The following is a 144,179-nucleotide window of genomic DNA, read 5'->3' on the forward strand; positions in this document are numbered from 1 at the left end:
ATCATCCAAAAATGTGTTAGTCTAATCTGGGAGAATGTTTGTTTTGGTGTGGGGAGAACCACAGGAAATTAATCAATCCTAGAGAAAGGTACAGAATCAGCAGCATAAGGATGGCAATGGAGTCAATCAAACCATTTTGATGTGATGTCAAGATTGTTTTATAGCTGCCCATCTCACGCTGTGACTCTGGGTAGAATACACAGTAAAAACAACAAAAACAAAGATTCAAAAAATTAACAAAGGCATTAAAAATTCAATTCAAATAATTAAAAAACTAAAAAGGATGGGAGAGGGAATTCTAAATTTCAGCATACTGGAAACCATTCAATGGATTTCACATTTTCATGAAATTCCTAGGCCAGGTATCAAAAGCAAGTTTTAAGAGCCTTCCAAAAGGCCAGCAGGGTTGGGGAACTCTAACTTTGTAGGGAATGATATTCCAAAGGACAGGTGCCCCAGTAGAAAAGGGGTCCTTCCAGATGAAGCTCATAGGACCACAATAGATGTAATTAGAATACTGCCATTATCTTTCAAGGAGACAGTAGCTCTCCCAACTCTAAAACTATTCTTACTAGTGTTAGAGAATTATATCAGCTATCACCCATTTGCAAATATCCCTTTTAGGGAGAGGTGTGGTGCTTGAAAGAGTGGTATTTCTGTAGTTTGCACATGTTCTTGAGAAGGCTGCTGATTCTTTTCATCTCATAATTTTTTTATCTAGTTTCACACTTGGCTTCCCAGCCCAGAATCTAAGAGACTGTGAGTTCTATTGATAGTCTTATGGACCATCTCCAAAAGATGGGTTGAGGAGCTGCATGATATTTCATTCCTAACTGCAGTGTCAGAGAGTTGGGGGACTGTGTTTCTATACAGATATCTTGTGAGATGATATAAGGCACTGTGGGTGACAGTTTGTCTTCAAGGCTTTTTAAACATCTATATGAGGTTGTTGGGAGAGTTACCAGAAGTTTGCAGATGTGGTGTTATCAATATCCAAATTAGCTGTAATCAAAATCCATTTGAAACTAGGTAGTTTTCAAACCTTTTTAAAAACTGCAATTGTAAAACCTTTTGGAGAAGGTTTTTTTAAAATACAGAAGGCAAAAGCTGCTGTCCTTGGTACTTAATAGTCTCATCTTAATGCATTAGGGTCTCCCATACTTAAGGAAAGCACAGATATATTATTTTGTTATGGATAGTTACGTAAATGATTTATTTTAATAATATGTTTCAACCATTTTGTGCAGTTAACTTTTATAATTTCAGAGTCTTTTGAGATTTTGAAATATGATATTTAGAAGGAAGTGTTGCAGCTCAATTGTTGAGCATGTAATTACATTCAGAAGATTATGTATTTCATTACCTGGTTCTTAGGAAATAATAAATAGCACAACAGGAAATGGCTGAGACCATTGAGAATACCTAGAAGATGATACCAGGTTAGAGAATCCTGTCTAAGGCATAACGTTCACACACACAAAACTACAGTATACAGACAGCTTTGTGAACCATGAAGTTATGCTGAACAATTTGTGAATCCTGAATTATTCTGGCAAAATCCTGTTATGTATTTCTGGCCAAGTGAAGGTTCTTCCTTAGTATCTGGAGGCCGTGGGGACCTGAAGAAGTAAGAAAAGGCTCAGGCTCAATACCAGAAAGACAAAGTTCTTGTGGGGTTTAACTAAAGGTAAAGGTTCCCCTCGCACATATGTGCTAGTTGTTCCTGACTCTAGGAGGCAGTGCTCATCTCCTTTTCAAAGCTGAAGAGCCAGCGCTGTCCGAAGATGTCTCCGTGGTCATGTGGCCGGCATGACTAAACACCAAAGGCACAGGGAACACTGTTATCTTCCCACCAAATGCGGTCCCTACTTTTCTACTTGCATTTTTTACGTGTTTTTGAACTGCTAGGTTGTCAGAAGCTGAGACAAGTAATGGGAGCTCACCCTGTTACGCGGCACTAGGGATTCGAACCATTGAACTGCTGACCTTTTGATCGACAAGATCAGCGTCTTAGCCACGGAGCACCGCATCCCTCTTGTGGGGTTTAGAGACCCTCAGATCTTGAAGAATTCCAACATTAGTTGTGGATTAATTCCTCCAGATGCAAAACAGATGCAGAATTTGGAGTACTTCTCACTCCTGCTCAAATGAGAACCTTTATACAAATCCATCTTATTGTATGCCAATTGCACACATTCCTGGATTGGAAACTTTCATTGTGATCATTTAGATGCCTCCCATTTTTCCTTTTGAAGAAAAAAAATCCTAGTCTGAATAATTTAAAGTGGACATTTAAACAAATTAACAGAGGCAAAACATTTCTCTAACAAAGGATATGTCTATGATTCTGAGGTATATAAGTATTGCTTTAATAGCAAGACTAGCTGACATTTAATGAAGTTCCTTTTGATTTGTTGGTAACATGTTGAAAGCCATTTGGAGGACATCTTTTTCTTTTCTGAGCACAATGGTAGAAAAAATTAAGACCATTACTAAAATGGGACAGATATTTAAGAGTAGTTTATTCTTTTTCATTCAGTCTGATGTTGACAAAAGTACATGGCAGGCCCAACATTTGAGAAGGAAATCAATAAAAAAAGTGGAACTGTACCATCAACATTCATTTTTATGGAGTAAAGCAAATTCCCTAAGTTAATTTTAATGTAGCACTTTCCTACTTGAAAGATAAAAAAAAAAGTCTATACATCTCTGAAAGCCACAAGGGCGGCCTCTTGACAAACTTCACAGATGAAAAAAGACTACTCCAATGTATAGGCCATTCTTTCAAAATGAAAGCATTTCAAAGCATAACCTTTGAAAGAAGCTCTTCATTTTGCTTGAATTCTCTTAATTCTGAATGAATTTAATAGCATAGCAATATTAGTTCTGCAATGTTGCTCTGTAATAATGACTTTAGAATGAAAAAAAATTCTAGAATATGTAAGCAAATGCAACAATAGCAGCTACAAATCATGAATAATATTTAAGACAATCCACATAATATTTAAAGGCATTGCAAAATTCATAAACCTTTTTCTTAAAAAGTCTAATCTAAACTAAAATCTCACAGAGTAAGGTTTTCGTGTTTCCTCGTGGCCATCATTGACTGTTTGGGGGACCAACTCAGCATAGTTTCTTTCTCCATTTCGCTTTATCTAAAATTGAAAGAAAACTTGACATAAATTTGTAGTGCTCAGACTTTGCAGCCTATTTTTATTTGTGATTTATTCTGAGCTCATAAGTGCAAGCAAGTCCTTGCTTAGCATTTACTACAACCTAACTGTGCTAGATTTTTAAAAAATGAATCTTAGAATCTACTATTACTATAATCCTTCTAATCAGTTTCTGGTTAGTTTCACAATATCTGATGAGGCAACTATTCTTGTTTCATCCTCCCTGCTTCTGGGCTCAAGCCATTTCTTTCTCATACTTAATTTGTTATTGTCAAAAGTGCTTAGCTGGAAAGCTTTCTGTTAGAAACTGGATGATTTTTTTCTTCACTGCTGCAAGGACTTTCCCATGACAATTGTTCTTTGAATTCCTTTTATGCAGACATCTGGGCAAATGAACATAGTATATTGAAGAAATGGGGAAAAAGCATCAGCAATTTCTTCTCTTTTTCTTCTGTGTGAACTGTGGGCAGAGATTTTGTTACTCAAGGAGCTATGGCAGTTCTGGGGATTAGACTGTTTGCTTTTTTTTTTGTTTTATTTAACTTTTCTTTCATCACCTGGACATAAAGGAGGATCTGAAATGCTTCTTAACTTTTCTTAGTATTGCAAAGCCAACCAAATTATTGGAAAATTATCTTAAAACTCATTTATTAGGACCTGAGAAATTATAAAAAAATAAATAAAATGAACATTTTTGCTTTTAAATGGAAAGAAAAAAACAAATAAAACCCTACAAAAATAGTAGTTAAAAATTATCCAGGACACAGGTCAAATGAAAAAGGGAAGTATAAAACTTCAGGAGTATACACACATATAAATGAATACATGTGCAATTTTATGGAGAAATACAATTTTTTAATCATTCGTATTCAATATTTATATGAAGAGTAACATTTGAATTTGCAAACGTAACTAGGAAAACATTGTTGTTATTAATAAACAGGGACTAGAGTATAATATATTTATTGTAGGTTTTTCAACCTTTTGGTATCTTATTTTTTTTCAGCAATTTCTCACAATTTGAAATAGCACTGATTCAGTGAAAATGTATTTAGCGTACCAGAATTTTGTCATAATTAATCTAATAGCTAATGATAGAAACTGAAACTGTTTATATTGCTTAGAAAACCTGGATAATAAATCAATGGCATGATTCATTGTGAAAGAGTATATAGGCAACTTTATTTATTTGTCAAATTTATATAGTCACCTTTCTCACTGAGGGCAAATCTGGGCAGAGTGATCTTGGAGTTCTAGTGGACAATCAATTAAACATGAGCCAGTAGTGTTTTGAAGCTGCTAAAAAAGAGATACAATCTTAGGTTGCATCAGTAGAGGGATAGAATCAAGATCGCATGAAGTGTTGGTACCTCTTTATAATGCCTTGGTAAGGCTGCACTTGAAGCACTGCATCCAGTTTTGGTCACTACAGTATAAAAAGATGTTGAGAGTCTGACTGGAGAGAGTTGCAGAGAAGAGCAACAAAGATGATTAGATGGCTGGAGGCTAAAACATATGAAGAACATTTGCAGGAATTGGGTATGTCTAGGCTAGTGAAAAGAAGGAGTAGGGGTGACATGATATCAGTGTTCCAATATTTAAAGGGTTGCCACAAAGAAGAACGGATCAACCTATTTTCCAAAGAACTAGAAGGCAAGGCAAGAAGCAATGGATGGAAACTAAACAAGGAGAGAAGCAATATGCAACTGAGGAGACATTTCCTGACAGAATAATTAACCAGTGGAATGGGTTGCCTTCAGAAGTTGTGGATGCTTCATCACTTGAGGATTTTAAGAAGAGATTGGACAACCATTTTCTGAAATGGTATAGGCATCCTGCTTGAGCAGGAGATTGAATTAGAAGACCTCCAAGGTCCTTTCCAACTCTGTTATTGTTCTGCTGATAACATTTGCTAATGTTTCATAAAATTTCTTTTGATTTATTTTTGGACCCTATGTATACTTTCTAAGCAGAGAAGAAATGGCTTGTATAATGTTGTTAAATCTACCTGCTTGTTGATGGGTTAGAAATTTCAGCAAGGGAGCCCTATTGAAGAATCATCAGTGGATAATTGACTGTCAAACTGATGGGCAAAGCTAAGGTCAATTATTGCTGAGAATAGCATGTTCCCAAAGGAACATTACTGCTAATAATAGAACAACAATATCTTAGACTTCTTGGAATTATTCAACATTGCCAGTAGGTAGAGGGAGGGAGATTCAGCTTCAGAAAGTGATATTTTGTTTTCCTCTAGCAGGGCATTCTGAGTCATTTTTCCCTTGAGATACCCGAAGTATAAAGTTGTGGAGAAATATTCTTAAGTGCAAGTTTGATAGTAATATGGCTTTATCCCATTAACAATTATTGTCAATTGTTCAATATCTGATATGATTTTGGATTAATATACTCAAACCTAATTTTGACATAAAGAGATGGGTTGAATAGACATCACTAACTTTGCGAAGTTGCTTCAGTGGTCATTTTTTAGGCACTGTGCTTTCAGAAAACCAATTTTATATTCTGTTCCAGTAAACCTTAGAAATACAGAGGATTCCAAGTGTTCATTGGGAGCTTTAGCTAAGCTAATGTCTAAAAATGCTTCAAATGAGAATTCTTTCTGAAACACACCCTGCATTTTCCATACTGCTATATCTTGACCAGAAAAATCAATAATGGTGGGCAAGATTTCTGACCTTATATCTAGAGGACAAATAATGACGGGTGCATCTGATTTACAATGGTTCACTGCCATTGATCATGGCATCTCTGTGCCTCATTGATCAAAGCAACTAGATGACTACTGTGCTGTTAAAAGTTGTAGATAAAAATTCAAGAATAGGTCTTTCATTTCTAAATAAAGTTACATAAAAAGTCAGTGCATTCGATATTGCCAAGTTAGTATCTAAGGCAGTAGAGTTAAGGATGAAGCTTTTATTCTATTATATTTTATTATATTTTATGGTATTATAGAATGGGGTTTAATATAAGGGTGAATGAAAGGATGCTCATATGCATTCTCCTATACCACAGAATTTACATTTCCAAAATTAAGTGGCAGAATAACATGGTTTTGACTCATGTTTCTTCAGCTTTAAAAAGGGATTTGTTACCAGGAGGTCCCATCCCAACCCTCATCATTAAAACACACATTCAAAAAGAAAAGAAAATTGGTTTGAAATTGAGATGATGACATAACAACATAACATAACATAACAACAGCTTGAAATGTTTAAAACAAACATGTGAAAATATACCTTTACACATTTTTCAGGTAAGAACTATACTGCAAAATTAAGAAAAGCGTATATTCTGAATATTCTGAAAAACAGTCTTCCAGTTCAAATATTAGAAATCTGGTAAAAAAAATCTCTTGGAAGAAGGCAATAACAAATAACTTCCATAATATAGTTAGGTAATGAATAGGCATGTGAAGAAATAATCTGTATTTATTTTCATAATTAATATTTATTTATTTATTTTATTTATTTATTTATTTATTTTGTCACAACAATATATGTAAGTATCATACAGAAAGGTTATATAGTATATAAAGAAAACATATATATATATATCTTTTGTTCATGCTGTGTGGGCGTTTTTCTATCTCGATGGCTTCTCTGTTTATTCTGTTGTTAAAGTGTTCAGTTTTGGCGATAGTTCTGGTCTTTTTAAAGTCAATATCGTGTCCTGTGGCTTTAAGGTGTTGGACCAGGGAAGAAGTTGGTTCCTCTTTTTTGACTGAGTTCTGAGTTCACAGCATGAACAAAAGAGATGATACCTCCCGCCTACCAGCCATTTGGAAACCTGCCCTTATTGACAAACGTGTCCCTAACACGAGGAATGACACCAGACCCACACTCATGAGGTCCACACAGGATGTCACAACCACACATCCACCCAGAAAGCAGACCCAAACCCACACTGATCATGAAGCACGATTAAGGACCAGAAGCCAGACCACAGCTGCAACATTGGCCATTTCAAACCCCTCCAATCCATACATGCAGCAGACTGACACCCACTGTGAAGATGTGGCACAACCGCGAACACGAAGCCGGACAACAGCTGTGCAGCTCACCAGCTCAAATCCCCCTGCAGCTCAGACTAATCTGAGCACAACCAAGCCCCCACCCAAAGAGGACACACCCCCATCCAATCAGAGCACCAAAAAACCCCCATCCAATCAGAGCACAGCCAAGCTCCCACACAATCAGTTCAAACCCCCACTAGCAGTTAAAAAGGAAGAAACAGCTGCAGTCACACATTGCTCCCAGAAGCACGAAGCTGAAGCCTGAAGATGACGAATGAGACTTCGTCGAAACGTCGCCAAGACACTTCCAATTTTACGCGGGAGAAAACCCGAATAACCAAAGACCTACAAGTTTTTGGTTAAAGCTTTTAGGATTATGAGAAGAGACCACAGAGTCAGGTAAAGTATTCCAAGCACTGATGATTCTGTTACAGAAGTCATATTTTCTGCAATCTAGATTAAAGCGGTTGACATTAAGTTTAAATCTATTGGTTGCTCTTGTATTATTGCAATTAAAGCTGAAGTAGTTTTTGACAGGAAGGACATTACAATAGATGATTCTATGAGTTAAACTTAGGTCTTGTTGAAGGCGACAGAGTTCCAAGTTTTACAAGCCCAGGATTTCAAGCCTAGTGGGATAAGATATTTTGTTGTTTACAGAGGAATGGAGAACTCTTCTTGTAAAATATTTCTGGACACGTTCAATTGTATTGATATCAGAGATATGGTGAGGGTTCCAAACAGGTGAGCTGTATTCTAGAATTAGTCTAGCAAATGTTTTATATGCTCTGGTTAGTAGTGTAGTGTTTTTGGAAAAGAAGCTACGCAAGATTAGGTTTACAACTCTTAGAGCCTTTTTTGCTATGTATTTGCAGTGGGCTTTGGCACTTAGATCATTTGACATGAAAACTCCAAGGTCTTTAACAGGATGGGGGTCATCTGTAAGGTAATGTCCATCAAGCGTATACTTAGTGTTTGGGTTCTTTTTTCCTATATGTAAGACTGAGCATTTGCTGGTTGAGATTTGGAGTTGCCAAGTTTTAGACCAAGCGGTTAGATGATCAAGGTCTGTATATGCGATGTTTGGAAACAATCAAATATTTAGCTATATCATTAAAGAATAAATGAGGACAATGCAACACAGAATATTGGTATGCCAGTTCATATCCATAATAGTTATGTTTCTACCTGGGATCTGTAGAGGCATAGTTACTTAACATCATTTCAATTGACTAGAAAATCAGGAGGTTGTCAATTTTACAGATCACCTCTATATTAGTTTTATATACACACATTTCACAAGCATGGTTTCCCTCAGAGGATCTTTGAGCTGCAGTTCCCTAAGGGTGCTTCAGATTCTCTACTTACTATGGATAGATATTAGATTATGGATGTTAAAGAAAGTTAAAAATAAGTTTAGTTTAACCAAAGTTTAAGGGTTAAAGTGGTTTAAAATCAGTTCGAAGTTGAAACGAACTCATCCCCTATGCACTTTCCCAATTTTTATTTGAAATTAAAATTTCCTTGGCAAATTTTTGAGAGGTTGAGAAGTCTTTGTTGTTTGTTTTGCTGGGTGTACCCTCAGGGATCACTGTAGGTTTTTATCATTTCTTAATTAATTTTTAATTCATTTTTTTTAACATGACATCTCCCCAGTCACACTCACAGGATGAATGGCCATGTAAAATAAATAGTATCTGAGTAGTAATCTGAAGTATTTGATAAATGAATTTGATCATTTTATTAACATTTGAAATACATTTTGAAATCAAGTAAAATGATTTAGACTTTCTGTAAAATATATAAGCCAGGTGGACATTCAATTTCTGTGTTGTCTGGAAAACCATATCTAGCTATAGTAAAATGTTTACATGTTCAGTTTCATGGCGACTCATATGTCAAATGTTAGATCATTTGGAGAATATAAGGATCTTGTTCTTATGGTAGTTCATCTCCAAGATCTTTTCTTTACAGTATAAACACAAGAACATAAAGCTCTTCTCCTACCCACTGGTATCAGGGTCAATAATGTTATGTCATGAGCATAGCGTAACACTGACAGATGTCTGTTTGCAAGCCTTGTTGAATGACTGATGGTGAGCAAGCCTGCTGAGGTATGGAATCAATTAATTTACGGTTGAAAAGTGGAGGGATCAATACAGTATATATTGCCCTTTGTACTGCCCTCTAGTTTCTTTTGTGAGGTGACCTAAAACACTTTTGGCTGCGAGTCTTCACAGTGTCTAAGGAGAAGTAATAACAGATTGTCAGTGGAGGACTGTTTAGGTTTATTCCACAGGTTTTTAGTTGAAATTGAGTCAAAAGCAGATCATTATAAGATGAATATAGTTAATGATGAATGGTAGGATTTGACAGTATCTTTCTCAGCTGAGTATTGTGGCATAATAGCCAAGGGAGGACATCCTGTCCTGAAGCCTGTTTGTTCTTCCTCTTGGTTAGTTTAATATCAATTGAGTAATTTCTCTTCTAGATGTTTGATGTATGTATTTTACTAATTATTCATTTGAGCTACTTTTTGCCGTGTGTGAAAGTGTAGCCAAAGCTTTACTGAAAGCATTTTTTAAATAAATAAACAAAATCTATTAAAAGGAAATACAAACTGTTTTGTGTTTAGAATATTAATAAGCTTTAGTTCATTTTTGTAATAATTTTATTTACAAAAAAAGGAAGACAAATATCAATGTGCAAAAACATATTGTACACACTAAATAAATCTGATTGATTCATGTGGAGTGACAAGGGACAATAAAACTTTCTTAGAGACAAAGAAATTCCCCATTTCTCCTGAATATGAAAGCATCTTGCAAATAAAACTTTCCAGAATTTCCAGCCGGAAAAATACCTATAATGCCCATTATATAACTACACCCACATCTCATTTTCTTAGCATTGTTTAGGCTATTTTTGAACTTCTTATGCTTTATTGGCTTTGAATTATGTAGCTAATCAATCTAGTTTCATTGTCTGATGGCTACTGTACTAGCTTGAGTGGAAATGCTTGGCTGCATAGAAGGTTAAAACCTGACTATTGATGGTAAGGGGAAAATTCATTCACTCTCTCCATTAATAATATATAAAAATAATATATAAAAAATTATCATCACCCTTACAACTATTACAGATTTCTGTTGACTATTTTTCCATTTAAAAAATAATCCTCAAAATAAGCCTTCTTTATTTCTAGCACAGTGGACCTGATTGCTTCCTTCCCTCTGTATAGAAAAATTTCCTACACCAGGCCCACTGAAAACTGAAGCTGCACAGAAATAGTCATATATTTTCCATTACAGTCACCCAGAAAAGCAACAAATTTAGGTCTATTCTAGCAAAGTAAATAGCTGTGTACAGTCTGGAATATAGCCTGAATATTTTATCAATTATGTAGATTTCAACTTGCATGTAATTCAGCTTGCTCACAATGTGTATCAGCATATACAGAAATGCTAATTTTAGACTTCCTGCAGAGGACTCCTATATCTGCAAGATATCTATAAACTCCATGTATTAATAAGCCACTTCTGCAAATTTCGATAGTGGGATTAGCATATTAGGGAAAATTACATATTCTTGTGTTTTGTAATTTTATTTGCTTTTGCTGTAAGTTTAAAAAATATATAAGAAAACTGTGAATTAAAATAAGTTGATTTCACAAGGTGAAAAATGTTCACAAGGACTATCTTTCCTGGTGAGGAATAATAAAAATAGAATAATGCATTTGATAGATGTCTCTAAAACTACTTTTAAAACTAGAGAATACATTGGAGAAACACTCATAAATAATGCATCTGTCAACCAAGGGAGGCAAAAACTATCCAGTTTTCATATTGTTATCTCAGCTGATATTATTAGTGCTGATTTGTTCAGAGGGAGATAGCAGGAGATCATCTAAGCATAAATGCAATGATTATTGCAATGGTACTGTGTTTACTGTTTGGTTGAATACATGCAGTATCTTGGTAACAGAGCAGTAATAAAAAGATAATTCCACATGTTGACTGCACAATCCATCAGACAGTGCACAAGAGAAAAAGGGAAAAGTGTAATAATGGAATGTCAGAACCAAATTAAAGAATATGGAACCATACACTGAGCTCCATACCATTTTTCTCTCACTAGCAGCATCTGTATGGAGATGGTGGAACACTCCATTGCACATACAAGGTCCTCACAAATACACAAACCCCTTGTTGTGAAGTTGTAATGGCTGGGAATCCCAGTATTCCAACACTGAAAATAGCTTGCATAAGGCTACTAGTGAGTTCATAGCAGAAACAAGAGCCTGCAATGGAAATTTCCCAATACAAAACTGAAGTTTCTTTTGTAAATAGACAAAAGCAACAGATGTGCCATCCATAATAGAAGATTAATGAAGGTAACACTGGCCTGTTAGTCACAAGGCAATAAAATATTATGTTCATTTGCAGAGTTGTTCAAATACTGTATGTAGAACTGTACATCATGTCTTTCAATGTTTTTTTATAGCGCTCCAAACTTTACTGCAGATTGAAACTTTAAAAACAAAGAGAGAAGAGATCTTGACTTAAAATAATTTTTCTAGCGGTATTTTATTAGTAATCCCAAAGAAAATCAAATGGGGTTTCTGTTAGGTAATCAAGATCACCGTGAGTCATGTATTAACAAATAGTAATCTAGGTATATATGAGGATTAGCAAAATTGACCTTTGCCCAATAAGTTAAATCAAATAATAGTTTAGTTCTACCAGTCACTAAAACATAAACAATTCCTACTTTGGAGAAAGGATCCTAATCATACTATTAACTTATTAACTCTCATTTGCCCCATTATAATTATTGATGTGAAGTATGTGAAGTCATATGTTAATTATGTGTGATAAAGAATGAAATTTTCAGTGAACAGTGACATATCTAAAATGCATGTTGGATTACTGCTTTCCAATTGTTCTTTTTTTAAAAAAACAAAACCTAAGGGTCTTAGTATGGAACGCCAATTGGACACTGCATGGCCTATGTCTTATTCAGAAAAACAAATCACACCTACAGATGAAAGTTTTTCTTAAAAAATCACATCAAATGATGGATGGAGGCTGTGACATATTCTTTAAAACCAATTTTCAAAGTAGATTTCCAGAATTACTTTGACCCATTAAGCCTGTCATTTTGAGGAGCAGATTTTAGTTGTTCTGTATGCTTCTGACATACTTATACTAGCAAACTGATGGCCCTTGAATATTTCTGCCTTTGTTTGTCTGTTTCATATTCTGATATGAAAGTGAATGAATTTAGCCACAGTAGCCTTAATTATTAAACCATTTTCCTTTTTACATTCCATGATTACGCTCTATAATAAGCCTGCACAACTGATGGAGGAGAAAGGGCCACATTGATAGAATCATTAAAAATAATTACAGGCCATAAGAGACTAGCTGCAGTATCAATCAGCTGTTTAGTGGCTAATGGGGCATTGTGACGGCAGCACTGGAAGTGGAGGTGAGGGCAGGAAGTGCTTGGCAGAATTTCTTTTCAGGCACAGTTGTGAAAAACAATGGATCCTTCTTACTGGTGATGTTTTTGGTACTGTATTTGTTAACTTTAGAAAAAAATGTTGGTGACCACACAAGGCCTGCTCTGTAACTTATACTATATGTCTTGGGGTTGTAACTTTGTTATATTAATGAATGGTCTTGGATTCAGGAGTTTTAAGTCTCCATGATCTGCAGCATATTTATTTCTTTGCTTGTCTGAGAATTTTATATGGCTGTCCCTCTTAAGCAATTCTGGGAAGCTCATAACAACAGTAAAACCAATGACTATCAAACAATCATAAAAATGGTAAAACTCTTGCACGCTAACTGTCCTCTTAGGATGCCCCCACATTCAATACTATCTGTCGAACTAGGCAACCCTAACCCAATTCCTTGATTTTAAAAAAAGAGCAGGTCTTAATGGCCTTCCAGAAAACTGAAAGGTAGTGGCCTGCCAAATGGCTGGGGAAGGGTGTCCACACAAAAGACATGCATCCTACTGGTGGGATGGAGAGATATTCTTATGGAGAGGTGATTCTGCAAATAACCAGGTCCCATGTCATGTAGCATTTTAAAAGTGATAACCAGCATTTTGAATTGTACCCAGAAGAAAACTAGGGGATCAGCTGAATGCCAGTTGTTGCTAGATTCTATCATTCCTGGAGCTAATAAGAAGCATGAGAAGATGATTTTTTTTGTCTCCTCATTAAGAATTGTTATACAATATTTGGGATGGTGTCAGTGAAAACTTCTGAGTTCTTGTATCTAGGCATCTCTCTGTGTCGCATTATAGGGCAGGGGGAAAATTTAAAGAGGAGAGAGGTAACAGTTCAATAAGTGATAGCTGAAGAATTGAAATTCAAGAGTGTGTAAGGAGTGCAGTTGACACATTGTAAATTATCTTAATTTTCTGGTTAGCAGTGAGAAAACCTGAAAAGAGACAAGCAGAATGAAACTAGATAATCAAGTACATCATTGATCTAAACTTAATCTGCTGTAGCAGCCTTTGTAAATGCTAAGAGGGGTCTTTTCTTTGCAATCAATAAGTCAAACAAAGGTCTCTGCCAATATCTGGTAGAGCTATAGGCCCCTGGCACTGTAGCCTTGTCTAGATCAAATGAAAGCTATTTACTCATTATTGTTTAAAATTAAGCTCTAGTTGGAGAAATAGTCTTAAGATTTGTTTTTCTCAATTTGGTCCAATAGAAAAGAAAATGAGCCCAACCAAATCTTTTATTAAGAAAGCTCTCTTAGTTGCTTGTCCTGAAAAATGAACACACTGTATTGTATTTCTCCAAGCTAATCTGGAAACTTTCAAGGCAATATAAAATCATGAAATGTTCATTTAGAAAGAATAGCTTGCTTTATTGATAGATGCAGAAATTATGTAGGATAGAATGTTAAGTGATATAGAAAGCCACTGGAAAGTTGGACAACTTTTAAGAAAAACAATATAAAGTTTTTGTAGTTATTGGTAGATAATTCTGAGCCTCATTTACGTACAAAGAAATATTACATGCGGCCAGATTGATCAAATGCCTGTGCTCACTTTTTGTAGTTTGCCTTTTCTTTCCCAACAATGAATGCGTCCGGAATGTTAACTTAACTTGCATCAAAACTGGCATTATTTTGGATCATGCTGAATATTTTAATTTAGTTGTTTTGCCTGTGCAGATTAAGGGGGTGAACTATAGACAACAGTATGAACTGCAGAATAGTCAAGGTGAGATGATAAAAAAGAAATAAAATAAAAGATAGATCTTGCTTTTCAAGCAAGGAATCCAGAAATCTCAGAAAGAGGATTTGACTTAGATAAGTGATCTTGGCAAAGTTGGAAGGGATGAGACTAGAGAGAAGGAACCAAGGCTAAAGAGGGATGTTTAACCATGTTTCAAGGGTAGGAAAAATTCAAAAGTTTGAAATTTGGGGAATTTATATAACTTTCTTTTCTTGGTTCTGCAGTGGGCAAGCTTTCTTCCTTGTCAGTGATAAAAAAAACCTCATCTAGCCAAGAGATAAGTATCTGGAAATTTGCAACTTGTCAGGTGTGCCTCCTTTCAGTACTCAAGAAAGAAAAACCCCAACTCCATTTTCATAGAGAAAGGCACTTTTACTGAGTATGAACTGAATGCAATCAAAGTAAAGCAAGATCTGAGGCAATAGGTGTGAAATTCACATATAGGAAATATCCCCAAAGCCCTCCCGCCTTAGTTCTGATCAGTATTGTCCAATCCACATTCCTACAGAGGAACACGTGGTATACATCTTCAAATGGCTCCATTCCTCTGATATGCAAGTTGGCCTTGACCGTTATCAACACGCCTCCCAACTGCTGAGACAGGCAGAGGGAAACTTCTTCCAATTCTCTTCTTGTCACAGCATCTCCACCAGATTGCTTCTCTCCCCCTGCTACCCATAGCCAAGACAACTCCTCCCCCCCTCATTTCCATGACAGCCGTAGCAAGCAGAGCAATAAATGCATAAATCTGTAGAGAGTAAACAGAGTAATAAAGTAGCGGAGCTGACAAACTTGCTACCAGGCTCAAGGGTGAAGCTGAGTTAGACATGTGGATCCAGGTGAACAATCTGACTTGATAAACCAAAGATCAGCCTAGGGAGGTAGACAAAGGACAGAACTGGAAAGTTACTTTCCAAGGTGGCTTAGTTATGTACCATATTACAGTGTGTGCACAATGCTATAAAATGTTAATTAATACTAGAGAAATCAAAGCCTGCTCTTCCTCCCACTGCTTTGCTACCTGTCAAATTAACAAGGACATATTTTCTTTTACTGAAGAGAACACGAAACAGTGTTCCTATTAGGTTGGCAATAACCAGCATAACTGATAACTGGATTTCCAATCAAACTTTAATAACCTTTCAATAAAACTTAATGCCATAAGTTTTAAGTTTTAAAGTCAACCAGACTCTCTGGCCTCTGACAGGTGAGAAAATACAGGTGTCAGGGTTCCAAGTAACACCCCCAACGAAATCAAACTCTAAGGCTTGAATTTCCTCAAAGCTAACTTTTATTAGAGATGTCATATTGGAATCTGAGAGCTTCCGGGTTTTCCACACTCAAAAGAAAGTTCAAGACCTTGCCCCTCTCTCACATGTCCACCACACATCCAATCTATTACTGTCCAGAACAGACTCCTTCTTCTCCACACAGCTGTAGGGCCCCATGGCCTTGACTTTTTATAAAGAATTTTATTGTGACTACGTATCTTCTTCTCTTTATGCAATCCCCCCTCCCAATTTCCCACCGTAGGATGTGGCAGGCCTGAAGGCACAAAGGTAGAAATATGGCTTCCAGGTCTGACAACAGGAGTTTCAGGAACAAAGCACTATCCTAGTGAGTTCAAAAGACTGGTAGTTCTTGTTTAGCAACCACATTTGGAACAGGCAATTCAGTCATTAAGTGATATGGTTGCTCAGTGAAACCTTGACTTATAAGATTTATGGTCTTATGTCAGTTTTCCACTTTACAGACCTGAGAAGGTTGCAAATGCAAGGACTGGATTAGTTATAAAGTTTCATTTCCTCACTGTTGTAACTGTGAAAAGTCACTAAACAAAACAGTTGCTAAATGAAGGCTTCCTGTAAAATAGAAGAGAAGAGAAGAGAAGAGTTGGAAGGGACCTTGGAAGTCTTCTAGTCCAACCCCCTGCTTAGGCAGGAACCCCTATGCCATTAAATATAGCAATTCTGCTTATATTCTTCTCACCAGATAAAGTGAAGAGATGAAAGTTCATTAGAAAGAACCCAATTCAGGTCTGATTCTACTGCCTATTATGACCACTCTTAGAATCTGGATTACTGCCAGAATCCTCAAAGAAACACAAGAGAGACTAATTTGAAGTGTGTGAATAACATTACACTGCAAATGTTTTTTATATTAGAATGTAGATTATACTGTATAATGTAAAACTAAATGTGGAATTTGTGCTATACTTAAGGTATTGCAAGAACTCCTATAATATTCCAAAGAGCTGTGAGAATGCAGAATCGCAGGCTAATTCTGCTGACTGCTGGTTGCCAGCAATTCGGCAGTTCAATTCTTATCGGTTCAAGGTTAACTCAGCCTGCCATCCTTCTGAGATCGGTAAAATGAGGATCCAGATTGTTGGAGGGGAGGCAGTATGCCGACTCTGTAGGTCACTTAGAGAGGGCTATAAAGCACTGTGAAGTGGTATATAAGTCTAAGTGCTATTGCTGTTTGTATTATTAACATACCTTCCCACTTCATTTCTTTAAAAATACCTAACGTTCTGAAGATGATTTGAAAATCACAGTTGTAAGATTACTTTGTGTTGAACCAGCATTATCCTCTTGTTGTTAAATGATGGCAGACTCAGTAGAGGAATGATAAGGCTATGAATTCTTAGACTATTGCTAGCAGAGCAATCATCTTTATTAGTAATACTCCCTAAGCTAATATGAGTGAACATAAGAAGCAAACGTGCAAGATGCCAGATTCCCAGTTGAGCCCTTAGAAAAGAGAACACTGACTATGACTAAAAATTAAATTGGGTATAATGTAGTTTCCTGGAGCTACTGGCATTTTATTTATACCTGTGCATTAAGCATATTTAATTTACAGCTGCCTAACTACTGTTTGGCTGCACTACTTATTGGATAATGCTAATGCAGAGACTTAATCAAAAGTAAGGGTAAGAGTGTCAAGAGAAACACCTAGCAATAGCTATGTTAGAAGCTGTCCACTAGTTGAACAATTTATTAATGCTGCAGCACCTGAGAGAATTTTAAGAAGGAAGTTGCTACTAGCAGTGCATGGCCTGGTTTACGTAGCATGGGAATGCTGTACAGCAAAAAAATGTCCAGTGATAAATAAAAAAACAAACCCTAATTTATCCTCAAATGAACTTCCTACATCTACTCTCATGAAAGACAACTGATCTTGTGTAGTGATCCTGTGTTGTGTGTGCATGTGCATGCATATTTGAATCAATCTTAACTCCTGGGAGCTTCCTGGACTAGATTCTGCAGTTTTCTTGACAAGATTTTTGATTTTTTTTTTTTTTGGCCATTGCCTCTATCCTTGGATGATTCTGACTTTGTGCCCAAGACAGGGCTAGAACTCTGCTGGACCATACTTTTCTCCAACCTTTCTCTTCCTTTGCCCATGATATATAAAAAAGAATGCAAGTCTCCCTTTACTGGTTATACTACAGCTTTTTGTTCTGCAACTGTGAGAAAAGCAGTCTGCTGAAATGACCTGATGAACGTAACACAACCCTTTGGCTATTGCAGTCCTATTTTAAACATAAAGTATGTGACATTTTTGAGACCGACAGTAATACCTGCTTTTCTTTGTGAGAAGGAAGTTAAGGAACAGTTCTGAGTTTTTTAGTAAGTGAAATTTTAAAGGATGGAGAGCTTTAAGGAATATAAAAATCTGATTTTTTTTCTTACTGTTGTTAATTTTGTTTAACTTTACTAGATCTAACCAGAACCTGGAGTTTGAAAGTCAATACAGAATATAGAAGCTATCCTTTTGTGAATCAGTTAGGAAATGGAAGCATTGGAATATAACTATGTAATATGATTTTTAATACATTTCATCAATATCACCTGGAACTCAGCCACTGATATTATATTGGCAGAAATATGATTTAAATTACTGAAAGTTTTATTTATTTATTTAGCAAAGCATCTTCCTGAAATTTTGCCAAACCATTAAGCCTTTTTATTCATTAGGATGATTTCTGGCTTGCTTCCTTTTAGTTGCTCTAGCAGTAATTTTGGGTATAATGATTGATTGGTTTAACACAATCAGGAAGGTGGACTCCTTACGCTGTAGCACTTCAAGGTACTTATTGCACATAATGATTTTGTTTCCCTGTTTGGTCTGCTCTGCTATTTATTTATGTAGGATTGTGATGGCGTAGCTATGGCACACATGCAAGAGATGGCACGCAGGGGCCTCTCTGTGGGCACATGCACCATCGCCAGCTGCTCTTTGCGGGCACTGGAGCACTGGAAAATGGGCTGAAAATGGCCAAAAAACAGGCCATTTTCAGGCTGTTTTTCAGGCTGTTTTCAGGCCATTTTGGGGGCCATTTTCAGACCTTTTGCGGCCATTTTTGGGCCTGCAAAATTGCCTGAAAATGGCCTGAAAACCAGCCAAAAAAAAAAAGCATGCTCGTGTTGTCCAGCAGGTTTCCATGTTCTGTGCTCTGGCGTGCGTGAAGACCAGCTGGCCAGTGTATGTACCGGAAACTGGAATAATAATAATAATAATAATAATAATAATAATAATAATAATAATAATAATAATAATAATAATAATAATAATAATAATAATTATTATTATTATTATTATTATTTAATTTTTATACCACCCTTCTCCCGAAGGACTCAGGGTGGTGAACAGGCAAAATAAAAACAACAATCAAATACATACAGTAGAATAAAATATTAATTAAAAAACTTATTTAAATTAGCCTAATCTAAAAATACTTTTAAAATCCCAAAACCTAATTTAAAAATTTAAAACCCTAAAAACAACTAAAATTCTATTCCAGTCCCGCGCGGATAAATAAATAGGTCTTAAGCTCGCGGCGAAAGGTCCGAAGGTCCGGAAGTTGGCCAAGTCCAGGGGAAAGCTCGTTCCATAGGGTAGGAGCCCCCACAGAGAAGGCCCTTCCCCTGGGGGCCGCTAGCCGACATTACTTGGTTGACAGCACCCTAAGGAGTCCCTCTCTGTGAGAGCGCACGGGTCGGTGAGAGGCAAACGGTGGCAGTAGGCGGTCCCCTAAGTAACCCGGTCCTAAGCCATGGAGCGCTTTAAAGATGGTAACCAACACCTTGAAGTGCACCTGGAAGACCACAGGCAGCCAGTGCAGTCTGCACAGGATTGGTGTCTATCACCCGCGCAGCTGCATTCTGGACTAGCTGAAGTCTCCGGGTGCTCCTCAAGGGGAGCTCCATGTAGAGAGCATTGCAGTAGTCCAGGCAAGAGGTAACAAGAGCATGAGTGACTGTGCATAAGGAATCTCGGTCAAGAAAGGGGCGCGACTGGCAAATCAGGCGAACCTGATAAAAAGCTTTCCTGGAGAGCATGCGCACTGGCCAGCAAGTCTTTGGGTTTCCAGCACTCCGGCGCATGCACATGCAGGTGGATGCATGCACATTCTGGTTTGGGAACTTGGTGCTAAAAAGATTCGCCATCACTGATGTAGAATGTATTTTGCTACTCTAGTCTTGATGCAAGAAGAATAGGCTACTTCTTTGCAATTGGAATTATGTCATAAGATAAATGTTTGGGGGGTTTTGATCAAACAAATGTGTCCCATCACTGTCAACCCAAAAGTCGACAATGAATTGGATTACAAGACAGTATCAGAAAAGCTTCACATATGCTAGGAATAGATGAAAACAACAACAAAAACCTTTGAGGGAACATTTATGGAACGGAGCCATGGTGATGCAGTGGTTAAAATGCAGTATTGCTGACTGACTGCCCACAGCCAGGAGTTTGATCTTGATTGGGTCAAGGTTGACTAAGCCTTCTATCCTTCTGAGGTTGGTAAAATGAGGACCCAGATTGTTGGGGGAAATATGCTGACATTTGTAAACTGCTCAGAGAATGTTGTAAAGCGGTATATAATTCTAAGTGCTATTGCTATGTAAGAGATCATGGTGTGCATTTTCTTATCTTCTCCTATCTGTTAAGCATCACTTCAATCTCTTAAAAGATTTCCTGAAAAATCCACAGCCAGTTTTGCTGGAAAGTTACTCAGAGCGGGAATGTTTTGTCTTCACTCAATTTTTTTCATACAAAAGTTTAGGGTCAAGTTTCCTTGGGGTGCATTTTAGAGAATATCAGAGAAAGAGGTTGTTTTTTTATGATGCTCTGCCAGGAAAATCAAGGAAGTAGCCTTATGATGGGAAACTAACTGATGCTACTTCAGGAATCTAGAACCCTGGACATGGGAAAGAGGTTTGTGATCTGCAAGGAGGAATTAGTAAGATACACTGATTTTCCCCTCCCCTGAGTGAGGTCTATTCTTGGCTACTCACCATACCACCCATGGCCCATAATCACATTACCCTCTCCTCCTCGAAGCTCACACCATCTCTACATCAGGAAAGACCCCACTATCATCATCACCCATCTCTACAGTTACCTATTCTCAGCTTTCCCATCTACACAACCAATCTAATCCTGATTCTGTTCTCACTAGAAATGCAGGGAATGATATACAAAATTCCATCCCAGAAGGCACCCCTCCCACACACCCAAGCATTCTCCTACAAGGATTGTTAATTTTGCATTCCATTCCATTATTGTCTTATTTGAAATCTCTTCATACATGCTGCACATTTTATTACAATCAATAGATCAGAGCTAAGAGCAAAGTAAATATATTGTATGGCCTCAAGAACTAATAATATAGACATAAATAAAATACAACCCATGCTGTGAAACCATTTTTCTGTCAAGAAGTTTGTTCTTCATTTTAATAAGCATTGACAGAAATTTAGCCACTAATAAAGCCACCCTTAGAATTTTATCTTCCAATTAATATTTAACTCAAAACTGACTAGTAATGCAGTCAATATATTTGCAATCAGTTGTTGGTGGATCCCCTTACAAAGACTGCAGAAGAGAAAGTGTTTCCCAGATTTACTCCCTATTCATTACATTAACACATTCTCAAAGATAGAGCAGTCTCAGCATCCCTTTCCTGCAGCATTTATGAGGGGACTATATTCAGTCTTGTCCAACTAGTTTGAAAATGAATTTTACAAAAATTAACAGTGTAACCAGCTGGCTAATAAGCATTACTTAAAAAAAAAACAAAAAAAAATCCTATTAGATGAATAGGATTACCAAGCCAAAATAGAAATCATAAAGGGAAATATCCCAGAGGCTTTTCTTTATTAGAGCAATTGCAGAATTACCCCAGAAGAAGGATAGAAGAGAGTCTGTTTAGGAAAGTATTTAAGGCACTGGGCTAGAATCCGAGAGAGTTTCTGTTCTTACCTTAGGCACAAAACTAGCCAAGTGACCTTGGGCCAGTCACTCTCTCTAACCTAGGCAGGAGGGGTTGGAAGGAAAATCTATCTGCTTCATTTCCAAGCCAGGAGAAAGATGCCGGAAACAACATGGAGGCTGATTGGAAAGAAAGTTCATTGATGAACAGCACCACCAGGATTTGTGGTTCTGGGTCAGCTGAACAATTTGTTTGATGAGAACATGATTTTTTTTATAAGTTTCAGAGATGCTGCTAGGGGGGTTGTGCAATGTCTGAAATGTCCTTAGGAGGTTGTGCAATGTAGTGAGTTCTGTGTCTTCTGCTAAATGGTAGTGGGTTAATCCTATTAGGTCCTGAAGGGTCATGTCCTGTTCTTCTTAATCCCATCACTGGAGCGGAAGATCTTTTGTTTTGTAGATAGGCTGGCCCAATCTTTCTTAATGGGCACAAAATATCTGCTGGGGGGGCTATTAAGAAAGACTGAGTCTGCTTTCTTCTTTAAGAGTATCTTTCTCCATTTCTCCCTTTGGGGAAATATAATATTCTGCCTTTTTAATATTTCCCAAAACATTTCATTCTTCTAGGGATGGGGTGGGATGGGATGTTACCCACAGAGGCAATGGCAAACCACTTCAGAAAGCTTGCTAAGAAATCTGCAGGAACTTGTCCAGGCTTAATGCTGACTCAAAAGTAGAAAGCAGGCAGGCAAGCGAATGCAGTGACATCATCAGTCAAATGCTATTATTATTTACTTGTATCATGACATCAGTTGTAAATTCATAAGCTGTAGTTTTTGTGTGATGACATCATATGCATGTTCTTATTACCGCCTTCTCCCCTATTACCTATGTTTATGATGTAATGTACACATAGGGAAGCAGTGGAGAGGAGTCTTGGCAACACAGAGTTTTCCCAGGTGGCTGAGGGAGGCCCACATTAAAAGCCTGTGCAATTCAGAGCTGGATGGGTGGGTTCAGGGTAGCCACACCCTAGAGTATCTCAGGATATACTGTATCTAGTAGATTAGAAGATTACAGATTTAGTGTGGTAAAATTCTGTCTACTAGATAGAAGGCTTGGACTGAATTGGATTTTGCTGTGTCGTCCTTGGCTTTGGATCTGACAGTGATGTATCCCACTGCTTGGCAGTTGTTCCTTGTAAATCAGCAGAAAACTGGACTTTCTAAAACATTTTCAGGAAGATTTTCTACTCTTGAGTGGAAAGATTAATGTAAACATTTATTGGTGACTCTGAGTGTGCAAAAGTCAGGGTACCCTACAGAGAGTAAAATAGTGCTTTGAATGTACAGACATGCTGAGATGCTATTACATCTGTTGTAGTCCCTTTAATTCTACTTCTGCTATAGCAGCAATGTAAAGACAGACACTCTGTCTCTGCCTCCTGTGGTCAGGTGGATTGAGCCTAGAGAACTAGTTCAGGAAATGTGCTGGTGAGAGCAATTTAGCTGTGCTTCATTTTCTATATGCTTTCTCATTCCATCTTCATTTGCTGCCAGGCAGCTTGGGAAACACATGAAAACAAGTTTAAGATAACCCTGGAGTCTGGATGCAGACATAATGTCAAGGCAAGGACTTACTTAGTTATGGTTTATAAATTAGCTTAGAGTTAGGTGTGAATATGTTTGATAACCCTGATTTGCTCCATCTTCTTCTAGGTGCTCTGAAGTTTGTGAAGTGTGAAAGTTTTACTTTGAATTAGAACAAGGTTCCTCAAACCTGTCACATTAATTTGGAACATTTAGAAATATTTTTTTTCTCTCCAAGGCATTTCTTCATAATTTTGGCATGAAATGTGGGCACAACTATGATGACCACAACTATATGACCAGTCATACAATATACATTTTAAGAACTATGTTTTTAGACAGTATTAGACTTATTTAATTTTATTACAAATATAGTATTAATTGAGTGTGAAAGCACTATTTTGGATACAGAAGCTTGAGCTTTCTTTCTGACCAGTTCAAAAGTTGCTAGGTTCATATATGCCAGTAAGTCGTATGTGATTTGCCTTTTTAGCTTAGGTATAGCCATTGCGGTTTGGAAATTCTATAGTTTATGGTTAAATAGGCTGGATGAAATGAGTTATTTGTAATATGCTTAATAACTGTTATTAAGCAAAATCACTTAGGCCAATACATGTTCAGATCAAAATTTTCAGAGACCTCCTTTCAAGACTCTATTTTCTTCATTTATGTCAAACAAGAATGATGCCTACATTATGTCTTCCCAAGTGGTACACTTTAAACAGATAAACACTATACTGCTGCAGTTTCTCTTAGTCAGATTTTTTTCCCTTGAAAATGTGGAGGGGAGGGCTGTGGACTGTGCCCTTCAGACCACAGATGTGCAAACATATTTTATGTGCTCATTGACATTCTACATTTTATTCATTTTGACTGAGAAGAGGGCTGCACTAAACCTGTCTTGCTGGTATACTAGTTTTCTACATGCACTAAATCTTGCTGTTATTTTGTGGAGACCTATTCAGAAATGCAGTCATGGTTCTTTAAAAGATGATTGAGTGATTTTTTTATTGCCTTCCAGAAGTATGGGTTTCAGGAGGAGATCTGAAAGTAGGGAAGGAAATGGTTTAGAAATAGAATGATAGATTGGGAGGAAATACGGTAAGATCACCTTTTTAACATGATAATTGTGCCTTAATAATTTTTCATGGACAGATTTTGTCATTCTTGTAAACTAAGAGTTTCGGTATCTACTGAGGTATCTTGAAGTTCACCTTGTACAATTTTTTGTAAAAGAGGTTTTTTTCCCCCAAAGAGATGTTTATATTGCATTTTTATTGAAAACATCTGTATACCTTTCTCATTAATGCATAAAGACATAATAATTAAACCTCAGAGCAGCAGTTTCCAAGTGTATTAGATTACAAGTCTCAGAATTCCCAACCATTGATTATGCTGCTGGGAATTCTAAGAATTATAGTTCTGATATATATGTAGATTACAGGACTGGAAATGGCTATTATAAAACATTCAATAATGTGCTTCCTCAGACATCACCAGACAAAACACATTGATTTCAGAAAGTACTTTCAATATGTATTTGGAATTGGATTAATTGTCATCTAATTTTTTGGATGGGGGTGAGGGGAGAAATGTGATGCTTTGCCTAACACACATAGATTAGAAGAACTAGACAGACATGGGAAAGCAAATATGAGTGACTGTGGGATTAAGTTCTAACTTAATCTAACTTTCAAAACAAGTGGTTAGCAATTGATAATAAGGTATATTCTTAAGACTGCTGAACTGAATTTTTGAGCAAAATATCCCTGGACAGTAGGTGTGTTTCTGAGATAGTAACACATACCTGCATGCACGCACACACGTGCGCACACGCACACACACACACACACACACACACACACGTGTGATAGGTTAAAGGAAGAAATTGGAATAGCCCTTAGTACTGTTGTTGATAGTACTGAAGTTATTCATCCAGGGGTTACATACCCGGGGCGGGGGGGGGGAGTATATTTTTATTCTTTCTGATGAACCAATTTTTTCCTGATTTGCTCACTATTGTACCGTTTGAAATTAAAGGCTGTCATTTCTGAAATGCATCTTTCTTGAGAGTACTTCTAACACACATACACAAAAAGATTCCAATTGAATGTAAAAGGAATATTAAAATGGTGGTTGTTTGAAAGTTTATGGCAAACTATAATGTATGATGTGAAAATGTATATATTGCAGAATAGGTGCTTGGAAGGAAAGGCTTATATTCTGATGAAATAATTAAGTGTTCCTCTGTTTTTAGTATGGATTAGGAAGAATGGGTAGGGTTCAACCCATCTGTCATAGACTTTAAAAAAATAAAAAAGCATTCCCAATTAGATAGACCCGGACTGAAGATGAGGAATAACTTTAACGAATATGTATCAAGGCTTCCTATTACCTCTGTCCTATATTTTGTCCTGTTATTATGATAATTACAATGAACTTTATACTATGAATCTTACAATTACCTCTATACTTTATTACTATTGCTTCTATATTATTACTATGTCCTCTATACTATTGCTATTATACATCAACGTTTTCTTTTTCCACAGCCTGTTCTGTCTTATTTTTTTCCCCTGGGGTGTGTACACGTAGATGTTTGGTGAAGAAGAGTGAGTCTCCTCACTTCATAACAATTGCCATCACTTTTATGTTGTATTGATTTTATTATAATTTCTTTGATTGTTGTGAACTTCTAGAGTCCTTGAGAAACTGATATCATACAAGGTTAATAAATTATGCTGCTCCTCCTCATTGATGAGTTTTTCATCCTGAAATTGATTGAAACATTGTACCATCATATGCTGCCATAGTATAAACAACACCTGTAAAGATGATATATGAGCATGACACTAAGTTTTTTCTATATTCCCCCTTTATTTTATTTTATTTTTTTAATTTACATTTTTTTTTGTTTACATTTATACCCCGCCCTTCTCCGAAGACTCAGGGCGGCTTACAGTGTGTAAGGCAATAGTCTCATTCTATTTGTATATTTACAAAGTCAACTTATTGCCCCCCCAACAATCTGGGTCCTCATTTTACCTACCTTATAAAGGATGGAAGGCTGAGTCAACCTTGGGCCTGGTGGGACTAGAACCTGCAGTAATTGCAGGCAGCTGTGTTTTAATAACAGGCTATCTTACAGCCTGAGCCACCACGGCCCTATTGAAAAACTTCCATCATGCTTCTTTCTGAAAAAAAAGGTCATTATAATATACCTCATTATATATTTGATCTGATGATATTTCAGTTAATAAATACCATTTAAGGTGTTAAGCTTTTCTTTTCCACAGCCTGTTCTGTCTTATTTTTTTTCCCTGGGGTGTGTACACGTAGATGTTTGGTGAAGAAGAGTGAGTCTCCTCACTTCATAACAATTGCCATCACTTTTATGTTGTATTGATTTTATTATAATTTCTTTGATTGTTGTGAACTTCTAGAGTCCTTGAGAAACTGATATCATACAAGGTTAATAAATTATGCTGCTCCTCCTCATTGATGAGTTTTTCATCCTGAAATTGATTGAAACATTGTACCATTATATGCTGCCATAGTATAGTGTTAATAACACCTGTAAAGATGATATATGAGCATGACACTAAGTTTTTTCTATATTCTCCCTTTATTTTATTTTATTTTTTAAATTTACATTTATATCCCGCCCTTCTCCGAAGGCTCAGGGCAGCTTACAGTGTGTAAGGCAATAGTCTCATTCTATTTGTATATTTACAAAGTCAACTTATTGCCCCCCCAACAATCTGGGTCCTCATTTTACCTACCTTATAAAGGATGGAAGGCTGAGTCAACCTTGGGCCTGGTGGGACTAGAACCTGCAGTAATTGCAGGCAGCTGTGTTTTAATAACAGGCTATCTTACAGCCTGAGCCACCACGGCCCTATTGAAAAACTTCCATCATGCTTCTTTCTGAAAAAAAAGGTCATTATAATATACCTCATTATATATTTGATCTGATGATATTTCAGTTAATAAATACCATTTAAGGTGTTAAGCTTTTCTTTTTCAGCAGCAAAGTGAATTACAAAAACTTTAAAGAACTTTATTACTTTATATTCATTTATTTTAAGTATAGATTTTAGATTTTTAAACAAATATGTTTAGAGCTTTTATATCTTTCAAGTTATTCAAATTATCCCCTCAGCAGGTATATAATGGCATCCAATTCCAAAATCATGCCATGTAACAAATTGTATTATCTTATTTCATGACAATATACAAATCAGAATTGACAGAATAAATGCTTATTAAATAGATAATTGGGAGAAAATGTTGACTAGCCTAGAGGATATATAATTATAGTCTAAAGAGCAGTGAGAGTAACCACTTGCTAGAACAATGTCAACTAGAAGTTGATCGTATGATTTTGCTACACATTGTAAGATCTTTCTAAGCTAGATTGATATATGCAAGAGATGACAGTTGCGTAGTAAATTATTAACATTGCAAAATGGGTTGGTGATACAGGTTTTGAATACGACAAAGATGCTCTCAAGAATCTTTGGAAATTAAAAAAAATATTATGGTGTGGGAATTGGGCTGGGATTTTCTCTTTTCAGTTCATAGTGATTTTTCATGAAGGCAAACCTTAAATGTTGGTTTATATTCTTCCTTTTAAAGACTCAGGTGAATTTGGGACATATTTGTAATTATGGATGGGGTAATATGGTTTAAAAATGGTTACAAATGTTATTTATGAAACCATTATAAAAATGAAATGCACGCTTTTAATCTTATCTTTTAATACAAGCTGATAGTTTGTATCTGATAGTTTTGGCTACTCTATCAGTTACTGCTCCAGTATACTTACCTTTGAGCAGAAGAAGTAACTAATTGAGCATTACATTCAGTTATACTAAATTCTCTATAGAAATTATTATGCCTGCCATTTATTGGATATCTGGCTACAAGCCAAATTATGACCTATCTTTAACTTCCCCCTATTTTATAAGAGTTAACCATGACAGCATACTAATTAACTAATTAATATGTTTAATAGATTGTCATTGAGGACAGATTTGATTTGAAGATGTGTGATTTAAAAATGGTGCAAAGCAAACTTGAGTTTGAGAGAGCAAATATTGTGCTGCTTTGATTCTCTTTTTCAAAAAAATCATTCATAGGCTATACCGACTTTAAAACTTTAAAATGCTCTCACCTTCATCCTCCTCCTCCTCCTCCTCCCAATAAAATCAAAATGGAAGGAAAATCTAAACTTTTCATAAATTACTAATCCCTGGCTTGGTCTGTAATAGTTAAATTAGCAGAAGCAGATTGGTTTATTGAAAATTGGTGCTGCAAATAAAGATTGGCTGTAAGGGCCAGCTTTCCCACCCCCTGCCCCACTTCCAAGAAAGTACAAACTCTTGAGAACTTTATATTTCAAAAGAAATCTTTTATTGAAAGGAAGGAAAGCAAGTCAAAACTCAAAGCAGGCTCTGGGGTCCCTCAGGGCATGCTATTCAGGATAAAGGAAATTAGGAACCCCTGCCCACCTTCCGATGTGGATTTCAGCCAATCCACAGGTGTGAATATGAATTGTATGAGCCTCTCTGAGAAACAGACAAAAAGAGTTTCTCAGGGTCATTTTACAACCCACTCATTCCCCTCTTTTTCCGAGGTGTGAGATTTCTTCAGGGATTCCTGGAGCCAGGCCACGGTTATAAGTCAGGGTAAAGTCTATACAAAGAGGATCAGGCAAGAAATTGGATACTTAAGAAAAAAACTAAATGTGACACTCCAAATCCCCCCCTTCTTCCACAAAGAATGGCAGATACACAGATCTGACATTGGCCATGTAGGAGAATGGCACGAAACAAGGGGCTTCATAGCCTTGTTCGACCCTTGATTTAAAAACACTAAAACATTTAGGCTTCATTCATTGTGAAGACTTAAATACACCACTCTCAGGCAGAATGTGAAGTTAAGGTTTGACCCTAAGTAGTAGTGGACTGTTCAAATATGAGAATCCCATTGGGAGTGCTAAGAGCTTGCCTGATTGTGTTGACAAGGGTAGCACATAGGTATCTCATTTTATTAAGCAAGTTAAGTTGAGTCTCATACCTGGATACATTAAAAATATGAGAACTGGGATAGTAAATAAAAGAGCAAATGTTCCTTACCACTCTAAAATAGCTCTGATAGACAGAAAGTTTAATGAGATGATAAAACACTTTGGCCAACTACTCTAGATTAGCAACATAAATTTAACAACATAAATCTGCTTCAGTAGGGTGATTTGGCTAAAGCTTCATTGACACAACACACCCTTTCAAAGCATTCTACAGCCCTAATTTTTAATAATATTGTCACAAAATGGAAGTATAGAAAATGGCCTTTGCCATAAATTATGCTCTTTCTTGATTTCTGCTTGACTGAATGCTGCCTACGCCTGTCTGCTTAGGCTCTGAAAAAATAGTGGTTCAGAAGTGTTTGGGGGGGGGGGAGGGAAAAGGGCCAGTTATGTGAATAAGCTTCCACATTGCCACCTACACAGCAGCTTAACACAGCAGCCTTATCCTTATATATAGGCTTTGAATTTGTGGATAAACCTGGGATTCTTTTTAAAAAAATAATGTTCTTGAAATTTGAGTAATATTATCTTAGAGTTCAAAGGAATATCCTCTAACTTGTAACACAAAACGAATTGTCACTATGGTGTCTTTCAAGTTCTTGCCATTAATATGCCCCCCCAAGCCCCCCCAAAAGTAGCAGCTGGTAAGAAAGAATCCTATACCTATCAGTGTACTATAAAGGCAACATCTTTATGATGGTAACATTGAAAGTACCTTCAGCTGTGCAATGGGTGAAAGAAAAAGTAGTCATTTATGACTTAATATAAAAAAAGAACAAGAATAATATATAGTTGCATAATGATTATACAAATGTCTACACCTGTAGATGCATATTTAGAATTTACAAAGATATTTTAATAGAAAGATTAACATTTACTGAGTACTACTGTATTGTGATTGGGTAGTCTGGGTGTCTGTTAGCATCTCTGTGTTTTAATGACTCTAAAAGCAATTTGAAGTTTTCTCCTATTTTTTTATTGTTCTTTATCCTGAAGTTAGTTTTGGCAGGTCATTCAAACCGAGAATGCTTTTAAATGGATGATGATTCTCTAGTCACCTTTAAAATAGAGGACAACCACTAAAAAGTAAGGGACATCTAGTCATGTGAAAAATAAATGAATAAAATATAAGAATTGGATGTCCAGCTAATTTTCTCTTTTGAGGGATGCAACCAAACACTGGGGAAAAAAATGTTATAGATGAAATTCCAGTATATCTAAGAGAGATCTTCTGATTCTTCTAGCTCTTTCCTCTAACCTCTTTTTCAGCCTGTAAACAAATGTTGAGGTATCATAATTTTCATACCTACAATTTCTATTTGCAGCCAGTTTGCTGGTGGCTATCTAGGTAAAGATAAGAGCTTTTTCTGTGTTACTCAGGTACTTTATGACATTCATTTCAGGAACATTTACAACACTGTCAGGAGAAATGCTTCTATGTATTTAAATTTCCCACAGCTGGAGTCAGAGAAGATATTTTTTAAGCAAATCAGAAATATTGCAGTGAAAATAGTCAATTTAAGTATGCTGGAATCTTTCCCAGTCAAGGGAATTTGAACACAATTTTATTGTTACTGCCAGGACAGCTGGATTTTAGATAGAAATAGAAATCTCATCCTTTTCCTCTTTCTTGGGATAATACAACTTTTCTGCAGAAAAGAAATGGGTAGTATTCCTTCTGCATCTTGTGAGAAGAAATATCTTGTGAGTTCATTATATTTTTTTTGCATAGTATTTCTTAGCTTCAAGGCTTAATGCTACTAATAAATGGTATTAAACACACAAAAAGCATAAAATTCACAAGTACAGTATCCTACAGCCATTATAATTTATTTCCATTGTGCGAAGGTAATGCTTCAGAGCATTCTGTATTATTAGCTTTAATAGGCTGAACTTTTTCAGTTTCTAGAAATTAAACAGGTCAGAGGGAGCATTGCAGGCATCCTGTCTTAACCAAGTAAAATCTTGGTGGCTATATTTGGTATCTCAGTCATCCGTAGAAAATACAACAAATACTCATTATGTTGGCTATTAAGCCATCATTTCAGGCTTTTGGCTATATCTCATGCCAATATGGGAGGCTTAATAAAACTGATATGACCAGCAAGGTTTCAGGGCCTGTTGCTGTAATCTAGCCAAAGAAAGCAGATACGTGTTTAGAACTTGCATGAAAAAAGATGTAAGAGGTTGAAGTCGTTATCAAACAGGGAGAGTTGTAATGTAATCCAATAACTATGTTAATATTTTATTCTGCATAATTATAGTATCCCATAATGGGATAGGCAAATTTGTTAAAATCTATTTGGCTCAATCCCATTTTTGTAATACTTTGCAATTTTTAAAACAAAAAGGTTAGATCACTCATTTACATAGTTGCTAAACTGGTGAAATGTTTTAAATCATGAAATGTACTTACCCCCACTAGAATTACTCTAGAAAACTAATGCAAAAATCTCCTATTCATATAGCATGTATTTCAAGATTCAGAATACAATTAAGGATGAGTCCTTTTGTTGTTTCTTGTGTACCACCTGCAAATCCACCAACAGTTTCTGACCACCTAGCCATCCTGATATAAGAAGTGTCTCACCTTCCCTCATTTTTTTTCCAAGTTTAAAGAGCAAAGTAATAATAATAATAATAATAATAATAATAATAATAATAATAATAATAATAATAATAATAATAATAATATCATCAGAGTTGGAAGGGACCTTGGAGGTCTTCTAGTCCAACCCCCTGCCCAGGCAGGAAACCCTACACCATTTCAGACAAATGGCTATCCAACATTTTCTTAAAAATTTCCAGTGTTGGAGCATTTACAACTTCTGCAGGCAAGTTGTTCCACTGATTAATTGTTCTAACTGTCAGGAAATTTCTCCTTAGTTCTAGGTAGCTTCTCTCCTTGATTAGTTTCCACCCATTGCTTCTTGTTCTAGCCTCAGGTGCTTTGGAGAATAGTTTGACTCCCTCTTCTTTGTGGCAACCCCCGAGATATTGGAACACTGCTATCATGTCTCCCCTAGTCCTTCTTTTCATTAAACTAGGCATACCGAGTTCCTGCAACCGTTCTTCATATGTTTTAACCTCCAGTCCCCTAATCATCTTTGTTGCTCTTCTCTGCACTCTTTCTAGAGTCTCAATATCCTTTTAACATCGTGGCAACCAAAACTGAATGCAATATTCCAAGTGTGGCATTATAAAGTGGTATTAACACTTCAAGTGATTTTGATTCTATCCCTCTGTTTATGCAGCCCAGAACTGTGTTGGCTTTATTTATTTATTTATAAATATTTATTTATTGATTTATTTAGGTGTGAAACAATACATATTATGAAATGCAGGCTGACATGAATATCCATATTATTTCACTTTAATTCTCATTTAGGACCCCTTTTATCTGTCTGTTTCATTGGGGTTAGCTTCATCCCTCCATATTGTCATATTTACAGCATTGTCAGTTAATTGTCCTTATTTATCTGTTGACATTATAAAAAAATGTTTGATACTGCACTTCAGTCCGCCACTTGAGGATTAGAATGAAGAAGGATTGCAGCTTCTTTGCAGCTTCTTCTTTAATCTATATGGAAAAAAATTCTTCTCTCAGCAACAAAAGTAACTCTCTAACCACAGCAGTAATCTAAACACAAATATGGAAAAACATTCATAGATTTCCCATTACACTTCCTTTGAGAATTCTCTAGTCTTATCCAAGTATCTTGCTTTTCCAGATTTAGTTATTCAAATATGGATATTTGAATGTGTATATTTGCATTAAATATAAATAATAGATATGCCTAATATATTTTATGATTAAAATACCATTGCATATGAGCATGAAATGGTTTGGAATCTATCTGTCACCTCTGATTTTGAGATATATGTATGCATAATCCATATAATATGGAAAATGCTGCCTTGAATCTACAGAAAAAAAAATAAAAAGGATAAAAGCAGTATCAAACAGTACTGTGTTTGCAGAGGCATGAAATGCAATCAAAAAAAATTGTTTTTCAGTACCATAAATTAATTCAGAAAAAAATGTTAAGAATTCTCCAGTTCTTGCTGTCTCTGTTTTGGAAGGTAAGTAATAAAAGCAGATGTTCATAAATGATCTCTCATTTTCTGTTCCTTTTTCTTAAACTCCTTGTCTCCATTGAATGCCTGTATGAAAACAATGGTTAAGACAATTCTGATCTAGTTTCTGACAATCCAGTAGTCAATTTCTTTTCCATCAGTAGCCACCATTTTTTGAAGTATGAATGAATTATTCAGCAATTGTTGCCACAGAATTTGGGGCTGCTAATGTTTGCTTTTAAAAAAAGCATGCATGCAATGTCTGAAATATTCAATATTGCATGAAACTACATGACTTTTCAGACTGAACATATTCAATCAATATTATCAGTCATTTTTTCCAAAGCATGTTCCGTTTAAAAATGTCAAATCATCTGATTTCATGTATTAACTGCTATTCATATGGGCTTTCTTTTCAACAAGAGTTTAATACAATTTTTCTGACACTCATAACATAACATAACATCAGAGTTGGAAGGGACCTTGGAGGCCTTCTAGTCCAACCCCCTGCCCAGGCAGGAAACCCTACACTCATAAAACTGTTTATTTGGACTCCATGAAGCTTTCTGAGTTTGACATAAAATTATTCTAATATACTTTATTTAACATGTTTTCTGGCCAGAAAAAAATGAAAAAGTTTCGTGATGGATAGTAGCTAACATTTTGAGGAAGAAAATGTAAATAAGGATGTTTGAATCAAAACTGGGCACTGATGGATATGGCCATACTGTATGCCTTTACCATTATTAGAAAAAATTGGACACTTTTCATTCATTACAAATGAAAATAAAAATAGGTTTAATTCTGATATCAGTAATGTTTTAAAATATTTAATTTGGGTTTAATTTTATTTGAATAACAAATGTTGGGTTTTTCTTTGTTTTGTCAGTTAATGCCAAATTTATACTGAACCCAACAGGCAGCTAATATGTTTATCAGAAAACAAACTACAGACAGATACAATAAGTAATGTCAGGAAGCCCTGGAATTTTCTTTGTTTTTTACCTAGATCATTGCCTCATTACAAATCTTGGTGAACCAATGTGAGATTTGGGGTTGGGCAACACAGTACCTACCAAGACCAAAGGCTATTTAAATTATTTTGTTTAAGATAATTAAAATTAATATCATATTGCATAATTTACAAATTCTGCAAGGGTTTTTTTATGTTGTTTTCTCTTGACAATTGAGAAAAATCACATAAGATTTTAGTCTTTTAAAAGTATAGTAATTAGGGTCTTGGACTTTGGTTAAAAGCTTTGGAGAAAAATAGTGTTTGCGGCAGACTGATCACCAGAACATTAGGACTAAACTAGTGGTCTGCTGTGAAGTGAAACCCATTCTAGCCTTTTTCTATCAACACTTCCATAATGCTATTACCTAAATGTTCTAGAGCTCTGGAGCATTTATTTTGATTATGAAAGTTCACTTATTCAATTTGTACCTTGCTCAGTCAGACTAGACTCTTGACAGTTCATACAAGCAAAAGTATATTCAACAATATAACTCAAATACCCATGAAAAATAAAATGAGAAAAATAGAAGCATTTATTTATGTTGCAAAATTTATATGGCTACTCATCTTAGTCAAATAGCTCTGGGTGGTTAACAAAGCATAGCAATAATATATTAAAAATTAATAGTAACTGTAATCTCATCCCTGGGTGGCATGTGCTAACTCTTGGTAAGCTTCTGGAAGAGTTTGATATTTAAGAGCTTTCAGAAAATTAATAACAGTTTCTGTCTCTATCAGCCCCACAAGGTAGTTGTCATAGGGACAAAATGAAGAGATATTTTTGTGTGTCTGTCTGACTGTGTCAGCTTTGGAAGCCATATTAGACCAGAAGCTTCCATTCTTCCACTTTCTCATGTGTGGGAAGGTAGGAGGGGGGATTTAGTAGAGGGGTTGTCTTTAGACATAATAGCATTCTTCTTTTCGGTCAAGGTCAGATCGATCCTGCATCTGGAGGAGTCGTAGGAGTGCTATCTTGAAATGGGACGGTTGGCAATTGGAGTATGTGATCAACTGAGGAATGAGGGGTTGGTTTTGGGGGTTTTGATTTACTGAGGGAAAATCTGGACGTCTCAGATTTGGGTTTTCCCAAATGTGCCAGTTTACCTATCCTAGTAAATAGAACTTTGAAAGATGCTTGCTTCAGCGTTTTTACTTGGAGCTGGGTTTTTTTTTCTGGAACGCTGACAGTCTGTCTGTCTGTCTGTCTGTCTGTCTGTCTGTCTGTCTGTCTATCTATCTATCTATCTATCTATCTATCTATCTATCTATCTATCTATCTATCTATCTCAAATGAAGACAAATATACGTGTCCCAGGATAATGTTATAGGAGCCTGGGCAGGGGTGAAATCTAATTTCTTTTGCTACCGGTCCTGTGGGTGTGGCCTGGTGGGTGTGGCTTGGTGGTCATGTGACAGGGTAGGTGTGGCCAACTTGTAAAATGTGGTGAAACTTGCTTAGCAACCAAAATTTGGGGCACAATTGTGGTCATAAGCTAGCTAGCTTTCTTTCTTTCTTTCTTTCTTTCTTTCTTTCTTTCTTTCTTTCTTTCTTTCTTTCTTTCTCTCTCTCTCTCTCTGTCTTGTCTTTCTCTCTCCCTTCCTCTTTCTTTCTCTTTCTCTCTCTCTGTCTTGTCTTTCTCTCTCCCTTCCTCTTTCTTTCTCTTTCTCTCTCTCCCTTCTTCTTTCCTTCTCTTTCTGTATGTCTCTCACTCTCTCTCACATACGCAAACACACATACACACACACACACACACAACCTGGTCTAAACAGAGCCCTTCCCGGGGAGTTTTCCTGCCAGGACGCTCCTGGCAGCAGCAACAGTGGCAGCAGCGGCAGCAGCAGAGCTTGCCTGGGCTCCCCGCCACCCCAGAACTGCGGTGTGCCGGGGAGGTTTCCCATGTGGATACTCCTGGCGGCAGCAGCAGCAGAGCTTGCCTGGGCTCCCCTGCCATCCCAGAACTACACTGCACCATGGAGTTTTCCTTGCAGGTCCCCCCTGAGGCTGAGCACAGTGGGTCTCCCTCTCCCCCACCACTGCCAGCATTGGCTTACCTTATAGATCCTTTCCCTGCAGCCCTGCCATGCTTTCTTCAGTTTCTGCCTTCCATGTGGCCTTCCGCTCGCCTGCCTTCACTCATGGCTGCGGGCTGCAGATTGGTTGGGGGGCGTGGCCAGCTAGAGATTGCTACCGGTTCTCTGAACCAGCCCCAATCTCCGCTACCTACTCGTCCGATCCAGTCCGATCCAGTAGCATTTCACCCCTGAGCCTGGGTCAGTCTGAGTCTGAGTCGGTCACTGGGACCAGAGGTTTAGTCATCTGAGCTTTCGAACTCATGTTGGAGCCCATCCTCAGGGAACTTCTCTCTACCAGTATGTGTGTGTGTGTGTGTGTGTGTGTATGTATGTATCATCTATCTATCTATCTATCTATCTATCTATCTATCTATCTATCTATCTATCTATCTATCTATTTATCTATCTATCATCTACTTTGCGGTAACCTTGCAAGTTAAGATTCTAGCCAAACTACTTTTTCAGCTAAGTAGAAGCTTTTCATCATATGTACATTTACTTATACACACTGTCATATAAACATCTAGGTTGAGCAGTCTTTTGTCACTTGCATGCAGAAAGATGCTCAATTGTAGTAATGTGCATTTCCAGAAAGGGAGAACAGAATGAAATTAAATGTAGAGTTTTCTTGAGGCAAAAAAAGGTGTTCAGAGCAGTCCTATTCTTCATAACTATCAGAACCACATCTCATTCTTTTAAGCAGGCTATTCAGGACCTCTCAGCAGCAATGAATCAGGAATCATTTGCACAGTGCTTCAGCGAAAAGGTCTCAGCGATGGATTTGTACAGCATACTAAGGAAGTAGATCTGGGTCAGGCAAAATCATAGCGAAACCAAATGAAATATTGCCCATGGATACTATTAAAGAGCCATATGGAAATTAGGGGATTTCATTTCCGTTACACAAGCAAAAAATCTGGATCTCTGACCTAATAAAAAGATACTTGTAATTCAGCTTTTTTCAAATATATTGGATCTGCAGAAGTTCTATAGTTCTATTTCTACAGCCATTCTTGGAATCATCTATGTGGAAAATGAATATAGAAATACAGAAATACTTCTAATACAGATTTGTGGCTTTTATTTAAACAACTACATGACAGTAATTTTATTATATATTTTATGGATGGATGGATGGATGGATGGATCAGAATTCTTACAAAGCAACAGCACTTAGACTTAGAATATATACTGCCCCGAAGTGCTTTACAGCACTCTCTGGGTGGTTTACAATGTCAGCATATTGCCTCCCACAATCTGGCTCCTCATTTTACTAACCTCAGAACGATAGAAGGCTGACTCAACATTGAGCCATCAGGATTGAACTTCAGGGCAGAGTTAGCCTGCAATACTGAATCTGCAATACTGGCCCAATACTGGGCCACCAGACTTCCTAAATGCTCTAATAATGTGATAAAAAAATTATAGTCCAATATTTTGAAGTATGCCAGACTGGGGAAAATTGATCCAGAACTTTTAAGTCTTCTTTCTATTAAGACTGAGGCAAGATGCTAGACCTTATTTTCACATGTTTGATTGACTATTTAATTGATTATGAGTTATTAATCTGTCCATGATGATCTGTCCCCAACCTTTCCCGTCATATCTTCCAGTGGTGCCACCATCATCACTGTAATTGAATTCAGCTACTTTCTTCCGGTTGTCATCTTTTTTTTCTTCCTTCTTTCCTTCCTTCCCAGATTGTTGACTTCTCAAGGGGATTGGGTCTTTGTATAATGTGTCCAAAGTATGATAATTTGAGCCTGGTTATTTTTGCCTAGAGTTGGAATTCTGGATTGATTGATTTAGAGATCGATTTGGTCATTTTCTTGATTATCCATCAGTCTTAAACACCAAAATTCAAAAACACCAACCCTCTTTTATCCTGCTTCTTCTATAGAGTATCATTGGGAAAAATCATTATCTCATAATTCTGTATGTATAGATATATCACTTTATCTGAATATGTTTCCCAAGGCGTTTATTGCTATCCTGCCAAGTACTACACTGTGACATATATTTTACTGCTGTTACCTTTCTTTTTCACAGCCAGTCCTAAAAGGTACATGCTATCCTATAAGACATGATTAATATCCTGATCTATTTTACAGGAAAGTTGTAGAAAGTACTGAGAAAATCAACCATTACTAAAAGCCAGAAAAATACTGTGTGGATCATAGGACAAAGATATGATTGCATATGTCAGTTTTATATCTTCATAAAGGCCAGTGTTCTATTGTTAATGAAAGACATAGCTAATAATTTGTTCATTTATTAAACTTTTTATCTCACCTTTATTATTTTAAAATAACTCAAAGTACTGACCATACATAATACTTCTTCCTCCTCCTATTTTTCCTCAAAGCAGCAACCTAGTGAGGTATATGGGGCTGAAAGTTACCCAGCTAGCTTGCTGGAAGAAACTAATAGAAGAACTCTCCATATGAGAGAAATATTTTAATCCACTTTCCTCTTTGAGCAATAGAAAATTAACCAAAATTAAATTAGAGATAAAAAGATCAGTATAAATCTTGTATATTAATAGTCCAGGCTGCTTTGTTTTTTAAAATTACTGTTATTTACAAAAATGAATTAAAAAATATTAACATAAATATTTATTTTTATTTAAAACCAGAAATGTTAATAGAGTCCATTGAAATCTGCCAAAACAATTTCAATATCTACCAAAAGATTTAATAGATATCACATCACTTTCACAGAAATCCATAGTAATTTTACTTTATATTCATTGATATCCTTCCTTCTATAAATTATAAAACTCCCATTTTTTATTGATCTGAGAAGCAGTGGAGAGAGCAAAACCAAAATGTTTTCATGCTTGTTTTAGCTCTTCTGGCATTCAAGTGTGGGAGAAGAAGGCACAGATCACAGAGAAAAACAGAAACTGTTAACAGTACATGGATACAACCAACCAAAAACTTAAAAAGCCTGTGGATTGAATAATTGAAGTTACATAGCAATATAATCATGCTAACAAGATGTTTTCAATGCTTTCCCATGCTCTTTGAATTTTAAAAAACAGGATTGGCTCTTATTTTTACTCATAACAAAAATGATATTGCTATACAAAATTAATTTAAATTTATTGAGAATTTACATATTGTCTCCAAGATTTATTATGGCTTAGCCAACTCTTGACTATTAAAAAGTATGCTCTTATTCTATGGGAATGAAAGCAATTGGCAACTGTTTTTCGGGAATTGAACAGTGAGAGACACAACAACAGGAGAATAGTCAAAGGAAAGACACAAGGTAGCTTGCAGCTGAAGGGGAATATTTTGCCAGCTGTTGCCAATATTTCTTATGAGTGAAATTTATTTGCATATTGGAAGCATGTTTCTCTTTAATTTGCAGACCCATTAGATCCAGAATACTGGGAAGTAGAGTGTGTGTGAGAGAGAAGGGGGAGCGTGGGGTGTTTGGCTTTCTTTTTGGCCATTGCCATTTGAAAGAATATAAACATGTTCATAGGAAAAATAATTTGTTTTCCCTACTTGCAAGGCTGCTCACAGCTTCTGTTCAGTACTATTTGGGAGAAGGAAGATAAAACGCTTCTCTGTTGCAAAGCAACCAAGACTATGATCTCACATACTGGAATATTATGTCAAAAAATGTGTAGGCCACTGAAAATAGCATAATGAAAAGGATTTTGCATACAAATGTTCCCATTTTTCATTGAATGATAATGGGTTTTAAAATATATACCATACTGTGAGGGAGTGTCAACCCACTTCTCTGACAAGTTGAAGTCTTACCTCTACTTGCCTCCATGCAAGCAGTTTCATGTTTTTTTTTCACAAAAGAACATAAAATACTGTCCAAAGCTGTGGATAAAAATTTAGATGAGCATAATCTGTGAAGATGACTGAAGTAGACCCAGACATAAATCTCTCCATAATCTTTTCTATCTAATTGTTCACATTTAGTTCTGGATCATTAATATTTCACTGAGATATCTCACTGCTAGGGCAGCAAATATCAGCATTTTGTCGTATCGTTTTCAGTATCTCCCTCTTTTGAATACTGTTAAAATTAAATAATAAATTGGTTAAGCGACATAAATCTTTTGAGTAGATTTTTTCCTTTTATATCCAATCATGAAATGCTCTGTTTATCGTGTTTTTGTAGCAGTTAGCTCCCATGAATCCCATTTTATTTATTTATACATCAAATATCCATCTCACTCAACAGACTCACTCGACTCAATCCATTGTTACAGGATATATTGTATAAGACAGTGATGGCTAACCTTTTCCAAACAGAGTGCCCAAAGCGTGTACCCCCAAAATGCAATATGCATGTGAGACCCGTGCATGCCCCCTGCCCCACGTGCATGCAAGTGTGCCCCCCCACGTGGGTGTGCATGCATGCTTTTGCCCACCAATCATGCACACCCTGCCTCCTGCATGTGCCCTGCCCCCACCCCGCACATGTGCCTCAGAGACCCAACGACCAGCCGGCCAGTGGGAGGCGCATATGCATGCATGGCAGAGCTGAACTGGGTGATGGCTTGCATGGCCACAGAGGGGATGCTGTGTGCCACCTGCGTGCCATCACCGGTATAGGAGTTCTGAAGACATAAATCTGAAGAAGTATACAAATGCAATCGCATGTGGACCATAAAATAGGCTTTTCAGAATTTAGCCTTTCTGCACCCACATATGCACTTTACTTTTTTTTTAAAAGTTTTATTAATTTTCTATTGTTTACATTTTTTTAGTTCTTAATAAACATCATGTTGTCTGGGTTACTTTATTTGCTTAGCAGTACAGATTACATTCTTAATCTCCACCCCTTTTTTCTATCCACTGGTAATAATAGAAATGAATAGGGAATAGGGAAAATGAATAGAATAGAATAGAATAGAATAGAATAGAATAGAATAGAATAGAATAGAATAGAATAGAATAGAATAGAATAGAATAGAATTCTTTATTGGCCAAGTGTGATTGGACACACAAGGAATTTGTCTTTGGTGCATATGCTCTCAGTGTACATAAAAAGAAAAGATACATTTGTTAAGGGTCATAAGGTCCAACACTTAATAATAGTCATAGAGTACAAATAAACAATCAAATTATACTAGGAAACAAACAGAACAATATAAATCATAAAAATACAAGCAACATAGTTATATTCATAAGTGGGAGGAGATAGATAATAGGAAGGATGAGAAGAATAATAGTAATACAGTTTTAGTAAATAGTTTCACAGTATTGAGGGAATTATTTGTTTAGCAGAGTGATGGCGTTTGGGAAAAAACTGTCTAGTTGTTCTGATGTGCAGTGCTCTATAGCGTTGTTTTGAGGGTTAAACCAGTTTATGTCCAGGATGTGAGGGGTCTGTAAATATTTTCAAAGCCCTCTTTTTGACTTATGCAGTATACGGGTCCTCAATGGAAGGCAGGTTGGTAGCAATTGTTTTTTCTGCAGTTCTATTTATCCATTGAAGTCTTGTGTCTGTCTTGTTTGGTTGCAGAGCCAAACCAAACAGTTGGTTACAGAAATTACAGAATAAAATTCCATTTTTGATAATATTCTGTATCTTCTTTCTGTTTAATCTTCAATGTAAATCTGTCCATTTCTGCACAATCCAGTATCTTCCTAATTATCTCTTTGTCTCGTGGTATTTTTTCATTTTTCCAATATTATGCAAATATAATCCTCACTGCTGTTAATACAATATTAAATATACATTTTGCTTATCAATTTTTTCTGGTGCTATACCTAATAGAAAAAGTTCAGATTTAAAATCTACATGTTTTCCTGTCATCTTTTCTAACCACTTATGTATTTTTGCCCAAAATTTGTTTGCTTTAACACAGGTCTATCATATGGTAATATGTGCCCATTTTTTGGTTACATTTCCAACATTTGCTAGATGTATTTTTAAACATTTTAGCTAGCAGGTGGTAAGTGCCATCTATAAAACATTTTATATAAGTTTTCTTTGTAAGAGGTGGCCATTTTTAATTTATAGTTTCTTTCCCATACGTTTTGCCATTTCTCTAATTCTACATTATATCCAAAGTTTTTTGCCCACTGTATCATTGTCTCTTTTACTTCTTCATCTTCCATTTTCCAATTTAATAAGAAATTATATATTTTCTTAATTAGTTTTTCATCAGAATTCAAAATATCTGTCCGAAGGCTGTTTGTCCTTTATAAAAGCCATACATTTTCATGTCTTTATCATATTTAGATTGTATTTACAATTAAGGCTCTTGCTTAGATTTTAATTTCCCTTCAGTATCCAAAATGTCTTTATATGTCACAATTTTTTCAAATTTCATCGCATTTGGATATGTAAATGCTTTCATCGTTGAGAGCCATTCTGGGATTCTTATTTATTTTTTCCCATACAGATAAAAGTGAGCTTCTTATGTAATGATTTTGAAAGTATCTGTGAATTTTATTCTTCTCATACCATAAGAAGACATGCCATCCCGGTTGTAAATCATGTCCTTCTAAATATAGCAGACTCTTATGTCTGAGGGTTATCCATTCTTTTAGCCATGTTATAACACATGCTTGGTAATATAAGACCCAATCTGGTAGTGCCTTGGTTAATCTGACCAAGTATGGGTATGCAGCAATGGTTGGGCCTACATTGAGTTAATAAGGAAGGCAAAATTTGATCATTTTTTTCCTCACTGTGTCAGCAGACTATTGTTTAACAGTTTTATTTAAAGTAACTAACTCTCTTTTGGGGAAGAAATGACATAAAAATCTTCCATCTGACCACTTCCATCCAATAAAATTCCTCAAATTCACCAAATGCTATTGGGTTACCTGGGATAAACAAACAAACAAATATTGAGCAGATGGATACAGATTCTACAGCCAATGAAAGAGCATTGTCAAAGGATAATCTCAGAAGTGGGTTTCAGCAGGTTCTGACCAGTTCTGGAGAAATTTTGAGTAGTTCAGAGAACCGGTAGTAAAAATTCTTACTGGCCATGCCCCCATGACTGGCTCTGCCTCCTAAGTCCCAGCTGATGGGGATGAAATGGGGATTTTGCAGTAACCTTCCCCTGCTACACCCACCATGCCACGCCCACCAAGCCATGCCACGCCCACCAAGCCACACCCACAGAACCAGTAGTAAAAAAATTAGAAACCCACCACTGGATAATCTACTTTTTCTTAACTTGATGTTCTTCAACTCTTTGGGGAGTATATAACCCAATCATTTGCAGAGTTGTAGTCTCTACATAGCTGGGAGACACCAAGCTGAAGTATTCCCTAAAGGCTTGTATGGCAAATTTATGGTACTGAAATGCACTACAGTATGAAGAAATTTGCTTTATGTTCCAGTTCTCAAAGGATAACAATTAAGTAAGAAGTAAGAAATGTTCTGAAGTCAAAATTTATTCCTTGAAGATACCATTTCAGCTACAGAGATACAACTCACAGTTTTCTAAACTCCATTAAAAATAACTTACATTTTGTGCTCTATATTCCTGAATGTGTATGTGGAGAGCAAGAAAATTATCTTGGATACTGGCACTTATATTGCATTCTCCAGATTGATGCATATTTGTATCTATTAACTATGCTGACATAGTTTAATATATTCGAATTATATCTGGATTTTGTATGTTTCATTAATTGGTATGAATGAAAGTTTCCTACTGAGAATTTTATTTGTCACTGAATATCTGAACAAATGTTTCTATATGCATGCAAGATTGATTGTTGCATCCATCTCATACTCTACACTGGCATGTAACTGGCATTTCCGTATTTTATAGATTTCAATTTTTATCAGATTAAAATGAATAAGATGATTTGCATTGTCTGCAATGCTAATGCTTACATGGTGCTTGAGAACAAAGTTTGTAAGATATACTCAATATATTCTGTCAAAATATATTGTGAAAACATTACTGCACTATATCAATAGTAAGATTTAAACTACATAATATGCTAATTGATTTGATATTTAATTAGAATATTATTCTTAACTGAGTGTAATTAGACTAAGGGCACTTCTACCACCCTCAGAAACATCTTCTGATGGAAGTTTCTTGCCTATGTCCATTCTCACAACATTTAATACTCAGTCAATCAGAATGTCCTTTAGCTGAACAATTGGGCAGTAGACAAATCAGCCAGCCAGTCCTCTGCCCCCATTCTAATTGTTACCTTACTGCCTTTATTTTGAATTATTTAAAACAGAAATAAAGATGATTACTGGGGTCAGGACGCTAAGAAATCAACCCCCTGCTCAGTTTAATAATGAAGCAAGAATTCTCAGCAAAGGAGAATATGCCTTCCATGCAACTCCAGCAAAGCGCTGCATGACTAACTTCACTGCATTTCTTTCTATGCTAGAACTGAACCAAAAATCCATTAGTGTAGTTCTGTGGAAAGGCATCCTAAGAACTCAAAATTATAGCTCAGCACAAACAAGGAGAATGGAAGGGACCTATCTTTTTACCAGCGAGAAAGTATGATGCAGTGATTAAAAATGGGTTTCAAATACGCCATGTGGGGAAAAAAAACCCAAAGAAACAAAGAAACAAAAAAAAATGCTATTTACTTCTAGTGATGTTGGCAGTCCTAAAAAGATCAGAGGTAGTATTCAGCCAGTTTGGACCGGTTCGCCTGAACCGGTAGTGGAAATCATGGGTGGCCTTGCCCACCCGGCCCAGCTCTATGCTGTACTATTTAGGCACGTTTTTGAGGGCAGGCACATGTGCAGAAGGCCGGGTGCATGCGTGGATGGGGTGCGTGCACTCACATTTGCGAACCAGTAGGGAAAGTAAATGAATACCACTTCTGCTAAAGATGTTAAATTAGTGAATGAAGTCAATGACTTCTTTTGGTCCATTTAAGGTATTTATTACTCTGCATTCATTATGATATAGCATATTGATCAGATATACCAAATCAGATATATTCAATCACCATGCCATATACACTATAGAAGCATTTCCACTGAGGCCAATTGCATTTTCTGCCTTTCCACAGCTTTGATGTGTGTATAGAAGGAGTCTATCTAAAATGCTTATAATTAATATTATAGCCAATCAGGCTTAGCTATGTGTTCCTGTTATAAAGGACAATAAGTCAATTTTCCTATTTGGTCTGTTTATATAGATAGTCTTCAGTTGGTTGAAAAGCTGAAGGAAATTAATCTTATTCAGAACAATGCTTGTGAATAGGCTACAAAAACAGGAAAGAGAAAAGGCATTTCAGTCCTTAGTCCAATTTACTGAGATGATTGTATCATGAAGTCATTAGATGGTAGCTTTTCTAGTTTTAAAGGGTTTTTTTCATTTATCTTTAAGAGCAGTGACTTTAAAAAGAATTGTTTTTTCCCCAAACCTTTCATATATTTGTGCTTGGATTGAACCAGTAAATGTACTACAATCACTATGCCTGCCACCTGTTCATTTCTGGAAACCACATCTATATCTTCTTAAGAACTTTGAATGCATAGGAAAATTGGGATTAGCTAATTAATAGCTATCACTCAATATGCTGAAGATTTTTTGCTTATATATGGATACACTGATAATCAGTTGAATTTTTTTATCGGTGCTATCACTTCACTGCTTATCCTTAATGATGTTCACATGAATAATTTGTTCAAACAGTGTATATAAGAAATTTTGGATTAAACTACTGAATAATGTTAATTAATCATTATTAATAGTTACTTTAGGTAGATATTTATTCTGCAAGGTATATTTACATCCATAAAGCTGAAACATGGTTTCCCTGTATTCTTTTTTGCATCACAATTCTCTTGTTTTACTGGCAGATATCAGCATTCCAGAATCGCCAACAAACAGTCCTCCACATTCTTTGGATTTCACTGCCTGGAACTTGTCCTGGGTGATGAAAGATTCCTTCCCTTCCTTCATTCCAAGAGGGCGGCACTGTAAGTACATCCTTCTATTTTCCTATTTATTTTATTTATATGCCACCCATCTCACTTTGCAAAGCTGACTCCTTGGAACTGATATGAATATAATTAATGGCCAGAGGTGAAGAGTCCAATGATAAAGGTGGTTTCCCCCGCAAAAAAGTATCGCAGAAACAATAATGATTTTAGGTGAGTTTTCAGTACCTTGTTAACTAAAGCTTGATATTACTTTTACGTGTGTGAAAACAATACAATTTTATCTGGTTTTAATGGCTTTTTTCAGTCATTTTCTTAAAGCCATGGAAAGATAATGATAGATCAAACATTAAATTCTGGGAATCCTCAAAGTTCATCATTTGCAAGAAAGAAAGTGGCCTATCCTGACAACAACAACAACAACAAAAATGTAGAGCAAAATATCAGTTGGGTTCCATTCACAGTTCTTAATACAGCTGTGCAAAGCATTGAAAGCAAAGAAGTTGCCAATGCATATGAGGAAATCTAGCAATTGAACTTTTAGAAGCTACTTGAGTTAGCTCTGTAACATCATTTGGAATCTTTCAAAGGATGTGGCTGCTTCAGGCCTACAAAAAATATACTTCTCATTCACCTACTTTACACAGGCTTAGTTTACGGCCCTGAAAAATGGATATAGGCAAAACTCATTACATGAGAGTCACCGTTTTTTCATCATAAAACATGTGAGTTGACTAAGTTTTTAGTAGGTATTAGCTATTGTCAATGATTCTGGCTATTTTACTTGAATATATATGTGTCAGGAAAAGTGATATTAGCAAACTTGTTATAGTTTTGTGACATGCTACAGAATGTATGAGTCATAGAACTACTGAACATAGTGATTCATTTTACTACATTTGGAGGATTTGTCAGATGCAGATCAGGTGATTTCAACAGTCATTACTCTCTTCAAAAGAGGGGGGGGGAGAGAGAGATTTGATGGAGACAGGAGATCACCTTATTTTGATTGATAATGTGGCCAATGCTTGGTATATGGTGTTTTCTTAAAAAACCCAGCCAACATTTTAAACAGCCTCTCTACTCTTTGGAAAAAGAAAAAATGGAGGAAGGAAAAAAACCATCTGCTAGTTAATAATAGAAATGAAATTGAGGGCAGAGGGCAGAAACTGAAAAAACAGAATCATAAATTCAAAAAATCAGAAGCAGCTACTTAGGCTTCTGTATCCAGTTCAGTCTGACTAAGTCCTGTTCAGTGCAGAAATCCAAATGAAACATCCTCATCACATCTAGTCTGTGTTTGAATACAACCATAAAATCCACACATTCCCCCCAAATTCCAAACAAAATGAAGGAGTCCTGCCCTCATTGGGTCTTTTTTAAAATCACCCTACCTCCATAAACAAGATGAATTTAGAGAAAGGCTAAAAGTAATATATGGCATACTATGACTTTCTACCGAGAAAGAACATAGCAATAGGGACCCCCAGTTTTTGCTACACATGAACACAGGTATTTTATTTATATAACATATTGACATAGCCACCCATCTCACAGATTTATGACTCCGGTGTCATGCAATAAAAAAGAGAATAACAAAAACTAAGCTAAAACACAAAGTTATTAATAATGGAATAGCAGAGACAGTTATTGTAATGATCAATAAAGCCGTATTACGACTTCATCACCACCTTGAGATGCCCAAGCCTGTTGGTACAACCACACAACCATGTTTTAAGGGACTTCCTGAAGTATATTGGGGATGGAGCCAGTTCTCCTCAGGAAGAATGATGTCCTATTGTGGGGGCGTGGGGGAGGGGCTGCCATAACAGAAAAGATGTCTCCTTTGTCCTACCAGATTAACTTCTTTAGTGGATGGGACCTGCAGCACACCAAATCTGTTGGGCTTAATGGGATGGGCAGATATAATTGAGTGAAGGTTATTTCTCTCAAATAATCACATTACTTTATTCGCCAAGAGCTGAAAGATATATTTGGGAATCATCAGCATAGTGATACTACCATAACCATGGTGCTGGATGCGCTTCATGAAGATGTAAAAATGAGAGTAGAAAGCACTGACCTCTGCAAATATCACAAAGTAGGGGGAAAGGTAGATTCTCTGTCCTCTTCAGTTACCACCAAAGGCAGCTGATGCTGGAGAAAGGAAGAGAGTCAGTACAATACAGTACACTCTATCCCTAATCCCCAGAGCTACTCCATAAGGATACGATGGTCATCGGTATCAAAGGCTACTAAGAGGTTAAGAAATGCAAAGATGGATGCACAATCTCCATCCTGCTCCTACCAGAGATCATCTAGAAGTGCAACTAATACCATTTTCATCTCACATTCAGGGCTCAATCCTAACTCAAAGAGAGGTGGATAATCTACTTCATCCAGAGCTCACTGAATCTGCTACATCACCACCTTTTCAATCAACATCTTCCAAAAGGGGAGGTGAATACTTGATTAATATTGACCAGTATGGTAGGATACAATGATGGTTTTTGAGGAGAGGTGTGAACCAGTCCCTCCTTAAAAAGCAGAGGAACAATTTCCTCACTCAAGGAAGAATTCAATACCTCTAGAATCCACCCACATGAACCCTCCCTCTAACTAGCTTTAACTAATCATAAAAACCTCCCTTTTTGCTAACCCTGTAATCACTTAATTTGGGGTAGGGTTGCAGTGACTGCATGGAACTGAGCATTTACTGGTTGATTGCCCTTCCTGATGCCACACAGAGTTTGCAGCAGATATTTTTTCTTTGCACCCTAAGAGAGTAACATCTGCCTCTTGAACTCTCAACCTTCCAATTGGATGGTGAGCATCTTCACCACTAGACACCAGTCAACCAGCTTTACACATGAGGGTGTATAAAAGCTGAGCTCAAAGTACTAAGTACTAAGAACTCTATCCACTTCCTTAGGGACAAAAAACTCAAACCAATGCCAGATGACAAGACAAGAATTTGTCCTGGGTACCTCCTTAAGAATTTAGGTGGCTTTGACAGATGCTGAGGAATTTCCTCCACAGAACCCTGTAAGAGGACCTCAAATTTCCTTCTGACCAAACGGTTCTAAAGTCTCCCAAACAAATATGTGGGGCAACTATCTGCAGATGTAATAAGGTTGGAGAAGCATTGCCTCTTTGCTGGCTTTATCACCATGAGGTAGGCCTTTAAAATAGCTCTAACTATATTCACTCAGGTTCTTCTGTTATTGTGTGCTAGACATTTTTTTTTTTCATTTACTCTCCCTCAATTCAACTGTGAATCACAGAAAATGATAGAATCCATTAAAAGGAAGAGATTGCACAGGCAGGATCTGATCCAATGTCTCTGCAGTCCTCCTATTTCAAGATTTCACTGGGAGAGGAACACTCTAATCCATCTTGCATATCTGCAGGGGTTACTGGCACCAGATAATCGGGCCATGATCTGATTATGACAAGGGAGATTCTAAAAGTTCATGTTGCCACTGCTCCAACAAGTAAACCTGGTGTGTGGCCACTGTCCCAGGTCAGGCCCTGGATAACCTCGGATAATCCTATAGTCATCATGATAGCTATGAACTCCTGAGCTGCTCATACCTCATACTTATTGAAATAAATGAACATATAAAGGGTACATGCATATGAGCAGCCAAGAACGAACTTAATTTAATTAACCAAGTGCAACATGCATTTAACACATTTATATAGAGCTGAATTCACTATCTAGGGAAATAGTTATTTCTTGCTTACTAATTTGGGGAAATTAGCTAAAAATTGCAATCAAATTCACAAACAATGGGGAATAAAATTAGCTCACTAAGCACTCTTGGACCATAAACAAAGGGAAATAATTCATTTGAGAAAGAACATTAAAGCAGATTTACAAATTTATTTTACTCATAACAAAATAAATATGAAAGCATGTGAAAAGCAAATGACTTGCTTAGCATACCCATATCAAAGCATGGGCATAACACATTTCTTCTAGGATTTAAAAATACAGAGATGGAAGAGGTAGCATTAAATAGGAAAGCACTAAAAAAATAGCAGAGTGAAATAATTTCATGGGTGCAGAAGTTTAATCCCTGGAAACCTTTTAGAGTATGGGGATAAACTTGAGAGATTTAGAAAAAAAATATTAAACAAGCAAGAACAAATTATGGTATTAATCTTCTCAAAATGATAGAATACAATAATGATTCAATCCGCTGTTCATAAGTCTACACTATAGAATTTCAAATTTATTTCAAACTTACATGAAGTGAAATTTCCAATCCCATGTGGGTATAAATCAGAAACTTATTAAGATGTTTTTAATAACTCTGCGGCAGTCATGATGTAGAGTCTAAATGAAGAATTACAGTAATCCATTATTAGGTACTCTGAAGCTGCAAACTGTATGATTAAAATTAGATTTGAAAATATACAACCAACATAATTAGTCCAAGTTTTTAGGTAACAATTTGGCCTGTGATCACTGAAACTAAGATCTGAAAACAATTAAGATCGCTGGACATACTCTCCTTCAGAAACTTCATTGAGTAGAGAGGAAAGTGACATGCTAAAGATGGTACCATTCTATAGATAAAACAAACTTTTTTGGAGGGGGAAGAAATTATGCTCTGTATTGGTAGTAACATAGTTAAACTTTCAAGAAAAAAACAGATCCTGTTGATGGAAGTATAGGCTAAGTAATGAAATAAAAACCAGATAGCGCTAATGATTTCTTAAGCCAAATCAATGAGCTTTGGCAAAGAATATGTGCAAAATTCAAAAATCGACAAGGAAAAGCCAGCTGAATAGATTTAAGGGTAGATGCAGGTTTTCAGATCAAATTAGAAAAGCTTAATACGTTTAGATAATATAAAGAACAGTCCACAGAAAATAATAATCATGTCTTGACTGGAGCTTTTTTGTCATTGCTTGTGTATCTAAACAGACTCGGAGTCTAGAAAGCAACAACTTTAGCACTTTCTGCTAATAGTTGTTGTTATGTAAGTGTTCACCTTTCTGCATAATTTTAATAAGTTCTGAAAAAATTTCCTGAATCATAATAGCTGTAGTACTACCCCTTAATTATTCCCAAAGATGTATGGTTAAGAGCAGGGGCGGGTTCTACTTACCTTTACTACCGGTTCGCAATGGGAAGCTTCTGTGCAGGCACAGATTGTCAATTATGACATCCAGGTGGGTGGGTGGAGCCTCCCACTGCTTTCATTACTAAAGAACCGGACAGAATCGGGAGCAACCCACTACTGGTTAAAAGCAATGGCAACTTTTCTTGTTTTTTCCTGACCAGGCTATCTTTGACTGGACCAAAATAGAAACTAAACACAAATCCTGAGCAAAAGTAGGAAATATAAGCTATTGTACATATCCAGAAAGCCGGAATATCTGTACTGCATCACCATTGTGAAATATTTTGATAAAAACACTGCAGTGTTATTAGTAACTCTATCTTAAATTCAGCTACATAAAAATGCTCTCCAAATTATTGACTTAAATAAAATTAAAATTCCAATACTTGTTTAATAGCACTGCCTTTAATCTAGATTGAGCTACTACATGGATCTTAATACAGGTACTCCTCGACTTACAACAGTTTGTTTAGTGACTGTTCAGAGTTACAATGGCACTGGAAAGAATGACTTATGACAATTTTTCACACTTACGACCTTTTTAGCATCCACATGATCATATGATCAAAAGCAAATGCTTGGCAACTGGTTAGCGTACTTACGAATTCATACTTATGACCATTGCTGTGTCCCAAGGTCACGTGATCACCTTTCACGACCTTATCAATGGGGAAGCCATGTTCACTTAACAACCAGGTTACTAACTTAGCAACAGCAGTGATTCACTTAATAACTGTGGCAAGAAAAGTCATAAAATGGGGCAAAACTCACTTAACGAACGTCTCACTTAACAGTAGAAATGTTGGGCTCAATTATAGTTGTCAGTCGAGGACTACCTGTATACCATTAGTAGGGATCAATGAGCTTTTAATCCTCTTCATGACTTTTTGACTCATTATTTTAAGAATTGTGTTGATTTGCTACACATTAACATTTGGAGTAGATATTTTATTTAACTGTACACAAAGTCTTATCAATGTCCAGTATCTGAAAAAAAAATATTTATTATTTTGCACTGATTTTCATCCATCTTGATAACCTGATGTCAAAGCAGAGAGATAACATTGGATCAACCTGTTATTTCAAAGTAGCCAATGGATATTTAATAATAATAATAATAATAATAATAATAACAACAACAACAACAACAACAATAATAATAATAACAACAACAACAACAACAATAATAATAATAATAATAACAACAGAGTTGGAAGGGACCTTAGAGGTCTTCTAGTCCAACCCCCTGCCCAGACGGGAAACACTATACCACTTCAGACAATGGTTATCTAACACCTTAAAAATTTCCAGTGTTAGAGCATTCACAACTTCTGAAGGCAAGTTGTTCCACTTATTAATTGTTCTAACTGTCAAAAAAATTCTCATATTTCTCTTGGTACCTGCTTAGCTGTACCTCATTTGAATTCCTTTCAGATCATTAAAAAATAAATAAGTGAAAAGATGGCATGTGGCAAAGCAAAGCACTGATTTCTAGAAGCTAGACACTAGAAAGATATATGAGAACACTTGTGGGCTCCACAGGGCCTCATAAACATTCACAAAAAACAAAGATGGTGGCTTGTATTCCATCTTGTATACAATGTACCCAATTTTGTGCCTTTAGATCAGTTTTAATTCTTTGCAACTGACTGGAGTAGTTCTCTTGGCAAGATTTTTTTTGGTTTGCCATTGCCTTCTTCCTAGGGCTGAGAGAAAGTAACTGGTCCAAAGTGACTCAGCTGGCTTTGTGCCTAAGGTGGGACTAGAACTCACAATCTCCTGGTTTCTAGCTTGGTGTCTCTAACCACTAACAACCCACAAAAAGAGAAAAGTAAAATGGTGGGATTTTGGAGAGCATCCTAGGGGGTTGGGGAAGTGGGGACATGGGAAGTGCCACCACAGATTTGCCTTCTGGTAAATGTAGTTTTGTGACAGTCAAATTTTGAATTAGCTTGCCTTACCTTCCGGCTGTCTTCTTCATTCACAACTAGCTCTCCCAATTGAAAATCTGTTCTCTAGCCAAAAGGGTTCCTTATACTTATCTTCCTCCTAGCACTTAACTGATATAACAAAATTGACATGGTTGTGTATCTTTTTTCTATTTATCCCACCTCCTTTGTCTTCTTTCTTTCTCTTCTTTCTTTCTTCTTTTCCCTGATATTGTTCTTTCAGAGTAGCTTTTCCCAACTTGTTGCCATTCAAGTGCGTTAGGGTAGAGCTGCCAGTAATTTTACCCAGCAAAGTCGTTTTGGTTGAGAATTTAGGGAGTTGTTCTTGTAGGATGCCAGATTAGGGAATGTTGTTTTAGATTCAAGACTCAAGACTATTTTATATTTTAAACCTGAGTTTTTATAAAGTACCTTTTATAAAGAAGATATTCTATTGTGTTATGTCAATGCCTAGTGGACCATCTTGTCTTTCAGAGGACAATGATTTGTTTGTTTAAGTACTTGTGTAGTGAAGAGTTTGGCTTCCAGGAGAATTCCTCTTCTTTGGTTTGCGTCTATTATCATACCGAAAGCAGGAAGCAAAGTTAGTCATTCCAAATAATAGTATTAGATATAATTGTTGTATAATTATTGCACTTGTCGTGATGTAGAAAACAGGATCTTATCTCACCAGTCTGACAAAGAGCCACAAAAAACCAGATGAATCACTGATGCTATCCTCAGTTCCTCTGCGGTAGCTGAATTCATAAGCGAGACTTCAATAAACTATTTCAATACAGATCATCCATCCTACTGGCTGGGAAATAGGCTTTTGTGCAATGGGATTATTTCATCATTCCTCTTGAAACATCAAGGTAGAGGAATCTTCTGCTAGCCTCTTGTGAGAAAAGATAAGGTGAAAAAAAGGCTAATAAGATTTACTCACCCCAAACCTCTAGTTATCTGCTTGAGGAAAAAAGGTTGACCTATCTATATGAAGACATCACCTGTTTTTCAAAATTTATGCCTTTTTAAAAAAAATATGCTACAATACAGGTTCTTTAAAAGAATGCAGAGTATTTGTTCCTTGCTTTTGTATCTGTTGGAACGATGTAGAAATGTTACTTTCATCCCAAGATAACAGTTTTCCCTCTGTTTCTGTCAGCTCTTAAGTTAGTTTTTAATATATCTTTCTCTTTTTGCTATCTGCCATCAAATGCTTCCTCTTTCTCAAAAGCAGATGAGGGAAAAAACATGAAACATGACTCAGAAGCTTAGAAGAGAAAATCACATACCTTCATTTGAATAATGCAGCATCAACAAGCACTGTTTTTTAAGATGTATTGTTTTCCTATTAGCATATGTCTTTATTTGATGCCATTTTATAGAAAGACTTTCTGAATGTTTATTTGGGATCTATAGTTTTAGTTATAAAATTATGTTGGTCAGTGATCACAATGAATCACGCTATTCATATGGATATTAAAACTGAGGCACATGTGGCTAAAAGATCTGCTCTAGACCTTGTGAACCGGACTATTTCTCTTATACCAGATATATCTCTATTTTCATATGAGACTCAACAAAATTGTTTTCTAACCTATCAGAGCCCTCTTGCCTGATTATATTTATAAGTGAGGGTTTAATAAAACTTTTATTAAAATTTTGTTTACCTAATAATCTGATGGGACTCTTTTTTATTAAGTGACTGGCATTGCTGAATTGAAGAAATATTAGCCCTTTAATTGCTTTTTTCCCTTGTTCTAGTAATTGATCAATGTCATGGATTGAAAAACAGAGTAGATCTAATTTTTTTACAGGATCTGTCTCCCCTTAAATTAATTTCTACAGGACAGAGTGTGAATATTCAGTGCGTAAAACCTTGCTCACATTTCTAGAACCACATATTATGGTCCCAGAGAAAGTCATTAGTTTTCACTGAGGCTGCAGAAGGGAATACTTTAGTACTATCTCTCACTGTTCATGTTCTCATTGCACTATGACAGTATCACCTGTTTTATTCTTAGCTATGCCAGTAACAGTTGTATCCTATGTATTCAGAGATAGCATAAGACTTCCCTAAAGCAAAACCTGAGTGGTCTCTTGCCATCCATTTGTAAATGAAGAAGTGCATTGCAAAAACTTTCTCAAACAGCTAAGCAGCATCAAATCTGGTTAATCTGCTTGGATGATTGACCAGCAGTGAATCCTAGGACTGGGAACCTGAGAAAACATCCTCAAAAAAGGAAATGCCAAACGATCACCATATTTTTTCCCAACAATCTACAAAGATATGTCCATATGATCACAGGTGTAAGTCTTGAACTAAGACCGTAGGAGACTGTACTTATCTAGGTCTGTAGAAATACAGTGCGTATAGATTTGGAAGTTAACATGTATCCCAAAGACCATCTTAATGTTATTTTCAGGGAAACATGGTATATGGCACTATCTTGAGAATGTATTATGATAAGTCTGTTGTTTATACCTAGTGTTGTGTCTGCGCCCCCCGAGCCGGCCCTGCTGCCAGAAAGTGACTCGGAAAGTGAGGGGGAAGGGCCGTCAGGACTTACCTCAGGAACACCGGCTCCCCTGGCTCAGCTCCAGGAGCCAGAAGCAGGCCAGGTGGAAGAGATCCCCTGACTCTTTCCCCCCCCCAGGCCACGCCTGCAGACCCAGCTGACAGCAGTCAGGCTTGGTTGAATCCTGGGTTTCGTAGGCAGGAGAGGAGGGAACAACAGAAGCAAGGGTGGGGCAGGCCTAGGAAGTGCTGAGTCATGGAGCCATACCTCACAGGATATAAAAGGCAACAAGAGCTGGTGTGTTTCTTTGTATAAGGCAAATCCACTGATTGACTAGAGCTGAAGTTTGTGACTCACCAGCGTCGTGGAAGATAACGAGGGCTCTTGGCAGACACTGGCTCTTTTGCCGCCAGAGCTGATAGTGCCGGCTAATTAAGCCATCATTCGGATGGAGGCGGAAGAGGACAGAACATCTATGTTGCTATAGTATAGCCCCGTGATGGCAAACCTATGGCACGCATGCCAGAGGTGGCACGCAGAGCCCTCTCTGTGGGCGTGCATGCCAGCTGCTCTTCTGGTTTCTGGTGCACACAAGTGCACTGGCCAGCTGATCTTCATGGGCACTGGCGTGCCGGAAAATGGCCTAAAAGTGACCTGAAAAGCAGCCAAAAATGGCCAAAAAAGAGGCCATTTTCAGGTTTTTTTTTAAAAAAAATTTGAATTTATATCCCACCCTTCTCCGAAGACTCAGGGCAGCTTACACTGTGTTAAGCAATAGTCTTCATCCATTTGTATATTATATACAAAGTCAACTTTATTGCCCCCAACAATCTGGATCCTCATTTTACCTACCTTATAAAGGATGGAAGGCTGAGTCAACCTTGGGCCTGGTGGGACTTGAACTTGCAGTAATTGCAAGCAGCTGTGTTAATAACAGACAGACTTAGTCTGCTGAGCCACCAGAGGTTGTTTTTTAGGTCACTTTTGGGCCATTTTCCAGGCCATTTTTTGGGTGATTTTGGGATTGAAATACGGCCTGAAAATGGCCCGAAAAACGGTCTGGAAAACGGCCCAAAAACAGGCATGTGTGTGCCAGCCAGCTGCTCTTCAGGTTTCCGGTGCTCCAGCATGCGTGAAGACCAGCTGGCCAGCTTGTCGAAACCCAAAGACCAACTGACCAGCGTGCACAGGCACACTGACCAGCTGTTCTTTGGGTTTGCGGCACTCCCCCGCTCGTGCACATGCGTGCGCGTTCCGGTTTGGGCACTTGGTGCTGAAAAGGTTCGCCATCACTGGTATAGTCATACCATACAATATATGCTATTATTTAGAAATTCTATCCATGTGGCCTTCTTTCACCTGTAATCAGCTTAATCACCTGAGCTAGTTTCAGATAGGTCATGCTAGTATCCATAAACTTTATTTAACTACATCTCCAGTTATATATTGAACCTTTAAAGATTCTTAAACTTTTCTGGATAGAACTCCACCTGTTCCCCAACCTCTTCTGAAGTGGAATTTGTTCTGTTCCACTGTCTTAAAATGGCTATTTCTTGAGAAATGTCCTGTAGTATCTTGGCTGGTTCATTCTACAATTAAATTCTGGACAACAGGGACCAATGGATTGAGCCATATGCCAAGATTTTACATTCTAAATATTCTGCTCCTCATTCACACTTTTTAAGACAGCCACATGGATAGAATTTCTAAATAATAGCATATATTGTATGGTATGACTATACTATAGTAGCATAGGTATAAACAACAGACTTATAGTAATACATTTTCTGACACACTGAATAAAGAACAGCTTCTTCTAAGTTTAGCTCACTTTGGAATCAGAGCCCAGGAACATTGTAACTGCAAAGAAACTTAGCTGCTTAGCCACTTTCTGATACCTTTGCTTGTACTGACTGTCATCCATTTACCTCCTGTTGGGAAGAAAACCAGTAGAGCAGCAACAACAATAAACACAACAAAACATTAATAAGGCTTAACACATATTGTGTTATTTTTATATTGATTTAATGCAACATGTCAATATCTAGTTTCCACAGCTGATAGTACTCTAATTTGAGGCTTACAGAATACTCAAACCCAGTCATCCTTTGCTTCTTGGCTCTCTTAAAATAATTATTAGTCCACTCTTCTGTGAAGTTTACGATAATATGATAAATGATGTAAGATCATAGTACTGTTCAGTCTAACTAAGACAAATTGCACATTTTATATTGATAATGTCTACATGTGAACCAGTGCCCAGCATTTCACAACTTTGTAGACTGAATTCTCTTGTTTTTTCCCCTCTGTGTAACTTTCCCATTTCAAAAAACAAAACAAAAGATTTCCTCATCTTCTCTGTCCACGTTATGCTTGTTTGATTAACTTTGCATTATTATGTCACATTCTATCTGATTTGTTTTAAAGTGTATTATTAATAATGCATTATGTTTTTTCTTATGGCTTGTTTACTATTGTTATTCTTATTTCTAACAGTCAGATATGAGGCTGCCCTTGTATATTTTCCTAAAAAGTAGGTTATATTAAAAATCCTGGCAGGTCCCAACCCATCTACAAGCCATCTATAAGATGGTCTGGTACTCCCATCACTTTAAGAACTTGCCACAATTTGTTGTGATCCACACAATCAAAGGTTTTAGCAATGAAGCAGAAATAAATGGTTTTTGGGAACTGTTGTAGTCTGCCAGCAGCCTGCAGAGCGTGCAACGGAGTCGGACAGTGATGAGGCTGAGGAAGAACATGGGCCAGTCCTGGAGGCTGGGAAAGGTCTGGAGGAGGGCTCTGAGTTGGAGGCTGAGGTGGGGCCAGGGCCATCAGGGAGTGAGGTGTGGACTTCATAGCATCCAGAGACTGACAGTAGTGAGCCAGAGGAACAGGAGGAGCCTGTTCCTAATACACGCATGAGAAGAGCTGCCAGAAGGCAAGAACAACTCAGGCAAAGAGGACGATCAGGAGTAGGGCCAAGAGATGATTGGCCCCTCCCATAAGGCTTAAAAGACCAGCAAAGGCATTTGGGCTTTGCCAGAAAGGAACATTGATAGCTTCATCTTCTTGCTTTATTTTGTATCGGTGTCTTCTGAACTTTTGCCAAGAAAGGCCTTTGGCAGTTTGCCTAATTGGACCAAGGTTGGTGATAGGACTGAGAAATTTATGTTGGGAGGAATTTGCCTTAATTTTATTGAACTACGCTGAGAATGAAGTAATTCTCAGCTGTTCAAATAAAGTTGTTTGTTTTTATATTGACTGAGTTTCCTACTACCTATGTTCCTTCTTGCTTCTTGTGCTATGTTCCTTCTTGCTTCTTGCTTCTTGCTTCAAACTCTCTACCATCATACCAGTGCCGAAGAAGCCCACCATCAAGGAACTGAATGACTACAGACCAGTTGCTTTAACATCTGTAGTCATGAAAACCTTTGAAAGGCTAGTGCTTTCCTACTTGAAAACCATCACGGATCCGCTGTTAGACTCTTGCAATTTGCATACCAAGCAAATAGATCAACAGGTGATGCTGTTAATATGGCTCTGTACTACATCCTACAACATCTTGAGTCTCCAAAGACCTATGCAAGGGTTCTCTTTGTAGACTTTAGTTCAGCATTCAATACCATCATTCCAGACACTCTTCTAACTAAGCTAAACCAGCTACAGATACAGGAACAGACTTGTAAGTGGATCACAAGCTTCCTAACAAACAGGAAGCAGCAGGTGAAGCTAAGCAAGGTCACATCAAATACCTTTACAATTAGCACAGGGCCCCCCCAAGGCTGTGTGCTCTCCCCACTTCTCTTCTCTCTGTATACCAATGACTGCATCTCCAATGATCCATCTGTTAAACTACTGAAGTTCGCAGATGACCAACAGTGATTGGTCTCATTCGAGACAATGATGAATCTGCATATAGACAAGAGGTCGAACGACTAGCCTTGTGGTGCGACCGAAACAATCTGGAACTGAACACACTCAAAACCTTAGAAATGGTGGTAGACTTTAGGAGAAACCCTTCCATACTTCCACCTCTCACAATACTTGACAACACAGTATCAACAGTAGAAACCTTTAAATTTCTAGGTTCTATCATATCGCAAGATCTAAAATGGACAGCTAACATCAAAAACATCATCAAAAAAGGACAACAAAGAATGTTCTTTCTGCGCCAACTCAGTAAGCTCAAACTGCCCAAGGAACTGCTGATCCAGTTCTACAGAGGAATTATTGAGTCTGTCATTTGCACCTCTATAACTGTCTGGTTCGGTTTTGTAACCCAACAAGAAAGACACAGATTTCAGAGGATAATTAGAACTGCAGAAAAAATAATTGCTACCAACCTGCCTTCCATTGAGGACCTGTATACTGCATGAATCAAGAAGAGGGCCGTGAAAATATTTACAGATCCCTCACATCCTGGACATAAACTGTTTCAACTCCTACCCTCAAAACAACGCTATAGAGCACTGCACACCAGAACAACTAGACACAAGAACAGTTTTTTCCCAAAGGCCATCACTCTGCTAAACAAATAATTCCCTCAACACTGTCAAACTATTTACTAAATCTGCACTACTATTAATCTTCTCATCGTTCCCATCACCAATCTCTTTCCACTTATGACTGTATGACTGTAACTTTGTTGCTGGCAATCCTTATGATTTATATTGATATATTGACCATCATTTGTGTTGTAAGTGTTGTACCTTGATGAAGGTATCTTTTCTTTTATGTACACTGAGAGCGTATGCACCAAGACAAATTCCTTGTGTGTCCAATCACACTTGGCCAATAAAAATTCTATTCTATTCTATTCTATTCTATTCTATTCTATTCTATTCTATTCTATTCTATTCTATTCTATTCTATTCTATTCTATTCTATTCTATTCTACCTACTGGGACCTGGGTCACAAGAGGAACTCTCTAGCTTTCTCCATGATCCAGCATATGTTGGCAATTTGATCTCTAGTTCCTTTGCCCCTGCTTGTACTTTTGATAATTCTCGATCCACATACTGCTGGAGCCTAGTTTGTAGGATTTTAAGCATAACTTTATTAGCATGTGAAATGAGTGCAATGGTGTGATAGTTTGAACATTCTTTGGCATTGACTTTCTTTGGAATTGGAATGTAAACTGACCTTTTCCAATCCTGTCACCACTGTTGAGTTTTCCAAATTTGCTGGCAAATGAGCTGTAATAAGATGGATCAAATATTTGCCGCTGGTTTTAAAAAACAAAAGATGTGGTTCTATCTTCAAAAATGAATTTAATAACAATTGAATATTTTTCTCCTATATTGACAACAAGACAGTGTTCACCCCTACATTAGAAAGCATCAGGCTAGTTTAAGAGAATAAGAGCATGTGGCACACAGGTAATTCTTCCATTACCTTGTTGCCATCTTCCAATATTTAGTGCTTTAGACCAGTGGTTCCCAACCAGTGTGCCGCGGCACTAAGGGGTGCCGTGAGATCTTTTGAGGGTGCCGGGAACTTTTGAGCTACAGAGATTTTAAATATCTATTTCCTTATAAGGGTGCCGGGAACTTTTGAAAGGCTTTCCAAGGGTGCCTCAAACAAGAAAAGGTTGTGCCTCAAACAAGAAAAGGTTGGGAACCACTGCTTTAGACTGTTCTCTTAATCTGTCTGATTAGGATCAGCTCTGGTGTGTGAATAGACTCAGCAAGTGTAATAGCAGTTATGTTTATATAGGATTTCTAATGGAAATTATATGCATCTAGGATCTGTACCAGATCCTTGCTTTCTTGGGCCTGCTCATTTCTGAAGGCATGCATGGAGTTATTCCTTTAAAGTCTGATTCTCAGGCACCCATGCACTCATGTAGCCACAAAAATTAGTAATCTTTTCTTGTTATTTTTGTCTCTTTATCTGATATACATAAACATAAAAGACTTGCTGGATTAGATCAAAACCCTTTCTAGTATTCTTCTGTTTTTGTGATGATCTCCAGATGTCTCCTGATAAAGAAAGCATTAGTACAGTAGTGTCTCTTGCTCACATTTCCCAGAAGTTGAAATTCAGAGGTAATTTTCCATAACATGTAACTGAAGTTGCTTTACTATTACAACTTTTCTCATTTCTGGTCATTGGGTGTTACTATATCATCAATACACATTATTTTAAGGACTCAACAATTACCCTGGCTAGGTAGCTAGGTGGCTGAACTTGTCAATCAGAAAGGTCGGCAGTTTGAATCCCTAGTATAGGTCACCTGTGTAAGCAGGAGGTTGGACTAGATGACCTCCAAGGTCCCTTCCAACTCTGTTACTGTTATACCAAGACATCTACGCACATATACTTTTATATAGAGATGACTGGATCCTATTTATTTTTATTTATTTATTTATTTATTATTTAAACTTATATACCGCCCTATCTCCCAAAGGACTCAGGGCGGTTTACAGGCATATAAAAACATCAATATACAAATTAAAATAATCATTAAAAGACTTATTCTAATGCCAATAATTAATAATACCAATTGTTAAAAATAGAAATATAAATATTAAAATCAATTTAAAACCCCTCTAAATTCAAAAATCTAAAAATCTAAGCCAGTCCTGCACAGATGAATAAATGAGTCTTGAGCTCGCGACAGAAGGTCCGAAGATCTGGAAGTTGACGGAGTCCTGGGGGGAGTTCGTTCCAGAGGGTGGGAGCCCCCACAGAGAAGGCCCTTCCCCTGGGCGTCGCCAGACGACACTGCCTAGCTGACGGCACCCTGAGGAGTCCCTCCCTGTGAGAGCGCACGGGTCGGTGAGAGGTATCTGGTCGCAGTAGGCGGTCCCGTAGATAACCCGGCCCTATGCCATGGAGCGCTTTAAAGGTGGTCACCAAAACCTTGAAGCGCACCCGGAAGGCCACAGGTAGCCAGTGCAGCCTGCGCAGGATGGGTGTTATGCGGGAGCCACGGGGGGCTCCATCTATGACCCGCGCAGCCGCATTCTGGACTAACTGTAGCCTCCGGATGCCCTTCAAGGGAAGCCCCATGTAGAGAGCATTGCAGTAATCCAGGCGAGACGTCACGAGAGCGTGAGTGACCGTGCATAGGGCCTCCCGGTCCAGAAAGGGGCGCAACTGGCGCACCAGGCGAACCTGGTAGAACGCTCTCCTGGAGACGGCCGTCAAGTGATCTTCTAGAGACAGCCGTTCATCCAGGAGGACGCCTAAGTTGCGCACCCTCTCCATCGGGGCCAATGACTCGCCACCGATGGTCAGCCGCGGATTTAGCTGACTGTACCGGGATGCCGGCATCCACAGCCACTCTGTCTTGGAGGGATTGAGCTTGAGCCTGTTTCTCCCCATCCAGACCCGTACGGCCTCCAGACACCGGGACAGCACTTCGATAGCTTCGTTGGGGTGGTCCGGTGTGGAAAAGTACAGCTGGGTGTCATCCGCATACAGCTGGTACCTCACACCGAACCCACTGATGATCTCACCCAGCGGCTTCATGTAGATGTTGAACAGAAGGGGCGAGAGGATCGATCCCTGCGGCACCCCACAAGTGAGGCGCCCCGGGGCCGACCTCTGCCCCCCTGTCAACACCGACTGCGACCGGTCGGAGAGATAGGAGGAGAACCACCGGTAAACGGTGCCTCCCACTCCCAATCCCTCCAACCGGCGCAGCAGGATACCATGGTCGATGGTATCAAAAGCCGCTGAGAGGTCTAATAGGACCAGGGCAGAGGAACAACCCCTATCCCTGGCCCTCCAGAGATCATCCACCAACGCGACCAAAGCCGTCTCCGTGCTGTAACCGGGCCGGAAACTGGACTGGAACGGGTCTAGATAGACAGTTTCATCCAGGTGCAAGGGAAACTGATATGCCACCATACTCTCTACAACCTTCGCCGCTGGCGAAGGTTGGAGACCGGACGATAATTACCTAAAACAGCCGGGTCCAGGGAAGGCTTCTTGAGGAGGGGCCTCACCACCGCCTCTTTCAAGGCGGCCGGAAAGACACCCTCCACCAAGGAAGCGCTCGTAATCGCCTGGAGCCAGCCTCGTGTCACCTCCTGCGTGGCCAGCACCAACCAGGAGGGGCACGGGTCCAGTAAACACGTGGTGGCATTCAGCCTCCCCAACAACCTGTCCATGTCCTCGGGAGCGACAGGGTCAAACTCATCCCATAAAATGTCACCAAGACCACCCTCAGCCGTCTCACCCGTATCACGCAATCTTGGTCCAAACCATCCCGGTTGAACGATTTTATCGATAGATAACCGTTAAACTCCTCAGCACGTCCCTGCACGGGTCATCCCGCTCCCCTGGTGTAGGAGGGAGCGGGTCACCCAAACAGGGCGGCTGGGCGGTTATCTGCCGATGCAATGAGGGAGGAGGCGAGCTACGCCGCTTCTCAATGCCACCAGGTAAGCCCTAGTATAGGACTTCACTAGTGTCCGATCAGCTTCTGAACGGCTGGACCTCCAGGAACTCTCTAGGCGCCTTCTCCGCGCTTCATCCTCTCAGCTCCTCGGAGAACCAAGGAGCCGGTTGGGACCTGCGCCGGGTCAGAGGTCGCAAAGGCACGACACGGTCTAAGGCCCCGCCGCGCCTGTTCCCAGGCCGCAACAAGTTCCTCAGCCGAGCCGTGAGCCAGACCTCAGGAAATGGCCCAAGCTCCGTCCGGAACCCCTCCGGGTCCATCAGGCGCCTGGGACGGAACCAACGTATCGGCTCCGTCTCCCTGCGGTGGTGAATGGCGGTCAGAAAGTCCAGACGAAGGAGAGAGTGATCTGACCATGACAAAGGTTCAGTGACTATTTCCTTTAAGTCCAGATCTCGACCACTGACCAGAGACAAAAATCAGGTCCAGAGTGCCACCCCCAATGTGAGTAGGGCCACCAACTACTTGGGTCAGGTCCAAGGCCGTCATGGAAGCCATGAACTCCCGAGCTGCCGTCGATGACGAGCCGGACGATGGCAAGTTAAAGTCCCCCATGACTAAAAGTCTGGGGGTTTCAACTGCCACCCCGGCCAGCACCTCCAGGAGCTCGGGCAGGGCAGCTGTCACGCAGCAAGGAGCCAGGTACGTGATCAGCAAACCCATCTGGCACCTATGACCCCATCTCACAAAGAGGGATTCGCACCCGGCAATCTGAGGTACAGTGGTCTCCCTCGGCTCTAGACTCTCTCTAATCACAACCGCCACCCCGCCACCCCTACCCTGAGCCCTCGGCTGATGGAATGCACGGAAACCCGGCGGGCACATCTCCACAAGGGGCACACCCCCTTCCGTGCCCAGCCAGGTTTCCGTAACGCCTATAAGGTCCGCAGCGCCCCCCTGGATAAGGTCATATATTAGGGGGGCCTTATTAACTACGGACCGTGCGTTGCATAACATCAGCCGCAGGCCCAGGCTCTGGGGGTCTTGACCATCCGGGGAACGGGAAAAGGACGAGGGATCGGGGCGTGCGACCGCTTGCAAACATCGGGCGCGCGCCCCCCCAGAACGATATGATCCCCCCCTTCCGCCATATCTGCCCCTCCCACTTACCGTGAAAATCGGGCCACCCTCACCAACAGGAACGCAATCTCCCCCCCTAACCTCCGAACCTATTAAAGAACCGTCACGAGCACGCGCAAGGACTGGCTCCCCTCCCGACGGGCTACCCCCAACGCCCGCCCTAACCCTCCCACCCCTTAAAAAAGCCCTATCTAAAAAACCCCAAAGGCTCTTTTTTCGTGATGCCACCTCTGTGGGTCCCAGGACCCGTCATTGAGGCCGGCCCTTGATAAGGGGGCGGCCCATTCCTGCGAGGCGGGGGCACCTCGCAGGCGCAAGAGTTCTAAGGCAGAATATCGCATAAATAGGTTAAAAGCATAAACAGGAGAGAGAAGACGACGTGAGGTAGCAAGGTAAAGTCTGGGGTGGCAGGATGTAATGCCAAGTCCAAGTGGATACCCATCTTCCAAAATGTCTTCAGATGGTGGCTGGCTTAAAGCTGGTACAAGCTGGTATAAGTCGCAGATGCAATCTGATAGTAAAAAGTTATTGTGACTCTGCGGAAAGCTCAGTCCTAAAATCCATCCTAATAGAGGTGGTATTCATCTCCCCCGTTCGTGGCGTCACCGAGATTTCAAAGTAGATGTTTCCTCAAAAGATGTTGCAGAGTAGGGCCCCAATACACCATTCGGTCTCCAGTCACCTTCCCGGACAGTCCCAATGGCCATAACCCCTAACTCCAGCCGGCCATATAAAGTGCAAGATGACAAATGCAGCTGACCCATGTTGCAGATGGTAATGCAACTCCTAGTCCGAGAAGAGGCAGGCCCCGCTAGGCCTGACCAGGCCAAGCTAGGCCAGGACACCTCCGGTGGGGGCCACAAGAGGGATCTTTCACAGCCCTTCCCCCTAGGCCCCTCCACCAAGTCCAGAGGGGGTCAGGGGAAGTCCAGAAGAGCTGGAGAGCCCAGAAACCATCCGAAGACGTCAGATGCCAAGAAAGCAACGAAACGGGGGGAAAAACCCAGCTGCGGCTTCCAACAGCCAAATCCAAGCCGCAGCCTCGTCCGTAGCCCAGTGGCTGCCATCCGCAGCTCGCCCATCCCTCGGCCTCGTTCCCGGCAGTCGGGGGTCCAGAGAGGCTCCCAGACCTCTCCCCCGGCTGCCCGAAAGATGACATACCGGATTGGGGGGTGAAACCGCTCGGCAGGCCACCTAGGTACCGGCGTCCTTCCTCCATGCCCAGCTGTTTCCTTCTTCGGCTCCCGCCCGGCCGAATAGTAAAATGGCCGCCGTTCGCAGCTCGCTCTTCCCCGGCTTCGGTCTCGGCAGCCGTGAGTCCAAGGAGGTCCTAAGACCCCTCTCACGGCTGCTCAGATGATAATAGACCTAGCCGGGGGGCGTAGGCTGCTCGGCAGGCCGCCTGAGCGTCGCCATCCCCCACTTCACCGGATCGTCGTCCTCCCGATCTCCCGGTTAGGCAGCCATCTTGCGCATGCGCAGAGCCAAATTTTCTCCGCTCCATCATATTTTTATTATGCATCAATTATATTTATGTTGTTTCTGATGATTTTTCATGTACCATAACAGTACCTTTCTTCAAATGACTTCTTGGCCTATTTTTATAATTTTGATAAGGACATGATTTCTTAGGTGATTTTTAAAGAAATAGCACCAATTAGAATAATTCATATTATATTACAAATTCTTCAGTTTAGGAATGTGGATTTTCTGGAACATTTGAATCAGAAACTATTACAGTTTTTTAATCCAAATAAGTCTTATCTCAATATTCATAATCTATTCAGGTATTTGGATTTATTTGATATGAAAAAAATCTTACAATTTCATAAGGTTTTAATATTATAGTCAAGCAAAAATGTTTGATAAAGTAGAGGGAAAAAAAATTCCCTAGACATTGGAAATGGACAATTAAATAATATTGTATGTGATTGTAATCTACCCATAAACAAACATCATGTAACTTTGAAATCTGCCTAATGTGGAAGATATTCCAGCCCACTTTCTACCTCATCTCCTGTAAATTTTCTGTTTGCAGACAATTTAAAAATGGCTCTGCTATCTTTTTTATTTTAAATTAAGCTTAAAAACTGTTCTTTTATTCAGATGAGCTTTATTCCAAAATATTCCCAAATATTCTCTAAACTAAGTCCCTTCTCCTGTTCCATCAAATGTCAGATTCCAGAACTGTACTTTTACCTAAGTCATGGGTGCTAGTACATGCCATAGTAAATTTCTATCAATAACTGCTAAATTTTCCATGGACTACATACCAATCTATTTTGATTACATATCATATCTACAGTCTTTTCACCAGGGAGCCAAGTAACTAAGTGGTCAGTACATCTACCATAAATCCAGCTATCTGTGCTACTGATAGGAATATTCTACACTTCCAAGAATTCTATATTTCTTCATTTTTATAAGAGAATATCTTTTCTTAGGGGCTCATATTCCCCTTTGAAAAAAATTGCTGACTTCCCCAAGGCTCTTATTCTGCAAAAAGGAGGAAAATGACTATCATGGACATGGGGGGCTGTCATCAGATCTTTAAGAGCCTGTTCTCACAGTCTTTTTTTATTTCTCTCCTTACTTCAGAGCATCTATCTTGGCCTCAAAAGAACAAACCGGAACTCATACAGTGATATTCTGTAAGAGATGGAACAATCCATACCAAAACTCCATAACCTCATCGTGGTGCTTGTTTATCTAGAATGCTACGTTAGTTATTTCAGAAATAGAGAAGAAATGACTGCCCTAGCTTTCTTGTTTTGTTTTTCAACTCAGATCACTGCTATTATTATCCTGACATTTTTTCACTTGGGCTTCTTATATACTTCTAAACTCAGCTTCTTTTGAAACTTGTCCTATCTTCCAGATTTTTCTCAAGACTTCCTAATCATAATAACAGAGGTGGAAGGGACCTTGGAGGTCTTCTAGTCCAACCCCCTGCCCAGGCAGGAAACCCTACACCATTTCAGACAAATGGTTATCCAACATTTTCTTTAAAAAATTCAGTGTCGGAGCATTCACAACTTCTGCAGGCAAGTTGTTCCACTGATTAATTGTTCTAACTGTCAGGAAATTTCTCTTTAGTTCTAAGTTGCTTCTCTCCTTGATTAGTTTCCACCCATTTCTTCTTGTTCTACCCTCAGATGCTTTGGAGAATAGTTTGACTCCCTCTTCTTTGTGGCAACCCCTGAGATATTGGAACACTGCTATCATGTCTCCCCTAGTCCTTCTTTTCATTAAACTAGGCATACCCAGTTCCTGCAACCGTTCTTCATATATTTTAGCCTCCAGTCCCCTAATTATTTTTGTTACTCTTTGCACTCTTTCTAGAGTCTCAACTGTTTTTTTTTTACATCGTGGCAACCAAAACTGAATGCAGTATTCCAAGTTTGACCTTACCAAGGCATTATAAAGTGGTATTAAACACTTTACATGATCTTGATTCTCTCCCTCTGTTTATGCAGCCCAGAACTGTGTTGGCTTTTTTAGCAGCTGCTGCACACTGCTGGCTCATATCTAAATGGTTGTCTCCAAGATCCCTCTCACAGTTATACTATTGAGCAAGGATCCACATATACAGTCTTAAATAAGTCTACACTCATATAGTGGTTAATAGCACTCAATGATGCTAAAGGAAAAAGGGTAATTAAGAAATATGTTCTATAGATAGAAGAGAATATTTGTAGCTCAGGATTGAACTGTGGGGTTCCTTGTGCTCTGTGAGTTTTGTTGCTTTCTTGCAGACATTTCATTCCAAATTAGGTAACACTGATGATGTTACCTAGTTTGGTAATGAAATATCTGCAAGAAAACTACCGAGTTCAGAGAGCACCAAGGAGCTTTTAAATATGCTCTAATTTGATCTACATTTCCTTCATTAATACATAGATTTACACATTGTTATCAGTTATCTTTTCTTCTTCCCAAATATTCAGATGTCATTCCAAACTCAAGTAGTTATTAGAATCTGAATATATTTTAAATCTGTTTTATGAATTATTTATTTTTACTATCATTAAGTGTTGTAAGTGTTTATGTACACTGAAAGCCTATGCACTAAGACAAATTCCTTGTGTGTCCAATCATACTTGGCCAATAAAAAATTCTATTCTATTCTATTCTATTCTGTTCTGTTCTGTTCTGTTCTGTTCTGTTCTGTTCTGTTCTGTTCTATTCTTCTATTCTATTCTATTCCAACTTTTTGATTTAATTTTCTGTAAGCCATTCAGTCATTAATAATTAGACAGCCTTAAAAATCAAATAAGTAAAAATAAATAATTCTTTTCCTCAAAAATCAATTAAATAAAAATAAATAATTCTTATCCTCCCTGTGCCTATTTTGTGAAGTGTGCCATTCTTTTTCAGAGAGTACTGCAGAAGTGTTTTTTTTTTTTAAGATGATGACAACTTTCTTACCTTTCTGTCTCGTCTCTGAAAGAGACAACATGTCTCTTCTTTGTCTCATTGTTTTTATAAATGTCAGTCTAGGTTATTACAATTAGGAAACACAAAAATAGTAAGTTAATGATGACTTAAGTGCTACTGAATTTACAGGGCAAATAAAATGGGCACAATAAATTGTTTGTTTGAAGAGAATAATATTCTCACTGGTTTAAGGTTTTTCATTAAAAAAACCCTGTTGCAGATTTTGTATTTTGCATTCTTTCTTTTTGCATCTGCAACTTTAGGTTAAACTCTCTGAACATTCAAAATAAATTAGAGACTTTGGGAAATTGAAACCCAAACTACTGGAACCATGTTACTATCTGTTGGAAAGCTTATGATCCGCTTACAAATGTGGTCAGGCACAGCTACCTGAGTCAGTTTAGTGATTTAGACTTCATTTAATACAATTTCCAACTAAGTGAAGGATCAACGTAGAACTTCTCTCATAAATGACAACCCAACCTTTAAACACCTCTAGTGAAAAAGAATTACCATTTCATGTAATGGCCAGTTCCACTGACCGACAGCTTACACAATCAAAAAGTTTGTTTGAAGGCTAGTCGAAGCCTCCTTCCTTGTTGTTGATTCTCTTTGATGTTCTGAGGAAATAGAAAATAAGTCCAGACTTCCTTCTCTTGACAACTTTTCAGATATTAGAAAATTGCTATCATATTTTCCCTCAGCCATGTTTCCCATAGGCTAAAGATACCCAAATCCTTTAACCATTTCTCATAGCACTTGATTTCTGGAGTTATTCCAGTTTGTCACTGTCCAATTTGAACTATACTGCCCAGAGCTGGACCCAGTACTCTGGATGAGATTTCCCCAGGCAAAGGAGAATGGGACAATTCTTTTTCTTCATCTTCTTCAACCCTGTAAATGCACTGCAAGATAGCATTTGCCTTTTAACAACTGCATCATACTGCTTGGCCACATTTAAATTGTGTACAAACAGAGTACACAATTTATTTCCTTTATTTTTACCTTCCATTTTTTTTACCTTTTCCTTTATTTTTACCTTCCATTTTTTTTAATGAAGATGCAGAACTTCACATTTCTCCTTGTTCAATTTTATTATTTCAGCTCAAACCTGTCTAAATGTTTTTGATCCTTTTCTCATATAAAATGTCAACAACTTCTCCCAGCTTTATGTCATCGATAAACCTGATTAAATTCAGCTCCTTGATGAAAGAAAGTGTAACGCACTAAGCCCAGAACAGAGCCCCATGATAGTCCACTCAATGCTTTCTTCTGAAGTGGTACCATTAATGAATGCTCATTTAATGTGTGTCATCCAACTGATGATGAGTCCACTAACAGGAATGTAATCAGGCTTATATTCTATCATTTTATTCAGGTATGTATTATGAAGCACTTCCCCCGAGGCTTTAATGAGAGTCAGATATCTGATCTACTATGTTTGTTATGTTACCATGTTTTCCCCAAAATATGACTTACCCCAAAAACAAGCCCTAGCCTGATTTTCATGCCTGAGCCTTACCCCAAAAATAAACCCTAGTTAAGCTCTGCCCACCATCTGGTTGTACGAGGTGGGGTGAGGCACAGGTGTAAAATCAAGCTACAGCAGGGGTGGGGGGGTGGAGCTGCCCCATGCACCCCAACCTCCTTACCTTAGGACCACCCCAGCCAGGCCTCCCATGGTCTGACACCTGTCATGCTGCTGCCCGACTTGTTCTGCAGCTGCTTATGGCCGCTCGCAGCTGGCTGCCACATGGTTCATTGTGCCAGTGCTGCCACTCATGGCAGAGCACCAGTGCTGCCAGTGTCACACATACAATGGCACAACACACCACGCAGCCACCTGCTGTGAGCAGCAGCACCAGCACGACAAGCCATGCAGTGTCTGGATGCAAATGGCTGTAAAAGAAGTCGGGCAGTGGCATGACAGGTTTCAGGGCATGGGAAGCGTGGCTGCAATGGTCCTATGGTAAGCAGGTAAGACATCCCCCGAAAATAAGACCTAATGCTCATTTTGGGGCTGAAGAGAAATAAGACCAGGTTTTGTTTTCGGGGAAACATGGTATCAAGGATGGAGTGAAGTCTGACACAAGTGGTTTGTGACCAATTCACTCTGGTTCCTGTAATTCCAGCAGGCCTATATAAGTATTTGCTGGCATGCTACTGGAAAATCCTTCCAAATATTTTGCATAGCCTAGATGTCAGGCTGATTGGTCTGGGTTTCTCCTAATTCTCCTAATATACAAGTATTTGCTGGCATGCTACTGGAAAATCCTTCCAAATATTTTGCATAGCGTAGATGTCAAGCTGATTGGTCTGGGTTACTCCTAATTCTTTTCCCATTTGAAGGTGAGAATATTTGCACTCCTGCAATTTTCTGAAGGCAATCACCTTTACTATTAATTTCAGTACGTTGGGATTTAATCCATCTGGCCCAGGAGATTTGAACTAATTTTAATCAGTTAAATTCTCTCTCACCCTCTCTTTTTGACAAAATTCACCAAGAGTTTGCAGTCAGTTGTGACTATTGCAGAATCTCCATAGTCACGTGATGATTTACAACACTCCCTGCAAGTTTCCCATAAGCAAAGACAATGGGGGAAGTTGGCAGGAAATTAGAAGTGGCTCCCACTCCCAGTGCTTTTTTGCCCATCTGTGATTTTTCTGTTTATCTGTTTAAGTAAGTCAATACTGAGTTATTATTGAAGTTCGTTTACCACTACAATTATACTTATATTTATTAGATATATACTTCTTAGATGATCACAGGCCTGTCTAGCATTGGAGCAAAAGAAATATATGTTCAGCCTAAAATTTAATGATGGTCCATTTGTCATTGGGTAGTCTAGTATATAAATAGCACAATTAGTATATCACACACACACTGTGGTTATACAAAGTTGCTGAACACATAAAAGCAGTTATATTTTATGATAGCCCTTATAGGAACTTTTTTACAATTGAAGTGGCTTCTAAGCCTAAATAGATAAATTAAAATTTTATCATCCTTATCTGTGACATTGCTTCCAAGTTTTCCCTAGATCACAGTTAAATCACACCTAGAGTTGTCAGTTGTAATTTGTAGATTTGTATAATAAAGGAATGTTCAGATCAATGTTTAATTAGTTTCTAAAATGTAACTACTTCCTCAAATATTCAAAGATCAATCCACAACAGTATTATGTTTTTAATGTATAATCAAAATATACTACTAATGAATGCTATGTTTAATAAAAGATCTTTGTTTATGTATTTTTTTTGATTTTGTTTATTTTTATCTCTATATATTAAAACTATAAAAATAAATATAATTTTAAAATTTACATTTTATTGAAAACTATAAATATTATAGTCTTCATCTCTTCCTGACAACACTGTCAAATGCTATTTATTAGTAAAGTTGTATAAGATTCAGTGAATTATTTTTTTCAAAAATTAATTCAAACCATCTGCATAAGAAATGAAATAAACATATTTAAGTACTAATACTAGCATAGTCTGAAAATACTATCCCATATTTATTGTTTAGTTTAAATAACAATATTAAGGCATTAGACTTCTGTCATTATTTTTTTTGTTAATCTTCAGTTTTGAACAATACTTTCTTTCTCCTACCTTTTATTCAATGATGAGCAACTGACCAAATTGGGACAGATATAATCCAAACTATTGTGTTGTCCTTCCTTCCTTCCTTCCTTCCTTCCTTCCTTCCTTCCTTCCTTCCTTCCTTCCTTCCTTCCTTCCTTCCTCCCTCCCTCCCTCCCTCCCTCCCTCCCTCGTTTATAGTATTTATTTTATTTACATTATTGTCATTGCACCTCATACAACAAAATTAAATGCCATCTTCAGTGTCCATTATAATTATAAAAATAAAACACAAACACACATCCTTCACATTCTATGCAATTGAATCGAAAACCCCTGATATTGCATTAATATTGCACTATACAGTAGAATTCAATATAGTTACTGCCCTGGGATAGAAGCTGTTTTTCAGCCTATTTGTCCTTGTTTTTATTATCCTGTACTGTCTGCCAGATGGTAATAGTTGAAAAAAAGGGTGCCTAGGATGAAATGGATCTTTAAGAATGGTTTGAACTTTCTTAATGTGGCGGCAGCTATAATGCTCTTCCAAAGAGGAGAGGGCAACCAATGATCCTCTGGGCAATGATGTTAACTCTCCGGAGTGCTGTCCTATCTGCCACTGTGCAATTGTCAAACCATACACAGGCTCAGTAAGTTAAAATACTCTCTATGGTGCAGCGGTAGAAGGTCACCAGCAGTTTTTCATTCAGTTGTTGTTTCCTGAGAAGTTTCAAGTAATATAATCTCTGCTGGGCCCTTTTGACCAGTGCTGCAATGTGAGTGCCCCAGGCCAGGTCCTCTTTTATGATAACACCCAGAAACTTAAAACTAGCCACTTGGTGGCCTCCATTGATAAGCAAGGGCTGGATATCTGATCTATTCCTTCTATAGTCCACTATAAGCTCCTTTACTGAATTTAAATATTAGAAAGTACTACAAAAGAAGACTAGTCCAGCAAGTGGAAGGAATTTTCTGATGGACTCATTTAAGCTTTACATACAGTAAAGTATGTATTCTAGTTTAGAAATACTGAAAAATGAATGAAGTACGAAATGATTGAAAGAAGGCAAATGTTTTTACTATTTTCAGAAAGGGAGACAAAAAAAAAATCCAGGGAATGATACAACAGTCAGCCTGACACAGGTGATAAAAAAGTTGTAGAACAAATCATGACTTGATCAGTCTGCAAGAATCTTGAACACCTTGTGATGATAATCTGAAGTTGGCATAGTCAAAAACTAATTCTTTTAGACTATTTATTTCAACATACCACTTATTTAGTAGATTTGAGATTGCTGTAAATATAACTTGCTTTCAGCAATGCATTTTCTGAAGTATCATATTAAATGTGGAAATTAGAAACTAGCTAGATTTGAATTGGATGGTATGAAAGTTAAGTGGAACCCAACAGTGAATTAAGAAAAAACATTATCACTGTATTACATTCCATCTATTTTATCCTGGAACTGGATTAAGGTTTTTTTTTATTTTTATTTTATCTTATTGATAAAGTTGCAAGACTAATCAATTAATAATTCTGTTCTGTTATGTTCAAATGCAAAAGCAGTTTGTGAATGATTCCTTATCAGGAGGAAATAGCTATAAAAGTCAATCCTGGATGTTGTATTGTTCAGGATTTTTTGTTCGCGCTTAGATGAGGAGGTTTTTAAATTTTGAAATTTGCTGAATGATCAAAATTAAGTGGGAGATCTAATACATGAGGTCAATGTTGCTTAGTTATAAAGATGGACTGAAAGTAACAGAATAAAGGCTTAAAGAGAAATGAATTAATGAAATACATAGGCACAGAAGGGGATTTGCTAGATTGGTAACAGTACCTGTCCCAATAGACTAGATAGCTCCAGTAATACCTATAACAAGGAAATTGGAATAGTATTTGATTAGAAACATGAGTCAGCAATGTGATGTGGCTTCAAAAGGAGTAAATCCAATTTTAAACTGCATAAATGGAAATATAATTTCTAAATATAGGAAGCAACAGTTCACTTTATTCTACCTGACAGTATTCTATATAGATAAACTCTGCTTTGAGTAATATGTAAAGTTTGACACCACACTGGAAATGGAATTCAGAGAAATGAATATAGGCTCAGAGAAAAGCAACAAGAATTATCAGGGGACCAGAAGCTTAAGCCTTATGAAAAGAGATGGAAGGAACTGGAAATGACTAAGATGTTATTTGGTCTCATTATTCAAGTGCCTGAAGAGATTTCATGTAGATGAATGCAAAGACCTGTTCTTTATTATGTCAGAAGGCTGGGCCCAAATAATGAGTTTGGGTTATAGAAATGCAAATTCCACTTGAAAGTTAGGAAAAATGTTCTAATTTCTAACAACAAGAACAATTTGACAATAGACCCAATTATCTCCAGAGCTGGTTGAACTCCTATTCATTGTATGTAATCAGACAGAAATTATGATTCGTTGCAAAGTCAGCCAGATGTTCAGACTGGATTTGGCATTTTTATTGAGTCCTTCTCATAGAAGTTGATGTTTGATGGTGTTACAGGTATTGTCACAGAATATAAGCTGTTCCAAGTAAAGCTGCCTTTTGCAATTGACTGATGGTGATTTTGTCAATGCCGATAATATTCAAGTGGTACTTTGGTTGTTTTGATATTGCACCCAAGGTGCCTACTGCTGTTGGTACTACCTTTGCTTTTTTTTGCCATCCTATTTCTATTTGCAGGTCTTTGTATTTTGTTATCTTCAGTTCTTTCTCTTTTATGGTCTCACCAGTTCTTGCTTGCAAGCAAATAGTACTTCTTGCAGATCTTCCAATGCACCATTGTTGCTATTTGTCATGCCATTGTTTTTAGCCAGTCTGTGAGACCTTCTTACAGCAAATGACCAGGTGATCCTTTGCAGAGGAAGCTCTTGCTGTCTCTTGCTGTACTCTCAATTCTGGCTTTGTATGCATTATTCTTAAGGCAGCTATTCTTGTGCAGCTAGAATTAGTGCCTCTGTCTTCCTGCACTTAGCTATTATTAGAACTTGTTATTATCTGCTTTGGCTGCAGATAATTGCCTTACACAATGTAAGCCACCCTGAGTCTTCGGAGAAGGGTGGGATATAAATTCAAAAAAATAAATAAATAAATAACAAGACCTAATTTTTTTAATGTACTGTCCATGTAATATTTTGTCTTTCCTTGTCTCTTTTCTGTTCTTCATTTGGTCTTTCTTGTAGGCCAAGTTTGGTCTCTCCAGTACTCAGCAAGCCTTCTTTGTATACTAGCTTTAGTACTCCAGTGTCCTTCACATATTCCTCTAATGCCCTTTTTGCTTCTTCAACCATTATATGAACTTGCAGCATTCCACATCCACCTATTTTCCTTAGTAAATAGAATTTGTCAACATCACTGTGATGATGAAGTGCACGATTCATCAACATTATTTTTCTGGACTTCCTATCTAGGACCTTTAGTTCTGCTTGAGTCCAGTCCACTATTCCAATGCATCTAATGTAGTTGATAACTGAAATTACCCAGGTGTTGATTGCCTTGATGCACTGAATCAAGGGGCGTGCATAAGTGCACAAAAGTGCCTACCGTTCCTGTCCTATTGTTTTCTTTCATTATATGTGTTTATATATAATGTTGTGACAAAATAAATAAATAAATGAATGAATGAATTTGGACTTTAGGATCTTCTTCACTCTCTTGATGTATTCACTTCTAATCTTTTTCTTGATGTTGTCAGCTTGAAGGATGTCCAGATATTTGTAATTATTATCTTCATCCAGACTTTTGATGTTATTTTCATGGGGCATCTTGATTTTCCATGTGAAGAAGGTGGGACAGCCTAACAGATGTTTTTGATGTTTGCTAGCCATGGTGTGAATTATTCAGAATTGCTGATAGATTTTTATCCCACTTTTTAAATATATACCTCATGGCAAAAATCTACCTAATATTCCTGTTTCTTATTTCTCCACAACCACCTTGTGAAATGGATTTATCTGAGTGAGAGTAACTGACCCAAAGTCACCTAGCTGGGTCTCATACAGACCTAGAACTCACAGCAAAGGTGGGATTCAGCAGGTTCAGACCAATTCTGGAGAACTGGTAGCAGAAATTTTGAGTAATTCAGTGAATTGGTAAATACCACCTCCATCTATTCTCTGCCTCCCGAGTCCCAGCTGATCGGGAGGAAATGGGGATTTTGCAGTAACCTTCCCCTGGAATGGGGAGGCAATGGAGATTTTAAAGTATCCTTCCCCTGCCACGCCCACCAAGCCATGTCACGCCCACCAAGCCACACCCACAGAACCGGTAGTAAAAACATTTGAAACCCACCACTGACTCACAGTCTCTTGATTTTTAGGCCAGCATCTCAACCACTACACAAAATTGATTGGACAATCACCTGCAGGGACACTTTAATTTGGATTCCTACATTGAATTGATGACTAGATTCAATGCCCTTGGATACAAAGGAAATTTGGGAGCCAGTTTTCATTTTGGAATTAATAACTAAAAAAATAAATATGTCACTTCTCTGTCATGAATTAAAACTTTATAGGCATTATAAATTAAGTATATAGAGATTAGACAGGGTTAATAGAGGTCCCAAGGCTGACTGAGCAGAGTTCTTCTCTCAAGAAAGCAATTTAACAGTATCTCCTCCCTAATGCATATCTATGGATATTTATTTAAAAGGTCATAGTTTACAAAAATTGTCTTAACATTGTCTCTCCTGCTTTAGCTATATAAGCATACCATTCCAAGGACAATAAAAATTGCAAGAACCATTGGTTCTTCTTTTAGAAGAAGATAGGGGCAAACCATTTGCTTAAATGGTTACAAAACCTGCAAGGAAAATGTCTTTACCTTTTGTTGCTCCTAGCAGTAGGAACCTTGTGCTATATTTTGGCCAAGAGAATATGAATTTTTCAAGAATCTCAGCAAAGGCATAATCATGACCTATAATATTCTTTTCCTAGAATGCTTCACAAAATCCAATAAAAAATATCAGATACTCTACAGAAATTCAACCAAAATTTTCCAACTTTTCAAAAAATGTTGGATTTAAGTTCATATGCCCATTCTGATATAAATTTAAAACCAAAATATATGGAATGTATAGTGGTGGAAAAGCTTGTTTTAGAATCTAGACTTAGTAAATGCAAGCATAGTAGAAAATGAATGTCTAGTTAAATTCAGAGACCCATCAAAAATATTCAATATGTAAACAGAAGTTGTAATCTTTGCATTGACTTTGATCAGGAAATATGATAATTTGAGATTTCTGGACATATCACTACTGATTTGCAAGTATTTTACATAGAGATATTAATTAATTGATTAGATGCCATCAAGTTGTTTCTGACTCCTAGATAGATGGATTTTCTCCAAGGCAATCTATCTGTAACATTCACATCCCCTAATGGCACATTCATTGCCACTGTAAGACAAATACATATAGTACTAATTTTTATTTACTTCAATTTTAAGAGTCTGGTTTCTAACTGTTATTAAGATATCATTCAGAAATGCTAAAAAAATTAATACATGTTAAGTATTAATTTCAACAATTGTCAATAATAATCAGGAATACATTTCAACAGTTGTCAATAATAATCAGGAAAAAACTGTAAATTATGGTCAGCTTATGAATTAGATTTCTATACTGCACAAATCAAGAAGAGGGCCATGAAAATATTTACAGACCCCTCTAATCCTGGATATAAACTGTTTCAACTCCTACCCTCGAAACAACGCTATAGAGCACTGCACACCAGAACAACTAGACACAAGAACAGTTTTTTCCCGAAGGCCATCACTCTGCCAAACAAATAATTCCATCAACACTGTCAAACTATTTACTGAATCTGCACTACTATTAATCTTCTCATAGTTCCCATCACCAATATTTTTCCACTTATGACTGTATGACTGTAACTTGTTGCTGGCAATCCTTATGATTTATATTGATATACTGACTATCAATTGTGTTGTAAATGTTGTACCTTGATGAACGTATCTTTTCTTTTATGTACACTGAGAGCATATGCACCAAGACAAATTCCTTGTGTGTCCAATCACACTTGGCCAATAAAATTCTATTCTATTCTATTCTAAAGTGTTGGATAGTGTGATGATTTAGGGGCCCTGAAGTAAGGGAAGGCAGATTTCAGTTAAGAGGTGGGAAAGAATGATCATGGGAGGAACTGGGTGGCTATTCTGTGGTAAAGGGATTCAAGAATCCATTGCTGAGCTCTGCTTCTGCCTCATCCCTGTTTCCAGGAAATTAGATGATTAATTATCTTTTTTTTTTATTGAAAGAGTTTTAAAAAAACAAAAACATTTTTCCCCCTTTTTTCCCCCTCCCTCCCAAAAAAAAAAAACAAAAAAAACACCCCCTCCCTCCCCCACCCCCCGGCTTCCCGGGTCAATCACAAGGTAAAGTTATACATAAACCAAACATAGAATAAAATTTTCCCTTCCAATCCAAATAACCACATCCAAAGCTTTTCGTCTCCCAACCCCTCCCATTACATAAAATAACTTTCTAATTATTCAAAGGCAATCTGATATTTCTTAATCTGATATCTGTTTTGTAGATAATCAATCCATTTTTCCATTCAATTAAATATCTTTCCTGCGTATTGTCTTTTAAAACGCTGAGATTTTAGCCATCTCAGCCAAATTAATAACTTTCAATATCCATTCTTCTATTGTAGGTATCTCTTCTTCTTCCAGTATTGTCCAATCAACAGTCTTGCTGCTGTTATTAAGTTCAAAATCAATTTAGTCTCAATCCCTGTACAATCCGTTATAATTCCCAAAAGGAAAAATTGTGGCAGGAACTTTATCTTCTTCTTCAGTACATTTTGAATAATCCACCAAATTCTTATCCAAAAGACCTTAATTTTCTTGCAAGTCCACCAAATATGAAAATATGTAGCATCATCACAATCACACCTCCAACATTTCGCTTGGATATTAGGATACATACATGATAATTTTTTGGGATCTAAATGCCATCTATAAAACATCTTATAAAAATTTCCCTTAAATTCTGTGCTTGTGTAAACTTAACATTTCTAACCCAGATTTTCTCCCATGTTTCCAACATTATTGGTTCCTGAATATTCTGTGCCCATTTTATCATACAATCCTTTACCAAATCCTTTTCCGAATCTATTTCAAGCAACACATTATACAATCTCTTTATATGCTCCTGGGTCTGATTTCTAATTTGCTTTATTAAATTTTCCTCCCTTTGCATTATACCAATTTTTTGATCTTCTTTCCATCTAGCACTTATTTGCCCATATTGAAACCAAGTATAATTCCTCCCTTCTTCATTTAATACCTGTAATGATTTTAATTGCAATCTACCTCCTTCAGCATACAAAAGTTCTTTATATGTAATCATTTCCTGTTTCTGTTCTATATTTATATTCTCTATTGCATGTCTAGGGCTCGCCCATATAGGAATCTTGTAATCTAATTTATAGGAATATTTATTCCAGACCCAAAAGAGCACTTCTCAACACATGATTCTTAAAAGCCCTATCCACTTTTTCCATAAAATAAGTACGCATGCCATCCATATAACAAGTCATAACCTTCTATATTCAAAATTCTTTCCTCTGTTAAGTTAAACCAGTCACTTATTACTGAAAGGGTTACTGCTTCATAATATAGTTTAAAGTTAGGCATTCTTAAACCACCTCTTTCCCGTGAATCCTGTATTATTTTCATTTTAACCTCGCCTTTTTACCCTGCCATATAAATTTATTAATCCCACTCTGCCAATCTTCCAAATTTTTATCCTTTTTAATTATAGGTATCATCTGGAACAGAAACAAAAATCTAGGTAACACATTCATTTTAATAGCCGCAATCCTTCCCAATAGGGATAACTGCAATTTCTTCCAGCCACTCATATCATTCTGAACTTTTTGCCATAGCAAGTCATAATTATTCTTATAAAGTTTCTTGTTCGATGAGCTAATATAGACCCCTAAATATTTAACCTTTTTTACTACCTCAAATCCTGTCATTTCCTCTAGTTTTTGTTTCTGTTGTATAGACATATTTTTAATTATCACTTTTGTTTTATTCTGATTTATTTTAAATCCTGATACCTTTCCATATTTATCAATTACTTCCAACAAAAATCTACTTGAATTTATAGGATTCATTAACGTAACCACTACATCATCTGCAAAAGCTCTAACTTTGTACTCATATTGTCTAATCTTAATTCCTCTATTTTCATTAATTCTCGTATTTTATCTAATAATGGTTCCAGAGTCAAAACAAACAATAATGGTGATAAGGGACATCCCTGTCTTGTTCCTTTCGCAATCTTAATAACTTCTGTCAAACTACCATTTACTATAATCTGTGCTGTTTGCTCTCCATAAATCGCTTTAATTATTCTAATAAAACAGTCTCCAAATTGCATTTTCTCTATTAATTTAAATAAAAAATCCCAATGCAATCCGTCCAAAGCTTTCTCTGCATCCAAAAAATAAGTGCTGCTGAAGTATTCTTCTTTCCAAATATTCCAATATATTAATAATCTGTCTAACATTATTCCTCATCTGCCTCCCTTTTATAAAACCAGATTGATCAGTATGAATTCTTTGTTGTAAAACTAACATTAATCTATTTGCTATTATTTTTACAAAAATCTTATAATCATTATTTAAAAGTGAAATCGGCCTATAGTTACCAGGTTTAGAGCAGTCTTGCTCCTCTTTTGGTATCAGTGAAATAAAAGATGTTTTCCATGACGGGGTATTCCACTCCTAATTGTATCTGATTAAATAATTCTTTAAGTGGGCCTAATATTTCATCCTGTGTTTTTTATAATAAGTTGCTGTAAGACCATCTGTACCAGGGTTTTCCCATTTTAATTGTTTAATTGCCTCCACTATTTCTCCAGTAGCTATCGGCGGTTCAGCTCCTCCTCTGTTCTAATGTTAGAATATTCACCTTATAATCTTTCAAATAATCATAAATGTCCCTATCAATATTTTGTCTTTTGCATATAGTGCAGTATAAAATTCTGAGAATGCCTTTTAATTTTATCCTGTTGGTATATCTCTTTACCTTTATATTCTATTTTTTGTATGACACGTGCTTTCTGTTTCTTCCTTAAATTATATGCCAACCATCTCCCAGGTTTATTTGCATTACAAAAGGTATTATGTTTAGCATATTGTATATTCGTTGCCACCTGGTCTGCCATTAACATATTAAATTGACTCTGTATTATTTTTATAGCCTCTTTAAGTTTATGATCTTGTGGGTTTTGAATTAATAACTGTTGCTTCCTTTGAATTTCTTCTTCCAAATATCTCGCTGCCTTTGTTTATTATTCCTTTGCCTGTTGTCCAAGTAAATCAATATCCTCTAATAAACGCTTTGCTCGCTTCCCACACAGTTCCTATAGGTGTCCCTTTGTACATATTAAAATCAAAAATTCTTTTAACTGTTTCTTACAATAAGTTACATTATCCTCATATCTAAACAGATTTTCATTCAACCTCCATGTTCTACCACCTTTTTCCCTTGTAATAATTCCATCCATACTGGGCTATGGTCAGTTAAACACCTCGAAATATCTTCGTTTTCTTCACCCTAGAAAGCAAGTCATTAGAAATTAAAATAAAATCAATGCGTGAAAAGATTGATGCCTATCAGAAAAAAGTAAAATCTCTCTCATCTGGATTCCGTAACCTCCATATATCTCTAAACTCAAAGTCTTCCATCATTTCAAAAAGGATTTTGGTAATTTTGCATGTATAGGTATCTTCTTGGAGGAGGTTCTCTTATCCTTCTTGTATCAATTACTCCATTCCAGTCTCCTAATAAAATAAACGAACTATAATCCCAGAGGTCAACCTCTCATGTAACATTTTGTAAAACTTTTCTTGTTGCTGATTAGGTGCATAAATACCTATCAACAAAGTCTTTTTGCATCTATCACCAGTTCAATAGCAATAAATCTTCCTTGAATATCTGCCTCAATTAGCTTAGCTGGTATATCCTTCCTGATATATACAACAATTCCATGCTTCTTTTCCAAAGCTGATGCAACAAAATGGTTACCCAATTTTGAATTAATTAAATATTTTTGGTCTGATAATTTTATATGTGTCTCTTGCAAACAAATCACATCATTTTTAAATTGTTTCAAGTAGTGAAATATTTTCCTTCTTTTCTGAGCTGAATTCAAGCCATTAACATTCCATGACAAGATTCTATTTGCCATTACTGGCCTCCTGAAGCTTTGAAGCAGACAACGGAAGCTCCTCCTCCGGTATCTTCCGTCTAGCTCCTCCCACAGCTTCCATAATGGGATCCTGACTTTTACTTTGAGACTGTTGCTCTTCTTTACGCTTAAGGGCTCCTCTTGTCACCCTTTGCTCTTGTGGTTCCTCTAATACTGGCAGCAATAAAGGCTCTTGGGTCACCACGCCTTCTTGAGTCTCTTGAAGTTTTCGTATCACTACTATTTCGACTTTCAAAACTGTAGAAAGAAAATCCTTTGCCTTTAAAACAGTGTCAATTCTATATCTCCTTCCTTGATAGAATAGTGTCAGTCCACCTGGCACCTCCCATCTGAATTGAATCTGATGTTTTTTAAGTTCTTGTGTAAAAAGCAAATTCCTTCCTGTCTCTTAACATCTTTGAAGGAATCTCTTTCAACACCTTCAACTCCTGTTCTCCAATTTTAAAGTTGTCTGATATGAAACTTGCAGAATTTGATTTCTCATAGTCCTTTTCACAAAATAAACCACAATGTCCCGAGGAAGCTTTCTCTGTCTTGCAATCCAAGAATTAACTCTATATATTTTATCAATTTGGTAAGCTACCTCTTGGGGTCCACTTCAATAAATTCAGCCAATGCTTCTGATATAATTTTCTTAAGTCTTCTCCACGCTCTTCTTGCATACCACAATTCTAAGAGCTCCTTCCATAAGTTTATATTGTAATATCACAACCTGATCTTCATTTTGATCCACTTTTTCTGAACACCTTTCATTTGTCTTCTAAATGCTTATTTGACTGAGAGATCTGTTGCATTTCCACTTCCAATCCTTCAATTTTTTACTCAGTCCTTGAACTGCCATAAGAATATCTTCTCTTATTTTTGCATTAAAATTCTCCATCATCTCTTTTGCCTATCTTCAGAAAGTTTTAATTGTTCTTTCAATATTTCCTCAAGACTTGGTTCAGATCCCTTCTTCCAGAAGGCTTTAAAGGTTTAGCTGCCATTCTGTCTTCAAAAGAATCAGGAATTCAAACTTAATAACTCTCCTTCCTCCTTTCAGTATAAAAACTCCGTTTGTAACAATCCACAAGTAACGCTGCTTCATCGTACTAAAAAATTTTTACTTTCACTTTTAGACGCCATTTTAAAAGTCAATTAATCAAAGACAAAGAAAGGTTTCAAGTTTCAAAAAGGGAGTCGGTACTTGCCGTGGTGATTCTGCATCAAAGTTCGAACGCTTGTGAAATTCCCGTCTGCTTGGAATATCAATCAATTTAATAAGTCTTCTAGAGCAGAAGCGACATTCCTCTCCTTTTCCTGATAAAAACAGGCGTGCTGAAGTTGGAAGGAGTGGAATTCGGTGGGGTCATAAATCCAGGAAAATTCGCTCTTGAGAGCAAACCCCCTGTCAGACCTGCCACTCTTCCACAATTCTGATAACCTCTTTCACCCAGAGATTATGCTAAGCTCAGTGAACAGTGATTTATTTTCTGTTTCACTGACTTTTACAATCTTCTAACACGGAGTGCTCTGTTAGAGCACCCAACAGGAGGGTGACGTCACTGGAGCCGATGATTAGTTATCTTGAACTCAAATTCTAATGGTAATCACTAAATCCATTTCTAACAAGACCATATCTGTGCACATTTTGGTGATGAAACGGACTGGTTCTTCTACAAAAGCTTGGCTAGGGAGGGTGGGGATGTAGCCCTCTTAGAATTTGCTCTCCTAGGTTTTCAGTGCTTCAGCAACCACAACACCAAGGTTATAGAGAGGCAATTCAAGAATTACCAGAAGTTCTTCTTTTTTGGGTTGACAAGATGTTAATGCCTGTAATTGGTATTGGGCTACTACCTGGAAGGATTGCTTCCTGAGTTCCTGGGCTTAAACCTGGCTTTGGAATCTGCATGATGGTTGATGTTGGATAATTTCAAAAAATCATACCCTGCTGAGTTCAATCAGGAGTTTATGAACTTTTGAACTGATGTATGAGCTGAAAGTAGATTCTATGCTATTGTTAAGTCACTTTCTGATCCATATGGGATTTGCCATTGAAAAATAGTTGAATAATTAAGAAACTCCACTGTAGGTTCCTGGTAGATAATGATGGATTATTAATATCTCTAGTTTTGAAAGATGAATCATCATTCTGATTATTACCTAATCAAAAAGCTACATGTAATAAATGGAAAACCTATACAAGTATAGCAAGACACGGGGAAAAAAATCTATAAAGGTTCTAGCCAAATAATATCAGCAAATCTAAACAATGACACAATGGGAAAAAGCCAATCAACATCCAGGGAATGAGACTTAACAGAGTATATTAATTGTTCTATCCCAGATTTGTCATATACCCACACATACCCAGACAAAGCAGTGGCAGGCAAGGCAGGTATGCAAATGCATATACAGTCTTAAATAGTCCCCAAATTCGTTGGAAATATATAAGCAAGACCCTAGTAAGAAAAGTTTCCAAGCAGCAGGCATAAGCATCATCAAGGCACAATCTCAAAGTCATAAAGTCATCACAGGGTCATCAGCTGGTCTCAGTATAAAAGGGCAGAGATTTCATAGGCAATTGATAGGTGCAACAGATGGAGGTTCCAGGTGCAAGCAATAACCAACTAATTGACTCTGGACAGTGAACATTATCACAATTAAAACCATAGAAACACAGAAACAGTTACAAATAATCCATATATGCAACTGAGAATCATAATAATTACATAAAACTTAACCATGCAAACAGGTAACTGAGCCCCTACCATTTTCAGGATCCTAGGCTCATTCACATAACCAGCTCTTTAGAGTCTTATGAACATGGTAGGGGTCATTCAGACCTTATTGTTTTGCCCTTCACTCAATCCTACATGATATAGGACTGGGAGGAGCCTAGATCAGATCTCCCCATTTTCTGCTACTTCCAAACTGCTCCATAGTTTCTGCAGCCTGATCAGTCTGAGGTATTTTCTTGCTGCACTCTGAAACAGGTTGCTATTCCACATGGTCCTCTGAAGTAACCACCTCCTCCTCCTCCTCCTCCTCCTCCTCCTCCTCCTCCTCCTCCTCCTCCTCCTCCTCCTCCTCCTCCTCCTCCTCCTCCTCCTCCTCCTCCTAGAACTGGTCATTAAATAACTATTGAACAATATTCATAATTGTTTATCCTAGCTAAAATAACCTAGGATCATCCAACACAGATTAGCACCCTAGATGAAAAGGGAAGTGGCAGGTGTTCAAGCTGACTAAAACATGAAATATTGCTGGACAATTTCTCAATTGTCTGGACAATTGAGAAAGTCAAAGAATGCTATAAAGGAGTAAGTTTCTCCTTCATTGATTATAGAAAGACTGTTCTTTATGTCAAGCTATGGAATGTGCTTAGAAAAATGGAAATTCAGAACATCTCATTGTCTTCATAAGAAAGCTATAGATCGGTCAAGAAACCACAATCTAGAGAGAACATGGTGAAACACTGGCTCCAGGTTGGCAAGGGAGTGAGATAAGGAGGGATACTCTCTCTTATTTGTTCAACCTATATACTATATACATATTGAGGGAAGCCAAATAGAAGAATATGAGGATGGTTTTTAAACTGGAGGAAGAAACATAAATAAGCTAAACTATGCTGATGATGCTACTCCAATAGAATCAGAATCAGGCAAACTATGATATTCTCTAGCCATGGAAGCAAAAGTTGGATCTGAAGAAGCAAATGGATCATTGAACAAATCAATCTAGAATTCTCACTTGAGACACAAATAAGCAGGATTAATTTATTATACTTTGGATACATTCTGTGATGACTTTGCCCTCTGAAGTAATCTATGATGTTGAAGGAACAAAAAGAAGATGACCAGAAGCAATGTTAATGGATTTAGAGCAGCACATGATGCACTGTTGGAAGATTTGAAGGATAAGTTGTGGACAGATAGTTCTGGAGAAAAGTTCTGTGAGGTCACTAAAAGTCAATCCCAATCTGGTAGATTATCAAACAAATTGCGATGCATGATTTTTCATTTGATTTATTGGGTTATCAATGATGTGTATTTTTTCTCTCTGTTTTTAATCCAAGTCCATGTATTTGGAGAAATGTAAATCACCCAGTTTGATTGAAGCAGTTTATAAGACCTGCAGTCATTCAATCAATAAAATAATGCTATCTCTCAATATGTTGAATACATTTCTGATTAGAAAAAAGTAAATGGTGCAAAAAATAAAAAGAACATTGAGGATTCAAGCTATATTTTGTTATAAATTCACTTTCAAACAGAGAATAAGAACAGATGCAATGCATAGGAGACACGTAATATCTTTAGGAACTGATTGGAATGAGTATTTGAAGACAAAGCAAGATTATTCTGTTGTCCTTAACTCTATATTGCAGAAGCTAATGACACAAAGATGGACACAAAGATGATGTTTCAGGAACTAGGGCTTTCATAAGTAAGTCTGCAACCTTCCCCATTTGTATGGAGAGAGAAAGTGAGAGAGAGAGAGCATATGCATGTAAATGACATAGAAACTTGCACATTGAGAAAGGGAACAAGGTATATTCAGCCTACATAGTTTCTGAAAGTGTGAAAGGAGCTGATATCTGTACTTCTAAATATATCTTACAGGTTTGTTTTTTGTAGCCTCCTGGTATGAAGAAGGAACTATGACACAGTTATGGAAAATAAAAGTATAAGGAAAAGAAGAAGGAAAAATGCAAAAGCATTAATTTGCTTCAATTTAGCATTATGCAGGTGTCTTACAGTTATTGGAATTAGATCACAGAAAGGACAGGGGCATTAACTTTAGGATTTTCCAAGAGAATGGAGGAAAATCATAAATGACAGGCTGGAAAGAAATTAGATATTTAATACCATGTTTCCCCGAAAATAAGACCCTGTCTTATATTTTTTTGAACCCTGAAATAAGCACTTGGCCTTTTTGCTTGGGCTTATTATGAGGGGATGTCTTATTTTTGGGAAAACAGTTCTGTTTTCCCGAAACAGTGCCCACTTCTCCTGCCTGAAAATAAACAAATCAATAGACAACATACTACAATCTGATACTGCATTTATCCATCTTTGTTCATCTTATCTTCCTAAATTAGACTACCTAAATTGCATGTCTGATAGAATACAAACCATGGATACTACTATAAAATCACAACAATCATTGACTCCATTCAAACAAATTTAGAAAAAACTATCATTGACTCCATTCAAACAAACTTAGAAAAAAGAATACTAGCATGTTTAGAACCATGTTTCACAAATCTTGAAAAAAAAATTACAGTACAAAAAAATGGAAACACAGCTGATCAAAATCTTTTCCCAATCCAACAAACATTGCCTTTTACACAAACTAAACCACAAACATCTACCAATCAACCAAACAATGTAGCAATACTAGTAAAAGATACCATTGAGAGAGAACAAAAACGTCAAAATGCTATATTATTTGGACTAGATAATACAAATCAACCAGATATCAATAAAATACATAACATCATTTTAAATTACAATTCATCCACCTTCCACCCTAGTGAAATAATAGAAGTCTCCAGAGATGGACCTGAATTCAAAAACAGTGATGGCTCAGTGGTGCCTAAATTCTGTAGAGTCATCTGCATAAATGAGATCAGCAAATGAAAGTTCATTCATACTATAAACACAATTGCCAGAACCAACCCCAGCCTCAACAAATTTAGAGCAAGACCTGACCTATCATTTCTGCAATGAATTCATTCCCGTGAACTTCACACAAATTCAAACGACAAGATGAAGGCAAAACCAACCTTTACATTGACTACCGTGCTGACTGCAAAAAAAGAAAAACCTATAGTCAATTAGCCAACACCCAATCCCACTTCAATCAAAGCATCCAACCATCCATCGCACTAAACTTCAAAACATCCGTCGTACAGAACCGTCAACCAACCAACGTTCAACCAACCGTTGCTCAACCAACCATCCTCCAACCACCCATCGTACAGAACCTCCAACCATTCATTGCTCAACCATCCATTGTTCAACCAACCGTTGCTCAACCATCCAACCTCCAACTACCCATCGTTCATAACCCCCAACCATCTATCATCCAAAACTAGGTACGCATGCCCCTTACTTCTTCTACACCAAACACTGCAGATCTTAAATGCAAATTGATAAATGCAAGAAGCATTGTAAACAAATTGCCTGAATTTATCCTCTTGTTAAACAATGGCACATTTGATATTATATTTGTTTGAGAAACATGGCTGAACTCATCCCTCGCTGACTCCATTATTTCAGACAAAGAGTATCATGTTTTTCGGTCAGATCATGAAACCCGCAGAGGAGGTCGAGTGGCTATCTTCTACAAAAAGTCACCGAATCTAAAAAATATTCAAGTTGCACATAAACTTGCTCTTCCTGAAACTATTGTATGTGACCTGTCCCTTAACATCACACTTCGATTCTTACTATGCTACAGAGTCCCTGACTACAACATCGCTCATGCGAACATGTTAACCACACTACTAACATGGGTACCTCTTGCCATATCCTCTCATCTTCCTGGGTGACCTTAATCTACCTTTTATTAACTGGATAACAAAGGAATGTACAACTGAACCCATCCATACTACCCTATACAACGCTGTTACAAACCTAGGTCTTGAACAACTAGTAACTAACAATACAAGACTCAAACAACTGCCTTGACCTCATCTTCTGCAACAACAAAAACTCAATTTACGGACTACAAATAAAAGAACCCCTTTCCAACAGAGACCACAACATGATAGACTTTTGTCTCAATATACACCCTTACAAAAATCGTCATAATAATAGTATTCCAAACTACAATTTCAAAAAAGCCAACTATGACCTTATAAACATTGACCTCTCATCTCTTGACTGGCAAAATCTATTCTCAACCTGTATCACTACTGAAGACCACTACATAGTTTTCCTACTTGAAATCAATAGAGCCATTAAACTGTACATACCACAAATCACCACCAAAATCAGAAAAAAACAATTTACCCATATCAATAAAAAAGCTCCAATCCAAAAAAAAGTCCCTCTGGAGAAGAAACAAAACTGGCTATGTAGCAAATTTCAAAAACCGCTACAGAAATATATGCAAACAAATAAAAATTGAATGCACCAATTACCACACCAAGCAAGAAGAAGACCTTCTGTGCCCAAATTCCAATTGTGCTTTTTATAATTTTGTAAACAACAAACTTAAAGACTCCCACCACTAAAAGAATCTAACGGCAAAGAATATAATGATGAAACAGCTAAAGCAAACATCTTTAACACATTCTTTGGCTCAGTCTTTGTTAACAGTAATGGCTCATACCTGACATTCCCCTATCGTACCAACAATGAGTACAACGACCTAACGCAAATAGATTTCACAGAAGATAATGTTGAAAAAGCTCTTCACAAACTGAAACCATCCCTATCTATTGGACCTGATGGACTATGTGCATACTTCTTAAAAAAGCTTTCCACTAATATAGCAGAACCCCTAAGCATAATCTTTGAAAAAGCTTTCACGACCAGTTCCCTTCCCAAACTTTGTTCACTAGCCATGGTCATCCCAGTCTTCAAAAAAGGAGACCCCAGCCTAGTTGAAAATTACAGACCAATGTTGTGTCACCTGCAAAGTAATAGAATCTATCATCAACCAATCCACCTCAAAACAAACAACCTACTCTCTAATAAACAATTTGGTTTCAGAAAAAAATTATCATGTAATTTACAACTTTTCCACTGCAAAAACATATGGACTACAAATCTTGATCAAGGCAAAACAATAGATGCAATCTACATAGACTTCTGTAAAGCTTTTGACTCAATAGTACATAATAAATTTCTCCTAAAACTAAAATCCTATGGCATCTCAGGACCCCTCCACAATTGGATAACAGCTTTCCTGTCAAACAGACAACAAGTGGTCAAAATTGGCAATGCTCTATCAAATCCTGTTCCTGTCAAAAGTGGCATTCCCCAAGGCAGCGTTCTTGGACCAACACTCTTCATTTTATACATTAATGATCTCTGTGACCATATTACAAGTAATTGTGTAATTGTGATCTCTTTGCTGACTATGTCAAATTATTTAACACCACCAACAATACAGCTACCCTTCAAAAAGACCTTGACTTTGTATCTGAATGTGTTCTGTCCCCCTCACCTCAGTCCGAGCGATGACTTAATTAGCCGGCACTATCAGCTCTGGCAGCAAACTAGCGAGCGTCTGCCAAGTGTCTCTGTTATCTCCCTTGATGCCAATGAGTCAACAAACAGTACTTCAGCTCTAGTCAAGCAGTTGATTTGCCTGCTATGAAGAGGCATAGCAGCCTTTGCTGCTTTTATATCCTGTGGGATGTGGCTCCATGATTCAGCACTTCCTAGGCCTGCCCCACCCCTGCTTCTGTTGTTCCCGCCTCTCCTGCCTATGAAACCTAGGGTCCAGCCAGGCCTGATTGCCATCAGCTGGGTCTGGAGGCGTGGCCGGGGGGGGGGAAGAGTCAGGGGACGGAGGCCTCATTATCTCCTCCACCTGGCCTGCCTCTGGCTCCTGGAGCTGAGCCAGGGAAGCTGGTGCTCCCGAGGTAAGTCCTGATGGCCCTTCCCCCTCACTTTCTGAGTCACTTTCTGGCAGGGGGCCCGGCTCAGGGGGCGCAGACACAACAGAATGGTCTAAAACTTGGCAACTCTAAATCTCAACCAGCAAATGCTCAGTCTTACATATTCGAAAAAAAGAACCTAAACACTAAGTACAAGCTTGATGGACATTACCTTACAGATGACCCCCACCCTGTTAAAACCTTGGAGTTTTCAAATCAAATGACCTAAGTGCTAAAGCCCACTGCAACTACATAGCAAAAAAGGCTCTAAGAGTTGTAAACCTAATCTTGCGTAGCTTCTTTTCCAAAAACACTACACTACTGACCAGAGCATATAAAACATTTGCTAGCCCAATTCTTGAATAAAGCTCGACTGTCTGGAACCCATACCACATTTCTGACATCAATACAATTGAACATGTCCAGAAATAATTTACAAGAAGAGTTCTCCACTCCTCTGAAAACAGCAAAATACCTTATGCCACCAGACTTGAAATCCTGGATTTAGAAAATTTAGAACTACACCGCCCTTGACATGACCTGAGTTTAACTCATAGAATCATCTATTACAATGTCTTTCCTGTCGAAGACTACTTCAGCTTCAATTGCAACAATACACGAGCACACAATAGATTTAAGCTTAATGTGAACCGTTCCAATCTTGATTGCAGAAAATATGACTTCAGTAACAGAGTTGTTAATACTTGGAATACACTACCTGACTCTGTGGTCTCTTCCCAAAATCCCCAAAGCTTCAACCAAAAACTGTCTACTATTGACCTCACCCCATTCCTAAGAGGTCCGTAAGGGGCGTGCATAAGAACACAAGTGTGCCTACCATTCCTGTCCTATTGTTTCCTTTCGTTATATCCAATTAATATAGTTATTACATACTCATGCTTATATATATGCTTATATATTGTAGAGTTATTTCATGCTTATGCTTATATATACACTGTGTGACAAAATAAATAAAAAAATAAAATAAATAAAGGGTAGGGAAAGTAATTGAAGTTTTTAAAATGTCTTGCCTAGTTTTACTATTGCAAACTTCAGTTTGGGAAGTTAATGTTATTCCAGAACTAGAATAATAGCTGTCAATGAAAACATCAAAGGACACATTTTCTCCTCCTACTTCCAAAACTCTGCATTTTCTGATCTAATTAAAGACTGAAAGCAAACATAACTTTATGTTTGCTTTCTAATTATAAATTAGAAAAAAAGAAGTGTGTGTGAGAGAATTTCAAGTAAAAATCTACCACAGTTCTCTTGAATAAAAGCAGTAGGATGCTGCATTAAAATGACTTTATCCTACATATTCTTTAATCTCTTGTTATGCTTTTTATTTATTTGTTTGTTACAATAATATGGCAACCCATCTGACACTCATCTCTGAGACGAGTACAATAAAAATACTATAAAACCGATTAAAAGCAATTACAGCTATAAACAAAGATTAAGAACAAAACATAAGAAGGACGGTTTACACATTTTTGTGCTATTCTTTTTATCAGCCATGTCAATGAGGGAGAAGACAAGCACAAAAAGGAATTTATAGGAGTGGGGAATTAAAATGATACCACTATTCACCCAGCACTTACCTTCTGGCCATCTCCTGTTGCACTTGAAAAGCAAGGAAGAGCCTTTTCTACAGTAAATCTTACTTTGTACATAAATATTTCCATTCTCAATAGATACCTAATTGTGATCTTTAGGGAGGCACCATTATCTTTGTTTATATATTGTCCCAAAGTTGCTTTTTCAAGAGGCAACTGGACTTTCTGATATTTCTTTGAAGATGTTTCACTTCTCATCCAAGAAGCATCTTCCATTCTGACTGGATGGTGTAGAATGGAAGGATTCCATCCAGTCAGAGCTGAAGAAGTTTCTTGGATGAGAAGCAAAATATCTTCAAAGAAAAACCAGAAAGTCCAGTTGCCTCTTGAAAAAGCACCTTTGGGAGAACCATGGCTTAGATTACCTAGAATCTCCATAGACCTGTTTATATAGTAATCATTTATTATGAAACAATACCTATACAATGCAGAAATGCAGAATGATAAAAAAAAACCAAAGGGAAAAAGGGCCATCTAAAGAAAGAAGGAAAGTCTCTTTGTCATTTTTAGATATGACATGTTCTGACTTATGTGCTAAATCTTAACATGCTCTCTTTCCACTTTTCTTTTTTTCCCCTACAGTTTTTGATTGCAATTTTGAAACACCCTGTGATCTAGAATATTCCCCACCACTGAGGGAGAGCCATAACAGATCCTGGCATAGACTAAATGCAGAGGAACTTTCACAGTATCGTGTTCTGGATGGCCCAGAGAGAGACTACTCTGCAGGTTCTACAAAAGGTAAGAGCAACAGAATAAAATCCATGTAAAATAAAGCAAAATGATGGAAATCTTTTGTTTTTGATGGAATAAGCATTTCAACTGCTTTGGAAGAAAAGACAAAGAGCCATAGGTGACTTTACATTCTGTTTCTCAACACAAGTTAGTGTCAATAGATTACATTTGCTGTGAAGGCATGCCAGAGACCCCTAGAATTAATTGTAATAGAAGACAGGCTAAATAGTGAAATAAATGAATTAAATTAAAATGAAGACCAATAGGAACAACAGCATGTAGCTTCATCCACAACTTTTTAAATAAGAAGTATGTGATAAACCATCTAACAGTAATTTCATTGGAAGTGAGTTTGAACAATCTCTCAACAATCTGATATTATTATATGAGAATATAGTTATTGCTGAGATTTTACAGACAAAGACAAAGCATGGCAATATTAAGCAAGCAGGATTTCATAGGATAATTACAATAATCAAACAGTATAAAAATTTGAATTTCCTCCAACACTATTTTGCTATCAATCAGATTTTTTTTGTTCTCCTGAAACATCTTAAAAATTCCAGATCAGCAGCAGATTATGACATAACAATTACAATGCTAGGATCATGCATATAGAATAGAATAGCAGAGTTGGAAGAGACCTTGGAGGTCTTCTTGTCCAACCCCCTGCTTAAGTAGAAAACCCTATACCATTTCAGACAAATGGTTATCCAACATCTTCTTAAAAACTTCCAGTGTTGGAGCATTTACAACTTCTGAAGGCAAGTTGTTCCACTGATTAATTGTTCTAAGTGTCAGGAAATTTTTCCTTAGTTCTAGGTTGCTTCTTTCCTTGATTAGTTTCCAGCCATTGCTTCTTGTCCTACCCTCAGGTGCTTAACTCCTTCTTCTTTGTGGCATCTCCTGAGATATTGGAACACTGCTAATCATGTCACTCCTAGTCCTTCTTTTCATCAAACTAGACTACATGTTGAGTGCATGTGATTTGCCAGTTACTAATCTATCTAGTGATTCTGTCTAACTCACATTTTTCTATCTTATCAAGTAATAGGTTATGGTCTATTTTATCAAATGCCTTACTGAAGTCCAAGTAAATTATATCCACAGCATTTCTCTGGTCCACTAACTTTGTCACTTTTCAATGAATGCAATAAGATTTGTCTGGCATGATCAGTTAGATTTCTTTCTTTTTTAAATCTTTTTTATCTGCCTTAAATGCCATCATTTCAGGAATTAAAGGCTGGAAAACAAACAACAAACTCCCTTGCAATAATGTCCTGAACCACACTTCCCTCTCTGTGAAATGTGAATAATCAGATTAGATTATTTTGCAGGGCTGGCAATGCTCATCTTCCTCAGCCACCATTCTGCTTTTTGTTACAAATGTGTATTGATTATGTGCCTGGCATATAAAAACTTAAAAATCACTATTTTCTTTAAAAAAAAAACTGTATTAGAAACATAAACCGTAGCCTTTCCTGTTATTTATCATAACTACATCAAAAACCCTTTGTTTTTCTGAATTGTTTTGTTTTGTTTAAATTTTACTGTACGCAAAACAGTTATTTCTCTTTAGGAGGAACAAAAATGCTTCTTTAAATTTCTTTGTTACTAAAACTGTTCATTAACTAAAAGCAATGAAAAGGAGAAACCAGGTTTTCTTGCAAAATAGACAAAAAACATAATTTTATCCAGTTCAATAAAGGTTAGAGAGTACTTTTTTTTTCTTTAATGAAAGCTAGGATTTGGAAGATTACATCTCATTGGTAGGAGCTACCAAACACCCAAAGTCAAAGGTTCTTCTTGTAAACATTCCAGTAGAAATGATAACTTCAAATACTGTCTGAAAAGAGAAACGTTATTTGAAATTGCTTTGTGCAACTCAGATCAAACTGAGAATTTACCATTAATAATTCTTTCTCAGTGAAGTGAACTCTGACAGAGTTCCTTCAAATGAGCATCAGACTTATGATCCCCCATTAGCTGTTTCCTTTTGCACCTTTTAAAGATAACTTGGATTTTTTTGTTCTTTCACCTATGACTTCTTATTCAATTTAAAATCATTTTTATTGCAATTATTTGGCAGAGAACCTTTATATGTGGTCTGCTTTAATCCGGGATTATTAAAACACTGTAATTTTCACCCCTACTGCTTGCTTCCTGGAAATGTGATTCCAATTAGATGCCTCCTATTTAAATTTTATTCATAGATTGTGAATAAAAGATGTAAGTAAGTAGGGCATGGAGCTACCCTGGGAAAACATTGTAGGTTGCGACTGGGTGACTTACAAGATAGTCACTGTCAATATATCAAGCAGTATCTATAGTTATTAAGATTCTATTAGAAACGGTTATTTAAATTTCTAGGTTACAATCCTGTAGCATAAAAAATAGGAGGACTGTTTCTTTCTTGAGATTTAATATTTTCTCACAAAATGTTATTCTTCTAAACAGTATTTTCTTGGGTCTTAATTTGTACCGGAAGTTCTCAGCTCCGAATGTATATTTGATAAGAGATGCTAAAGATTACCTTTTCAGACTGCAGAGTGGATTTTGATAATGGGATGAATTAAAAATGTCCAAGTAGTGACTCTTCTTAATTAATTGTCAGTAATCTTCAAGAAGGTGGGAGGGAGGGAAGGAAGGAAGGAGTCTAAAATGCATGCACCTACTGTTTCTAATGGGTTTCTATATCTTAACTTTCAGCATTTATGCCTAGGAGGACAATCTTTTGTGGTTCTTTCAACCATAGTGAGTAAAATATTTCCAGTAACAAGTCCTCCATTGAATCTTGTATCTCTTTCACTTGTCTCAATAAAATTAATGAACTACTGCATCAAAGGCCACTAGAAAATCGATTGGGAAGTACTCCTTTGGTCTGCTTCTAGTTAAGATCATTAGGACATGGCAGGTTGCCATGTAAAGAGAGCCAGTGTGATTGTACACATCACCTGCCAGGATCTTTTTTTTATGTGAGGTTTGCTTATGTAAAAGAAACTAACATGCTGTTAAGCCAAATGCCATACTGTATTGTTTGATCATCAAGTGATTCTGGGCCAGTCATTCTCTTTCAGCCCAATTCTCTTCATAGATTTAAATTTCATAGATTTCATATTTAGAAATAAGAGAAAGGGAGACTATACTATGCTCAATTTATTACATTCCTTGAAGAAAGTTATGTATAAAAATATAAATAAATATACAACTTGGAAGTGAAAATGAAAAGGCTGAATATCTGGCATTCCAGGAAATGGGGAAATAATGTTTTTAAGTAGATTTGATCCTTATACATATGCACACCAATTACTAACTCTACTTCTGAGTTGTTTCTCTGGATATTGGTTGCTTATTTACTGTCTCCCTTAAATTATTCATTCACCTGTAATGTCACAAATGCACTGGTAGTTTGTTTCTGCAAGGCCCCATGTGTAATCCTGGATTTGGGAGTGGGGGGAAGAATCCATGGGCTCAGACAATCTCTCCTCTCATCAGAGCTTCTTCCCATAAAGAACCACTGTGTGCTAAGATGAGTTGGTTCTACTCTAAATTGTTGACTTTGCTTATTTCCCAAAAGAAATATTTGTTTGCTTATTTCGTTTGGCCTCCTGATGGTTTAGCAGATATTTAATGTACTAGTTATTCTGTCCTGAATCTTGTATTCCCAACTGGTTATCCTGCTTAGCTGTCTTTATTAGTTTATATCTCCAAGCATTTTATATAGAATTGTTTGAGGATTGGAAATGTCCTGTGTTAACCTAGATAAATACACACAAATTCCAGAAACTCTTATTATGGTTTCTGTGATTATGAAGTAAATCGTAAAATGTACCTTTAACCATTTTAAATATATTGAGATAAATTATAGATGATTTCATTTGGTTCCAAAACTGAATTTCAGAAAGAAAAACATCTTCCTAGGAGCAATTGAGATTATAAATTTCATTTTCATTTAGCTTCTCTTTTTCTGAGCATTAAATTCACTTTGCTCCAATTTTACACTGGTCAGAATTTTTAAAAAAAGATAAACATACCAAAGTACTGAAATTAAGCCTTAAACAAGATAGTTTCTATTCATTTGAGAATTAGCTGGCTGTCTGCTAGCGATGGACATGTTGAGAGCCAGTTAGGTCTAGTGCTTAAGGCACTGTGCTTGAATGCAGGAGACTGAGTTGGTGGGGAAAAGTTATTAGAAATAGTCCTCATTTAGTGACTGCTTCATTTAGTGACTATTCACAGTTAAAAGAGTAACAAAAAATTAATTTTATGAGCAATCTTCACATTTACTACCTTTACCTTGAGCTAGATTTTAAATTTTGGGTTTTAAATTGGGTTTTATTTTTATTTTTAATTGGACGGGCTTTAGAATAAGTTTTTTAAATGTTTTATATTGTATTTATATTCTATTTATCTGTTTTTAGTGCCTGTAAACCGCCCTGAGTCCCTTGGGAGATAGGGGCATAAATAAAATAAAATAAAATAAAATAAAATAAAATAAAATAAAATAAAATAAATTTACAAATCTATAAAACAAAGGAAAGCTGAAGTAAGATCACAAGATAAAATTTGGAAAGGTATATTTCATTTTAACTCTTGTATTGGGAAATATGAATAATTAAGTAATTAAAATATATATCAAACTAATTTGTCTAACACACCCACCTCTGTCATGTATGCAGATTAGTGTTATCATTTTCATTAATTGAAGTAATTTCTCAAGCTTTTTCTTCTAACAGTGGCTATCCTTTCATTTGAGGGATATGTGTGTCCTGTTAACCTTTGAATTGTAAGGATTAGTTTTCTATATCTGAAAATAAAATAAAATATAAAGAATAGTATGGTTTCCTGTTCAAATGTTTCCTTTTTCTTTCTTTTATAGCTACTGAGATATAAAGGTCACAATGAAATGTACTCAGCAGAGAGAATATTAGCATTCAGAGACAATGACTTATTGGACAGCAAATGCTTACTGACTTTAATTTATGATCCTTTTGACAGAGAGTGATGAGGGAAACTCTACAGGATAATAAAGTGATAATCCTGAACAAAATATTATATATTCACCCAACCAGAGAGAATAAATCAAGCTACGTGCTCACACACACACACACACAAATAAGTAATGAAAAGTATCAAGCTCTCTAGCATGAATATGGTGAGGTCTACAAACTCCGTCAGAAAGTGACCAAATAGGAGAAGAAGCTCTACAGCATGGCTAGGCACCTTTATTCCACCAACCAACTCAAAGAAAACATGGAGAGGGTCATCATAGATCAGTTGGCGTTAATGCACAATGTTTTAAAAAAGATCAGAGGAAACCTTGAAGTTTGGCTGTCAGACAACAAAGCCACCCCTTCCAGCCTCATCAAGAAGAGGGTTTAAGCGAACTCTCTTGGGGGCCTACAATAAAGACCCATTTTCCTTTTTAAAAAAGGTTTATGACAAAGACAAGGAGGTTCATAAAAATTCAGAACTCTTCACTTTATTTTTTTACACTAATAGGGGTGATATAAAAATATGATCCAAATATCATACGGTATACTTACTTAATCAGTATTTTTTTTTCTTCTGTTCAATTATATTCAATTCTTGGAGACTGCCTGGACAAGTTCCCACAGTTTTTTCTTGGAAAGGATTTTCAGAAGTGATTTGCTTTTGTCTCCTTCCTAGATCTGAGAGTGATTGACTAGGTTATCCAGCTGGCTTTGTGCCCAAGGTGGAACCAGTGGTCTTGCAATTTCTAGCCCGATGTCTCAACCATTACATCAAACTCACTTTCTCAGTGATTAATTTGTTGATTTAACTGTTTTCCTTTCTTTCTCTAATAGTACAGTTTTTAAAATTGCTTTAAAGGTTGAAGATTTCCCCCCCCCCATACAATCAGTGTGTGTGTGTGATTTGATTTTTATCTCACACAAAAAGTTCAGAAATGCAAAAATGCTTTTCATCCCCTGTGCATTTTATACTCATTCCACAGAAAAGAACAAATCAGTTGAATGAAATACATAGAATTAGTATGGCTTTCTGTTCCTTTTCAAAGTTTCCAGAAAGAGAAGAGTTGAATAGATAGTCTTTCAGTTCATAAGGGACTGGATTCCGCCCCATAATGTCTACCGTTCAAAATGAACAATTCTTCTAGCTGTATATCATCATGGATGTATATACTAACTTTTATCAGCACAGCAAAAAAGAAAAAAGAAAGAAAAAAAAAGCTACCCAGAAGGAAATATGGAGATGCAGATTATCTGAAAGAAAGATGAAAGGATATTTGATGTCTCAATAGGGATACAGCAGAAGTGTTAACATCAGAAGAGTGCATTTGACTTTTTAAAGGAAAGTACTGATGTACTTTCACAGAGTAGCATAGATAAATATTTGTTGTTGAGGTTTTTTTAGGGGCATTAACTTAATCATTTAGAACACTTGAAACATTATTAGTGTAATATTTGTTCTCAATCATTATCCTCCAAAAAGAAAACATTTCTTTATCATAGATTAATGTATTGTAGTGCACACTGCAGTAAGCAAGTTTATATTTCATAGGCATCCATGAAGAAGACAAGGGGAATTATTATGAAATGTATTGCAAACACAAAAGGTGTTAGCCTTCAAAGTAGACCAGGTTAAGAAAACAGACAACCTCCTCCTGAGACTACGGAAACTATATTTTATTACCCTAGGTCCTAGAATATAATAGAAATTTGAAAACCTGATAGAGTTTTTTCTTTCTCTCCCTCTCTTTGCTCTTATGCCAAAGAGAATCAAGGCAGGATAATTCTGACCTGCTTTCTCATTCCTTCCTCCCTTCCTGAACTAGATTTCTTTAAGTCCATCTCTGTATTTTGATATCAAAAGCTGATGTTGTGATGCACATTTTGTCATTTTTTCCATAACTTTATTGTCTGATAAATGTATTCCTCATTTTGACTAGCTTTCCTTTTGTTATGTTTTGTTGCTTAATTGATTACTGTAGAATATTTCTGAACTGAACAATTTTTTCTGTGAAATACATACTGAAAATAAACGCAGGCTGCTTTAAGAATATAAGATTAAAAAAAGCATTTGATTGGTTTCCATAGATTGCTAGAGGAGAAAATCATGCAATCAATGGGACAAATAGTTAGAAGCAAAATAATGTTTTATCCCATTTCATCTCATCAGCATCACAAATTGCAGCCTTTTTATTTTCTCTTATAAAAAGACAGTAATTGCCATAATATTCAGATCACAGTTTTTGTGTAGACAAGTTTTATCCAATCTCAACTATATTTCAAATTGATAGTCTTCTAAACTTGTCTTGAAGAATTCAGTGAAAACTACTGGAATCTTTTAGGAATGTTAAGTATTGTGAATAAGTGCGCATTTGTGGTTAAAGCCTAGAGCTGATCCAAGGTGATTAAGGGGAGAAGAAGTTTCATGTCTAATATTGATATGTCCCCTAGTTTAATAAAATACATTTCCATAGAAATTATTTTCATAAAAACTGAAATATAAGCATTGAAGAGTTCCTACTAATATCAGGTTTTAAAAGTTCAGATATTGTGTCTATTGGTAAAGCAGAGGGATTCGTCATAGGACAAGTTCAGCAAAATTTTGACAACATTGAAAATACATTGGGAAATGAAAATTTTTGGCTGGTCTTGATCCTGAAATCATACGGTCAGGGCTGCCTCTGACCCAGGGGTGGGTTCCAAAATTTTTACTACTGGTTCTGTGGGGGTGGCTTGTTTGGTGGGTGTGGCTTGGTGGTCATGTGACAGAGTGGATGTGGCCAACTCAAAGTCACTCATGGCAAGATGGGGCGGCACCTCGCTGTGAGTAACATTGAGTTGGTCACTCCCACTCAGTCACATGACCGATGCTGCAGAGACAGGGCGATTTCCCCCTTGGACTGACAAAATAAAAGCCTGCCTGCCGAGCAGCCTGAACTGGAAAACAGGAACGACCCTTCATATCTAGAAAAACAGCCTTTCTTTTAATTGCCTCATCAAACCACAAACTTCTCCGATCTGGGCTTCAGTCTCTGAATAACAGCTGGAGGTTCCGGGTCCCCTGCATCTGGAGGGCTGCCATCTCTTATATCTCTTGCAAGGTGGACGAAACCTCACCTGACCCAGATGTTGCTGTCTGTAATTTGGGGGGGCGAAGATGGCCTGAGCATTCCCCATCACCCTCTGCAGCTTCCCCACAAACAGAAGATCTGGGTATTGGGCAAGGGGGTCAGGCAGTTAAGGACCCTCAGCACAGCCATTGACAAAGGCAGAAAGGAGGCTTTTCAGTCCCAGGGGAGCAGTGCCTCTTGGCTGCCCTTCCATGAGCTTTTCGGCAAGCAGCTGCCAAAGTAGGACTGCCGCGGTAGGAGTGCCAGGTCAGACGAAGAGCGGGGAAGCAATTAAGGGGGGAGAGAGGGACAAAGCCCCCTTTATGTGGATTCAGGTAAAAAAAGGGGCAGCATTTTGACAAACTTCCCCCCCAGGATAAAGAATAGATTCGCTGGAAAGCGGCTGGCCAGGAAGCCTCTGAAAAGGCTTCTTTGCTTGCCGCTTTCTCTGCAGGCTGTATCAGCAGCAAAAGCTGCTGCCGTCATCACCATGTTCTTTGTACCATTGGACTTACAAGGAAATGGGATGTGCGTGCGTGAAGAACATGGCGGCGATGAACATGGTGGCCGGGGCAGGCGAGAGGTGAGAGGCGGTTCGGGGGCGTGGCCAGCTGGTCAACACTAATGGTTTGGCGAGCTTGGCCAAATTTTCGCCAACGGTTCCTGCGAACCAGTAGCAACCCACCACTGCTCTGATCACCCTAGGAAAGAAAACCCTTGACTCCATAGATTCAGAGAAAAGGTACTTTTGCTAGGAAATAACTGATTGCAGCAAAAATCAGACAAAATCTGAAGCAAACACGCATGAAAAGGCAAACTGAAAATCACCCCAAAGCCCCTCCCCCTCCCCAATAGTCAGGCAACCAGAATCCAATCATTGGCCAGGAAAATGTTTTGGGAACATCTCTGGTCCAAGCGCTCTGTGTTACCTCCATGCATGCTATTTCCAGGATGGTTGGCCTTGAAGATGTTAAACAACCCAAGCTGGTTTCTCTGAGTCCAAGCCAACCCATCGCTTCTCAGCGAATCTAGTCTCACATCATCTGCACGCTTCCCCTCCCAAATACCCATTGCTTTCTCCATCCATTTCCATGGCAGCTGGCAGCAAGCATGAGGGAAAACAATGACAGCCAGGTTGACACATGAATTGCACTACTCTGCAATTACATTTGTACCAATAATCTTGAATAATATATGATGAATCCATAGATCTCATACTAAAAGCTTGATGCTGTGGCTTCTTGTGCTTACCCCCATTTGTTGATAGAAACATTATTCCTGTGGTTGCGATAGATGATCCTGTATTGTGGGAATAATCTACTGCTAAATGATCACCACATGACTTCCCAGATTTCATCAAGGTGGTTGGTTGGGGAATTGTCAGTCCTCCAATATAGAGCAGACTAAGGAACCAATGCCAAATAAATCAGTGCTTCTTTTACTGTAATAGCTCAAGTAACAGAATTTACAAGTCTGAATATGCTTGTCCCTCCTTCCCTTTACCTTCATGTGCACTAGGGAAAAGCCTTTCTGAAATGCTTTCCCGGATTACTTTCTTGGACTGGGCTTAAGTCCCTTTTATCTGACCATTGTCTTGGCAATCTCTCTTCCATATAATACACATGAGAATTGAAATTATATAACCATAAATATCAAGCTACCAATTTGAGCAGAACTTGCATAGACCTACACATATATGCATACAAACACAATCATGGTTCTTATCTTTATCATAGTGCATTATCCTGTATACATTTCAGATTTCATTGAAAACTTTCACATCAACTCATAATATCAAAGTTGGAATACTGGGTATTGCAATAATTTCCTACATTCCATGTTATCTATTAGTGATGAAAATTGATAAAATTTATAATGGTAAATTTCTTGCAAGGCTGAAACTTCAAGAACAGAATTTATGTTCTTTTCAGTTTGTTATACTTTGACGATGTTAGACAACTTTCTGCAATATCTCTTCCCTTTATAGATTCCTATGGCCTTACTGGACCTGCAGCCCACCCCCAAGCAGGGATTTTAATGATGACTACATTCATTGGCTACTTACCACACAATTCCCCCTCACCTCAGTATTCTCCTTATACATAATAATGCTTTGTTTTTGACCATTTAATTGTGTCCCACTCTTGGTGACTATATAGGCAAGTGCTTTCCATGCTACTCTGTCAAGCATAGATTCTTTCAATTGTTGTATGTTCAACTTTGTATCAGATTTGATCTTATCAAGCCAACATGTTCTTTGCTTGCCCCTTCGTCTTTGTCCACTAACTATTGTCTTCTCCAATCAATTTGCACACACAACATGGACACAGTAAATCATATATAGTTTTATGATTTTAGCTTCTGGTGATATGGATTCATATGATTTAACACCTTTCTGTTAGATATTCTGGTTGTCCATAGTACACACAGTAATTAATGCCAGCACCACAGTTCAAAGACATAAATTTTTCTTCGACCAGACATTCTTAGTGTCCAAATATATAAGTAATACTAAACCGTTTTGTACCATCTGCAGCCACTGAAAAAGCATAGAAAATGATCAAATCTTCAAAATGCTTCAAAAAGCTACAAAGTACTTGCAGAAGTCACCTGATATGATTCTTCCTATCAACTCTGCCTCAATGGGGATATTGAGGTACAATCCTCCTTCAAATCTTTGAACTATACTCCTTAATTATATGAGGTCAAGAGTGTAATGTTCACCCCAAAAACATTTAACCAAAACTGTCCTTCCTTTTGAAAAAAAAAAGAACCACTGAAAGCTAATTCTTTTCCATCAGTTCCAAGAAGAAAAGGAATTTTTCTAAGCCATAGTCTATGGAACACAAAACAAGGGTTTCTTAATATTCTGATACCTGCATGAAAGTTAGCAAGGAAGTATGCTATTTTTTAAGCCACTATAAAAGATATATTGCTGCTAAGTAATTGTTTACAGCCTGTAGAGAAAGATAAATAGGAAATGCATTTTGAAACCATTGTATGGTTATAAAACTCTTACAGTTAAAATATCCTCAGGGGAACTGGGAAGCTTCAAGGGCTGACATCATCAAGCAAGCAGCTTTCTAATTTAAGAAAATAGGAGGCAAAACCATCCCAACATTCAATTTTGGGCTTTAATTTTTTTAAGAGCAGAAAATGATCACATTAGCTTTAATGTAGTTAAAGTGACCCACAAGAGGGTCTGCAGCTAATGACAACAAACTGTTTTAGCATAATCAAGGCATATGCATGGGTCTCTTTGGAAAACTTTATATTATATTTTGCTTTAATTCATGAATTGCATGTGGTGTTCTGCATCATTTTCATGGGATCTTAAGGGCTATAATTATCATGGCAATTATGCTTTAGAAATAGCACTGGCTGGTCTTGTTTAATAAAGCAGGAGCTAATTGGAGTTATATTTAGGCAGTGGGCCAAATTCCATTTTTATTCATTTGACATTGTTAAATCAGTCTACTCTGGTGAGTTATTCATTTCATTCACTGGGATTAGATTGTGATGATTGCTCTAAATAACAGAATGTTTCACTGATTAAAAAAAGACATTATGAACTTAAGATCAGAGTAAAGATCAAAGTGAACCAAGTAATTAGAAACTAAGACTGGTACTTTAAGAAGTAGAGTACATGATCAACAATGACATTGTACAATGTCACACAAAAAGCTCTAATGATTTGTAGAACCATAACAATCTCTGAGATTGTTGAAACTTCTGATCTCTGAGACTTCTTTTCCAGTTAGATACAGATCTGAAAATTCAAGAAAAAATGTTGGTAGATGGAGACTCAGCTGTAAGCAAACACAATTTTTAACTTCATATGGTATCATTACTAATTATGGGTGTATTCTATTCAGGCATCAGTTTTAACTTTAACATTCATTTTCTTACCTTTGTAGAATGTGAGCTAAAATGAGATAGGTGTACCTCTGGTCTTAAATGGGCAAATCATTTTGATGTTTTGAAAAAAAATGGAACTTTATTATATTTATTTCTCCCCAACCTAATATGTTTTAACCCAAATTTTGTGCACAGAAATGTATACAATGAACGGGAAAAGCAGATACATTTTGCTCAGCAATCCAGTACTAATATACTAAATAAATAAATAGTTGTATGCCATTGAATTAGGCTTGATTCTGGTGAGCTCATAAATAAATACTCCCCATTTCAAAATGTCGCCAAGCTTCAAGTATAAATCTTTAACTTATTTGATGCTCCCATCTTACCTTATCTTTCTTCTTAATGTTTACCAAGGATAATCATAAACTGGAAATAATGTTTCTAGTTGATCATCTACTCAGAGCACATCAAAAATGTAAATTTCTGCTTGATGATCATTGCTTTGAGAGAGAGAAGTCAGACTTTTTTGCTCCAAGATTGATTACCACGAGTAAATTCTTTCTCTTAATAACCCATTCTGGTTCCATCTACTTTCTTTCTTTCCCCTGGTCTTTTCCCAGCTTTACAACTTTGTGTTAATGATTCTGTCACAGGAATATCAATCATAATTTTGTCTAATTTTGTCATTGCCTTCCTTGCTAGAATAAAGCTACTTCTCCAGTATACTCTTCTAGTTTTATTTCTTCGCAGTGAACTTTTAATGCACTAAGCATTCTGAAGGCTGACATTATTTAAGTCTTCTTGTTATTTAATATGCAACCAGATTTTTCACTTTCCGTTTTTATTTTCATCATTAACTATTCTAAATCCTTCTAACAGCACTTCTCAAACTGTTAGTATTTTGGCCTCCTATTTTTATTCCAATGGTCATCCATTGCGGTACAGTCCTTCTTACATTTGTTGTATAAATTGAATAAATATGGGGATCATATTCATTCTTGTTTCATTCTCTTTCTTACTCAGTGACTCTCTGTTTCTCCATATTTGGTTCTTATAGTAACATTTTTAAGGCTTCCTCAAAAGTGAAATTAGTTCTTTAATAATCATGCACTTTCATGTATGATCTATGTTAATATTTGTCAACCTTGGCAGCTTTTAGATGCATGGGCTCCAATAGCTAGAATTTTCAACTACCACAAATTCATCTGAAAGCTGCCAAATGTTGTTCTATACAATTAAGGCTTGATGTAAGCAAAGTTATACCTCCTTCTTATATTATTATGATTAGTCACACAGTCAGCTAGATGTTTTGACAGGGTTTGACATTTTTGTCCAAGGACCTCAGAGGCGGGTATTGTTTAATAATATTAAAGGTGTCACAGCAGGTTGTAAGCTATTCCAAGTAAAGCTGCCATTTATAACTGACTGATGGTGATTTTTCTCAATGCCGATTTTAAGAGTTTTAAGAATGCACCTAAGGCACCTATTAGTATTTATACTATGTTTGCTTTCTTTTGCCACAGTCATTATACTTCTAATTGCAAGTTTTGGAATTTGTGATATTTCTCCAGTTCTTTCTCTTCTGTTCTGCTCTTTCCAGATACTGTAATATTGTAATGCTCTCTACATGGGGCTCCCCCTGAAGTGCACTCGGAGGCTTCAGTTAGTCCAGAATGCAGCTGCGCGGGTGATAGAGGGAGCTACGCGTAGCTCCCATGTAACACCGATCCTGCGCAGACTGCACTGGCTACCTGTGGCCTTTCGAATGCACTTTAAGGTGTTGGTTACGACCTTTAAAGCGCTCCATGGCTTAGGGCCTGGGTACTTACGGGACCGCCTGCTGTTACCACATGCCTCCCACCGACCCGTACGCTCTCACAGAGAGGGACTTCTCAGGGTGCCGTCCGCCAAGCAATGTCGGCTGGCGGCCCCCAGGGGAAGGGCCTTCTCTGTGGGGGCTCCCACACTCTGGAACGAGCTTCCCCCAGGTTTACGCCAAATACCTGACCTTCGGACTTTCCGCCGCGAACTGAAGACACACCTTTTTATCCGCGCGGGGCTGGCTTAAATTGAATTTTAAATGTTAAATTTTATTAATTTTAAAAGGGTTTTTTTTTTAGTGTATGGTAAATTTTTAAATTTTCAGGCTATTTAAATAAGTTTTTTAAATTCCGTTTTAATTGTATTTTATATTGTTCATTTTATTCTGCCTGTACACCGCCCTGAGTCCTTCGGGAGAGGGCGGTATAAAAATCAAATAAATAATAATAAATAATAATAATGTCCCATATTCAGACTTTTTTGGTCTTTCTTATCAACAATTTGTCAAGTATTACATGGCAGATGCTTCTCTATTTGAATTTTAAAGTCCCAGAGTACCTTATCATCTTCATGATCTATTACTTTGTTGATTTAGTGATCTTACCTATTTTTGCTTGCAGGTGAATGTTATTTGTTGCAGATATTCTAATGCACCAATTGTTGCTACTTTGTCATGCATATTTTTTTTGTAATCAGTCTATCTATGTGGATGATGTGAGCAGCTAATTGGATGGTTTACTGTTTATCAGTTTCTTTGCAGAAGAAGCATTTGCTGTCTATTGTTTTCTTCTTAATTTTGGCTTTATCTGCAATTGTTCTTAAGACTTGGTGTTGTGGAACCAGAATTAGACCCTCTGTCTTTTTCTTACAATTTCTTACTCTTTCCAGACTTCCAGTGAAATCTGGAAGGGTTCCAGTGGGTGAGGGTTTTTTGTGGGGGTGTCTCTTTGGGGTATGTTTTCTGTTCTTCATTTGGTTTTCCTTGTAAGCTAGTTTAGTCTTTTTGGTATTAAGTAAGGCTTTTTGGTGTAGTAGCTTCAGTGTCTTCTTTGCTGTTCTTTAGATATTCTTCTAATGCCATTTTTGTTTTATTCAACTATCTGGTATACTTGCAACATTCCTACTCACCTACGCTCTTTGGTAAATAGAGACTTGATCAGTCTAATGTAGAAGCCCTGAATAGGAAGACAAGAAAAATAATGACAATGACTCATTCCCTTAATCTATGCAGTGGCATTGACAAACTCTATTTACTAAGGAGCATAGATGGCTGTAGAATATTGCAAGATGCCCTGAATCTATCTTACCTGAGTTCATTTGCCTTTTCTGAAACCTGAAAATGTATTTATTTAATACATAAGTTTATATGCCATATAATTAACTCAATTTATAAGAAGCAAAACCACAGGTAAAAAAATGTTGTCCTCCGACTGTCTATAAAAGCCATGATTAGAAAATGTACAAACAGTAGCAGCATAAAAACTATTGAAAAACAAAAAAACACTAAGGCATTTATTCCATATCTTTTGCTTACCGCCTGCTTTCATTGATTTGACTTAGAATTCTTACTCTTTTTGTTCACTTTGCATAACTCTGTCAACCTGCAGAGTAAAGCACAATGAGTAAGTATCAGTGTACATATGTGTTTATGTATGAACAGCTCTATTTATTAGAAACTCTTATGGAAAATGTTGCTTATATGTAGAATCGATGACGTGGTTTAATAGCTTATTGTTCTACATCTCACTTCTTCAGTATAGGTAGATATAGGTAGATATAGTATAGGTAAATTCTAAGCACAGAATTTGTGCTTAGCCATATACAATAGGTTGATATATCATTTTAGCTAATTGTTCTCTTACAGCCTTTAAGCAGTGAGTATTTCATCAATGCTTGATGCTTTTCTATTTGAAAGCTGGGTCTATTATATCTTTCACATCACTTTCTATTGAAATTGGTTCCTGCATGCATTCTCTCTGTGTTAGTCTCGGCAACCACCACAGCGGATAAAAAACAAATGTTTCCATAATTGTTTAGTATTAACCAAAAATTTAAGAAATGTACATTGTGATGTCATGACACATCTTTTTTATTTCTGTTCCAATGGTGTTTACATGACACACATTTTGTAACTCACGTCTGTCCTAGGACAGCAGTGAAAGTTTTTATCATCTATAATTTAATTTGTAATGAGCTTCAATATATGCTGAATATATTGAATGTGGAATATATGTTTTTTTCTGTGTAAAGATAAATGCATCAGAGCTGTAAGGGGTGGTGGTGGCTTCTATTAAATCTCTTCCATGGCTTCTCTTCAGATATCTTACTTAGATAAGTTATTTTTCCTGTGATTTTCTATATTCTTCTAAATTTAAAAATAATCATGTAAACATTCTGCTCTATGCAGATAGTACTTTAGTGATGTCTCATACCTTGAGAGGAAGAGAAGATTATTGTATAAGTTTAGTTTCTACTGTAAACACAACTTCCTGAATATTAATAAGATCAAGAGTAAGGTGGTTGTTTTTGGGAATAAATAGGTGGGCATAACTGAAGTCTGAATGGGGAAGAAACAGACTAGTTTAAGCAATGGGAGTGTGGGTGTGTGGGGTCTCTAACTCCAGTTATCAAGATATAAAATGCCAAAATCTTTTCCTCAGTATATCCATTTTCACAGTGTGAGATTCAGATCTATGAGATTTAGCACAAGCGACTCATATCTGAATGCTAGCTTCCATCAGACAGGACTTCTATATGTAGCTTCATGTGTTTAATGTCTGAAGAAGTATAGGTTTCAAGTAATACACATGTATAGGTAAATGAAACTAACTTCATTGACCCTCGTAGTTTCTGTGAGAAGAGACACAGCTAGAACTTTGTTGTTGATGTGAGCTGATGATTCTGGCTTTTAGAATTTTTGGACTGGGCAGACATTGTACCATGTTATTCTTCCAAAAACATTTTGCCTCAAATTTTATATGCTATGGCATAGGCAATTTTGAATTTTCCATATACAGCCAACATGTTTTGGGTAACGAAGAATAATCTTGTCTGCCTTTGGTTCCAATGTAAACAAAACCACAGTAATTCACAAATTAGTGATCTGTATAATAAACTTAAAATGTCCCACCCAGGCTTGCTTTTAACATTTGTTTCAGGTTTATTTTCTCGTTGTAAAAAATTTAATAGTTTCAGTATTTGTTTATTTTCCTTTTAATGTATTCCTTTGGACTCTATAATCAGGAATGATTTTAGTAAATGAAATATGTTGCCAGATGCTTCCATTTCGAAAGTGAAGCTTCCTTAAAAATTAATTATTTGTCTTCTGTCTTTTATAATTAAGTAAGCTTCATAAAACAAGGCCAGAATTTCTCTTTAAAAACTGATTAGTAAATGCTCATGATAAATTTATAAATTTGTGCTGTCCATAAGCAAATGTGAAGATTGCCAGGACAGAGGGGTTGTGTTTAAATGAAAGTGAATTAAATCATTAAATCATGCAATTAAATTCATGCAATTAAATTTGCAATGATAGATTGAAATCTCAGTAATTCTAATTCTAAATTGTGTTCCTTAAAATATCTCATTGTAGATGTTTTCCTGCAACTGGTGCTGTACTTTCCATGGGTAAGGAGATCATTAGATCTTTGTGTGATGGCCCAAGAAATTAGCTTTCAATAGTCCTCCTCTCAAAGTAATGCTATAAGCAGGAAGTAGGGTTCCTTTAGATTATTCTTAAACTCTCTACAACAAGAAAGCCAGTGTATAAAAGTCACAAACTATAGTCCAGACATTTCAGTTTCTACCAAAGAGAGGTTTTAATGTCAAAAAACATTGTAAAAGTGTTTGTATGAGTTGTTGTTTTTGTTTACCTGCCATCAGTATAGAATATTGTTAGGGAATTTGAAATGTTGTTATGGAAAACAGGAGAAAGAGAGATGTTCCTGGGAAGAGGACGTGAACAAACATTTTCAATGTTGCCACATGGCAAAAGTGACTTGCTGAAGGGCTTTGAAGACAGAAAAGCAATTTTATGCATGCAGTATATATTCATATTCCAAAAGAATATGGCATCAAACATAAAGTGAAGAGACTCACAGATTTTTAGACGACAGGACGCAAAGGCATTGCTAGCAACCTCCACTAATATCACTTTTGGAATTCAGGCAGAGTGGGTGCACTCCAGGTCCTCTCAATTAAATGTTAACTTCTTGTAGGACCAAAGAAGTGTACCTTCTCTGTTGCCATCCCTTACCTCTGGAATAACATCCCCCAAATATAAATACACCTCCCCGTGTCCAGGTAGGAAAAGAGCAGACAGAGCTGGAGGGCAGAGTAAAGCATGTCATCAATTTAGAGTTCTTGCATTGCCATAAGAGACCCAAGTCTAGCTCGCCTTGAATTCTGTTGATCTTTAGTGCTAATTTAGTGCTGACCATTAGTTGACCAGATAGGTATGAACAATAAATAAATACATTTCTGAGCTACAACTCAACTTATGGTCCTGATCCTCTGCACCTGATACTACAAGCCTTATAGAAAACCTTTAAGACCTACTCTGCTCACAGGTTTGGGATAGAGAATTTATGTGCTTCAGTGGTATTTTTTTTAATGTTATTGCTGTTGTATTGTCCAGGCAGCTGTGTTTCTTATGTCATGTTTTAAATTATATACAGTATTTGATATTTTGTAAGCCACTCAGAGTCTTCTTGGGATCAGGCAGCCTTAATAAATCTAATAAATATCATCCAATTATTAATTTATTTGGTGCATACACGTGCCTTCAACTGAGAAGTAAGCTTGGTGTCTTGTTTCCATTGTCTTTAATAACTAGTATACAGTAGATGGACACCATAGATTATTGCAGAAATCTGTAACTGTGGTCCAATCTTCTTCCACCCTTGTCAGAAATGCATGCAAAATTCCTTGCTATTTTGCTGAAGCAAGAGGAGAAGGTTATATTCTTAAAGAAAAAAAATGCAATCAAGGTCTGACTTTATTAGAGTGTCTATACATTCACCTCTAGCAACCAGTGGAAAGCAATTTGATATTATCTGTTCACAACCCTGCTTGTTTCTGAAGTGCTCTTCACATTTTTGCCCAAGGTTCTTGTCTAAATTAGGCAAAAAACAATTCGTTTCTTTTTTTCCTCTCTCCATTTTGTTTGCAATGGAATTTCAACATTCATCCTAAGCACCTGCCTATCAAACAAAATCAATTTTCTCCCATTCTTTCTCTTCCTCCCATCCCAGAAAACTAACTACAGTGTATATTAAGGGTAATCTGGGCTCACAACCAAGGTTGTGGACTATTGAGCAGAGTATCCTCTGAGATTACGCATGAAAGCGACTGAGACTGGTTGTGGACAGTAACAGTTACTACACAGACAAACTGGGGTTTGATATTACTTTATTTTTAGGGAAAAGCAAAATCATAGTCCAAAACAATCCAGGTCATACACGTATAAAGCCAGTTTTTTATATTGCTCTTAATTTGTTTGATATGTCTTTTATATGTGTTTTATTGGCTGTGAACCACCCTGAGTCCTTCGGGAGAAGGGCGGTATATAAATTGAATTAAATAAATAAATAAATAAATAAATAAATAAATAAATAAATAAATAAATAAATAAATAAATAAATAAGTCAAGGGATATTACAAATACCAAGTCTTCTTATCAAACGTAGACTTGCACAACAAACCAGATCTTCTTTAGGAACACAGCTCAATACACAACAGTCAGTAAATATTGAGGAATCAGTAAATAGCCATGATCAAGCAATGATCATGCATAGAGCTCTAATATACGGTTGCAGCATATCAGCAGGTAACAATGCTGTAGAGTCCCCACAAGCCATCATTTAGCTTTCCTTATATACATTGGCTACAGAGCTCAGCCAATCAGGATGCATGATGATGCAGCACAGCCTTAAAGCAATATAATACCTTTCTTACTGCAAACATACATAGTTGGTTTATATATTGCCTGGCCAACTAGTTAGACAAATAGCAATTCCTAACAGTGTATCTTCCCTCGCCTGTCCTCCTATTCCACACTTAACTCTATGAGTGCTAAAAAGCATTTGGTAATCCATTATGTATATGATTATGCCGAGCTGGTCTCCAATCATAAAGCATCTCCTTGGAAGCAAATGACAGTAGGATACCTGGAGTAGGCACACACATTCAGAATCAGGCCCCATATGGCACCCCTTCTAGTTTGAATGAATGGTGCAAAACTGAATAGCTTTTTCCTCCAAAAATCTGGAATGTCTAATTATTAGTTATATTTGTATACTCATATCTGTGCATAATCTTTGATATTTTTCCTCATACCTTCTGAAAAATAGCCTCACCTTACTTTTTAGTACCATTTCATGGGCTCAATATTTTTTTTTATAGTTGTTTGAATTTACAGGTTGCCCACACTTAATAATCGCCCTGTTAAGCAACCATTCAAAGTTATGACAGTGCTGAAAAAGTGACTTTTTGATTAGTCCTTGTGGTCACATGATCTAGATCCAGACACTTTGCAATCAGTGGGTGTTTACAACTGCTATAACATCCTACAGTCACGCAATCACCATTTGCATCTTTCACAGATGGTTTCCAATACTTTACTTCCAAGCTGACAGTAAAATTCCAAGATGTGGTCATAAGATGTCAGCCCGCCCAGGTAAACCAGATAGGAAACATGACCATATGAGCTAATTCTACTTTATTGTAAGGCTTCGTTAACAGAATCTTGCTCCTTCCTCTCTTGTTTGATTGCTTTCTAGGCAACATCTCTTGTCCCAGGCCAAGCAGACAAAAGTGCATGAAGAGGTAGTTGCCCACTTTACTAAATGAGATTTGTAAATGAGTAAACAAGCAAGTGCAAACCCACACACATGCAGTAAGGAGACAAGTTCCTCCCTAAAGTTTAGCAGGTTTGCCTTACAAGAGTTCCAATGCAAAACAGCGAGCAAAAGAGAAGTCGGGCGAAGTCTGAGTATCAGAGCTTGGTAGAAGATTTGTCAACTGGGCCGGTTTCAAAGTCAGGGTCGTGAAATTCATACATCCAGAGTCAAGGCACTCAGAGTGGGGGTTAACAGTTGGTTGTTATCAGAGGAAGGGCTTGAGTTTGCTGCTCGGTTTTCATAGAAGCAGCCCTGATATTGCTCATTTAAAAGGGTGAGATTCCTTCTTTGTGAACAGTCTTGCAGCATGCCTTTGCTCTACTCCCTTCTCAACATGACAAGCCCTTGTGTTGGAAGGGGATGGGGGTTCGACACTTTCATATTTGGAAAGTGGCGTCATCTGTGCCTGATGGTGCTGGAGAACTCCCCCCTCTCTGCCAACTCAGACATCAGTCCATCTGGTAATTCTTGAGCTGGCTTCTCATTGTCAGTCTCTGAATCTCAGCCCATCATGACACTCTTTCCCTTGTCCCTCAGGGTCATTCTACACATAATGTCTTGCTTAAAAACTGTGTCATTTAGTCACAAAGTTGCTGGTCCCAGTTGCAGTTGTTAAGGGAAGTGTCAAGGTTCCGACTGATGAACCCAACCAAACCAACACTCCGACACAATCAGATCTCTATAAGAACTTTTTCACTGAATACATCATTTTGGCATGCATGAAAGCAAAACCAACTCTAACTATTTCCCACTGTTTTTGTATAAAGAATAGATATTATCCTCCCTCCTTGTCACAGGTCACATTATCCAATTATTTATTTTTTTATTTTTATTTGTCACAACAATATATATAAGCATCACACAAAAAGATTATATAGTATATAAACATATATATATGAGGGAATATTAGGAGATATAAGCATATATATATATATAAGAAGAAGAAAAAAGAAAAACAATAGCACAGTTTGTGCTCTTATGCACGCCCCTTATGGTCCTCTTAGGAATGAGGTGAGGTCAATAGTAGAAAGTTTTTGGTTAAAGCTTTTGGGATTGTGGGAAGAGACCACAGAGTCAGGTAAAGTGTTCCAAGCACTGATGATTCTTTTACAGAAGTCATATTTTCTGCAATCTAGATTAAAGCGGTTAACATTAAGTTTAAATCTATTGGTTGCGCTTGTATTATTGCAATTAAAGCTGAAGTAGTCTTTAACAGGAAGGACATTACAATAGATGATTCTATGAGTTAAACTTAGGTCTTGTCGAAGGCGACGGAGTTCCAAGTTTTCTAAGCCTAGGATTTCAAGTCTGGTGGGATAAGTTATTTTGTTGTTTTCAGAGGAGTGGAGAACTCTTCTTGTAAAATACTTCAGGACACGTTCAATTGTATTGATGTCAGAAATGTGGTGAGGGTTCCAGACAGGTGAGCTGTATTCTAGAATTGGTCTAGCAAATGTTTTATACGCTCTGGTTAGTAGTGTAGTTGTTAAGTTCGGGAAGTAACGAGGCTGGAGACCAGGGTAGTGACAACAGCTCTTTAATATATGGTGAACCCAGCAACAGGCTGGGGAAAAACCTCTCCTTTTATACAGTTCTACTGGCAGCTTCGTCCAATCAGCAACGTGCTGATTTCCCGCCCAAATATTTAAAGGTACATACAAGAATACATAACACTCCTCCCCTCCCAGAAAACACTTTGCCTCTATCTACATATTATTTACATGTTATTTTTCGATGTAGTCACGCAAATAACCTGGGCATCTCCTAGTTCTTTCAGACCTGCGCGGTTCAGTCCTGGGTGGTGTTTTGAGCTGTTCGGAGGGTCTGTTTTCTCCTCCCAGCTCTTTCTCTAGGCCATCGGGCCCTGGATTATTTGCAGACTCTTTTTCTTGGCCGTCCGGCCTTGGATTACTTTTGTAATTTTCCCTGTCGTCTCCCTCGGGAACCTGATGGCGTCGCTGGACCTCCGGGACCTCAGCTAAGTCTTGCGCCTCCCCCGGGTCATGGTCAGCTGTGGGTTTAAATAAGGAGTGGTCATGATTTGTTTCATGTGGCTCGGTTTGTTCAGTTATTCGTCTCCTTATCTGATCTATGTGGCGCCTCCATACTCGGTTGTCTTGTAATTCGACCAAGTATGACTTTGGGCCGGTTGCTTTTATGATTTGCCCTGCGAGCCAACTTGGGCCGTCCCCATAGTTGCGGGCCCACACTCGGTCGCCTATGCCCAATTCCCTTGTTTTGTCTATTTCCCCCTTGTAACCCTCTGGTGTGTAATGGGGATTCAAACGGTCAAGTGGGCACCGGAGTTTCCGTCCCATCAATAATTCGGCTGGGCTTCTGCCGGTAGCAGTGCTTGGGGTTCTGTGCTGAACAGCCAGAAAGAAATCTATCTTTGTTTGCCAGTCACCTGGCTTGAGCCTGGACAATGCCTCCTTAGCGCTCCGGACGGAACGCTCTGCAAGGCCATTCGACGCAGGGTGGAAAGGCGCAGAGAGGGCATGTCGGATGCCCTCCTCTGCCAAGTATTCTTCGAACTGGGCTGCCGTGAATTGCAGGCCGTTGTCGGACACCAGAGTGTCAGGTAACCCATGGGTTGCGAATAGGTGGCGCAGGGCTGCGATTACTGCCTCGGCCGTAGTGGATTTCATAAGTATGATCTCCAACCATTTAGAGAATGCGTCAACAACCACTAGGAAAGTTTGGCCATGGAAAGGGCCAGCAAAATCAATGTGGATTCTTGACCAGGGCCCTTGGGGTTTTTCCCATTCCCTGACTGGGGCCGTTGGGGGTAGTGGTCTGGACTCTTGGCAAGCCTGGCACTTCCCTACCCTCTCAGCAATCTCTGAGTCCATGAGTGGCCACCACACATAGCTTCTTGCCAGCCCCTTCATCCTTACGATCCCTGGGTGACCCTCGTGGAGGAGGTCCAGTACCTTTCCCCTTAATTTATCCGGAATTACCACACGATCGCCCCATAACAGGCACCCCCCTTGAGCTGAGAGCTCATCACGTTTTTTAACAAATTCCTTAAAACGTTCGCCCGGCGCAGCGGGCCACCCTCTTTGTACCCAACCGAGTACAGTCCTCAACATAATGTCCCGGTATGATGCCCGAGCCACTTCCTTAGATGTGACTGGGCCAGAGTCCAAAGAGTCAATAAGCAGGATGGGCGTCCCCGGAGTGGGGTCTTCGATCGCCCCTGGTAGTGGGCATCTGCTTAACGCGTCCGCATGCCCCACTTCTTTCCCTGGTCGATGCTGTAGCTTGTAAGAATAAGCGGCTAAGAAAATAGTCCATCGAGTCAATCGTGGCGAAAGTGCCACAGGCGTTGGGCGGTCGCCGGCTAGTATTCCCAACAGCGGTCTGTGGTCAGTCACAATTTCAAAATCCCGCCCAAAAACATATTCGTGGAATTTTTTTACCCCTGACACAATTGCTAGCGCTTCCTTATCTAATTGGCTATAGTTCCTCTCTGGGGAGGACATTGTTCTAGAGTAGAAGGCTATAGGGGCTTCTGTACCGTTTGGAAGTCTGTGGCTGAGTACAGCCCCCACCCCGTAAGGGGAGGCATCGCAAACCAGCACTAGGGGCAATGAGTTATGATATTGGATGAGCAGGCTATCGCTCGAGAGCAGGTTTTTTACTGCTTCGAAAGCCCTGTTCTCCGACTTTCCCCAAGACCAAACAGTATTTTTCCCTAAAAGCCTATGCAGCGGTTCAGCAACGGTCGCTTTGTTTTTTAAAAAGACCGCGTAAAAATTCACTAGCCCCAGGAATGCCTGTAGCTCTGCTTTGTTTTTGGGTGCTGGGGCCTTTCTAATTGCCTTGACCTTGCTCTCAGTGGGGTGAATTCCTTTCTTGTCTATTCGGTAGCCCAAGAATTCGACGGATTCGACCCCTATCTGGCATTTGTTTACCTTGACTTTTAATCCGGCTGTCCGGAAAATGCCCAGAACCTTTCTCAACCGCTCCCCCAATTCCTCTACGTTTTCCGCTGAAATCAAGACATCATCGAAGTAGGGAACTACCCCTGGGAGCCCTTGCAGAAGTCGTTCCATTAAGTTTTGGAACAGCCCTGGTGCCACACTCACCCCAAATTGCAATCGGGTACACTTGAAGGCCCCCCTGTGAGTTACAATCGTTTAGGCTTCGCCAGCGGGCGCTCACGGGCAGTTGTTGGTAGGCTTGAGCCAAGTCTAACTTTGCAAAGACTTGCCCTTGCCCCAAAGAGTGCAGCAAGTGTTGCACCACGGAACCGGTAAGCGCTTTTCTGTAAGGCTTTGTTTAGTGTCGCCTTGTAGTCAGCGCAAATTCTAATTGACCCGTCTGGTTTTATTGGGGTGACGATTGGCGCCTCCCACTTTGCGTGATCGACTGGCACCAAAATCCCTGATTTATGAGCTTATCTAGCTCCTTGTCAATTTTGGTTTAAGGGCAAAGGGACTCTCCTCGCCTTAAGCCTAATGGGAGCTACCTGGGGGTCTAAGCTGAAGGAAATAGGGGTCCCCTTGTACTTGCCCAGGCAGTCCTTGAAGACATCTTCGAACTCGTTAAAGAGAATGTCTTTCAGGTTACAGTCACTTCTGTAGATGCCAGTCACTCCCATGCCCAGGGCACGAAACCAATCTAGTCCCAACAGACTGGGCAGGGTCCCTTCGACGATCGTGATGGGCAGGGTCTTCTTGTGTGGTCCGTACTCGACTCGGACGGAGGTGGTCCCTCGAACAGGGATGCGATTCCCTTGGTAGTCGTGGACTCGTAGCCGTTGTGCTTGCAGGTGGCGCTTCGCGACTGATGGCAGTGACTTCGCCAAAGTGTCCCAGGACATGATGGTGATCGCTGATCCCGTGTCTACTTCGAGCTGGCACCGTACTCCTTCTATTTTGGGTTTGGTGAAGATCTTCTTCTCCACTCGGGTCGAGGCGCGGCCTATGACCACAGTCGTTTGGTTTGAATCCGCGCCTTTTTTGTTTGAGCCAATCGCGGGTCGCCTTGCCGATTCCGCGCTCTGATTGGCCGATTTGAATGTTCGGCGGGAAGGTTGGGCCGCTCGACAAACTTGAGCTAGGTGCCCTTTTTTTCCGCACCGCCGACATGTTGCGTCCTTAAACTTGCAGCGTTGGCGCTGGTGTTGACCTCCGCAGCTTCCGCATTCGTCTCGGCCCTCTTTGTCGCGTTTCTCGGTTCGGCAGACCCCTTCCTCATCTTCACCGTCGGATTCGGTCTGAACCTCCTCCTGGTGCACTGGAGTTGGCTTTGTGCTCGCCTTTGATGGGAGAGGCTTTTGCAGTGTCTCCGCCGCTTGGGTGGACATTTCATGTGCTCTGGCTTCGTCCAGAGCGTTGGCCAGCGTTAGGTTGCTCTTTGCTAGCAGCCGTCGCCGCAAACGGATGTCTCTGACCCCTCGGATGAGTTGCTCGAGGAGCACCTCGTCTAGGTCGCGGTATCCGCAGTCCTTGGACGCTTTCCTTAGGGCGGCCATGTAGTCACCGATGGATTCGCCCTCCATCTGTCTTCGCTCTCCGAATTCAAACCGCCGCACGTATTTGGACGGCGTTGGCGCGAAATGGTTTTTTAGTAAGGTCTGTAGAGTTGGCCACGATACCGATTGTATCGGCGTTGGCTCTGCCAGGGCTTCCGCGATATCGATGACCTCCGGACCACAGTGGCTTAAGAAATAAGCCCTTTTGCGGTTATCTGGAACTCCTTGCAGTTCGTTGGCTTCTAGAAAGCTTTCGAAACGGGTCATATACGTTCCCCATTTCTCTTTAGCCGGGTCAAACGGTGCGGGCGGAGTGTAACTGGCCATCTCCGCTTTTCTGCCCTGTGTTTGCTGGGTTCGGGTCTATCGTGCTTCAGCTCGGTTCTGGTTCTCCTCAGCCTCGAGATCCCATCCTCGTCGCCAGTGTTAAGTTCGGGAAGTAACGAGGCTGGAGACCAGGGTAGTGACAACAGCTCTTTAATATATGGTGAACCCAGCAACAGGCTGGGGAAAAACCTCTCCTTTTATACAGTTCTACTGGCGGCTTCGTCCAATCAGCAACGTGCTGATTTCCCGCCCAAATATTTAAAGGTACATACAAGAATACATAACAGTAGTGTTTTAGGAAAAGAAGCTACGGAAGATTAGGTTTACAACTCTTAGAGCCTTTTTTGCTATGTAGGTGTTCTGGCATCTTCTGGGTAACTCCTTCAAGACTTTGGTCAGCATCTGTTGAGATGACCTTGGTTCCCACAGGATGATGAGTTGTTATTGTCTGGCCTGACATTCCAAACCTCTCCCTTCCCCCCTCCTCCCATGTGTGGCAAGCTGAAAAACAAACAGATGGCTGAGGCCGCATGGATCCATTTCGAAGTTGACAGGAAGATTACCTGTACTAGAAAACAGAACTGTTTTAGAAAAAAAAGTTAGTCCAACTTATATGTATTTGAATTAATAGATTACATACACATTTAAAGAGACAATAATAGGCTTCAGAATGTGTTGGGGGTGATGACCATCTTTTAGCCTGAGTGTTTTCTACTGAACAATGGCATTGAAGAAAAACATTAGCATTATACACTGGATTAAATTCTATTGATTACCAGTCTACTTCTGAATGTAGCTGAATTCACTCCCTGAAGACCAAAGACTGCAGTCACCTGAGTATATTTTTGTCCTCTCTGCAATGGAAGTAGACTAGTACTCAATTGTGGAGTTGGGTAGCAGAATAACAACAGCTGTGAACTTATTATACATGCTAATGGTATGTCCTCTAAATAATCATGCTTATTGTCCATCCTAAAGGTGATCTAAGAAAGAAAGAAAACCCAGAACCTTCTAGTTATTCAGTTAATTAAAACAAAAAAACAAAAAACAAATACACATTATAATGAGAATGACTTGATGAGAGGGATGACTGGTAAAAATTAATTAACTTGTTGGGTAATTGATAGTAAGCCATTTTTATCAACCTAATCCCACATTTTCTTGTGACTGAGCTGAATTATTGAGCTCTGTAACTAAAATAACCTTATTAGTCACAGTATATACTGTTGTAAACATAGCAGACAACAAATCACTGCTGTTCTCTTCTCTGGCTGAAACAACCTTAATATTTTCTTTCCTTCCTCTCACAATTATGCTCCCTCTGTCCTTGCAACAGCTTTGATTTCTAATAACTTAAATGTCTACCTACAATCATACAGAGATAAGCAGAAGCTATAGCTTATTAATAAGATAGAACAAAACAAAGCAAAAGCCATGATTGCCCTTTCTATGAATTCTTCAAAGCTCAGAAAAGACCAACGGGAATGAACTCCTCTGTCATCTTCAAATTGATCGCATATTCCACACACACACCCCATATCTGCTTTTCAAAACTTAAAAAGCTGTAACTAGACTGGAGAAAAGAGTAGCTGATTTGCTAAAACAATAGTAAGGAGAGCTTTTATCATCTTGAAAAATATTTATTCCTGTGGTCATCAAGAGTAGATATTGACTTACTGGCACATAATCAGTCAAAAAAGGGCTCTCTAAAGTTTTAGGCTTTGTCTTGAAACATCTGGGTGTATTTATACTTTCCATTGTTACAAAATCAATCAGAATGTAGAAATGTAAATTATGAATACACATTTTATTTTTTCTAGTACATCAGTCACAAAACTATTTGGAAAAACAATGCAGATTCTAGGCATAACCCTGTGATCTTCAAAATATGGTTCTATGACAATTTTATTTTTTTAAAAAATCAGGTCAATAGTAAATAAAAGTGTTAACATTATGCTCAGCAGAGTTCCTCTTCTGTTCATGCATAAGCAATTTAGAAAATACTTTAATGTTAGCCTTTTTTGTTTTTTTCAAACTGTTGGCAAGTTTATAAAAAATTCACATGCAATATACAAGAGGAGAGAGAAGCAAATAACAAAGCAAGGGATGAAGATAACAATCTTATCCCAAGAAATACACTTATTCCCTTCTATGTTTTTAATCTCAAAATTCAAAATCTCAATTCCATCACAATTCTGTTAGATTATAATGACTGAAACATAGATCCTACTGATCTCTGGTCTAAAGCAAAGCCCACTTCCTTTTCAGCTAAAGAATTTTGAAATAAATCCCCCTTCCATTTAAGGAGTCTGCAAACCACTCTTTGTAAATACTTCAAACTGAAATCAATACCTCACATTGACTAATTATGATGGTAATATTTAATTTGGAAGTCTTTTGCTATTATTTAGTGATTGGCATTTGCTAACATTTGATGCTGGCAACTTTCATGCTTTTGTATGCTTTGGATAATTAATCTTCAATGCTTTTTTCAGATAAACCCTTGGCTAATCTTCGGTTTAAAAGATATACAGGTAGTCCTCAATTTACAACAGTACACTTAGTGACCATTCAAAGTTACAATGGCACTGAAAAAAGTGAGTTATGACCATTTTTCCACTTATGGTTGTTACAGCATCCTGTTCTGACCTAGGCTTCCTGAGACAGTAACACTGAGTAACACTGAGACACTTTTATGTACACTGAGAGCATATGCACCAAGACAAATTCCTTGTGTGTCCAATCACACTTGGCCAATAAAATTCTATTCTATTCTATTCTAAACAGCACACAATTAGTCCCAAAAACCCTCTTTTTATTTCAACAGCTGTGAATTATGTTCATTCACAGCCCGTAATAAGTCACAAATAGTTTGTAAAGAGTCCGACAGAAGTCTGCCACAGTCCTTTGGAATAAAGCTGATAAGCACACTCCTTTATCTCCCTTGACACGCTGCCAAAGACCTAATTGACAATTAGCTTTGCAAGGCCACATGGAGCACAGAGTCAAAACAGAGCTTCAGAATTTAAACCAACCAGAATGAACAAAGTTGCTTCCTTTAAAGGCTTATGTGCCTTTGCTCCTCCTTTATGTCTTATGGGAGGGGCCAATCATCTCCAAGCCCTACTCCTGAGTCCTCCCTTTTGTTTTAACTGTTCTTACCTTCTGGAAGCTCTGCGCATGCGCACACTGGGAACAGACTCCCCCTGTTCCTCTGCCTCGATAATGTCCAACTCTGGAGGCTCCAGAGGCAGCACATAACACCCACATGGCCATGGACCCCTCTCTGCCTCCAATGCAGAGCCCTCATCCGAGCTTTCCCCAGACTCCAGGACTGGCCCATGTTCCTCCCCAATCTCCCCACTGTCCAACTCTGCTGCCAGCTCCGCAGGCCACTGGTGGACCACAACACATCCCCATGGTCATGTGATTTACAGTTGGATGCTTGATAACCAATTCACATTTATGACAGTTGCACATTTACCTCCTGGGGTCGTGTGATCACCTTTTGTGACTTTCTGACAAGAAAAGTCAATGGGGAAACCTGATTCACTTGACAACAATGTCACTAATTTAAAAACAGCAGTGATTCGCTCAACAAATGTGGCAAGAAGAGTCATAAAATGGGACAAACTCACTTAACAAATGTCTCAATTAGCAACATAAATTTTGGGCTCAATTGTGATTGTAACTCGGGGACTATCTATACTCTGCATTACTTTTATGATTTTTATTGTGCACTTTCTCAGAAAGATGATCTGATCATGTAGATACTGATATATGGAGAGGTCAGATATTATGCTGAGGCCAGAATCCACTCTGAGGATACTTCACACTTCATGAAGTCTCAATCACAGGTTTGCTGTGATTCTAATTGTGCATTTAATACCTTATAATATTTCATAGTTGATTGGAAGTAATACTTCACAGTCATTTTTAAAAAAAAATATAATAGTATTTATAAGCAGACAACATGACATTGGACAAAACAAAATTGTTTCTGGAAATATGTAAAAGATCAGCACAATTCAAGTTTCAAATCAATAAAGTTGCACATTAAAATATTTTGTTTTTCAAATAACATTTTAAATGTTTATTCTATTTTTCTTTAATTATATGACCCCTGTGTATCTAAAATGTAACATGATTAATGATTACAATAGTAATCTAATTGTAATTCACTCTTATTCACCTTTTTATACAGTAATTCTGTATGAATGCCAGATAGCAGTTTGATAAGCTATAATGTGGTATTAAACTAATTTAAAATGGATTTTGAATATTATTTCTGTGATAAAATTGAACTGATGAATTGTTTATAAAGAAGAATGCAAGTCCTACAGATTTCAGAAATAGTCTCCTGGAATGTGGAGAAAATGAATATCTTTTTCCCCACTTACCCCAAAATTCCCCTTTGGTAATGGTGAATTCCTTGATATGCTTTTATTGTTGTGATAGGTTTGCTTCATTTTAAGTAGTATTGCCCGAATGTGTTTATTTTCACTTGTTTGACCCTCTGGCCTCTGATTCTTGGTGATCTTTTCATTACCATAGATATAAGCTAGTATGCTGGGTTTGTTTGTTTTTAAGGTTTGGTACTTCCTTATTTTGACTGTCAATTACCTCCTTGCAATGAGTGAAAATATTCCATAGATTGGTTAAAGTTAGGGTTGGGTTTAACCCTAGCCCTAACCCTTCAAGAGAGCATGTCTGTAATATGAAGTATCTTGACTGATGCCCTTCCAACTATTGCCTGACCCACCTATCAAGTTGGTCCTTAGTTGCTCTTCTATTACATCTGATATTCCTAAATAATATTATTTACCCATTGCTTCTTGTTCTGATAGGTAGAGCCATTAATATTCTCCCTGCCCATGCCCCAAGAGTTTTATAAATATTTTAACCTATAATTACACTCACTTTTATGGTTTATTGCAATAAGATTTAAGTGCTACTGACTGCCTCTAGGAGCCATAATTTTTGTCCATTTTTATCACCCCATCCTTTCTATTTTTATATTAAAATGCACTGAGCTGTGCCAAAATACAATTTGATTATTTGACTTGCATTCCAATCTTAATCATATATATGTGCTGATTTCAGGGGAATTGTTCCAGGAACGGTTAGTATCTTACTGTGTTGAGGTTAATAGGCTGACTAGACTGACAGAAAGACCTGATTAGTTTAAAGGTAGATAAAGCCCAAATCTCCATTGCAAATTTCATAGGCAAATTGTTTTATTGTAAAAAAACTAGTTTTGAGTTTCTCCAGATGGAAAGTGTTGTAAGTGCAAAGTATTATCATGCTGTGTGCAAGTGATATTGGATTACTGTCTTTCATGCCAATAAAAGGGTAGCAAGCAGAAGTTTGTATTGATGCCATCAAGTACATTTCTAATAACATTAAATCTTTATCTCTATGAAACCAAATGAGATTTCTCCAAACATAGCTACCTATCTATATGCAATGAGGACTGTGCAAAGACCAGGCTATTTTTAAAATAGTGAGCAATCACCACAAGGAGCCTAACAGACTGTGCATTCTCCATAATTACACCCAATTTTCCAATTGAATTAGTTCTTGATTTAATTCCTTTGCTTGCATCTGGAAAGTCTCAGCATCATGCAGCTGTTGCACTTTGAGAGCTAATTGTTGCTGAACAGATTATGAATAACCCAGTTACAATGCACTTCAGAAACTTGTTGAAACCTGGCCCAGTTCTGGGGTCTTAACTTTCACGTCGTGTTTCTGTATTGCTAGCTGCTGAGTAGGGTGGATGCACTTGATACCTGTCCTGATCATCCAAAGTCACGTTAAATATGTTGATGTGACTAGAATTAAAACTGAAAGAAAGATAGGCATACTGAAGTACAAACGCTAATACAGCAATGTCAGTTAAATCTGATGTTATGAAGATTGTTGACAGGCAAGGTTAGCTGCACTGTAATTATAAATATTTGTAGCAGAGAAAGGAAGAAATGTTCTGTCAGTATCACGTAGTTCTCTGTCATGAAAGCTCACATACCTGATTTGGATTGTCATATGAACTTTTTAGCAGGTGTTGTATATGATTTATTAGTGCTAGGCGGAGAAATTCTCCTATACTTTTTCTTAACAATTCTCATTTGATTTTTAAAGAAAGTTTGCTTTAAATAGTATTTCAGTTGAGAAGAGAATGTGAGAGAAGTCTTCATTAGTACAATGAAGTTACTGCATGTAACAAGTAATCAAAATATACAGCCGAATGTCCTGTCTGAGGAGCAGTGGCTATAGCTTTCCTGCCTTCCCATTTTTCAGTTAAATCCCAGGAGAAGGCATCATAATTCCTACTGCTGCACTTTTTTTATCACAGCAATCTATCCCCATTTGGGATAGTGTACTTTGGAGAAATGTGGATAAAACATCCACCTAAATTTCTTCATAAATTCGGTAGACAATTCTGAAAGAATGCATGTGTCCAGTTCTATTGTTAATTGCACTCATGATAGTCACATTAGCTCAATAGATTAGTTACACTTTATAAATATATTTATAATTTAGAAATATTAGTACTTTATAAAGTACCACTTTATAAATCCTTAGTAAGATCATACCTGGAATACTGCATCCAGTTTTGGTCACCACATTACAAAAAAGATGTTGAGATTTTGGAAAAAGTGCAAAGAAGAACAACTAAGATGATTAAGGGACTTGAGATAAATACATATGAAGAATGGTTGCAGGAATTGGGACAGCCAGTCTACAGAAAAAAAAGGACTAGGGGAGATATGATAGCAGTATTCCAGTATTTGAGGGGCTGCCACAAAGAAGAGGGGGTCAACTTATTTTCCAAACCACCAAAAGGCAAGACAAGGAAATAATGGATGGAAACTAATCAAGGAGAGAAAAAACTTTGAATTAATTTAATTTTATTTTATTTTTATTTTATTTTATTTTATTTTGTCACAACAGTGTATATAAGCATAAGCATGGAACAATTATACAATATATAAGAGTATATATAATGAAAGGAAACAATAGGACAGGAACGGTAGGCACTTTTGTCTCTTATGCACGCCCCTTATAGTCCTCTTAGGAATGGGGTGAGGTCAATGGTAGACAGTTTTTGGTTAAAGCTTTTGGGAGTTTGAGAAGAGACCACAGAGTCAGGTAGTGTATTCCAAGCGTTAACAACTCTGTTACAAAAGTCATATTTTCTGCAATCAAGATTGAAGCGGTTAACATTAAGTTTTAATCTATTGTTTGCTCTTGTATTATTGCGATTGAAGCTGAAGTAGTCTTTAACAGGAAGGACATTGCAATAGATGATTCTATGAGTTAAACTTCCTAAAATGTTGAGACTTCCTAACAGTGAGGACAATTAACCAGTGGAATGGATATTTTACCTCACTTTTCTATAAATGCATTGTTTGGAACCCACAAACTAACTTCACATTTTCTGCCAAATAATGAGATGCTGAATCTATAGGATCAAAATATCAATAGATGAGCCAGAAAAGCCAAGCATTGTAAACTAGCAAAAGAGGAGTAACTAGAAGTAGCTGCCTAGTGGCTTGTCCATTTATGTTAGTGATATCAGCATGCTGCCATTTATAACTGACCTTCCACATCAATTACTTCTTTTAACTAAAAGTGTCCAGTGTTGAAACTCATGTGCATTATCACTGAATTAAAATCTTCCGGTACCAAAATAAAGTCAGGGATTGGTCAAAGATGCTAAAACTGAACAGGGATGAAAATAGTGTAGTGAACAAAACCAAAATGTCAGCTAACTTTTCCAAGATGCTGTCACATGTCTCTCATTCAAATGTTTATACAAACTTATTATGCATCGATTATATGGAAGCTAAGAATACCTTGGGCACAATATCAGATACTTATGAAGTCTTATTTTACTGATTGGGAGACTAATCGTTCTAACCTCTAAATAGGAATTCATTATCTAAAAACTTTGATTCCAGTTCACAGTGCAGTCTCACAAGCATTAAGGATGATTATTCTACGTATAACAATTCAAAGCTATAAAAACAACAAGGAATAACAACAACAACAAAAAAGTGCACTCTGAATGTTATAGGATTTCAGGCAAAGATTAAGGTGTTTAACATCCCTAGAGCTGTGATTTGAATAGGGCAGAAGAGCAATAAAAAAGATAGGTATACCTGGCATAATGAAAATAAACCTCAGGGTGTTCTGTAGTTTCTTAATTGTTCTAAAAAAAACCCCAGGCTGTTTTACACAAAAGAGGATGCCTGAATAACATTACGGTATTTCTGGTGCTGCTATAAACTTTCTAAGTAGTAAGAAGAGTGATAATGGTTCAAAACTAAGCTGTTTTTCTTACTAGGCATAGATTGGTCAATTCAGTGGTTTTCTTTGTGGGTCCACTTGCAGGATTACAAATCTCATCAGGTCATTACTGTCAAATGCTGGAAAATACACTTCAATCTAATTACTGGAGGAGGTGCATGCCTCATTTTTAAATCAGTCAATAGCTTAAGCGCAAGAACAGTAATGACAATTCTTGTTCCTGGCAGTTCTACTGCCTTTTTCCTAGTTAACTTCCTTACCTTCAAAAAACTGACTGGGGGGGGGAGGGGAGAGGCTAAAGAGTAATTTATTTTAACTATATTGATTTTATTATGCTTTGTATTTTTGATTGCTATAAGCCATTTTTAATGCTTATACACACAGACATGTATGAGAGAGAGAGAGAGAGAGAAGGTTGGAGTAGAATTCTTTTTTAAACAAGTGAATGAATAAATAAGTAAAACACCATGTATACTGGTATATCAGAAAAATGTCTAACTCCACAGGGAAGCAAATGTGAGTACAATCCATATAAATTCTGCTAAAAATATTTTTGCTATTATTTACTCTCCCTAACCTAGCTCAGGAAAATCTATGGGTACAGCTAGAGATAATGAACATGAGCTCTCATAATCAAAAGGATTCCCCAAGTGGCTCATGGCATAAGTCATTGGAGAAGTAATAAACAAGCCCCAGAATTTCTAGGGAAACCAGTGAGAAATTGTTGTCACCTTGCACAAAAAGGGATAAAACAAATATGAACTTATATATTGCAGTACAGTTATATGAAAACCTAGTCATGATTTTTTATGGGTAGCAATGATTAACTACAGGACTTAGACTTAATATATTACACTCCATTATTATACATTAATTTATTAGGAGACAAAATAATTTGCTTGCAGTGGGATGGTAAGGATAGTCCTACTTGGACTCTTTCTAGTAGCATGAGGCTTTAGTTGGATTTAAGGAAAGTTAGATGATCTGATAATTAGCAAGTTGGATAATTATTTATAGGTCTGAAGGAAATTGACAGACAGACATATATGCAGGTCTCTTTTCCTTAGTCCAGTTTTCCTCTAATTTCAATTAATAGTTTCATGAATGGTTACTTCCAATAGATATTTGAGTTATAAATCAGAGTAACATAGATCTTCTTGTTGATTAATCTGTATATAAACATTTACTTTAAAATGATGAAATTTGTATTGCTCCTCAGTAAGTAAATGGTTGACATTTTAACTAGGTGAATTTATGTGACTGTTAATTATGTCTTGCTAATGTTTCATAAAATTGATGGAATGTAAATTTATATTTTATATGTGTTTTATGAAGTACTATGATCTTGAATGTGATTTATTTTCTTTGCAGCACCCTGTGTTATATCCCATATCCTGTCTGTTACCAAGAGTTACCTTTTTATTATCATGAACTAGAGAAATTTCAGTTCTGCTAAATTAAATATTGTGAAGGATGCAGGGAATTGAATATTCATCAAGCTTGTGGCACATAAAACAGAAATGGAAAAAGAAACATGTTGTTCAAAAACATGAGGAATGATATGGCAGAACCAGACAATTACTGCCACATAGCTCTTTGTATTTCAGCCAAATTTGACTAAAATACTGACACACTGAAAACTGTGTATTATGGCTTGGTTGACTCATTAGCAAGGAGGAGGAAGAGCAGAAGTTGTTGCTTAAGTTGTTTTGAAGGCTTTTTGATTGGCACTAGAATTGCAACTTGTGGAAGTGAAGGTAGAAAAAAACATGTTTATCCATGTAGAAACAGTTGTTGATCTAAGATGGCATCAAAATGTTCAGCTTCATTTGAAATACAAGGCTGCTCTTACAAGGCAGCCTTCCTAAATTTAGGCACTTTTCAGATGTAATTCCCAAAATTCCCAGAAATAAAACTGATGTCTTTTTTGCACAGTTCTGAGAGCTCCTCTATCCACAGAGCACCAGCTCAAAAATTAACATACCAAATGTGCTCACGTATGTGGGGTCAGATACCCATTGCAGCAGGTCATAACAGAAGGTATGACATCTTCTGATGATTCTGACTGGACAACTTCAAATAGGCCATTATAATAACTGGGAAAAGGAGTCCAGAATTATCCAGGGCTACACATACAATCAGTTCAGCTCTCATTAGGAGACTTTGTTAGAGAGGTTGGTCATAGTCATTCAAACAATTCAGTTCATTCAAAATCATCAAACAATGAGATGGGATCCCTTTGTATCTTGTCCGGGCTACATAATTGGGAGAAGGAATAAACCTGAAGAACAGGAGGAAGAGCCCTACTCAAGATAAAAGAATATAAAAGATTTTTATATAAAAGGTATCAGATAAAAGAAATCTGAGTCTAGGGCAGAAATGTAATTTAGGAAAGTATCTCAGATATGACCCTCTCTAGTTTGAATGAAGCTAAAGGGAGAGAGGGAAAAACACACACAGATTTGCAAAGTTCTGTTACCATAACCTTATATTAAAAATAACGTTAGCTCACTGTCTTTACTTTCCAAGTTTGGTCTATCTTGGAGGACTGACACACTACCTGCCCATCCTCCAATATCATACTGTTTTATACAGAGTAGCTAAACAGATACAGCTGGGAGAGATTAATTTCTAGTTTTCAAACTGCATCAACTCCATGGTACATGTCAGGACAATACTTTCATTCAGTTTAAAATCCTGGATAATAAATGAGTTGCCAGCTACTGACATGGCAGTGAAGTAGGTAGGGCCTCCATTGCTGTACCTTGCTTTCCTTGCTTAAGCTATACCCTGAAAGAAAAGGCTAGCCATCTCCATGACCTCATTTCCTTGCAACAATTAAGTTGTAGTCTTCCATGATATCCCCCTCTGCTAATCAGGAGCAGTCTATCTTTGGAGTTACAGTGCTGATGACAACACCCCCAGAACAAATTATGTATAAATTTCAAGCTGGAGAGATTTTTGAAATCCTGAGCAGATTAGCTCTGCTACAAATTCATGGCCAAAGGTCTCATCCCATGAGGATTGATGTTTTTCAAGGTGGAAAAGTAGAAAGATAGACTGTACAGCATAATCTCAGTATGTATCTGAACCAAATGATTTTTAAAAAATATTCAATCACAGGCTGGGTTGCAGAGCTAATATAGCTCAGACTATAAAGCAAGATTTGTTCCATTGTGTTTCATCCCATGCAACAATAACTACAAGTAATTGGTCCTGACTGGCAGCTGCCATTTCTGACAAAAATAATTACCAAAATAGAATTTTTTTTTTTGCTGCTAAATCATATAACTGCTGTTTTTTTTCTTAATGTTGCTTTTTGACTCTAGCTTTTGGTGCTCCAATTACAGAAGCAATCCATTTTGTTAGACCCAAGACAAGTTGGACTTTTAATAAATGAGACTAATATTAAAACCGATAGCTAAATTAAAGCGGGCTACAATTTTTATATATAAAGTGAAAATGTGTGGTTTGGTCCTGTACACTGTAGTACATTATACTGAATTTAATGCAATATATGTTTGCAGCCTTAAACTACTCATATTAGAAATAATATAAAGCGATAAGTAGAGCAAAATAGATAAAATTTGCTCATATGCAAATTGTTCTTGTTTTGCAATGAACACTCTTCCATTTGACAACATTTTTCAGCTCATTGTCCTAATGTGGATTTTGCGAGGATCACTGAATCCTTGTTTAACATATGAATGTATCAAAATTTAAATTTGGAAGCATGGTAATGAAACAATTTTCTACAATCATGCAAAGAGCAGATAGAGTTGCTAAACAGAGGTTTCATGAGTGCTCCTGATACTTGATTGTTCTTTTTGAATGACAACTGCTATTGTAAGGGTGACACAACATAATTCATATAAACTGTACATCAAATCCAGCATTTCCATCTTTAAATCTTCATCTCAGCCTTTTAGAATTCATCTTAAGACTTAAGCCATAGATCTTTGATGAATCCACAATTAAAGGCTTGTTTTGCTAAATTATTATCCTCAAGAATGTGGTGGAAGAAAAAAGCATAGTCATTGGTTTTTGAGTTTCTAGAACTCTGGTTATGATAGTTAGTGTTAAAGTGATTAAACAGGTCAGCTTGTACAAAATAAAAGAAAAAGTTCTTTAGAATTTTAACATTTTTTAATTTATTTCTAACTTTAGTCTATAGTGAATGTTTTATAGCACCCTATAAGTACAGTGATCATATATCCTTTAATACAAAATATAGTTTTTAAACTGTTCTTTATTAGAATACACATTTTTGTAAAGTTTTTCTTGGGTTTGCTCTTGAATTCTTCTTTGTAAAGCAAAGTTTTTATTCTTATGAATACCGTATATACTCGAGTATAAGCCGAGTTTTTCAGCACATTTTTTGTGCTGAAAAACGTCCCCTCGGCTTATACTCGGTCTCTGACTTATACTCAGTTTTTTTTTAAGCCTCGGCATACTCGATATATCTGGCTTATACTCGAGTTTTTTTCTTTTTCACATTTTACCGGACGGAAGCCCTGCCGGTGCAGTGAGAGGCGGGCGGGGGCCGCCAGCCTTCTCAGCTGAGGGAGGAGGGTTTCAACCGGTAGGTGCCTCATTTCCCACCCTCGGCTTATACTCGAGTCCCCAGTTTACCCCAGTTTTTGGGGTAAAATTGGGGACCTCGGCTTATACTCGGATCGGCTTATATTCGAGTATATACGGTACATTCTTTTTCATATTTGCTCCCTTTTCAGGTTTGTCCTTTTATTTTTCAAGAAAATATGGTCTCCATACCTATAAAGCACAACAATCTTGACATTCATTCCTCTTCTATGTTATTTAGAATTCAGGATTTCACTTTTTCTGAGATGAATTTCCTGTGAGAGATTTATGATGAGCACAAATTAAGCACTTGCAGCATTGAACAGCAGGGTTTATTTTCTCTTTACATGCTTATTAAAAGCACAAGACTATATCTTTCCAAAAAATCTCTCCTCTAAATGTTACAGCTATATATCCCTAACAGCAATGTGGAATATGCTCTTTAGCTGGCAGATGATAATCTTTATCACAGTTCTGTAAGAAACTTCACCTGCTGTTTTATGTTCACTTAATTGCTCATGAAAAGTATGTTCTTTTTGACCAGTTAGCTTCTCTATCTAGCACAAGCATGACAGTATTGCTTAATATTCTCTATTGTCATTCCATGAGATCTCACTATAATCTCTGATAGAAGGAACCTATTTTGAACTGTACACATATATCATACACACAATTGCCACTTGTTACACTGAGATTGCTTTCTGTTTACTTCATCTCAAAGAAGTCAGTGTCCTGCTGGCTAGCAGCATTCAGCTGGCATTGGTTACATCTCAAAAAAACCTCAGAAAAGTCAGTCTAGTAAATAGAGCTGTGCAAAGCTTTCAAAAGAAGTGCTTTGAATTATTTGGGAGGTAGAAGATGCATCTCTTTCAAATTATTAAAACAGCTTGTCTGGGAGAAGACTCACACAGTTGCTTTCAAGTTGTTCCTAGATGTGTCTCCATGAGAAGCAGCCATTCAAATCTTGCAATCAATGTGATTGGTTTACCTATTCAAAGAGAGGTGTTTTGTTATTATTCCGTCACTTTACAGGCCATACCATTCAAATACTTTGCCCGGCTGTACTTGTCAATATTTGGATGAGAGCTCATCAAGAATTACCAGAGTTAAACTAGGAGGTCATAAAAAAATAACCTGAAATAAAATATTTCTTAAGTGCTTCCATATTGTTACCAAGAAAACTACAGAATAGAATAGAATAGAATAGAATAGAATAGAATAGAATAGAATAGAATAGAATAGAATAGAATAGAATAGAATAGAATAGAATGGAATAGATTTTTTTATTGGCCAAGTATGATTGGACACACAAGGAATTTGTCTTGGTGCATATGCTCTCAGTGTACATAAACACTTACAACACTTAATGATAGTCATAGGCTACAATTAAGCAGTCAGGAAATGGCTATGTCTGTGAAGTATATGTCTCAACAGCAACTTGAAGGTAAATAACAGAAAATTCAGTAGGAACTTTTGAAAACCTTCTTTCTGTTCCTGTCAGAATAGATGGTGAGTCACCATGAAAAAGAGATAGAATTCCACGAACTGCATATGCAGTGTGTGTGCATGTGATGTCATTGAACTTTTGCAAAAGCAGGAGAAAAAGAATAATTACCATATTAATTTAAAGTCTAACACCAGCTACAGTGGTTGGCAACATGTGGCTCATTTATTTTTCAAATTCTTATATGAGCATCAAATCCTTTTAGCACACTGCAACATATATAATGCTGAATAATTCTCAAAGTGTTTTTCCTTAACATCAAAATTAAACGCTGGCTTAAGTTCTGTTAGTTCTAATTATACTGAAATTTGATATCTTGCATTATTTTTATATATAGTGCAATAAATGTATTAAAATAAACATCATTGTCATTGCCTTTATATTTTTGCCAATTTTCTCCAGTATTGTCCCGTCCTGGTTATTGGGAAAGTTAAATATAACAAAATGACTGTTTGTATAAAGTGGATATTAAAAGTGAATTTGGCTAGGAAGAAGCAAGTAGAAGATGTGTTGAAGGTTTTTTGCTTAAGATTACAAGTACTTATTTCCAAATAATTTTTGGAACTTCATTCAATTGCTTCTTTATTAATTTTATTGTCTTATAGGCTTTTCCAGTTGTGGATGACTCTGATATATAGCCAAATACAGACAAGTTGAGTTAAAAGCCACAATTCATTAAAAAGCAAAATATAAGGATATCATAATTGACATGCTATATATACAGCATTGAGAACATTTATCCATTAAACCAATAACTATAAGAAGAAAAACAAAGTCAGTTATGCTAAGGGAATCTATTTCCTCCAATAAAGTATAAGCCAATGTATATAAGGCATAGATTTTTATTTATTAAATAATGTATATGGTTGCCCATCTCATGACACTGAATAATGTTAAACAATGCTTAACTAACTAAACCATGATGCCCAATGTCAAAACAACTTATAAAACCCAACTAGACAATCCATGACCTCCTACATCATCTTTTCAGAGATATTTCCCTACCAAATTCTTCAATGTCTTTAACAATGGCAGAGTGTCTAATGCACTGCCTTTACTGGAAAAATTGGGATATATTCAGAAATGTATCTGCCTTCGAAACAGACCATGTTAAACTGTATAATATAGTCAAACTTCAGCACAGGAAACATTTTATGACATTTTGTATTATGACACAAAATGTTTTATGATAATTTTATGTCATTAAATGTTTTATAAAATTTGTCAAATTTCAATTCCATAGGAGTTATAGGACCTGGATTTTGGATGCATTTTGTAAGTTAGCCATTTGAAGTACCTTGACTCAAAAAAAATTGCCTATGGTGCACTGTTTATATATAATTATTAAATTATTAAATATAGAATTATTTTAAATATATAAGATAAAAATAGCATTACCAGCACACTTAACCTTCTGGTCTAAACACCTTCAGTGTTTTACAAAAAGGTAAGGGGTGGGGCCCATCTGAATTTTCAGAGGGATGCTGGTTTACAATAGAATAGAATAGAATAGAATAGAATAGAATAGAATAGAATAGAATAGAATAGAATAGAATAGAATAGAATAGAATTTTATTGGCCAAGTGTGATTGGACACACAAGGAATTTGTCTTGGTGCATATGCTCTCAGTGTACATAAAAGAAAAGATACGTTCATCAAGGTACAACATTTACAACACAATTGATGGTCAATATATCAATATAAATCATAAGGATTGCCAGCAACAAGTTATAGTCATACAAGTAGGTATTGCTACAGAGAAGGCACAGTTCTTGGATCCAACAAGTTGGCACAGTTTGACGGAAAAACTCAGAGCATGCCCTCTCTGATAGAGATGGTGAGCCAAGCAGAAAAAATAGGAGACAGATGATTCTACAAATAGGCTGGCATTATGTCATGCACCACATAAATTTGGTTCGTTGCCACTTTTAAATTATATCAAAATTTTCTTCAGGCATACTAAAATGATAATGTGATGTTCCTTGTGTACTTATATTAATTCTGTTCTGACTACTATTTTAAAAAATGTAGTAAATAGTAGTAAGCAAATTAATAAGCAATCTAATCATTCTGGTACTGATTTGGGAATATTTTTAGATCATATCATATTACAATCTATAAAATTTTGAAAATCATGTCCCCAAACCATGGAAATAGTAGTTCCATCTTATTCTGTATTATTCCGACCCTGGTTCAAATACTATGTCCATTTCTGGACATCAGACTTTCAGAAGGATTCAGAGAAACATGAGCAAAAAACAGCAGTGATGATCCAAGACCAAGAAAGAAGACTGAAGAAAGCGGGGGGTGGGGAGGAATAACCTTCAATATGAAGTCTTCAAAAACCTGAACAAATTACCCAGAAAAAAATGTAAAGGATCTGCTTAGAGGGCAGTGTCTGAACTAATAAATTTAATTATTGAAAGGCAAATTCTAGTTGGATGTCTCCCCACCACCACCACCACTGGAGGAGAGGAGATTCCTGAAGTCAGAACAATTAAAAGGAGAACCAGCAACTCCGGTTCCTCTCTGTTGGATGTGTTCAAGCATAAGTTAGTCATCCATTTGTATGGGATGCTTTAATATGGATTAAAGCAGGGGTGAAATGCTACCAGTTAGCACCGTTTTGGGCGAACCGATAGCGGTGGCGGTGCGTGGTTTGGTGAACCAGTAGTGGCGGCAGCGTGAAGCTCCGCCTACCCACCCAGATGTCATTACTTCCTGATTTTAACCAGGAAAAACCTGTTTTTGACCCTCTGTGCATGCACAGAAGGCTTTGTGCATGTGCAGAGGGTCCAAAATTGCACATGATGAGCACACATACGCAGAGTGTGCACTTCTGAACCGGTAGGGAAGGTAAGTAGATTTCACCCCTGGATTAAAGTGTTTGGATTTACATTCTTAAATATAGGAATCTGGATTTTTAAAAACTATCATTTCATTATTTACTTTTCCCTGACTAGATGGGGAATTTAAAAAAAAATATTTGTTAAGTCCAGGACTTCAGCATTATGTAATTTCTTCAATCGCTTGAGGTAAAAGCATTACACAAATACTAATATAAAAGTATTCACATCCAGAAAGCTATTCCCAGAGCAAGGAAAGTGATTGGCTATTGCTTTCCTGGATCAGAAATGTGGGAAAGCATAGCAGCAGGGAATTTGTCCAATAGTAGAATATGTAGCTTGCTGTTCAGATTGAACATATGTGACACAATTCAGACAAAGATTTTTTAATAAAGTTTAGACTCAAAAGATCATTTAAGCTTTCTTGAACAGAAGATGGGAATAGCTTAAATGATAAGTGTGGCCCTTGGTAGGCTATTGGCCTGATGTATCAAGGTTTTCTTTTAATATATCTATTTTGCAGTATTTTTAAATATTGCAACATAAATTACACAAGCTAGGTGGTTTGAGATTAATTTTAAGTTGAAATATAAATAAAATATGTAAGACCAATGCAAATGGAAATAATTTCTATCTATTCATCTTTCCAAACTTATAATAGTTCTTTAAAAAACTCTATTCTGTGACTTTTTCACCATCAATTAGGATTATATATTTATAACTGGACTCAGAATGCTAGGAAGAATGTGTGTGTGTGTGTGTGTGTGTATGACACAAATATACATACTTCTGCATAGATGGGAGTAAGGAAAATTACTAATATTGGATACAAGAGTTTGTCACAGTGAAATTTGTTTTCTCCATACAAAATATCCTACTTATCACCTCAGAGCTCTAGTTTATGTCACAAATAAAACATAGAAAACTTTTATTCCAAAAACATCATTTGTTCATTTCTTGTGCGTCTACTAAATGATCTATTGCCAGATAACAGGAAGATATATAGTTTAACATTGCTTTTAAACAATTATCTAGATAAGTTGAGTGCTAAATATTAAGAAGATTACAAACTGATGCATAAATCCTTATCTGCTGGTTTTGTTCTCTCTTCAGTATCTCTAGCAGCACTTGTTTCCCTGTAACAAATAAAGCCAAACTGAATCACATCATCCTCTCTCTCCTTCTCTCCTTCCCTTTTTTGTTCTCTCTGTATATTCAGATATCTATAGCAAAGAATTAACAAACCAGAGTAAGTTGTACTCCATGTATTCAAAAAATTAAATGAAATGAGGCATAATAAAGAAATAATCATCAGTATTAAGTGTTATGTATTAGTGTTGTACCTTTAAATATTTGAGCGGGAAATCAGCACGTTGCTGATTGGTCAAAACCTCCAACAGAACTGTATAAAAGGAGAGGGTTTTCGCCCAGCCAGTTGCTGGGTTCACCCTATATTAAAGAGCTGTTGTCACTACCCTGGTCTCCGGCCTCATTACTTCCCGAACTTAACATTGGCGACGAGGATGGGATTTCGAGGCTAAGGAGAACCAGAACCGAGCTGAAGCGCGATAGTTCCGAACCCAGCAAACTCAGGGCAGAAACGCGGAAATGGCAAACACGCCACCCGCACCGTACAACCCGGTCAAGGAGAAATGGGGAACGTATATGACCCGTTTGAGCTTTCTAGAAGCCAACGAACTACAGGGATCCCTGATAACCGCAAACGGGCTTACTTCTTAAGCCATTGTGGGCGGAGGTCATCGAGATTGCGGAAGCCCGGGCAGGGCCAACGCCGATACAATCGGTATCGTGGCCGACTCTGCAGACTTTGCTGAAGAACCATTTCGCGCCGGCGCCGTCCAAATCGTGCAGCGGTTTGAATTGAGAACGTAGACAGATGGAGGCGAGTCCATCGGTGACTACATGGCCGCTTTAAGAAGAGCGTCCAAGGACTGCGGATACGAGACCTGGGCGAGGTGCTACTCGAGCAACTCGTCCGAGGGGTCAAGGACATCCGTCTACGGCGACGGCTTCTAGCCAAGAGCAACCTGACACTAGCCAACGCTCTGGGCGAAGCCAGAGCACACGAAATGTCTACTAAAGCAGCAGAGACCCTGCACAAGCCTCTTCAATCCAAGGCGGCGCAAAGCCAACGCCAGTACACCAGGAGGAGATTCAGTCCGAATCCGACGGTGAGGCGAGATGAGGAAGGGTCTGCGGACCGAGAAACGCGACATTGAGGACCGTGGCGAGTGCGGAAGCTGCGGAGGGCAGCACCAGCGCCAACGCTGCAGGTTTAAAGACGCAACATGCCGGCGGTGTGGGAAGAAAGGGCATAGCTCAGGTCTGCAGGCGGCCCAACCTTCCGCCGAAAATTCAAATCGGCCAATCAGAACGCGGAACCGGAAAGGCGGCCCGCGATTGGTTCAAACAAGAAAGGCGCGAAGTCTAACCAAACGACTGTCATTATAGGCCGCGCCTCAACCAAAGTGGAAAAGAAGATCTTCACAAAGCCCAAGATAGAGGGAGTACGGTGCAGGCTTGAAGTAGACACGGGATCAGCGATCACCATCATGTCCTGGGACACTCTGGCGAGGTCACTGCCGTCCGTCGCGAAACGCCACCTGCAAGCACAACGGCTACGAGTGCACGACTACCAGGGAAATCGCATCCCTGTTCGAGGGACCACCTCCGTCCGAGTCGAGTATGGTCCACATAAAAAGACCCTGCCCATCACGATCGTCGAAGGAACTCTGCCCAGTCTGTTGGGACTAGACTGGTTTCGTGCCCTGGGCATGGGAGTGACTGGCATCTACCGAAGTGACTGTAACCTGAAAGACATTCTCTTTAACGAGTTCGAAGATGTCTTCAAGGACTGCCTGGGCAAGTACAAAGGGACCCCTATTTCCTTCAACTTAGACCCCCAGGTAGCCCCCATTAGGCTTAAGGCGAGGAGAGTCCCTTTTGCCCTAAAACCAAAAATTGATAAGGAGCTGGATAAGCTCATTAATCAAGGGATTTTGGTGCCAGTCGATCACGCAAGGTGGGAGACGCCAATCGTCACCCCCATCAAACCGGACGGGTCAATTAGAATTTGCGCTGACTACAAGGCGACGCTTAACAAAGCCTTACAGAAAAGCGCTTACCCGGTTCCCGTAGTGCAACACTTATTGCACTCGTTGGGGCAAGGGCAAGTCTTTGCAAAGTTAGACTTGGCCCAAGCCTACCAACAACTGCCAGCCGAAGCCCAAACGATTGTGACGCACAGGGGTGCCTTCAAGTGCACCCGATTACAATTTGGGGTCAGTGTGGCACCAGGGCTGTTCCAAAACCTGATGGAACGACTACTGCAGGGGCTCCCAGGGGTAGTTCCTTACTTCGATGATGTCCTAATTTCAGGGGAAAACATGGAGGAACTGGGGGAGCGGTTAAGAAAGGTCTTGAGCATTTTCCGGACAGCCGGGTTAAAAGTCAAGACAAACAAATGCCAGATCGGGGTCGAATCCGTCGACTTCTTGGGCTACCGGATAGACAAGAAAGGAATTCACCCTACTGAGAGCAAGGTTAAGGCAATTAGAAAGGCTCCAGCGCCCAAAAACAAAGCAGAGCTGCAGGCATTCCTAGGATTGGTTAATTTTTACGCGGTCTTTTTAAAGAACAAAGCAACCGTTGCGGAACCGCTGCATAGGCTCTTAGGGAAAAATACTGTTTGGTCTTGGGGAAAGTCAGAAAATAGGGCTTTTGAAGCAGTAAAGAACCTGCTCTCAAGTGATAGCCTGCTCATCCAATATCACGACTCATTACCCCTAGTGTTGGTTTGCGACGCCTCCCCTTATGGGGTGGGGGCTGTACTCAGCCATAGACTTCCAAACGGCACAGAAGCCCCTATAGCGTTCTATTCGAGAACGATGTCCTCCCCAGAGAGGAACTACAGCCAGTTAGACAAAGAAGCACTAGCCATTGTGTCAGGGGTCAAGAAATTCCACGAGTATGTATTTGGGCGGAATTTCGAAATCGTGACTGACCACAGACCGCTACTAGGAATACTGGCTGGCGACCGCCCAACGCCTGTGGCACTTTCGCCGCGATTGACCCGATGGACTATATTCTTAGCCGCTTATTCGTACAAGCTGCAACATCGACCAGGAAAAGAAGTGGGGCACGCAGACGCATTAAGCCGATGCCCACTACCTGGGGCGACCGAAGACCCCACTCCAGGGACACCCATCCTACTTATTGACTCATTGGACTCTGGCCCAGTCACATCTAAGGAAGTGGCTCGGGCATCATACCGGGACATTGTGTTAAGGACTGTACTCGGTTGGGTACAGAGAGGGTGGCCCGCTGCGCCGGGCGAAAGGTTCAAAGAATTTGTCAAAAAACGAGATGAGCTCTCAGCTCAAGGGGGGTGTCTGTTATGGGGTGATCGTGTAATAATTCCTGAAAGGTTAAGGGGAAAGGTATTGGACCTCCTCCACGAGGGTCACCCAGGGATCGTAAGGATGAAGGGGTTAGCCAGAAGCTATGTATGGTGGCCACTCATGGACGCAGAGATTGCTGAGAGGGTAGGGAAATGTCAGGCTTGCCAAGAGTCCAGACCTCTACCCCCAACGGCCCCAGTCAGAGAATGGGAAAAGCCCCAAGGGCCCTGGTCAAGAATCCACATTGATTTTGCTGGCCCCTTTCACGGCCAAACATTCCTAATAGTTGTGGATGCATTTTCTAAATGGTTGGAGGTCATACTCATGAAATCCACTACGGCCGAAGCAGTAATCGCAACCCTGCGCCACCTATTCGCAACTCACGGATTGCCGGACACTCTGGTGTCCGACAATGGGCCTCAATTCACGGCAGCCCAGTTTGAAGAATACCTGGCAGAGGAAGGCATCCGACATGCCCTCTCTGCGCCTTTTCACCCTGCGTCGAATGGCCTTGCAGAGCGTTCCGTCCGGGGCGCTAAGGAGGCATTGTCCAGGCTAAAGCCAGGTGACTGGCAAACAAAATAGACTTTTCCCTAGCCATCCAGCACAGAACCCCAAGCACGGCCACCGGGAAAAGCCCAGCCGAATTGCTAATGGGACGGAAACTCCGGTGCCCACTGGACCGTTTGAATCCCCATTACACACCAGAGGGTTACAAGGGAAAACTAGAAAAGACCAGGGAAATGAGCATAGGCGACCCGGTGTGGGCTCGAAACTATGGGGACGGCCCTAGTTGGCTCACAGGACAAATAATTAAAGTAACTGGCCCAAAATCATACGTGGTAGAGCTACCCGACAACAGAGTGTGGGCGCCACATAGATCAGTTAAGGAAACGAATAACCGACCAAACTGAACCAAACGAAACATATCATGATCAATACCAATTTGATTCCACAGCCAACAATGACCCGGGGGAGGCGCAAGACTTAGCTGAGATCCCAGAGTTCCAGCGACGCCATCAGGTTCGAGGAAGCGGCAGGGAAATTGAAAAAAGTAATCCAAGGCCCGATGGCCAAGAAAAAGAGTCGGCCAATAATCCGGAGCCCGTTGGCCCAGAGAAAGTGCTAGGAGGAGAAAACAGCCCCTCCGACCAGCTCAAAACACCACCCAGAACTGAACCGCGCAGGTCAGAAAGGACTAGGAGACGCCCAGGTTATTTGCGTGACTACGTCGAAAAATAACATGTAAATATTTATGTAAATAGAGGCAAAGTGTTTTCTGGGAGGGG

This window comes from Ahaetulla prasina, chromosome 1 (assembly GCF_028640845.1).
Source record: "Ahaetulla prasina isolate Xishuangbanna chromosome 1, ASM2864084v1, whole genome shotgun sequence".
In the NCBI taxonomy this organism is placed as follows: domain Eukaryota; kingdom Metazoa; phylum Chordata; class Lepidosauria; order Squamata; family Colubridae; genus Ahaetulla; species Ahaetulla prasina.